Source organism: Pseudorca crassidens, chromosome 18, assembly GCF_039906515.1.
Source record: "Pseudorca crassidens isolate mPseCra1 chromosome 18, mPseCra1.hap1, whole genome shotgun sequence".
NCBI classification, from domain to species: Eukaryota; Metazoa; Chordata; class Mammalia; order Artiodactyla; family Delphinidae; genus Pseudorca; species Pseudorca crassidens.
The window spans coordinates 27,148,916-27,293,094 of NC_090313.1; the positions used below are offsets into that span (position 1 = coordinate 27,148,916).

Sequence of the window (144,179 nt, forward strand, 5' to 3'; positions counted from 1 at the left end):
TAAAATCTAGTTCAAAAATCTTAATGTGGCTCTTGTTTACCTAATTTGACCTACAGCCATGTTTCCCCCTAACTTGATACCCTCCTACCTCTCTGGCTTTCTTTAAGAGCCTAGCTCTTCCTTACCTCTGGAACACCCCACAAGCTATTATGTCTGCCTTGAATATTCCTGTCTCTATTTTGTTTCACATGGCTAACTTCTACTCATTACTCCCTTTCTTAACCATTTAAACACTATATTCTAAGAGAAGCCATGCTTGAGTCTTTCCAGTCTAAATTGTTATAATGGTTCATATTTCTATTTTCTTTCATAATACCTAATATAATTTGTATTAAAATTTAATTACAAAAATTAAAAAAAATTTTCCTATATGATTTTCCGTTAAATGTCTCCCTTTCTAAATTAGGCTATAAGCTCCATAGGGCAGACACCATGCCTTGTTTGTCCATACTGTATTCTCAGCAAGTAGTAGTATATCTGAAACAGAGCCGACCTTCAGTAAACATTCGTTGAGTGATGAACTGGAAAGACCCAACAGAGTACAAGAGTTGCAAACATGAGAAAAGGAAGTAACTGATGAAACAAGGTACTAAAGAGGCCACAGGGGATAAAGTATATGTGCATTAAAAAATAAAACGATAGGGGCTAAATCAATGATGGCCATAGAAAGTCAAAGGTTTGTTAGAATGTATGTCCTGAGAGACATCATATTAAATGAAGGTGGCTAAGGATGGTTTCAAAGAAGTAATTGGGCCAGAAGGGACGGTTAGATTTTATTAACTATAATTTAAAAAATATTTATAAAAATAGAATGAATCAGATGACTTGTGTCATAGGTTAGGTTCTCTAGGAAGTAGATGTTGAGGTGGAGTTAGAAGTACAAAAGGTTTACTGGAGGATAGCATTTGTGAAAGAGAAAGGGAGAAAGTAGGATTAGGCAGGGGGAGGCATCAGACTGCCATGCAGGCCTGAAAAAGCCTCTGTCATCCTAATGTTGACATTAGGTCCTTATACTATGCCTTACTCAATCTTTAGTTGAGGATGGGCATGGGAGAGAGCGGTAGCCCTGAAAATAGTGTAACTTCAGCTTGGAAGCTGAGGTGAACCCAGAAGAAGTTAATGACTGAAGGCTGTCAGCTAACTACATGCCTTCGGCAGTGAGTCCTTTCTCAAAAGTAGATCTGAGCAAAGTACCTGTGACTGCGACACAGGATGCCAATTCAACCCAAATTAATCTATAAATTCAATAAAGGATCCTTTTTTTTTTTGCTAAGCTCAACAATCTTGTTCTAGGAAGTATTTAGTAGACCAAGGGTTCACAGTTAGCTAAGTCAAATTTGAAAGACAAGAGCAAAGGGGAGGGATTTTTCACTATTACATATTAAGACAGTCTATAAGACAATGGTAAATAAAAACAACATGGTACTGGCGTCATCATGGACAAAGAGACCAACTGAAAAAGAGGTCAGAACCAGAGCCATACATAAATGGAAATATGAATATATGATAAAGGTGGCATTGAAAATCAATAGGGAAGGGAGAGACTGTTCAGTAGAATTATAGAGAAGAATTGGCTTGCTGTTTGGAGAAAAAATAGGCTAGATCCCCACCTTACACCAAATAAAGTCATGTATTCCAGAGAGAATATAGACCTAAACGTGATTCTCGGGACAGAGTACTGACTATACAATAGAAGAAAAAATACAGAATATGTTTGTGATGTTGAAATACAGGCTAAGTGTTTAATCAAGACCCCCAAAGCACCACTGAGAGTAATAAGACTGTCTCCACCAGCTAGGTGAGAGAACTGGAAGAACCTAAGGAGGCGTTAAGTATACTCTAGAGAATATTCCTAGGATCAGGGCAGCTAAGTAAACTATAAGGAGATGTAGGCCTACTGGGAGGTATATCATTATGACTTGCCTATCGAAAATATTTCCCCTGTCTCTACTTCCTTCTTATATCCTTCAACAAACATTTCTGAGTTCCACACACTGTGCTACATGCAGAAAGAACAAACAGGAATCAACTTGAGTCCTAGTCCTTAAAGAGCTCATAATCTAGTTAGACAGACAGATGAAAAACTAAATAAGACGTTTTAACTCCTATTCTACAGGTAAGAGCCAAGAGGCAACAACCTTTGCCTAGGGCATCTGGTATTTGAGCTATAAGGAAAGTCATTCCAGGCAAAAGGAACAGCGCTAACAAAGTCACAGGGCTTTGAAGGAACATGGTATGTTGGAAAATGTTAAGGAGGTAACCTAATAATGGACATTCTGAAATGTTTGTTACTGAATACATAAAGTAGTCTATGGGGGTTGTTTTAGTCTTTTCTTAGTTGCACTGCTTATCACATTAGCTAATTATCACCTCTGAAGACAAAGCCAAAGAAGATGAAGCACTGAAGTGATGAGGGATAAATGATAATAGTTAAGAAAGAGAATCATGCTAGGAAGCACTGATGACTAGTCGTGGAGTGATAACAAGCACTGTAACTAAGGATTTAGAGGTGGAAGAGATTGCTATCAGCTACATTGTTCAGGGAAGATTTCCTGGAAGTGGCAGGGCTTCATTTGATCATTCAAAAAATTGAGAAATGACTGTATATATCAGGGGCTGTGCATGGAACAGGAGATTCAAAACCATAGTCTACTAATGAACAGATAATCAGATAATTGCAAAAATAAAGCAATGAGTGTTACAATAGATGCAAGCACAGGCTGATGTCATAAAACCTCAGAGGGACTCCTGCTTTAGAGCAGGGAAGTCAAGGATGGTTTTCTAAAGGTGATGCTGTATGCACTGAATTTAATGGACGGGTAGGATTCAAGTGTAAGGGAGGGAAACACATTTTGCAATGGATCAGTTTAGTGAGAGAACACACCTCTTTCAAGGAGCATGAAATAGTTCAGGGTGGCTGAAGCGAAGGCTGAAAGGCAGTGAAAGAAGTTTCTAAGGCATATAGGAAGAGTTTGATTTTAAAAGGTCCTTTACAGATGTTAAAGAATGTAGATTTTTTATCCTGAAGACAACGTGGAAGTTGATGAAGATTTTAAGCAGGGAACTAACATGATTAGATCCAAATTTTACAATAACTGCTATTAAAGGCAATGATGATGAAGGCAACTGAAGATGAACTGATAAGAAAGCAGCTAAGAGGCAGAGAAATTAAAAGCCTGTTACTATTGTTTAGGAAAAATAAGGAAGGATTCAAAAATACAGTAGTAGTGGTACTGAGAGAGAAGGATGGGCAAGGTTTGAATAGCCAGAGAAAGAAGTAAGTGGAAGCATTCCCTGAGGAAATGATGTGAATAAATGTTTGGAGGAGGGAAAGGTGAGCAAATCTGTTTCCGTGGATTATATAGCATTTAACAGAAGAATGATGATTAGCTGGAGTGCAGAGCCAGAGTTACCCAACAGTTGGTGATGAGGTTGAAAACTGGTGGAGTCAGTCCGCGGCAAGGCTATTAAACAGGCAGGCTAAACAATTAGGATTTTACATTTTCCCTAGCAATATTAAATTTATAAATCATTTTTTTATTGTGGCAAAATATACAAAAATTTACCATTTTAACCTTTTTTTTTTTTTTTTTTTGCGGTACACGGGCCTCTCACTGTTGCGGCCTCTCCTGTTGCGGAGCAGAGGCTCCGGACGCACAGGCCCAGCGGCCATGGCTCATGGGCCCAGCCGCTCCGCGGCATGTGGGATCTTCCCGGACTGGGGCACGAACCCGTGTCCCCTGCATCGGCAGGCGGACTCTCAACCACTGAGCCACCACGGAAGCCCTCACTTTAACCATTTTTAAGTGTACAGTTCACAACACTCACATTATTGTGCAACCATCAACACCGCCTATCTCTAGAACTTTCTCATCAACCCAAACTGAAATTCTTTACTCATTAAAAAATAGCTCCCCATTCTCCCCTACCCCTCTTGCCCCTGGCAACTAAGTGATAACAAGTTGATAAAAATTCTATTTTTCTGTCTCTAGGGGTTTGGCCACTCCAGGTACCTCACATAAGTGGAAACACAGAATAGCTGCCCTTTTGCATCCAGCTTATTTCACTTAGCTAAATCACTTGTTAATTAACACGTGGTTAATCAGTAGCAGCCTTCTAATTTGCATACTACTTTATATGCTATATTTTAAAACAAATGTCAAGCTTTTCTGACTTTATCAAATCTTTTCCACTTAGTGCTTAAGGACACTTCACTCTAGCAAATTATAAACTCAGAGTTCTTAACAATTTAGTCTACCACTGTGTCTGCCATAAAAAGCTTTTTATTGTTCTACTTTAAATGTCTATATTGTGAATTATTTTCATTACAGTTAACAGGCACTAGACTTTTTGTAAAATTCCACCTAGTACCTTAATGGAAGTAAATAATAGCAAATAGAACAACTGAGGCAGGAATCAAACTTATTTGACCACCCAGGAAAAAGGAAGTTACTTTATTTAGGATGCTGATATGAAGGCTCTCTTTTGATATTATGTAATTTCCCTATCTGGGGCTGAATCGGCTCTAAACGGAGGGAATTAAAAACACTAACACTAAAAAAACACAAAAAACCCCCCCAAAACCACAAACACTCATCTCCTTTCTGGCTGGGGAAAAGTCCGAAAGTTTCAGATGTTTGGAAACTATTTCAGAACTGTCAAGGGTTGAAGGAATCCCTAGGTCATTAGTGCTCTGCCCATGCATGAAGTCGAGTAATTCTGGACAAGACTTAACTAAGCCTCTGGCAGTCTCAGTGCGTTATATTAGACCAGCCCGTTCTTCCCAATCTTGTCCACAGCACATGCAGAATATAGTACTGCAGGACCCTGAGGTAAACGGAGGAGGCAGCACAGCGCAGCACACCTGTAATCCCCAGGTCGCCTGCATCCCGCCACATCCGAGTGGACGCTCTCAGAGGAGCGCTCCCGTCGGTCGTTCCAGCCGATGCGCCACGCCGTCAGTTACAGAGGACGGGCTGGGGTTCCCGCTGATTCTGAAATCAGCGGCCTTTCCCTCCTTGCAAAAAAAAAAAGCCTTTATTTCTTAAGAGAATCAAGGCGCGAAAAAGCAAAGGGCCCACAAAACACGCAAAGACGCAAAACTCGCCGAACTTGCCTAGCGCGCTCTCCGCAGATCTTACGTCTCTTCCCAGCAGGCTCCGGGAGTCACCGCGACACTTCAACAATTCTCGCGAGATTTATCGGCAGCCATCTTCTTGGGGGTGCTGGGAGCCGGGAAGACCCCCGAACCGTTCCCATTCAGCTGCCCTTCGTCTTCGCTTTTTTCACTTTTGCCTCTTCTGCGTTGCCAGCCAGCACCTGGTCTCAAAGCTGAGAGAAAGCCCGGGTCTAGGAGCGTGTCGCGCTCTGGTCCAGGAAGATTCGCTGGGGTGGAGAGAAGGGGGAGGGCCCGGGCAAACAGTCGCTGCCTCAGCCGGGGCCGGGGTCCGGGGAGGGGAAGTTCCTGGCACCCCGTGGACTCGTGGCCTGCGGCCGTCCCCCCGGAGCTGTTGGCCCATCGGGGCTCGCGGGAGCCTGCCACCGGCGCCTCCCACCGCGGCCCACGCGGGCGGCGCGCGGAGGAGGGGGCGGGGGCAGCGGCGGCTGTAGCGACCGCGACCTGGGCGGGCGGACTAGTGTGACGGGCCTCTGGGCCGCTGTGGATGGTTTCTAAAATGATCATTGAAAACTTCGAGGCCCTCAAGTCCTGGCTCAGCAAGACTCTCGAGCCCATGTGAGTATCCGGGGGCTATTTCCTTGCAGGGGTGGAAGTGGGAGATAGGTGGCCTCACGGTTGCCTCAAGTGCCTTCCGTGGAGGCCGAAGCGGTGAACGCAGGTCCCAGGGCTCTGTGTTTTCTCGTCCTCTACCACCCTCGTTCCCAGGTTCAGAATACGCCTGGGAGCCTGAGCTGACCTTTACCTTATCGCTGAGTTGGTTCTTAAACGAATGTCTCTTCCTCTTGTTTTCCCGTTATTTGTAGACCGACCCCAACAACCTACACACACAACTCGTATTTGCCCAGGGCCCCCAGATCAATTTCTTCTGGTGAATCCGAGCATAATCCGCTGTCCACTAGACTATTTTTGTTTCTTTAAATGAGGTGAATAGCCCTTATTACGGATTAGAACAGTTCTTGTCTCAGCCACTCACGTTTTACCTACATACAATCCCTGAAAGAAAGGCCATGTCTCCCATGTGCTGTCTGGCTCATCAGCACCTCTGTTAACTGAAGATGTAACAGGTGCTAAGGTGCCCAGTAAAATTCCCCTTTCCCACCTACACGTTTCTTAGGTTGGAGGAAGAAAATGCAATCTATCCATATGGACTATTTAGCAGTTTTAAGTAGGTTTCTATAGGTGGACTCTGTGCATGTGTGTGTTTGAGGGGGTTCAGAGTGCTGAAATGCATTAGATTGGAAAAATTGAGTGTTTTAAGGATTTATCTTTTAATACACGCAAAATATGGGCCAAGTGTTTTATCAAAATTGGTTGATTTACATTAAACAGCTTAAAATACAATGGGGAATATCCATTCATTTAATAAATTTATTAGGCTCCTTCTATGTACTGTGGGAGGGTCAGGGCTAAAGTTTTTAAATTCCAAAATCAGTAAGACATAATAAACAAGTAAATAAGGTAATTTCAGGTAATAAGAGTAATGATGATTGTAACAGTAGAGAATCATGTAAAAGAGTGATTAGAAGGCCTCTCAGAGGAGGTGACATTTGAGCAACACCTAAGGAACAGAAGGAACTATCTGTGTAAAAGTCTGGAGAGAGAATGCTCCTTACAGAAGGAACAGCGAGTGCAAAGCCTCTGTAGTGGAAATGATCACGGTGTGATCTGGGAAGAGAAAGCAGGCAGTTGTGGCTGCAGGGAACCTTGTGATGGGGGAGAGGATGGAAGGTTGTGAAGTTTGAGAAGTATGCAGGGGCCAAATCATGTAGGATCTTCTAGGCTGTGGTCAAGAGCTAGGATTTAATTTAAACTATAATGGGAAGACATTAGATGATTTAAAGCAGGCAGGGATTGATTTGATTTTGTTTTAACTCTGCCTGCTTCGTGGAGGTTAAGGGGTCAAGAAGAGAAGTAAGGAGACCATTCTGAAGGACGTTGTAGGCAGAGCTGTAGATAGTTTGCATTAGAGTGATAGTGGAGACAGAACTAAATATGTTTAATGAATAGATCTGGTAGAACTTGCTGATCGATTGGGTGTGAGAGATAAGGGAAAGGGAAGTCAAGGGTGATAACTAAGAAGTTAGCCTAAGCAACTGAATCCGTGTTGGAGAGAACAGGTTGAGGGGAGAAGAGTAGGTTGGTTGGTTTTGATCATTAAGTGTAAGGTATTATATACCTAAGTGAGATGTCAAATAAGTAGTTGGTTATGAGTCTAGAACTCAGGCCAGGACTAGAAATATTTGGAGTCATGCAGATAGTGTTTAAAGCCGTGAGACTGGGAAGTTTCTGAGGAAGAATGTGTAGATAGGGAAGCGAAGAGAGTCCAGGTCTGAGGTAGGAAGAAAATTGGGATACATGTCACTAATGAAACAAATGTATGACAAAAGAGGAGGGTTGTCAACTTGATGTGATACTGCATAATGGATGAAAAAGGTGGAGGCAGATTAGTGGCCCTTAGGTTTGTCAAGGTAGAAGTCATTGGTGAACTAAGTGAAAAGTTTCACTAGAGTAGGGTGGTATGGATAGAAGCCTTGTTTAAGTGGATTGGAGAGAGGGAGTAGGCAGGAGTGTAGTAATAGTGGTTGAGAGGGAGAACCCTGGAGCCAGAATGGCTGCCTTTGAATTCTGCCTCTGCCACTTAACCAGCTGTATGATACTAGGTAAGTTACTTAGCTCAGTGCCTCCTTCCTCATGTCTAAAATGGGGAAAATAATGAGTATGTGTTAAGAAAATCTTTGAACACTGCCTGGTTTGTAATTAGCACTCAATAAGTGTTCGGTGAACAGAAAACTTAGAAGAATGTTTTGAGTTAAAATAGCATTCCCGGGGCTTCCCTGGTGGCGCAGTGGTTGAGAGTCCGCCTGCCGATGCAGGGGACACGGGGTCGTGCCCCGGTCCGGGAAGATCCCACATGCCGTGGAGCGGCTGGGCCCATGAGCCATGGCCGCTGAGCCTGCGCGTCTGGAGCCTGTGCTCCGCAGTGGGAGAGGCCACAACAGTGAGAGGCCCGCGTACCGCAAAAAAAAAAAAAAATTAGCATTCCCTTTTTTAAGCATTCAATTCTCAAATTACTTATCAGCTTTATTACCATTTCCTTTTTTTTTCACTAATTGAAGATTATAGCTACTTTGCTTGTAATTTTTCTTGAGTTTAATAAAGCATCTTCGGGTATCATATAGCCTACTCAGATGACTGTAGCAGTGCAGTCATTACTGCTGGAATAAAGCACTACTTGTAGAACCTAGACAGTGATAGGAGCTGGGATTGGTCCTTTTATAATGTACACTACTGTGGTAAAAATGAGCCCTTATCCAAGTTCCTGTCCCTTTAATTGCATTTCAGGTGAATACTTTTTTTTTTTTTTTTAACAAGCCTGCATCTGACGTTAATTTATTTATTTTTGCTGTGTTGGGTCTTCGTTTCTGTGCACGGGCTTTCTCTAGTTGCGGCAAGTGGGGGCCACTATTCATCACAGTGCTTGGGCCTCTCACTATCGCGGCCTCTTTTGTTGCGGAGCACAGGCTCCGAACACGCAGGCTCAGTAGTTGTGGCTCACGGGCCCAGTTGCTCCACGGCATGTGGGATCCTCCCAGACCAGGGCTCGAACCTGTGTCCCCTGCATTAGCAGGCAGACTCTCAATCACTGTGCCACCAGGAAAGCCCCTCAGGTGCATTCTTTTAGATGACTTTTAACGCTGATTACAGTTATTTAAGATCTATGGTTTCTAACCTTGGTTTTGTGAAACTTGAAGATGTATTTGTTATCTAAAGAGATTTTTTTGCTTTACTTCGTAATTGCCATATAGCACCTATTTGAGGCAGGACCATATGAAGCACAAAGGATAAGACAGAACTCGAAACGTGTATAGAACTTTTTTAGCTATTTGTGCTAGTAAAGTATCTGATGGTTTTGGACTTGCCTCGTAGTTTAAATGTATTAATTCAGCACATATTTATTGAGCACTTAATCTACTCTGTGCTAAGCACTGTGTTAGATATTGGGGAAATAGTAGGAAACATGACATGAAATGACCATCTTCATATTGTTTACCGCTTAGCACGGAAGACCGATGGTGAACAAGTAACCATAAGACTAGTGAGTGTTATAAATCCAGAATGCTGTCAAAGTATATGTCTGGGAGGTCAAGAAAGGCTTTCCTGGCATGATAATATTTCATCTCAACCGGGATGGATGAAGAGCAGTTTGCTGGGGCAAAAGGATGGGAATGGAGAGCTGTGACAGCAAGGTTTTAGAGGACAGATGGTATGAAGGCCCTAAAATAAAGGGAAAAAGAGGTGTCTTGGAGGAATTGAAAGAAACTGAAAAAAGAGCCAGTGGATAGCTCCAGAGAGAGGAGCCAGATCGCACGAGACTCTTGAGTCATTTTAAGGATTTGGGATGTCATTGAAGGGTAGTGGGAAGCCAGTGAAGGGTTTTAGGGGAGGAAAGTTTTCATACGGACATTAAGAAAAAAAAAAAAGTCAACCTGGTTGCAGTTTCAACATGAAATAAAAGTTGGTAAATCTGTATTTTATTTGATTATAAGGTCTGTAGGTATATCAAGATTCTGAGTTTTTTTCATAATTTATTGAAAATATAGGTGTTAAAATTGTCATCTTGAAATACTTGATGTTTTTGTTCTCCCAAACATTTGCTTAGTCATGCATGCTAATAATAAAATTAGATGTTGGTCTTCCCTTTTACATTGATTTCTTTTTCATAATGTGCAGTCCTGGAAAAGAATTAAGCTATCTTCTTTCGATGTTTTTTTTGTTTTTTTAAACAGAAGAGGTTTTCTGCTGTATTTTAAAACTTTTTCTGAGTTTACACATCACTGAATGTGGTGATTTAATAAAATCATGGATTATTTTTAGTTTAGGGGAAACCTCAAAATCTAATCAAACCCCTTAATTTTTCAGAAAATAAAATTGAGAGACAGATGGACTTAATGATGTGCCCAGATTTTGTTGAGTTTAGTAGTAAAGAACAAAACGCCTAGTTTTGTGCTCCTGCTACTATGTAGTGCTGTGGAGGTAGCATTGTGTAGTGGAAAGAGAACATTTTTGTGTCCACATAGACCAGTGTTCACATCTCAGCTCTGCCACTTATTAACTGAGTAATCTAGGCAAATGAACCTCCCTTTTCCTTGTTGGTGTGATAGGGAGAATTATACTTGTTTCTTTCTGTAGTTGAAAGGATTAAGTGAAACATTTTAAAGAGCCTAGCCCTTCCCTCCTTTCTTAAATACCGGATTGATTAAACACAAATAGGTTACATTACTATTATTGCTACCATTAACATTTGAACACATTGTTAAAGTTTTGTATTTCAAGTTCTGTGAGGTAAATACTGTACCTCCATTTTGCAAGTGATGACCCCGAGGCACTAGAGCATGAAGTTGAGATACTTGCCCAGAGTCACAGCTTTTACATGTGACTAAACAGTGATTTAAACTCAAGTTTTTGACTCTGGAGCCTTGTTCTTAATTTACTACAACACAATACAATGTATTGTTTCCTATTACTCTGTGTGTGTGTATATACACTTTTTTTTTTTTTTTTTTTGCGGTACGTGGGCCTCTCACTGCTGTGGCCTCTCCCGTTGCGGAGCACAGGCTCCGGGCGCGCAGGCTCAGTGGCCGTGGCTCACGGGCGCAGCCGCTCCGCGGCATGTGGGATCCTCCCGGACCGGGGCACGAACGCCTGTCCCCTGCATCGGCAGGCAGACTCTCAACTACTGCGCCACCAGGGAAGCCCTATACACTTTTTTACTATTACATTTTTGGAGTAGTAGCTGCTATTGTAAAGGAACAAAGTTCTAAAGCATCATGGTTATCAGTGCTTTAGAGTTTAAGAAAGAAACCTAGAGTTTTTGTAGTCTTTTCCTCTTCACCCACGCTTGTTATTAAACCTTTCTTACCACATTAAAATTTATTTTTGTTCCAGTTTTACAAGAAGAGCTGAAAGGTGATCTTGTTATTTCTGAACTTTATACCTGTTTCCCTCCCTTGATCTTTTTTTTTCTACAGACTCCTTTGGGCACAGAGTCAGTCTCCCATTCCTTAAGGAAGAAAAGCTTAGCAACAATAGCAAAAAATAAAACAAAAAGTTAAATCATACTTCTAGTCACTTTGCTAGCTTTCTTTTCCTGTCAGTGTTAAATCTTGAAACAGTAGTCAGCCTTTAATTTTTCACTCATTTGCCCCAGCCATTTACTTCTTAATGCCTGTAATATAGTTTCTTGCTACTTGTATTCAACCAAAATTGCTTACCTAAATGTTACCAATGAATTTGTTTATTAAATGTAAATACTTTGTATAAATTTTAATTCTTTGACCTCTGTATATAACATTAGACAGTGTTGATAGCTGCCTTTTTCTTTTTTTTAAACTTCTCATGCCTTGGATCCATAATATTTTGGTTCTCTTCTCAAATCATTCCTATCTCCTTAAGTTCTTTTTCTTGCCTTTGAATTGTATTATTCTTAGTTCTGTTCCCAAGACTTTTTTTTCTTAATCATTCTACTCCTGCTCCCTCATTCACATTCATTCCTATGGATGGTTTCCATTGTAATACGTGCCTGTGGTTTTTAAAAACTTTGTGTGTGTGTTGTAGATGCTTTGAAAGTTTGATTAAAGACTGTTTTCCCCAGGATACTGCATATACACATTTGCATTTGAATTTTAGAGCTTTTCCAACACATACCTGTATGCATTTATTTTTCACACAATTATGTTTAGGCTTAACCACTTCAAAGTTTTAAGCTCTTAACTCCGATTGCTAGCTCTGTACCTGATCCTCTCATCTGAACTTCAAACTATTGTATGTTTCTGAAAATAAAAAGTTCACTTATTTCCATTTCATTTCTCCAAATTATCTGGGCTTGAAGTTTCATTTTTTTGGCTTCTCCTCCCTTCATTTCTTTTCTCCCATTCGAGTTGGTCATTGGGTTCTGTCTCTTTCTTTTAATAATTCTTACTAATGACAGTGCTCAGTAGGGGACTCTTCACTCCTTATCTAAACCATTGCAGTTTGTTTCCTAACAGACCTCCCTATCTCCAGTCTTTTTCTCTCTTCCAGTTCTTCTGGCCTGGATGCCCAACTTGTTTATATCCTATTGTTAGATCAAAATCTTCAGGACTCCTAAGTAATTAATTGCATACTTTTTAACTTGGTTTTCAGGACTCTAATGTCTGTTTCAAATTATCTTTCCAGTTTATATCTTCCTACTTTTTATGTAAGTCTTAATTTCAGCAAAACTGAACTTTACATTCTGATTCTTTATCACATTGGTCATACTGTCCTTTTCCCCTCAACTTTAAGTAGAAGGTAAGTGCTTCTGCTTCATTGAGTGCTATTTGCTAATGCTTGTGCATTCATTGTATGTGAGCTAGGTTCTGTTATACCAATTTTAAGGATGAAGAAGTTGACTCTTAGGAAGATTAAGTAATACACTTCATTCATAGCTTATAAATGATAGAGACAGGATTAAAAACAAGACACTTATATTCCAGAGCTTTGTTGTGCATTATCATGTACTGCCTTTCTCCGTTTCTTTTTTATATGTTGAAATCAAAGGTCAAGTGTGATTCCAGTTCTTCCAGAAAGCCATTTATCATCTATCCAGTTGGAAGCAGTGACTCTCCTCCATGACTCTCCTCTCCTAGCTCTAGTTTGTACTCATCACTTGCAAACTTGTTCAGTAGTTAATTCTTACTTGTTTTAAGGGTACTGTTAAGAGTCTAAGGTCCTTGAAAATAAACTCCAAATCTTAAGGTTAAGTGTTCTCCTGTTCTGTGTGAGCACCCAGCACAATGCCATGTGTGGGGTGTGCATCTGAGTTTCAAATGCATTAGTTGAAATTTCTATTTTGTGCACCCATGACTTAAGAGAGAAGAGGCATTTCTGTAAAACTTTTATTTCAGAGAAGCAGATAAGTGAGCAATTTGAAGATTTCCTAATCTCAGGGCCTGTTTTGCTTTATTTTTACCTTTCAGCAGTTTCAAATTTACTAAAGCTTAAGTGATTTTTTTAAGGGGGAAAGGACACTGAAGAGTATTAACATTTACTCATTAAAGTATTAGTGAATGCTGCTGTATGCTAGATTGCGCACCTCCATGGAGCTGCACAAAAAATTATGTATGGTAATTCTAGTCTGATGAATTTTACAGCTGGTAGAAGAGTTTTTCTGTAATTAATTATTGGCTAAAATATTTTTCATGACCTTCATTACCACATTTTACTGCTGCAACCTTAGTTGGGTTTTCCATCTGAGTGATGAGTAGTTAAAATGCATTTAGCATTTTCTGTCTATTTTAGCAATTCCTTTTCTTTGGCTTACAGTCTTTTCAAATGAATTATTTTACATGCATAAATCAAGATATAGGGATAGTATTATGAACAAAATGGAAAATAAGATATTACAGTGTTTGGTGTGTACATATTGAGAATGAATAACTCAAACTTGAGCTAAATGTAGGCTTCTAGGAATTTTTTTTCTTCCTCCTGCTTCCTTAGTCCCAGAGAATAGAGAATGAGTGAAACGAGTGGATGGTAAATGCTTCCTACTAGACTTACTCACTACCCTCCTACCACCTTGTTTCTGTGGGAAAATCCTTTTCAGTTTACAGATTGTAACTTCTGAAATAAGTAAAAGTTTATTTTTAACTTAGGGTTATATTTAGTATTTTGTGTGTATATGAAACAATGGAGTATGTTGGAGATATGTTACTCATTGGTTCTCACTGCGATATTTTGCTTATGTACAAGCAAATATGTTTATATATATTTTTCTCTTTTTTTATATAACTGGTTTCATACTTGGAGGTCATTCAATATAATACATAAGAGACTTGCCCCCTTTTTTTTTTTTTTTCTTGCCCCCTTTTTAACGGTTGCATGGCATTTTAATGTAACGTGTGTACCATAATTTATTTAACCAGCCTTTATTGATTTACTGAAAAAATAGTACTATGGTGTATATATCTATCATGTGTCAATTTATACTTAACATAAACATTAGTTGCATAAGGTTTTTTTTGGCAGATTCTTTTTTATTTTTTAAAATTTTAATTTATTTATTAATTTTATTTATTTTTGGCTGTGTTGGGTCTTCGTTTCTGTGCAAGGGCTTTCTCTAGTTGCGGCAAGCAGGGGCCACTCTTCATCGCAGTGCTTGGGCCTCTCACTATCGCGGCCTCTCTTGTTGGGAGCACAGGCTCCAGACGTGCAGGCTCAGTAGTTGTGGCTCACGGGCCTAGTTGCTCCGCGGCATGTGGCATCTTCCCAGACCAGGGCTCGAACCTGTGTCCCCTGCATTGGCAGGCAGATTCTCAACCACTGCACCACCAGGGAAGCTCAGTTGCATAAGTTTTGACAGTTATATATGCCTATGTAATCACCGTATAAAACAGGATCTAGAACATTCTCTGGAACATTCTCTTGTGCCTCTTTCTGGGTTTTTCTTTCCCTCTCCAACAAAGGCATCTACTTTCTAACTTTGGCATTATGAATGTGGCTGCTATGAATATTCTTATTCAAGTCTTTGTGGAAATATTTTTTTTGGGTAAATACCTAGGAGGATATTTGCTAGATCATAGGGTAGATAGATGTATGTTTTCTATTATAAGAAACTGCCTAATTGTTGCTACCTGTGATTTATGAGAGTTCCAGTTGCTCCATATCCGCAGCAATATTTAGTATTGTCAAGGGTTTTTTTTTTGTTGTTTGTTTTTAAACCTTTAGAGTGAGTATAAAATGGCATCTTTCCTTTTTTGGACTGACAGTTTAATTCTCTTTATGGTTTTAATTTGCATTTTCCTGATGACTAATGCTATAGAGGACCTTTCCATGTGCTTATTGACTGTCATATCTTTTGTAAAGTATCTAAGTCTTGCTTATTTTTAAAATTGGGCTGTCTTTTATTGTTGACTTATAGGAGCTCTTTATTCATATACAATACATGTACTGCAGATTTTTTCCCCACTCTGTGACTTTTATACAGTAGTCCCCCCTTACCTGTGCTTTTGCTTTCTGTGGTTTCAGTTACCTGTGATGAGCTGCTGTTTGAAAATATTAAATGGAAAATTCCAGAAGTAAACAATTTATAAGTTTTAAATTGCATGCTGTTCTGAGTAGCATGATGAAATCTTGCACTGTCCTGCCCGAGATGTGAATTAATCCTTTGTCCAGCATATCCCACCTGTTAGTCACTTAGTAGCTGTCCTGGTTATCAGGTCAGCTCTCATGGTATTGCAGCGCTTGTGCTCAAGTAACCCTTATTTTACTTAACAATGACCACAACACGCGAGAGCAGTGACGCTGGCAGTGTGGATATACCAAAGAGAAGCCATAACGTGCTTCCTTTAAGCGAAAAGGTGAAAATTCTCGACTTGATAAGGAAAGAAAAAATTCAGTACTGAAGTTACTGAGATTTACAGTAAGAATGAATCTTCTGTGAAATTGTGAAGAAGGAAAAAAATTCTTTCTGGTTTTGCTGTCACACTTCAAACTGCAAAAAAGTTGCAGCAACAGTGTGTGATAAATGCTTAAGATGGAAAAGGCATTCAATTTGTACTAAAGTATTTTGAAAGGAGGAGAGAGAGACTACACTTACATAACTTTTATTCCAGTATATTGTTATAATTGTTCTATTTTATTATTGTTGTTAATCTCTTACTGTGACTAATTTACATATTAAACTTTATCATAGGTATATCTGTGTGGGAAAAAATGTAGTGTATATAGGGTGTGTTTGTGGTTTCACTGGTTTCACACCCCCCCTCCCAGTGGGTGTCTTGAAACATATTTCCGCCATGGATAAGGGGGGACTATTGTATAATGATGTCATTTCGTGAGCAGAAATTTTTAATTTTTATTAAGTCCAATTTATTTTTCTTTTATGGTTAGTGCCCTTTGTGTCTAAGAAGGCTTTATCTCCTCCAACATCATAAAGATATTCTATGTTCTAGAAATTTTCTGCCTCTTGGTTTTATGTTTAGGTCTGTTCATCTCAAATGAATTAAAAAAATGCATATGGAGGAGTTTGGGTTTTTTGAGCACAAGCCACCTGTTCTTACTTGGCCCTGCAGTAATCGTTTCTCAGTGCTAGACTCCGACATTTTGGTTTGTTTGGCCTAACTGTGTGTCTCTCAGGCAAACGAACTTGCGTTTGGTATCAGTTTTGGTGAGCCAGCCCAGTAGTCTATTCCTGTGGCAGGTTGACCCTGGCCAGGAGCAGCCTCTTCCCTGAGTCCCCAGCAGCTGCCAAAGCTCATTTCGTTCAGAGGCACTCAGAAGGACTCCCAGACAAGCACTGGCTGCCCTGGCTCAAGGCTGTTTGGAGTCGAGAAACGAAAAACAAACAAACAAAAATGGATGTGGAATGAGATAGGGCTAAATGGCTCCTTTTTTTTCTTTAATAAGTATATTAAGTTTTCCAGAAATGGTTCCTAAAAAGACATTCCTTTTCCCATTGGGTGACTTGGCACGTTGGTTGATAATTAAGTTATGTATAAGTCTATTTCTGGATTCTGTCTTGGTCCAATGATATTTGGCATGTTGGTTGATGATTAACTATATATGAGTCTATTTCTGGACTCTGTCTTCGTCCAGTGATATTTATTTATTATGATGCTTATACCACACTGTCTAAAGCCAACTGCCTTTATAATAAGTTTTAAAATCAGGTTATATAAGTCCTCCTAGTTTGTCCTTTTAAAAGATTGAGTTATGCTGGCTTCTTGGCATTTCCTTATAAAGATGAGAATCAGCCTTTCAGTTTCTGCAAGAAAGCCTGTGTGATTGTTGATAGGGATGTGTTGAATGTAGAGATCAATTTTAGAAGAAAGAACATCTTCATAATATTTAGTCTTCCAGTTGATGAATGTGGTAATCTCTCCATTTATTCAAGCTTAATTTCTCCTGGCAATGTTTTGTAGCTCTCCGTGTGGAGTCCTTGTAAATCTTTTGTTAGATTTTTTTTCGCTGGGTATGTGATGTTTTATAAAATCATTTTAAAATTTAATTTTTCAATTTTCTTTGTTATTTATAGAAATATGATTGATTTTTGCATATTGACCTTATTCTGCAACTTTCTAAGTACACTTATTAGTTATAGTAGCTATTTTATAGATTCTTTGGAATTTCTTTTACCAGTCATGTCATCTGTGATTAATGACAGTTTTACTTTCTGATTTTTTATGCCTTCATTTCTTACTGAACTGGTTAGGAACGACAGACAGTACAAGTTAAATTGATGTGGTAAGAGTGGACATTCTTGTTTTGTCTCAGTCTTTGGGGAGAGAGACTTAATGTTTCAGTATTAACTGATGTTAGTGCTAGATTGTTTTTTTTGGCCGTGTCAGGTCTTAGTTGCAGCACGCGGGATCTTTGTTGAGGCATGCGGGATCTTTTGTTTTGGCGTGCAGGCTTCTCTCTAGTTGTGGCCTGCGGGTTTTCTCTCTCTAGTTGTGTTGTGCGGGCTCTAGGGCGCATGGGCTCTTTAGTTGTGGCGTGCGAGCTCAGTCGTTGTGGTGTGCGGGCTTAGTTGCCCTGCAGCATGTGGGGTCTTAGTTCCCCGACCAGGGATCGAACCTGTGTCCCCTGCATTGGAAGGCAGATTCTTTACCACTGGACTACCAGGGAAGTCCTCAGTGCTAGATTTTTTTTTTTTTTTTTTTTTGCGGTACGCAGGCCTCTCACTGTTGTGGCCTCTTCCGTTGCGGAGCACAGGCTCCGGACGCGCAGGCTTAGCGGGCATGGCTTACGGGCCTAGCCGCTCCGCGGCATGTGGGATCTTCCCGGACCGGGGCACGAACCCGTGTCCCTTGCATTGGCAGGTGGACTCTCAACCACAGCGCCAGCAGGGAATCCCTAGATGTTTTTTATAACTGCCTTTTAAATACCAGATTGAGGAAATTCTCTTTTATTCTTACTTTGCAGAGTGTTTTTGTCATGAAAAGGTATTGAATTTGTCAAATTCTTTTGTCTACATTTATTGAGATGATCATAGGGGTTTTCTCTCTTTTTCTGTTAATATCGTGTATTACATGGATTGGTTTTCAAATGTTAAGCCAGCCTTGCATTCGGGAGATAAACCCTGCTTGGTCATGATGTATTATCGTTTTCATACATATTACCGGATTTGATTTGCTAATATTTTGTTAAGAGGTTTTGGTTTTGTTTATGAGGGCTATCTGCATTTTATTTTTTCTTTAAAATGTTTGGTAGACTTCACTGATGAAGCCATCTGAAACTGAAGATTTTGTTGTGAAATGGACTTTTTATTACGAAATCAGTTTCTTTAATAGGTGTAGGTCTGTTTAGGTATTCTGTTTCTTCTTGTGTCACTTTTGGTAATTTATGTTTTTCAAGGATTTTCCTTTTAAGTTGCCAGATTTATTGACATAGAGTTGCTTCTGTTGTTGCCTTACTATTCATATAATGACTAGAATCTATTGTGATGCTCTCCCTCCCCTTTTAAAAATTATACCTGACGTTGGTAATATTACTCTTTTGTTGACCAGTTTTGCTAAGTTTATCAATTTTATTCATCATTTCCAAGAACAGTATTAGCTTTGTTGATTGTTTTCTGTTTCAATATTATATTTTTATTATTTCCTTTTTTCCTACTTTGAATTTAGTTTGCTGGCCTTTCCCTCTTTATGTCATTGGTTTTATATTTTTCTTTTAGTTTCAAAAGCTTGGAGCCTGGAGGTAAAGCACAGGCAAGTATCCAGAATCTTGTTAATGCTGAGATTCCAGTTTTTATGAAAGGGAAAATCCTGATCATGCCCTCAAAACATTTGAAGCCAGTGGTGAACTGAATCAAACTAAAGCTTCTTACAAAGCCCAAACCATGTCAATTACAGAACAAGTGACTCCACTCTAGTGGCCTGACGAAAGGGCATGGCATTTACTGAAGGTAAATCTTATTTACTTCAGTCTCCATTCACCTCAGTGTTCTTTTACACAAAACGTTCAACATAAGATCAAATAACAAGGAACACAAAATAGTAAGAAAATAAGATCCACATGAGAAGAAATAGTCAATGGAAACATACCCAGAGATGACTCAAATAATAGAATTATTAGTCAAGGACTTTAAAATAACTATGATAAAAATGCTAAAGAATTTATTTGAACATGTGGACAGCATGCATAAAGATATGGGGAACTTCAGCTAATACATGGAAGCTATTAAAAAGAGCTTAATGGAAAAACCTAGAAATGAAAACTGTAACAGAAATAAAGAATTCTGCTTTGCAACAGACTGGACACCATAGAGGAAAAAAACAGCAGTGAACTTGAATGTAGGAAAATAGAAAATATCCAAACCGGAAACAAAGGGACAAAAGTAATTTTAAGATACATCTGAGATCTGTAGGATAGTATCAAGTAATCTAAAATACAAGTTACTGAAGTCTTAGAAAAAGGAAAGAAAAATGAGGCAGAAAAAATGTTGGAAGACATAATGACCAAGGACTTTCCAAAACTGATGAAAGACATCAGAACATAGATCCAAATTGGCAAAACCAAACAGGATAAAATACACACACACACACACACACACACACACACACACACACACACACACAGCCTTAAGCATATTGTAGTCAAACTGCTGACCAAATAAAAAGAATCTTAAAAGTAGCCAAAGGGAGAAAAAAAGACAGATACAGGAAAACAAAGACTTAAATGGTCGCTAATTTCTCTTCATAATCATTGGAGGACAGTGGCAATAGAACAATATCATAAAACAACTAAGTGTACAACCACTCAACACTTACCAACTAAAAACACAAGAGTAGTTCTGCAAGCAAGGAAGGAGAAGTAGAAGAGATCTACCAAGGCACTCCCAGCTTTCAGCTAGCAAAGTCTGAGAGTAGAATAGGAGGGCTGAGCAAAACTCCTCTTAGGCATTCCAGGCCTTCACAGAGAATTGGGTGGTTACCCTACAAAAGAAAAGGGAAGGAGCAACAAAACAACTGCTTTGCCTATATTCTCCATTTATTAATTTTCCACTGCTTACTGGCAGTTTAAAAGTTGATACGGAAAAAAAACCCCCAAATCTTGAAGTCAGTTATTATAAATAAAAAACATTTGAATGATGTCAAGTCCTGCATATAAGCACTAATAGCAGTTCAGCAGATCATTTGTTGCTCTTTTTAATATAGTTTAAGTGCAAGAAGTATTTTGAAACCTATAACTTAACCTTTTTAGGGCATTTTAAAAAGAAATTATCAGTGTGACTCTTGTTATTTTTATATATTTTCTTTAATGATAGCTGAAGTACTTATTTTACATTTTCAAAACGTTTAATTTTTTATAACAACAGACTGTGAAAGAGATATATCTTATTTTGAAAACTGTTTTATAAACTTGTACTTACCAGGCTGTGAAAGTTTTTCAAGAACTTTCTCAAATTGGATTGTGTTAAAGTTTTTTTTTTTTTAATTAATTAATTAATTTATGACTGTGTTGGGTCTTTGTTGCTGGGGGTGGGCTTCCTCTAATTGAGTGGGGGCTACTCTTCGCTGCGGTGTGAGGGCTTCTTATTGCAGTGGCTTCTCTTGTTGCGGAGCATGGGCTCTAGGCGCATGGGTTTCAGTAGTTGTGGCACATGGGCTCAGTAGTTGTGGCTCGCGGGCTCTAGAGCACAGGCTCAGTAGTTGTGGCGCACGGGCTTAGTTGCTCCGCGGCATGTGGGATCTTCCCAGACCAGGGCTTGAACCTGTGTCCCCTGCATTGGCAGGTGAATTCTTAACCACTGTGCCACCGGGGAAGTCCCTGTGTTAAAGTTTTGAAGCTCCTGATGACATTGAGTGCCCCAGATTGGATGAATAGTTATGTTCTATGAGGAATTATGACCGTTCATTATGGGTAGGAAAAGGTTTTTGACTCCAGCTAGCCTTTGTTGGTTTCAAATTAAAAAGATTTTATTACCATGTTGAAGTGTTTGGACATTTTGGGGACTAGATTATGGGATACTGGGAAGGTTAATTAAAGTAGCAGAGTAACTTGGTCACATCTCTTTTTAAGAATGAAACTATGGTGTTTAGAGATTTGATTAAGTTGTAACATTTTGGAGACAAGGAAGATTAAATCGTTTTTTAATTCTAGTTTTAAGAGTGAGTTGTAAAATGCCTAAATTTGGGCTTTGGCAGGAGGTAGGAAGAGAGAGGTAATATACTTAGAATATATGTACTGGATATATATGAGGGCCATTGAAGCAGTCAGAATATGGAAGAAAAAGCAACTAGGAAGGACTTGTCAGAATGCTTGTGAGCTTTTTTATTGACCTTTTTTGGTATCTGTGACAGCTTTTTAAACTGTTGGCATACCTTTGTATTTGTAATAATTGGGTTTGACCTAAACTGAGAATTTTTTTGTGTGAGTTTCGGTTGATATGCCCCTGACTTAGTATGCTATTACATACTGTGATAATTAGTAGATACTTCTCAACCAGTGTGATTGGTTCTAGGGAAAAGGTAGACATAGTTACCTAGTCTGAAACAGACGAGCACACCAGTAGTAACATTTGAACAGTGGTAGAAATATGTGCAGATCTTAAGGTCTGGCAATTCAGAAAAATTATGTAAAGTGTTTCTACCTAGTAGAATTTAGTTATTCTTTATCCTTCCCAGAGGCTCAAACTTTGCTCATGAGTGTTCAGAAAAGGGAATTATATGGCTTTTGAAAAAGACCTAGAGGAAAAAAAATTTTTTTCAGATTACATACTGAATTATTTTTAAGTTCAGTTAAAGTTCCTGGGAATGAGAGTAGGGGAGTGCAATGACGATGAAAGCTTTGCATCTTATTCCTAAAAAATGCCCCACTTTGTCAGATTGTATGGTTCAGCACCTTTGTTTTAAAAATGAGAAAACTGAAGCCTAGAGAAATAAAATGCTAACCCAGAATTATATAACTAATGAATAAAGTAAGATGATATCAGACTAGAAATCTGAAAACCCCTGGGCTTTTGGAGTTCATTTCTGTGCTTTTTTTTTTTTTTTTATAATACCAGACTGCTTCAAGGAAAAGCTGTTAGTTTGGCTTAGAAGACAACATAGATTTGAAAGGGAATAGTGCTTAAAATATAGTAGCTAGATTTTAACACCTATTCTAAGGGGGTGGCAATAATAGGCATCTTATTACTTCAAATTTTTATTTTATTTCATTCTTTAGTGGTCCATTTGTTCCGGTGTTTGGCAGGTTAATAAAATGCTTTCTTATTTGCAGTCATATTTATTTGTAATTATTTCTAATTTGGCAGAGCAGCTGTTCTCTCAGATAAGGAAACTGAAGCTTAGTTTCTTTAGTCCTGAGATTTGTGAGGTGAAAAGTATCCCCTTTTTAATGAAAAAATTTCGCGTGATTTGATAGCAGTATTAGAAAACTGTTGTGGCAATATTGGAAAAAATCCAGAAGTATACCATACAGCCACACAGCATTAGCCCGAATTTTTTTTTTTTAATATATGAGGAAACAGTTTGTAAGAATTTAGTTGAAAACAGAATGACAGAACTAGGTTTTTCACATTTCTAGTCTTAGTGCTATTTCTTTTGGATAATTCTGCCCCTTCTTGGTCAAGAGAGAAAATGTTCCTTAGCCTCTCCTGTCTCTTAGTAACTGAAGGGAATAAGCGCTTCAAATCTGTTTTGTAACTAGGTAAATGTGAATCCACATATAAGTAACTGAAGGGGTGGCCTTTGGAAGCCCCAGAGCCCTTTCCCAGAGAATTTGATTCTTCCTCAGCTGTGAATTAGAATGTAAAACGTACAAGAAATAATGGAGTTTTGTTGTGGGCTGCCATATCAGCATTTCATCTGCAGTTCCACTTTTCTTTTAAGAGAGAATTCTGTGACATGATTCTATAACCACACCTATCTGTGCTCAATTTGCTCTTTGGGCTACTGCTTTTTGCACTGAGCAGTATACAGTCTGATTATTGGGTCTTTGGGAGTGTGAAGACTGACTTTGTCTTTGAATTAGACGCTTAACACATACTTTCTGAATCACTTCTAAAGCAGCGATTCTCAAATGTGGTGTGAGGACTCCTAGAGCTTCCTGAGACCCTTTCATGGAGTCTGTGAGGTCCCCACTTTCCCAACTGTATACCTGTGTGAGGCCAGATTTTATATTTCAACCAAAACAGGGTATCACAACAGATTGAATATAAAAGTAGATGTAAGTATCAGTCTATTATTTAAGGCAGACATTAATAGTATTTGCAAAAAAAAAGAAAAAAAAGAACCATTGTCAATCTTCTTACTAAATTTTTATTTTGGTGTGGGAATGTAACTTTATTCACAAAAAAATATAGGGTACAGGTTTCCCCTGATATCTGAAATAGAGTGTTCCTGTGAAACTTTTCGTAAGCTGAAATGGCGTAAAGTGAAGAAGTAGTTACTTTAGGACACATCTTGTCAATGGATGCACAAAATAAATTGAGATAAAACATAGCTGCTCACAGATACAGTTCAAAGCTATGGCAGCTTGATGCTGAGATGCCCAGTGTAGTTCTTGGGGAAGGATCTGGGCAGTGCCACTCTGGCTGCTTATGATACGGGCTACCTCTATACAACTTGCTGCAAAACAAATGCTGGACACTATTTATATTTTTCACCTTTTCTCATAAAAGTGAAAATTCTTTCTGAATTTCTTGTGGTTAGTAGTTACCAATGTAGGTCTTCTGTAAAAGCTTCACAAAGGGGCATAAAGCAAACTTTTGAAAAGCAGGGGATTCCTGTGTTTAGTTTCAGGTGAGGCTATTAGTTATCGAGCTCTGCCCATCCCTGCATTGCAGTGGGGGTATAGCTCAAACTGGGAGAAGGTCAGTCATTTTCAAGGACCAATATGATGCTCTGGGAGAGAGGGGAGGCTATTTTCTCTGGCTTCACTAGCTGTCAGAATAATGTAAGCCCAGAACTGCTCAGGGCTATTTTTGTTGCCACATGTGCCTGCCTCAAAATAAAGCAAGTTCAAAGGAAAGCAGAATAGAAAGGGAGTGTCCTGGTAACATCATTTGAACTCCTGGATCCAGCTCTGCCTAAAGTCAATCCTACTCTTGGACTTCCCATTTATTTATATCAATAAGTTCCTCCTTTTGATTACTCCTCCTACCCCCCACCCCCAGGTATTTATAGTTAAATCATAATGGATTTATTTAGTTATTTTAAACTAAATAATTTAGAATTTTCTCATTTTTAAATTTTAATATGGTAAATACTGGCTTTTAAATAAAAGCTTTTCCGGGTCCTCTGTCATTTTTAAAGTGTAAAAAGATTCTGAGACCAAAAAGTTTGAGAACCACTGCTCTCAAGGTAAGGAGGAATTCCTGCCATTTCTTGGGGGTAATATAAGGGAATGAAGGAACTAACTGAATAGTATTCAGCATTATAATTACATGTTTTGTACTAAGTTTGTGCAGTGATAAGTGGTTCATGTGATGCTCATGGATGTATCACGTTTACATATGCTTATTTTGTGGTGGTCATTTTATTTTGTAGAATAAAGTGGGTATGTAATAATTCTTTATGAGTAACCTTTGCTGTAACTAATTACTACATACAAATAATCTATGTTTTACTCTTGTTTTGAATTGGATGAAACCGTATAATAAACTATGGTAATTGAATTTTTCAATGCATATAGTATGTTTGTTGCAATGGAATTTGGGTTTTTAAAAGAGTAATTCTGTGTACAGAATATAATTGCATGACTTTGATGTAAATTAGATATTTTTCTTGAATATAAAGTGAAAATTTGGTAGGAACAGACGTGGGTGTATATCCGTGTTCTAAAGTGACTGAGTTAACATATTTAAATTTAATTTTTAATTCCCACTGCCACCTCCAGCTCCTCCTTCTCAAGATTACTGAAAATGGAAGCTTGGGTAAAATTTCATCAGTTATCTTCCACTGAATTTCTAAAGCCTCCAAAAAACTTGGGCAAAACAAAACAAACTTCTTTTTGAAATATTGTACTGGTGTGTTAGCTTTTTGTTTTTTGCTTCACTGTCTCGTTACTATTTTGAAAGTACTAAATTAAAAAGTAAAAACTAATATGATGAGTGTGTTAGGAAGATTAATTAGAACCTTTATATCTAGGGGTGATTCTTTTTTTAATTGAGGTATAGTTGATTTACAGTGTTGTGCTGATCTCTGCTGTACAGCAAAGTGACTCAGTTATTTGATTCATGTTTTTTGAAGTCTTTCTTAAGAAAATTAAGTTCTTTTCGGAGATTTTATTAAAACATTTGATTTTCTGCATTGCTTTGGCTTTTCTAACTTATTTAGTGCATGTGCTCTCCTTCCCAGATACAGCTGGAGGAGAAAGACCCTCTTAGATATTCACCCATGCTTTTCAGGGGTATTATTATTAGTTGTATCCTTAACTGAATATATTCAGAGATTGATACAATTTTATTTTTATGCCTTTAAAATCATTGGTTTGAATGACTTCATAGTGATCTGATGTAAATTTTAAATCCTTAACAAAGGTGAGAGATTAGAAATCCAAATGTGCATGACACATTTGGATGGAATGGAGCACTGGACTCCTATCCCTCATGAGTCAAGTATCAGTAGATACCCACCTCAGCCCTTTCCTGTTGGTTCCCTCTGCCTGGGCTGACCTTTTTCCAGAAAGCCAAAAAGCTTGCTTGCACTACATTCTGTTCCCTATTTAAATTCTGACCCTGTTTAAATATCCTTACCTGATAATCTTATCTAGGATCTCCTCATTCATTCCTTCTCCTCCCTCCGTTTTCTTTCTTCCTCTTTTTTTCCCTTCATTCCTCTTCTTCTATACTTTATCCCATTACCTGGCATTTTTTTTCTCTTCGGAGCACTTGTTTATATGAGAATGCCTTCTGTGTGTGTATTGTCTGGCTACACAAGAATCCCTAGCAAGTTATCTGATAATGATATCCATTTACCATTCTGGTCATTTTCTAAGAATGTTTGACTTTGTTTATATATTTATAAAAGGTGGCACCTAGAAGTGAAAGCAGTGGCACTCCCTACTGCATGGGAGAGCTGCACTGTTTCCTCTCTGGTTATGATTTGTTTTCCTCCATTTTAATGCTTTATCTCATTTGACTTTTGTAAGTTGAAATACTTAGTTGCTTCCCCTTCACCCCACCTTCCACAGTGCTATTGGTAAGCCATGTCTTCTTTATTTTGTAGTTTCTGGTTTTTGTTGTGTTTTCCCTGCTCCCCTCCTTCTATCCCCTCACTGCTTCCACCCTCCTACCCCCAACACACACACAGAAGGGTAATTGAAGTTGGAGCACTCTGTGGTCAGAATTGTACTTTATTGGCAGATTATGTTTTTGCTGGGCTTAGAAGTACTTATGGAACAGAGACTTAGTGGGAATTCAGCCTGTTTTCTAAGGTAGGAGTGAAGTTTGTCACTGTTTCAGTATTATTTTTTTGTCCTTAACATTTTCAAAATCTGATTCTTTTTTTCTCTTTCCCTGATCTGAAAGAAGATTTCAGCCCCACTTTTCTTTCACATGTTTCTAGAATGCTGGCAGTGTAGCAGAGGGTAAAGACTAGCTTTGACAAGATAATGTGTCATTCAAATCACAAACCTATCATCAGCAGTACCAACTGGTATAGTAAAGTACCTCGTGAACTATCTTGCTTACCATGGAGACAGTTTTTAAAAGTAACCCCTTACTATCAGAATATAGTTTTCTTTTGATTCAGTAATTTAAACATTTTTACTTCATTAATTTTGCATAGCAGATTATTATCGCTAGATGTTCAGATGAAGTAGCATTGGTACTTTTAATTAAGATAAATAGAAAAGAGAACACACAGTTTGCCTTTTGTCCCTGATCCATAACATTTTGGTATATTATTAAACTTCTGTGGTTCAAATTATTTTTTACTTAGCTATAATTTGTAACTACATACCTTTTTTTGTTTTCAAAAGTTATTAAAATAAAAATGAAGTGGCTTCCTATAGGACTTAAGAAAAATTACCTCCCAAATGCATATTTACCTGTTCTGTTGTTAAATGTGAAATTGTAAACCTTGCTTCTACTATGTAATTTGCAGTCTAACAAATTTTAAAAAGTAATCTACCTTTCAGACTGTTTTAAGTATTTAACATTTTTTTGTATGGTAGTTAATTCATTATGATTGTTGTGGCTTTTTTTGGTTCTTGATTTGGTTTGAATTGCTTCTAATAGAAGATGTTGAGCAAAGATTGTTCAGGAGTTTATCTTGCTGTTTTATAAAACTGTATTCTAGGCCACAATAATTTTTTAAAAATCGCAAAAGTCTTTCTCCACATTTTTAGCTGCTAACATTTTAATTCACTTTTAAAGTGTCCTGTTTAAAAAATAATGGAGGGAATGGAATAGATTTGGTGTTTAGCTAAGAGAAATATAAAGTGACAGTTATTAGAAAGGCTGTTATTAAGTTGAAAATTCACTACAACAATCAAACCAATACTCAATCAGACTATAGCATTTGGACTCAATGTAGAGATTCTGAATTTGTTCATTAACAGTTGCAATAAAACTGTATAACACAGTGATAGTATTATGTATCACAGTGATTTCCAGTAAACTGAAGTATGTTCAGCTTGGTGTCTAGTTAGGTTAATGTTTAGTTGATTGTGCTTATTCAGGTTACCTAACATGGGAAAGTACTGTTTCATGGTCTCTCATGCAGTGTTACCAGATTGCCAGATATAAGTGTATCTATAGATACATCATGAGGTTATTGTCCCATTTCTTCATGCTTATTTCATCACAGAGGCTGACCCCAGCCTCTCCAGTTTCTTTGAATTCGTTGTCCAGCTCTTTCCTATATCCTTATCTGTGGACTTTTTGCTAAAGGAAATTCCTTGTTTAATTGGTGTTTCAGAAAAATGGGAAAATTCATGGCCCATTGTCTCTGGAGTCATATCATCACCTTCACTAGCAATTAAGTGAAAAGCAGGCTCTAAAATTTTTCTCACAAAATTACCAACATGAATATTATCTTTAATATTGTGCATTTAATATTAATGCACAATATTAACGTTAGCATTATTAATATTAGCATTATTTAATAATGCTCATTGTGATAAACATGAAAAAATTAACTTACCACAAATCACTTTGTCTGCATTTAAAAAATTGTTGGTATAAATAAATATATTGAAATAAATTTCAAAGAGAAAGTGTTTAAAAATCTCATGTACCATTGAAATGATTTTTTTTTTTTCCTGTTTAGGTTATAACCCACTTCAAGTCTTTGTAAATAAATGGAAATAGATCTATGAGAAAAGTTGATATATAATTACTAACAGATTACCCTGAAACTTAACTTAGTAGCACAGCAGACCTTTATCATCTCATGACATATATCATTCCTGTGGGTCAGAAATTTGGAGCAGGTTAGTTAGGTATTTCTGGCTCTGAGTCTTTCATGAGATTGTGGTCAAGCTTTTGGTCAGTGCTGCAGTCGTTTCAAGGTTCCACTGGGTCTGTAGAATTGGCTTCCATGTTCATTCATGTATGGGTCTTGGCAAGAGACCTTAGTCCTCCCTGGAGCCCTCATTTCATAGCCACATGGTGCTCTCTGTAAGGCTGCTTGAGTGTCCTTGAAACATAGCAGCTGATTTCTCTAGAATATATATATAATTGCAAATGACCTAGATGGTGTCTGACCATAAACATCAGACACCATCACTTCTGCCATATTCTGTTTGTTTAGAAGCAAGGCACTAAATTGAGCCTACTCTCAAAGAATGGGGAATTGGGCTCTGCCTTTTGAAGGGAAGATTGAAGAGTTTGAAGTCACAGTCACCACAAAGATGTACACTAAGGAGTCTTAACATTATATAATAAATGCTGTACTAGTTCCTTAATAGAGTAATTCTCAACTCTGATACTGTATCAGACTTATCTGTACAGCCCTTATAAAACAAACAAAGCAAAATGCAGATGGTTGTATTAGACCTGTTGATTCACTTGCAGTCAGATTTTCCATAGGTGCAGCCTGTGCAGCCAAAGCTGTCCAGTGTCTTTAAGATGTACTTTTTGATTCAGTGACATGTTACTGCTATAATTCTGTAAAACTGTTACATTCCAGATATGTATAGGAATTAAGACTTTTTGGTATATGTATTAAAGTATTTTCTAGCTTTAATGTGTATAAGTTCCTTATTAATATTCTAGCATTTGAACTTTTGGTAGAACATGTGGAATTTCTATTTTGTGTTTAGTAATGTTAGAGTTAAAATTGCTAATAGTTGTTACAATAAAGAGCGATAAAAATGAATTGAAGGATGTCATGTATCATGTATGTATCTGTTTTTCCTCAAATGAACTATTAGGTTATCCTGTCTCTCCCCCTCATTTGTAGTCATCTCTCCCTACTGTAATTCCCTAATGTATTTGTCTTTTTTTAAAAACTGTAATTGGTAAGTCTTTTTGTGTCATCAGTGTCCTTTGAAAATTTAATTTACTGAGCATTATTTATGTTACTGGCATGAAACTAAGAGAAGCTAGGAAGTTAAATCTAAGCTGGGGGTGGATTCTAACTTGGGATTTTGCCAAGTTGGTGGCATAGAAGAAGAGTAGAAAGAAAGTGAGGCAAACGTGGCTGAGGAATTTAGAGGTTGTTTGAAATAGTGGACTCTGAGGGGAGAGTACAAGAGGAAGTAAATTAGAGGAATTGTGCCTTGGACAGCAACTAAGGGAGGTATTGTAGGGGGCTTTTACTAGGATGGATAGGGAGTTGGTGGCTGTAACTAGATGTTTGTAGCAGTAAGTAAATTGGAGGTCTGGTTTTTGGGTAGCTTGTTGTAAGAGCAATTTGGTGTAGTGGTTAAGAGAGCAGACTTTAGAGTAAGAAATTTAGGTTTAAATCTTGGTTCTGTTACTAATTTACATGTAGTCTTGGGCAGTTTGCTTAACTTTTTCCTGAGCCTCAGTTTCATCAGTAAAATGAGAACTAAATATAGAATGTAAAGTGTGGAGCACTGTTCATGGCGCAAATGAGGGTTCAGTAAATGTTAGTGCTTAGCTATTGCTATTATTTTATTATTATTTACCCTAACTTGTAAAATGATCTTTAATTAAATAGGTAGCAACTTTAGCTTAGTTGAAAAACAATTATCTGCTTTTTAGCAATTGGATGGGCATGGTTTGGGCATCAAAAACTTTCCCTCTTCCCTCCTGACCCTGTTTCTTTTTCACTTCCTACTCCCTACCCCCATCAACAAATAACCATAGTTACTTGTTTATACTTATAGCTATTCATTATTCAGACATAAGCCAACCCAAATATATAATCTCCTTTTCTTCCCACACAAATGGTAATACGCTATACAAGTTTTTTCTCTATCTCGCTTTTTAAACTTAACAAATTGATAGGAAAATTTCTCCATGATATGAAAACTTCCTCATTCTTTTTTGTCCTTTTGCTGTATCCCATTCCCTTGTGTAGATTTAGTATACTTTTTTTTTCCAGTCCTCTGTAAATGGACAGTTGCAGATTTTTGATTTTACAATCAGTGTGACACTGAATGACTTGTACACATATCATTTTGAACATGTAAGTATATCTGTAAAGTTAATTCATTGAAGTAGAATTGCTGGGTCAGTTGTATTTGTGATCTTTTTACTGCCATACCCTAGGAACTACCAGTTTACTCTCAGCAGCAATAATGTATGAAAACTGATTGTTTCTGTCTTGCCTCCAGAATATGTTTCCATATATTTAGATTTTATCAACTTTGTAACAGAAAAATGATATTTCAGTATAGCTTAAGTTTGAATTTCTCTTATGGATGATGTTATATTTTTACTCATATTTAAGAATCATTTTTATTTCCTTTTCTGTTTAGTATTTCATTTGACTTTTAAGTCTTTTTTACATTCTTAAGTTTTTGCTTCTTTTGTATAATCAAATTACTCTTGTGCAATATATGGATTTTCTCTCATAATTCAAAAGGTCTTCATTACTCCAGAGTTGTAAAATAACTTTTTCTTGTTTTCTTCTAATACTTTAATGGTTTCATGTTTTTACTGTGGTATATGGAATAAGTTATGGGTCCAACTTAATTTTTTAGAAAGACAGCTGCCAAGTTTTCTCAGTACCATTTATTTTGTAGTTCATCCCTTCTTCCTTGACTTGGATGTCACCTTTATAAAATTTATGTTTCTATATATATTTGGGTCTATTTCTAAATTTCCTTTTCTTTCGTTAAAATTCTGTATTGTGTGGTATGTTTTCAAGTTTCCCTTTATTGTCCTCTTCTTCAGGGTTTTTCTGACCATTATTTACCTTGTTCTGGGGGAGAATAGGCTCTTGGTTTTTTTTGTTTTTGTTTTTGTTTTTGTTTTGCGGTATGCAGGCCTCTCACTGTTGTGGCCTCTCCCGTTGTGGAGCACGGGCTCCGGACGCGCAGGCTCAGCGGCCATGGCTCATGGGCCCAGCTGCTCTGCGGCATGTGGGATCTTCCCGGATCGGGGCACAAACCCGTGTCCTCTGCATCAGCAGGCGGACTCTCAACCACTGTGCCACCAGGGAAGCCCGCCTCTTGGTATTTTTATTGGTACCACACTAATTATTAGTTTTTGATGTTTTGGTGTTGTTTATAATTTGTCATAACTTCTTTTTTTAATAATAGAGCCTACTGAATCTTTAATACATGTATTAGTGTGTATTTGGCAGAATACTGAATGATGACTACATATACCACGTAAAGCATATTAAGATAAGGGAGAGAAACTTATATTTCTTCATTGCTTTCTATGAACCAGATGCTTTTTTACATATATTAACTCATTTAACTATCATGCTATTAGTTTGTAACTGGAATTCGTAGAATGTGCAATTGTTTATGGTTAAATTTCCTTCAACATTGCTTTTTTCTTCAGCTGTGATGCAGATCCATCAGCCCTGGCAAAATATGTTCTCGCTTTGGTAAAGAAAGACAAAAGTGAAAAAGAATTAAAGGCGTTATGTATTGATCAACTGGATGTATTTCTTCAAAAAGGTAAGATCTTTGGTTTAAAAATACTAATTTAAAAAGTTATTTAAAATAAGATTCAGAGAGTGTTAAAGGAATTCAGTAAGAGACAGACTCTAACTGTAACAAAGTTGAACAAATAGTATTATTACTGATTATATCCATAGCTTATTTATAATGGAAATCTTTTCTTTCATTAACGTCCATATGCTTATTCTTAAAGAATGCTGTTATTTTTTTCTTGAGAGATTAAGAAAATGACTGAAAGATAGTACTGCTTAGGAACCTACTTTGGATGTTGTCTAGCACAGTGCTTCTCAAATTTTTTCACCTTGCCAGCATTTAGGTAATGATAATATTTCTGTTTGGCACACTAGGCAGGATACATGGAGACTAGTGATGGCTGGGAGCGACTGACCCAGAGGCTCTAGCCATTCTAGCCCTCAGCATCCTGAGAATTGAATGGATCAGTATTACCATGGGACTTGTGCCATAGTACACTGGTTGGGAAGCTGTTGGTCTTAGTATAATTTTTAGATTTATAAAAATCAAGGCATATTTCATCATACTGATGTGGAGAAGTAGAGAATAAATATCTTAGCAAATGATTTTTAATCTATGCTGGTTTTGGTTTTATTTTTAGAGACACAGATATTTGTGGAAAAACTTTTTGATGCTGTGAATACAAAGAGTTATCTACCTCCTCCAGAGCAGCCATCATCAGGAAGCTTAAAGGTAGAATTTTTTCAGCACCAAGAAAAAGATATAAAAAAAGAAGAGGTAAGAATTTGTGTTAAACTTTACATGTTCTTTAAAAACATATTTGGAGTGATTAAACTGAGTTTTATTTTTTTTAATTTATTTTTAGTTTTGTTTATTTTTATCTGTGTCGGGAGTCCTCAAGACCACCTCCAGGTTTGATTATTTCACTAGGAGTACTCACAGAACTCAGAGTGTATAGTCATACTCATGGCTATGATTTCTTACAGTGAAAGGATACAAAGCAAAATCAGCAAAGGGAAAAACGTATATGGTGCAAAATCTGGGGAAAAACAGGAACAGATTTCCAGAGGTTTCTTCCAGTGGAGTCAAAGCAGATATGCACTTAACAAGTAGTGACAACATGTGTGAACCAGGGGCGCTCATTAGAGACACAGTGCCCAGGGTTTTTATTTAGTGCTGGTTACATAGGCATCTTCAGCCTCATATGTACCAAAATTCCAGACTCTGAGGAGGAAAGCAGATGTTCAGCATAGACCATATTGTTTATCCAGACAGTTTAGGCATAGTGAGCTATTGTTATCAGGGAATGATGTGAACCTTCCAGAAATTGTTGTTTGCAGATGCCAGCTAAGGGCTTACCTTATCAGCAGGTCTTTCTAAAGATAACAGTCTCAGGAGTGCTTTTAATTCTTTTCTGCACAGTATTTATAGGTATGGACTCTTATTATCTGTGTTCTATGAAAATAGTTAGATTGTCAGTAGATCGGTTTGCTTCTGCCTACATGCATTTTGTAGGGGACTTTTTTTTTTTTAATAGATTTATTTATTTATTATTTATTTTTGGCTGTGTTGGGTCTTCCTTGTTGCACACGGGCATTCTCTAGTTGTGGTGAGTGGGGGCTGCTCTTCGTTGCAGTGCACGGGCTTCTCATTGCAGTGGCTTCTCTTGTTGCGGTGCGCAGGCTTCAGTAGTTGTGGCACATGGGCTTAGTTGCTCCACGGCATGTGGGATCTTCCCAGACCAGGGCTCGAACCCATGTCCCCTGCATTGGCAGGCAGATTCTTAACCACTGCGCCACCAGGGAAGCCCTGTAGGGGACTATTTTTAAGGTAGTCAAATAAAAGGACCTTCACAGGGCAATGTAAATGACTTCATACTTTAAGAGGTGTTTACCTTTCATACAAGATTACCCTCTTGTTTAATAATCATATAATAGTTCAAATTTCCTCAGTTTGATGTTTAAAGATTGTAATTTTAACAAAAATAATCATTGACAATTAAGCTATTAATATAATATATCCATGGTTAGCCTAGTTTTAGGTCAAACAAATCTTGGTTAAATTTTTACCACTGTTTGGGGCTTCCCTGGTGGCGCAGTGGTTGAGAGTCCGCCTGCCAATGCAGGGGACATTGGTTCAAGCCCTGGTCCGGGAGGATCCCACATGCCGCGGAGCAATGAAGCCCATGTGCCACAACTACTGAGCCTGCGCTCTAGAGCCCACGAGCCACAACTACTGAGCCTGAGTGCCACACTGCTGAAGCCTGCACGCCTAGAGCCCATGCTTTGCAACAAGAGAAGCCAGCCAATGAGAAGCCTGCGCACTGCAACGAAGAGTAGCCTCTGCTCGCCGCAACTAGAGAAAAGCCTGTGCACAGCAACAAAGACCCAATGCAGCCAAAAATAAAAATAAATAAAATTAATTAAAAAAAAATTTTACCACCGTTTTGTGACCTTGAAATTATTACTTTTCCAACCCTTAGTTTACTCAGCCGTGAAATGGAAATATTATAGGACTGTTGTGAGGAATAGTAAAATAAGGTCTGTGAAGCACTTGGCAGAGTGTGTGGCACAAAGTAGGTTCTCAGTAAATGATAGTTGCTATTATTGTTGAGACATTGTTGTGTGTTGGGTGTGGTTGTGGCCCTTGGTTTTTTTTTCACCTGATAATCTGTTTTTTTCCAGATTATATAAGTAATATATGTTCGTTATGTTTACATATGTGTTATATAATAATATTTACATATGTATGATATGTATTGTAATTTACATATGTATTTACATATGTATTATATAATTCTCAAATGTATTTTTGTCTCTGTATATCTGAACATATTTGCACACGTGTGTGTGTGTATATATATATATATAGTTACATGCACATATACATAAGACACCCCCATCACTTCTGTCTTCAGAGGAAGACCAGAAATAATTTTATAACTGCATGTTTTGTACCTAACGGTATAGGGGGTCTGTTAGTAAGGAAGAATGGGATAGTGGATATTGTCTTGGCAACTGCTTATGCAACATAGAGATATACAATAATTTATTTAAATTTTACCCATTGATGGAAGTCTGGATTGGTTCCAGAATTTTTTCCAGATAATTGCAAATTATATTTTAATTCTTGGAAATCTTGAGTAAATCATGGGCTCTTTGTTTGAGAAGCAGTAAGCCTTAGTCTTACATCTGTTGATATAATAATATTTCACCACAGTTGTCTTGAGCAGTTGTGAAGGATATTTATCCCTCCATCTTTCAGAACCGAAATGTCAGATGGCAGTCTGGATTTTAAATGCTGTGGGTGTTGTGAAAGTTCGCAGTTGGGCAGGTACCATGGAATGTGACAGTCTGTCAACCTAACTTACTTACAAGAGTGCATGGAAGCAAACTGAAGGGAAAAAGTGCATCAGGAGGGTTTTTTGTTTTGTTTTGTTTTTGCAGGGGGGAAGGTTGAAATGGATAGGAAGAGTAGAACAAAAAAAGTACTTACAAGAAAGAAAAAGGCAAACTGTTAAAAGAAGGCTTTTAAGTATTATTTCTCAGAGTTTGGTCTGTTGATAGGATTTCCATTTAATTTATCATCCAGTGTGAGACACTTGACAGTGAGAGGCTTTTACCCAAAGGAATGCTGAAACAGCTGGCATAAACTGGGACATATTTATGCTATCTGTAGACTATGTGCATAAGAATATCTTAGGGTTTTTATTAAACATGCAAAATCTTGAGCCCTATCATATTTACAGAAGCTCATGTTCAATATTTTCTGAATTTGTTTATGCTCTGAATCCTTTTTTCTCTAATAACACCTCTTAATGTCCTGTGGAACCAGTTTTTTGGGCAGCATGGAAAACTGGTCTAGAGAAAGTAGCACTGATCAAGGGAATGTTTTTCAGGGCTGCATTATATTATATAATATGAATTGTAGGAAAGAGGAATGTATAGCTGTCATACTGCTGTGAGAAACTAGAGAACTGTTTTCACTTGTTTATTTTCACAGGTATTTTTTTCTCAAATGTTTTCTTTTTCTATGACTTGGTTAGTTCTAATGCATTCTCCTTTAGTCCCTAATGTGTTTGGTGCCAGATCAAATCCATGAAACCAAAACTTGAATGGACTTTTGAAAGAAGGAATAAAATTGGCTTTCCATTAATGATGTGTAAAATGAGGACACTTGCTTAAAATGTTTTTCTTGCTACTGTTATCTACGATAAACATTTATGAATTTCTTTACCATTCACTTTAACTTTCAGCAAGCCTGTCTTTTATTGTTAAATTAAATGATTGTACTTAGAAGACAAATTTATTTTGTTTAATGCTTTCACAAGAAGACTCTATTGCTCATATTTTAATATCAGTTAAGTCATTGAAACAGTAACATGGCAAGGAATAACTGTTGTTAAATTTGCACACATTTTTCTTTGTGTATCAGATCACAAAAGAGGAAGAGCGAGAGAAGAAGTTTTCTAGAAGGCTAAATCACAGTCCTCCTCAGTCAAGCTCCCGATACAGAGAAAATAGGTGATTGATTCTTTGAACCATGTTCAATGTTTAGACATTACTTTTATTTTATATGAATATTTAGACTTGATTTTCTTTTACATAGGGGTAAGTAATATCTACTCTTTTATTGGTCTAGGAAAGTGATAACTCACTCCTTTTCTACCAAGAATATCTAGGTGTGATTTGTTGGTCCTGGAAGTGAGATTTAGAACAGTGCTTGGCATATGTTGGTTATTGTTATTATTTTTATTCCTAACTGCAAATTCCAGTGAAGTCTTAATGTGAGACCTTTTTTGCCCAAAGTTTCCCTTTAGAGTAAATACATTATTTTTCCCATTAAGGCTTCAAAAGCATTTAGAGTGCAGTGCATGTAATATATACCTATAAGTATGAGACTGTGTACAAGACAATATATACTACAGGACATATGTACAGATCCCTTAATGTATAGATGCATTTGTGTATAAAATGAAGACTTCAAAAGAGTTCTTTTTTTCCTTAGAGGTTTTAGAGTACTTTAGCAGGTCATGTTCAGGTTTTCAGTTTTTTGAGTTTCCTATGTTTGTATTCTGATGATGGGATAAAGAATCATGGTACAAGAATAAAATAGAACTTTTGCATTTAATTAGAGTTTTTCCTGTATCCACTTAAATATTTTCATAAAAGTGATCATATATTTCTTTAGAAGTCGTGATGAGAGGAAAAAAGATGATCGTTCTCGCAAAAGAGATTATGATCGAAACCCTCCTCGAAGAGATTCATACAGAGACCGGTACAATAGAAGACGAGGGCGAAGTCGCAGTTACAGCAGGAGTCGGAGTCGAAGTTGGAGTAAAGAGAGGCTTCGTGACAGGGATAGAGATAGAAGCAGGACTAGAAGCAGAAGCAGGACCCGAAGCAGGGGTAAATAATCCACATATATGTGTATTTTGGTTGGCACTTTCACTGTGAAAAAAATTCTGTATTTGAGGGTTTTAAAAATTGTTTTAATTTTGTCAGTGTTATCTTTATTTTTTTCTATTTTGATGTATTTTGTGGGTCCAAGTGAATACTTTTTAAAAATTTCTTTAAAAATTTTTATTTTATACAAATTAAAGCTACAATGAATTACCACTGTACACCCATCAGAATGATTGAAATTAAAAAGACTTGCTTTACCCAGTGTTGGTGAGGATGGAGATAAGCTGGAACTCTTTGGAAAACACTTGAACAGTATCTTAAAAATGTTAAGCCTGTACCTACCAAATGATCCAGTCAGTCATTCCACTCCTAGGTGTTTACTTAAAAGAAATGAAAGTGTATTTCCACACAAAGACATACACAGATGGTCATGGCAGCTTCATTTGTTATAGCCAAAAGCTAGAAACAATCCAAACGTCCATCAACAGGTGAATAGATGAACAAATTATGGTATATCCATAGAATGGATAAAAAGGAAAGAACTATTGATACATGCAGGAAAATGCATGAATCTCAAAATAATTATGCTGATTGAAAGAAGCCACACAAAAAAGTGTGTGTGTGTGTGTGTGTGTGTGTGTGTGAGAGAGAGAGAGAGAGAGACAGACAGACAGACAGACATAGAATTTTAGAAAATGCAGACTAATCTATGATGACAGAAAACAACTCAGTGGTTGCCTGGGATAAAGTAAAGGAGAGATGGATCATAAAAGGGAACAAGGATACTTTTTGGGGGTGATGAGTATGTACAGTATATACCTTATTTTGATTGTGATGTTTGGTTTCACAGGTGTATACATCGATCAAAATTCATTAAATTGTACATTTTAAGTATGTTCAGTTTATCATATATCAGACCTCAAAACTATGAAAACAGTTAAAAATTTTCATTTCAGATGTGTGAGTTTACAGGAGTGTCTCATTTCCAACATGCATATTTTTCTTTCAATGTGTATTATTGAAAGGGATATATTGCAGGCAGTAGAACAACTAAACACCTTAAGAGTAAAACACCTTTACTCAACTTAGATTTTTACTACCCTTGCGACCTTTATTGTATAGTTACTTTTAGTCTTTAGGAAATAATATTTATGGCTTTTGTATAAGCCCTGTATTTCTCTGTTACTCTTAGAGTTTTTCCCCGCCCCGTGATCTAGGTGTATTAGGCCTTTCTGCACATTGCTTCACTTAACTGATCTCCTTAATGTCTTTTCTCTTTCCTTGGTAAATTTTCTTTTCTTGGCCCAGTTAATTTCTTTGTGTTTATTATGTACTCCTTTTTCTTCCTCTTTACACATCCATTCTCATCTTCAACAAATAGTGTTCAGTGTATAAAGCCATGCTAGGACCTTTGAATGGATGACAACTAAATATTCACCACAGAAAAAATAACCATACTTGTATATTTTGTTTTGTTGGCTAAAGTTATGCATACTAAGATTGCAATGAAGAAAATTTAAAAATTCTCTGCTAAGTAAAGCTCAAAGAAAAATCTCATTAGGTACAACAAGTTTATGTGTGGTTTTTTAGTTTAGGTCATATTGAAAAGAAATTGCTTATCTTGGAACATTGTATATACATTGAATAGTTTTTAAAAGGAGGATTGTGTAAAATTTGAACTTTTTCTCTATGTTTAGCAAAAATATTGGGTTGGCCAAAAAGTTCATTTGGGTTTTTCCATAACGTCTTATGGAAAAACCCAAACGAACCTTTTGGCGAACCTAATATCTATTTCTTAGCTTGGGGACATGTGTGTTTTTTGTTTTTTTGTTTAATAGAGTGTAGTTTTATAAGTCATTTATATTTTATTGCAGAAAGGGATCTGGTAAAACCTAAATATGACCTGGATAGAGCAGATGCATTAGAAAACAATTATACTCCAGTCTCTTCGGTACCTAATATTTCATCTGGCCACTACCCTGTACCTACTTTGAGCAGCACTATTACAGTAATTGCTCCTACTCATCATGGTAATAATACTACCGAAAGTTGGTCTGAATTTCATGAAGACCAAGTGGACCATAACTCGTATGTAAGACCACCAATGCCAAAGAAACGGTGTAGAGACTATGATGGTAAGCCTGTCAACTATTTCATGAGGTATCGAATTAATATTTCCAGCTGAGTAACTTCTGTAAATTTAGGTTATACACGCTCAAAGACTTAACCTATTGGAAATAGTGGGAAATCAGTTTTAAGCACTTCATGAATTCCTCAGTATATTACTGAAGTCTTCATTAGTCACCACTGACTATTGAATATTAATTTAAATAGTGTTTATTTGCACCAAGTCTTAACATAGTTTTGGAATTTGCCAAACAAGAGTAATATCTACTGAGTAACCTACCAGGGAATTGGCTACTGAAACATTCTTGACAAAACTTACTTCTTTAGAAATCAGTGGTTATTAGAATGTTAGTAAAACCTAGAAATGTGAATATCACCTATATAAGCATTTTATAAATGAATTGAAGACTCTTTAAGATTTTACTGTAAAAGTTTTGTAAACTGTATTAAAGCTGTATCATGTTGCTAGCTGGGTATACTCATTTTAATTTGGTAATATTTTTTAGTGGGTATGTTAGCTATATTTTCACTTAATATATATTTTATATTACTGGAAATGAGTAGGTAGCTCTTGTGATATGGTTACTTATATTTGCCCAGTATTAAAAATATTCCTATTTTTAAATATCTCCACTTTTTTTAACTTAGAGAAAATGTATATGTCCAGCGGTTTTCATATTTCTTTCTAATTGTTCTTCCTCACAGAAAAGGGTTTCTGTATGAGAGGAGACATGTGCCCTTTTGATCATGGAAGTGACCCGGTAGTTGTAGAAGATGTCAATCTTCCTGGTATGCTGCCTTTCCCAGCACAGCCTCCTGTTGTTGAAGGACCACCTCCTCCTGGACTCCCTCCACCACCACCAATTCTTACACCCCCACCTGTGAATCTGAGACCCCCAGTGCCACCGCCAGGCCCATTACCACCCAGTCTACCACCTGTCACAGGTAAGTAAATATGTTTGCCTATGCTTATTATCTATCCATTCATAGTCTTTTATAAAAGTTGATAGTTTGATGCTTGATTTTGTTAAAAGTATCTAAAGTAATCCTATAGATGCCTGTTAGGAACTAAGAGTAAGATGCTCCCATCTGGAATATACTCCTTATTTTTCAGGCTGTGCCAAACCTATGGTTTACTGTGGTTTAGGGTGGCCCTGAATTATGCATGTTACTGATGAATCCCAGCTATCTGTAGTCCTTTATAGCTTAAGACAAACCTGTTTTGGAATACATTAAATGAATATTTTACCCTGAAAAACTCATATAGTTGTAAGAGCTTGGTGTTTGTAGATATTATAATTTGCTAAAGGAGAATATCACGTTTGGATATACAATAACTTATTTTATTTGTTTGCTTTCAGATGATATTTCTTATTCTTTGGTTTTGACAGGACCACCACCTCCACTTCCTCCTTTGCAACCATCTGGCATGGATGCTCCCCCAAACTCTGCGACCAGCTCTGTTCCTACTGTGGTAACAACTGGCATCCATCACCAGCCTCCTCCTGCTCCACCCTCTCTTTTTACTGCAGGTGCGGTTTTGGCCCTCTCTGTATTAATAATGTAGTATAGTTTAGAGAAGAGTTTTAGGTGAGGAATTTAAAAATGTCTAGAGAGTGAATTGCTCTATCAAGTCTGTTTTTCTTACTAAAATTATATGGAATAAAATGTAGACATGGTGAATGCACATTAAATATAAGTTCTCAGTTACACTTTTTAAAAAACTAAGTTTTTAATAACATTTAATTTTTATAAGACTATTTTTAAAAATACATATGCATGTTAGTTATGAATTAGTAATATGTTACGTAGTTGACTTTTTCTATTATCAGTATAAAAAAATTACCAAGAGGAGTTTTATAATTGTTTTTTAATTGCAGTTTTTGTATTACCAGATACATATGACACAGATGGCTACAATCCTGAAGCCCCAAGCATAACAAACACTTCCAGACCAATGTATCGACACAGAGTGCATGCACAAAGGCCTAACTTGATAGGACTAACATCAGGGGATATGGATTTGCCACCCAGAGGTACTATGATGAATCTTTTCTTCTTATCATTTTCATAATATCAAGAGTGGCAAAGCATTTGAAAAGAACAGTCGGTCCTGTGTTTATTGGAGTTGAGTAAGGGATGATGCTTATGTTTGTTCCTTGGATCCTTTGGTCTCACATGAGAGAGAAGGTAATGTGTGGTACCCTATTTGTGGTGTTGGTGACATTTTATTCTGTCATCCAAGGGGAAAGGAATTTCCCCAAAGTCCTTATTTTCTAGCTTTTTGGGGGTATATGCTATCATTTGCAGTCTTAATTGGTTCATTTAAACTCTTTAAGAATAATGCTTTAATTCCTAAAGATAAATTCTTTTGTAGTTTAGATCATGAAATTAGCTGTACAAATTTAATGCTTGATACATATTTTATTTTTGTTTGCTTTTGACATGTTAGAATTTGATACTGGTTTGCTTATAATACTTTAAGCAAAAAGAATTATATTTTAGAAAGTGACTTGTTAGCTTTTAAAATTTTCTTAGAGGAGACAGACTTTTTGGTATAATTTCTAAATGGGAGAAGAATATAGAATTTAGACTGGTCCACAAGCCAGGGCAGGAAAAGTGCTATACAGAGGTGCAAACTGATACAAAGGTTCAGAGGAGGGAGAGTTCACATTAATTTGAAAGATGGAGCAATGTTGTCAGACATTATAGAAAATATTATACAGGCCAATAAAAATATATCTTTTTTCCTAACTACTTCAACTAACTTTTAAATCCCATTTTCTTTCCAATCTTTCCTTGCCATCTTTTATTTCTAGTAAAAAAAAAAAAGTCATGCATTGTCAGTTGTGAATAAAAGTCCAACTTGTTTAAATAAGTAACAGTCTGTACCTAATGTGGTTTAGTAAACTTGTGTTTACTTACACTTTGCACTTTTTTTGTTTGTTCATTAGAAACTGTCAGATTCTGAGCATCTACTTTGAGTGTTCAGAGAACTTTCTGTGGTGGAGGACTGAGGAACATTTTAATTTCTATCCTGTGAGATCACAGGACAACATTTCATGTGGATGTCCCTTTCCCCCCACACCTTTTAAAGTCTCTTTGAGGCATTCTAATGACTTTCATTAATAACAGCAATAGAAAAAAGGTTTCTTAACAATTTTTATGTAAGGGAAATAAGATTGTTTGTAATTGAAAAGTAGCCACTTAAGATTATGGCTGTTCATGGTATTTACTCATCCCTTGAGTGTCTCCTACCTGACTAGTTCAGAGAAAAACCCTTCCTTCTTTGGGTCACTACTTAGCACTCATTTTCTTTTCATTATACCAGTATTCCTTGCTCTTGCTGGAACCATCAAATCATCTCATTCTTACCTTGCTGCTTTGGAGTGGCATAAATGTATGCCACTATAGATCAACATTTATTAGATCCATCCCAAATCTAGGACAGTTTTTTGCTGGTGATTGAGAGAAGACAGAAGGATCAAACCCCTTGCACATAAATCTTACCATATAGAAGTTGGAATTGTGGTAATTTCAGCTCCACATGCATGTAGTTACAAGTTATAGGAAATGGCTCTATTGAGATATAAATGTCTGGTATGCCTACTTAGAAATTTGAATGCCTTTTCTTATAGAATCATTATACATAATGATTATTTTATTACTTTTTAAATTTCTTTAGGTACATCATGTACTATTTCTGTAAGCTGGTTTAGGAATATATTTTCCATTAATAACATTGTTTTTATGTACCAGACAACTGATTTAGCAAACCATTTAAATTGAGGATTACCTATACTTCTGGTTGCCTTATCTTTTTTCAGTCCTCCTCCCCTCAAAATGTTCTCATCTATTGCCCATTTGGTTTGAAATTTACTGGCCTGGATTGGGACATATACATAATTAAAAGTTTATAATATTGTTCATTATATAATTATTATACATTTCTAATAGCCTATAGATGGCCTCATTTACATTTGTCACAGACTATTATGTGATAACTATATTTTTATGCTTCATACTTTCAACTTTATAGGAAATTACTGTTATTAAACAAATGAAAAAACTTGAGGCCTTTTGATGCCTTGGAATCAAAAAAGTGATAATTGTACTTTCTAGATTTCTAAGGCAGTGGAGAACTTGATAGACACTCCCTTGACTGGATATAGATAGGTAGGAAGAAGGGCTAAGTGGTTTTTCATTTGCCATCAACAAAACCAGTGCTGAAAACGTTAAGCAGAAAAACAATTTATTAAAAAGATATCAGGGGGGGCTTCCCTGGTGGCGCAGTGGTTGAGAGTCTGCCTGCCAATGCAGGGGACACGGGTTCGAGCCCTGGTCTGGGAGGATCCCACATGCCGCGGAGCAACTGGGCCCGTGAGCCACAACTACTGAGCCTGCGCGTCTGGAGCCTGTGCTCCGCAACGAGAGGCCGCGATAGTGAGAGGCCTGCGCACCGCGATGAAGAGTGGCTCCCGCTTGCCGCAACTACAGAAAGCCCTCGCACAGAAAAAAAAAAAAAAAAACGAAGACCCAACACAGACAAAAATAAATAAATTAATTAATAAAAAAAAAAAAAAAAAAAAAAAGATATCAGGGGAAAACACAGTAAATAAAACTAATAGACACATTTACTAATTGTATATCAAGAGGAACTTGCTTCTGTGTGTTTAGCACTCCTTTTAAATAAATAACAGTGAAAGAGAATATGAGTGAGAGAATACAGATGAGTTGGAGCAAACACATCACTGCCTTTCTTGGTGAACCTTCAGATAAAAAATATATTAAAGTACAAAAGGATATTGGATAGCTCAAAGACTCTTTAAAAGGGCTAGTGAACATGTTTGGGAGGCAGGAATAGGCCAGAAATTCTGTTGCAGAACTGGTCCTGTGAAGATACCACTCGGCAAAGAAACTACAACTTGCACTGTGAATGCCAGCAATGCCAGATACTGGATGTTTCCACCTGATCTGCTGTAGAGATGTGGGATAAGTCAGAGTTAGCCGGAAAAAGGGGGTCAATAAAGCACATATATCCTGTGCTACTTTTGTGAAACTGGAAGATCTTTTTGATTAGGAACAGAGGGAGTAAGGGATATGGGAACGGGGAGGTAGGAGGCCAATTAAAGGCGTTTGAAAAATTCTAGAAAAGAGATGATAAGTAGCTAGACTAGGGTAGTAACAGTGGGAAGTAAGAGATTTAAGTTTAGTGGAAAGAGTTGACAACACCTTTAATTTATTGAATTTGGGGACTTAGAATGGGGGTAATGGAGAAGGTGAAATGAAAGACACCAGGTTTCTGTTTTGGATAATTAGGCAGATGATAATATCATTCATTGAGAGGAAGAACAGATTTGGTAGGAGGATCTCCTGCATGGAGACTATAGTGGTAGCCATAAGAGAGATTGTGCTGAAACAGATCCTAAGTTCTTTTGGTTAGTTATATGTTTAGAAATACTCAGAATAGGAGTTATATAACCAATTTATCCATCTTTTAAGAAAGGAGTTTTAAAATATATTTTTTCCGTGTGGACTAATGTTAGCATGTTTTAAACTTTGGCGTCATTTGGGAATAACAGGTTAAATGTAGTTTTGTGTTTGTCAAACTCCATCTAAGTGTATGTAAAATGTTGAAAGTAGCACATATTTACAGCTCTTTTGCACTGCATTTCAATGTTGAATATTTACCTTTTTTAATTTAACATGATTTTATTTTGTTAATATGCTGATGTTTAAATAAGCAACTCATTTCAGTCACAACTCCAAATTATTGAGTCTTAGGATTACTAGACTAGTGTTAAATTTTAAATCTTGTAGATTGTGCATTTAATTTCAAAACTATAAACTCAGCCCCAAGATGATTTATTTATTATTAATTTGACATATGAGAATTACTGATTATTGTTCAGTTAAGCGTGAAAGGAATTCAAAATAAGTTAAAATCCCTTAGATGACTGTATTTAGATGTACTTATATTTCTATTTCTTCTAAAATGTATATTTGGACAAAAATCCAGAACTTTGTTTTTAATGCAGATTTAAGGAGGTGGCTACGATTAACAGAAAATATTAATCTATGCTTTCTTTTCTTTTGTTTCAAACAGAAAAGCCTCCTAATAAAAGCAGTATGAGGATAGTAGTGGATTCAGAGTCAAGGAAAAGAACCATTGGTTCTGGGGAGCCTGGAGTTCCTACAAAGAAGACTTGGTTTGATAAGTAAGCTGGCAGGGGAAATTGAGGAATTTTATTATGCAGTGATCTTTAGGATCGTTGCAGTATTATTGTGACAGTATAGTGGTCTCTTTCAAAATAAAATTTATTCTGTAGGCAGTCCCCAACTAAAGTGTATAGTATTTGTTTTCTAAAAATATGTAAGTTAGTAGTCTGGTACTTGGAAGGTACTTTCTTATAGAAATGGTGTGGTGGTTGAGCACATTATTTTTCCTATTTGTACCTCCCCCTACCTTCACAAAAACAACAACAACCCACACCTTAATTTAGCAATGTTGTTGAATACTAGCTGTTTAAAGGATAGTCGTGAGCCTCCTCTTAGGGAAGGAAGGAAGGGTTAGGTATGAGAGGAGACTTTACATGTGGGCAATTCCTGTTAGGAGTTAGAAAGCAGCCTTTGTGGGGGTAGGGGAGGCTGTGTGTTTGATGATTCATTTGCATGTTTGAGGAAAGACTGGGATCACACTTTTAGAGCTTTAACATATGTTTAATAATGGATAATTTCTAGTTCTGTTTCTGCCTTTAATTCTGTGATTTAGGGCAAGCAATGTAACCTCCCTGGGCCACAGTTTTGACCCCCTTTCTTCAAGTGTCAAACGTATGGTCTACAATTCTGACTTTTTTTTTTAATTGGAAGGAGGTCGAGACAGTCATTTCTTGCTTTTAATCAATGTTTTGAAGTAGGAAATATCTCAATAAGTTAGCCTTTGCAGAAATGGCAAAGGTTATATAGGCAAATTGACTGAAAGAGGGTGCTAAGAACTTTTCTGCTAAGAATTTTAAGTAGGAGTGGAATAGAAGTGAAAAGGAACAAATGATGAGGAAGAAACCTTCTCATTTGGCTTCCATGAAAGATAATGAACACTACTCATTTGGAAACTTCATTTTTTGAGGGAAAAAAAATTCCCTTTATCAACTAGCAATTTCAATTTTGAAAAAAAAATTGAACTTAAGTTGCAAAACTTTATTCCTTTGTACTTGATAGGGATCAGGATTTATAAATGAATGTATTAATTAACTTGATTTTTGTTACAGGCCAAATTTTAATAGAACAAACAGCCCAGGCTTCCAGAAAAAGGTTCAGTTTGGAAATGAAAATACCAAACTTGAACTTAGAAAAGTTCCTCCAGAATTAAATAATATCAGCAAACTTAATGAGCATTTTAGTCGATTTGGAACCTTGGTTAACTTACAGGTAAGAGCTTTGAAGTGATTCTGTTGTCTCTGCTTAATTATCTAGAGAGGGAATCTTAATATAGTAAGAAAAATAGTTTTATAAGAAAATATTATGGAAACTTTGGTAATATTCTAAGTTTAGAAAATTGGATATGAAGTGAAACTTTTTATTTTAGGAAAATGTGATTTTGAATAACTATTTACTTTCAAAAGGCAGGAGACTTGATTGATCTTATTATACACTTTTTACCTAATAGAGATTATCATAAAATTACAGCAAAGTTAAATAACCACAGTGGTAAAATCTAATCTTAAAGTAGTTTTCATTTCCTTAGTTTCACATTAGCAGAATGCTTCAGTCAGATTTATTTTTGCTGCCGCTATGGTGGGACACATTTAATAGATACTTTGGGGGCCCAGATACCAGGTAATCCATAATCAGTTTAAACATTTACTTTTTACTCTTCCACTTTTGAACATCTTTTAAGATAAATATCAGTGTAATTTGTATTTGATTTCCCTTAAAATTAGACCTTGGCTTAGCTATATGTTACTTGTGAGGTTATTTAGTATTGAGTTTACATTATGTAATATGTTGAAAGTTCAAATAATGTTGGGCTTCTTCTCCAGTTTGTGCAGCATTCTTTTGAACTAAATTATTTCCCATAATTGGATAAGAATAAATGTTAGAGAGTACAGCTTAAGTTGATATTTGGAAAAATTTGTTTTCTTTCCATTTAAAAAATAATATTATAAAAGTAATAGATGAGGGACTTCTCTGGTGGTGCAGTGGTTAAGAATCCACCTGCCAATGCATAGGACACGGGTTTGATCCCTGGTCCAGGAAGATCCCACATGCCGCGGAGCAACCCGTGTGCCACAACTACTGAGCCTGCGCTCTAGAGCCCACGAGCCACAACTACTGAGCCCACGTGCCTAGAGCACGTGCTCCGCAACAAGAGAAGCCACCGCAATGAGAAGCCTGCGCACTGCAACGAAAAGTAGCCCTCGCTCGCCGCAGCTAGAGAAAGCCCTCAGGCAGCAACGAAAACCCAACGCAGCCAAATCAGTCAGTCAGTCAATCCCTAAAATGAAAAGAAAGTTCAACAAAAAAGGGTGGGGCAGTAGAGATTTACATAGAATTTAAAGAAAATGTGTTCAGCTCTCTGTCTCTTCCATTCTTCTTCTCATATATACCCATAATATTATTACTTTATTGGTAACAATTTACCATGTGTTATTTTGGATTTTTTGTTTTGTATTTCTGTGAGTATGTATCTACCTATAAATCAGTATGCAAACTTAAAAATATGTACATATTTAAAAGTATGTGGGTCTCTAGTATACATATTACCCTGTAGTTATTTACTGCATCTTGAATATCTCTAAATATCTTTTTATGGCAATTCGATTTATCTAGCACGTTTAGATCTAGACTTTAAAAAGTTCTTTTCCTTACACAGTTAACTACATTAGTAATATTAAATTTAAAGAAGTTTAAAGCTGAGGGTTAAAACATGGTATCTCACCATTGTTTCAACTTGTATTTCCTCAGTTACTGGTGAGATTGGTATCTTATCTCTGTACAGGTCCTACTGCTGTATCTGTATACTACCTGCATTATTATTTATAAAATACATATATTTGAAAGTTAGTTTAAAAAAACCCTTCAGCTTTATCCTAATATAACTGCCCCCCCCCTCTGTTTTACATGAATTACTATTTAATTCTTAACAACTACTGAGTGGGTATTGTTATCTGGAGCGAGGTTGCTTGATTCAGGGTCTGTGTGCTTAATCCTTATTTTGTATTGCTTTGCATCACCAGTAGTTTATATAACATACTTCGGAAAGTACTGGTATTATTGAAAGAACAGGAAATTGAACACTAAAAAGCCCTGGATCTACTACTTACTCATTGTATGGATCTACAGAATCACGCACTCTTTGAATCTTAGTTTCCTTATGTGTAAAATGTGATTGTTGCTATTGTTTTGTAGATCTTACTCCCCCTGCCCACCTTAAATTTTCTTATGCTCTTGGAAATATTTTTGTGAGGGTTACCAATTTGGAAAATTTTACAGATGGATTTTTCTGTGATTTTCAATTAGAGATCACTCCTTTCAAAGTAGTTTACTGACTTTTTCTGACTCTGGGGATCTAAGTCATGTCACTCAGTGACATAAGGATTATTTCTCATAGCCTTAATATTGGGGGTAAAAAGTGAAACATTCTAATGCTTGTATTTAACATTTGTGCAGTGAGCATTCTCTACTAAGTGTTATATAGAGGAGGCTCTGATTCCGCTCTGAACGGTCCTCAGTTACCATTTCTTCTGGAGTGAAAGTAGGCTACGGTAATAATCTAGATATAAGGAAGTGTAAAGGTAGACTCTTACTTGGAGGACCAATATTTCATTTCTTGGGGAATTTTACTGTATAAAGCAATAGATTCATTCACAAATTCACTGTGCTTAATATTTTAAATTTTAGGTTGCCTATAATGGTGATCCTGAAGGTGCCCTTATCCAATTTGCAACATATGAAGAAGCAAAGAAAGCAATATCAAGTACAGAAGCAGTGCTAAATAATCGCTTTATTAAGGTTTATTGGCACAGAGAAGGAAGCACCCAGCAGTTACAAACTACTTCTCCAAAAGTAAGAGAGAAATTTGTGTGAAATTAAATGCTTTTCTTGGAACGCTCTTGGCACAGTGTTTTTTTTTGTTTTTTGTTTTTGATTTTTTGCGGTACGCAGGCCTCTCACTGTTGTGGCCTCTCCCGCTGCGGAGCATAGGCTCCAGACGCGCAGGCTCAGCGGCCATGGCTCACGGGCCCAGCCGCTCTGCGGCATGTGGTATCCTCCCGGACCGGGGCATGAACCCGTGTCCCCTGCATCGGCAGGCGGACTCTCAACCACCGCGCCACCAGGGAAGCCCTTGGCACAGTGTTTTTTAAAAGCAACTTCTCTAACCTGTTCTCTCATTTTATTATGACATTAATCCCTAGTTTAGATAATTATAAGATGATATGTGTAAAGCCTATAGAACAGTCCCTGTTACATGGGAGATACTCCAGTACATGGTAGCTGTGTGTATTCTAGAAACTCAGACTGTGGGTTCATATTGGAAATCCTTCCTTCGCTCTCTTTTTCTCTCTTTCAATCAGTGAGCCAATGAATATGTAAAGTTTAATTGTTTGCAGATGTGTACTACAGCAGTTTGTTTTTCTGTTTATCTTTCTTCTGTTAACTAAAAAAAGAGACAAGATAGTGAAGGTCAGATTTTGATTTTTTTCCTCTACTTTGTAAATATTTTATGCATCTGTATACATGCATGAAGGAATTTGGGAGGTGGTTAGGTTTTGATTATAAGCTGCACTTTTAAAACTTTCTCTGCATGGGCAACTTAGTAACAAAATAACAAAGGTTACCTTCCATGCTCATGAACTAATCAACTTGTTTAACATGTTTTTCTTGTTCTGAGGTAATGCAGCCTTTAGTCCAGCAGCCCATTTTGCCTGTTGTGAAGCAGTCAGTCAAAGAGCGGTTGGGTCCGGTACCTTCAAGTACTGTTGAACCAGCAGAAGCCCAGAGTGCCAGTTCAGAACTTCCTCAGGTAAATGAAAAGTCTTACTGTGCCTGTCCTGTAATAGGTTCTCAGTCAATTAGTTTCCCTTGGTGATTTGAATTATAATTAATTGTGTGTCTGTATATATATATATATATATATATATATATATATATATATATATGTATTATATATAAGTTTTATGCAGAAATATGATTGTCTATTCGTATTTGAACACCACTTGTAAAATTTTTTTTTACCATTACCATAACGTTTTCACAGTCTACTTTTCCTATAGTATTTGAATCTTAAATTCTTTCGTATAGCTAATACTTATTTATGAGAATAAATACTTTTTCACTTTGTAGAGGAGACATTTTCCAGCAAAACTGTCTAAAATGTAAAGTTTTAGTACATTAAATCTTATTTTTCCCATCATCTTTTACTTAACTAGAATGTTGTTCCAGAGATAATTATGCAGTAGACTACACTGAAAGCTTTTGGAAAGGGAAGGCTTAAACCTTGAAGTTACTTATGCAGCTCTCTCAGAACTTTGCATCGCTTATTCCTGACTCTCAAATTGTCTTCTCCATATGCCATTCCCTTCCCTCCCTTCCACACTTGAGTGGCACTTTCTTGTTTCTGCACCCTCAGTCTCTTATGTTTCAATATTTGCTGTGTGAAATAGTTAGGATGTCGTATCCTACTTAGCTAATGGATGCCACCTTGTTAAAATAAGTCTTTGTAGATAATTCCTGAAGAGTAAGATATTGAGATTTTACAAAAACATGCAGAATGTAAATTAGTAAATTATTAGGTACTAAAAAAAAACTCCTCCAATCCTGCTATCCCAAATCATCACCAAATACAGTGTATTTGGCTATAAAACAAACGTAATTTAGGAAAGAATGGCATTTGTTTTAAGCTCACAAAGCAGGCATGTATTTTAACTACTCAGATCTAATATTTAGAATGTACAAACTTTCTACTTGTCAACATAGGATTCTAAGAATGTATGGTTCTGTATCACTGGAGGGGACTTTAGCAACCACCTGGTTCAAATCTCTTATTTTACATCATAATTTTCCATGATTGAGTAATACTGTATACTGTTCGTTTTTCCAAACATTTTCTTTCTGTCTCTGTCTTTGCAGAAGGCCCAAGGTTTTGTTATTAACATCAGTATACTTACAGAGTCAGTATATGTTAGTAAAATCAGAATGTTCAAAATTCCTACAGACTTATATATGTTTGGGGAAACACTGAATATGTCCATTTTAATTTTTTTAGAATGTAACTAAGTTATCTGTGAAGGACAGGTTGGGTTTTGTATCAAAGCCATCTGTTTCAGCAACTGAAAAGGTAAGAAGAATAGCATGATGTGTGTGTCTTGGCTTCATAAATGTTTTCAGGTGGCATCTTAATTTTTTAATTTTTTTCATAGTTCCAAACTCTTGCTTCTTAATTGTATCTTTTATTCCTACCTTTTTGCTTTCCATTTGCTGAAAAAGAAAAATATTTGCCTACCTCTTTTTGCATCAGCATTTTAATACTTGCTGCTCACTGTATTTCCTTATGCTCCATTCTTTTTGTTTTTATTTACTATTTTTTCTTTAGAGATATCATACATTTTAATTTGAAAACTCTGACAACCTTATAGAGAGGGCCATGAATTAGGAATTTTACCTGAGTTTGAGCTCTGGCTCTTCACTTACTAACTGCATGACTTTGGGCAGTGCTCTTAACCTTTCTGAACCCTTTTCCTCATCAGTAAAATGGTGATGGTAATATTTGTCTTATGGGGTTTTATCATGATTAAATAAAATCAATTATTTAAAGAGTATTTTGTAAATTAGAATGATATAAATAAGTTTTTTATTTATTACAAACAGCTATTGTGTATAGCCTGACAATATAGTTAGTTATTTCTTTCTTTAAATGAGGGGAGCAAATGCTGATTAAATTGAGAACATTTTTGGACCTGTCTTATAGTTCTGTGTAGATGTGTTATTTTTTTCTGTTTAGGTATGAGTGAATGGCCCTGATCTTTAGTCTTTTTTGAGGTATGTCGAATCACAGAACATTAGAATTAGATGATCTTTCTCATTTCTTTATCCTCACCTTAAGGAAGGTAACCCCCAAATAGTTTTATGATTGACCTATACACTATGAGTTACTGAGCTAGGACTGGAATCTGGGTCTTTGATTTCTTTCTAGTCCATGGCTCCTTCCATTATGAAGATTACGTGGGAAATTGACATTATAGTTAATTAGAGCATCCCATGAAATAGCTGACCTGCTCTCTTCACTGGTTCTTCAGTATATTATTTTCCTATTTACTGTGTTAAACTTTGGCAATTCTAGAAATTTGAGTATGAATCTCATTTTGTATATCACATTTTCTTCTTGGGTACCTCAGCATTACTTTAGGCATAAAATGCCTAAAATGATTCATTATTTCCCCTATAAAGTAATTTCTCCTCCTAGCCACCCACCTCTGGAAGTGATGCCACCATTTTCCTTGTGCAGTCTAGAAGCCTTAGAGTCATTCACTTGTGTTTGTAGTCCATTTGTCTCCTTCAGTTCCCTGGCCTCTGGACTGGCATCCCCCTCCTCTAGTTTACACTGCCACCATTCTACTCTCAGACTTTTTTTTTTTTTGTGGTACGTGGGCCCCTCACTGTCGTGGCCTCTACCGCTGCGGAGCACAGGCTCTGGACACGCAGGCTTCGCGGCCATGGCTCACAGGCCCAGCCGCTCCGCGGCATGTGGGATCTTCCCACACCGGGGCACAGAACCCACGTCCCCTGCATCAGCAGGCGGACTCTCAACCACTGCGCCACCAGGGAAGCCCCAGACTTATTTTAATGTTAACTTCGTACAGAAACTTTCATTTCCTCAGCTGAATTTGCTTGATTCATAACTCATCATACCTCAATTATTGTGGTTCTGTTACCTCTGCTTTAGTTGTTCCTTTCTACCCTAATGAGCCCTTTTCTGTTCATTGTCTCTTGCTATTTCCTGCCTCTTTTTTTTTTTTTTTTTTGATGGTGGTTTTTCTGGAGTAATTTCCTTCTGCCTAACAGATTTCTAGTCATTCTTTTAAAGATTGAAAATCTCTCTAACCTCTACTATGAAACCTCCAGAGTTTTCCATATATGCCCCCCTCCCGAATTTGTGTGGCTTAGTCTATGCCACTAAATTTAGCAGCATCTAAATATTTACTTTGATTATTTTTATCCTCCTTGATAATAAGTAACTAAGGAATAAAATAACAATATAAGGGCTGTTACTTAGTATAGTGCTGAGCAATTCTGGTGAGGTCTACAACCCTGATTATGTGTAGGATCTGTTTATGTCAAGATTTGGATTCTGAAATTGAAGTGTACTAATTATAGCTTTTACAAAACTTTTCTAGCGTGTTTTGCTACTTGTTCTCATTATTGTTTTTTAACGTGTTTTATATAGCTTTAGATGAAAGGTGTCCAAATTTGGAATTGATAGTATAAATTTGCTAATATAGTTAGCATTAAGTATATTTGTGAAAAATCACTAATGGTAGTGGGCTATTTATGAAAAAAAACCTACTCAGTAAATATTGTAAAGAATCTTCTAAGGAAAGCAATTATTTACAAGTATGTAACTTCCTGTCATCTTCAGTGAACGTGTTTACAGAATAGCATTTTGTTTTCGCTTATTCTTGGTTATTTCTGTTCCCCTAGTCCATAGGGGTTTTTACTGCATAATCCTTAGAGCTCAGTGATTCAGAGAAGTCTTAGGAAGAGTAGGAGAATGTTCCCCATCATCAAATGTTATTTCAATTTTTTTTTAAATTGAAGGCTGGGAAAAACTCAAACCTTGCATCCAAACAATACCTTTTGTCATTGTTTTTGCGGTACGCGGGCCTCTCACTGTTGTGGCCTCTCCCGTTGCGGAGCACAGGCTCCGGACGCGCAGGCTCAGCGGCCATGGCTTACGGGCGCAGCCGCTCCGTGGCATGTGGGATCTTCCTGGACTGGGGCGCGAACCCGTGTCCCCTGCATCGGCAGGGGGATTCTCAACCACTGTGCCACCGGGGAAGCCCTTTTGTCATTGTTAAAGCAAACAAGTACACAAATGTAAAATTTTATCCCCTTCCTGTAAATAGCACCCACTAAACTCTCTAGTGATTCTTTGTTATTCTAAGATTGCATGTGAGAGGGCTAAGAAAGAGGAAACTTAAAACCTAATTTTTACTGCTAAATATTAAGATACTGTAATAGCTATTAAATAGGTATTGTTTGAGTAGAGTGATCAGTAAAATGATGTTTGAGTGCCTCAGCTTACTCTACAGAGATTTATGAAGAATAAAGGTGGCACCTGCATATACCATCCTGGTTAGTTTTGTTTTTTAAAAAAATAAATTTATTTATTTATTTATTTTTGGCTGCATTGGGTCTTTCTTGCTGCACGCGGGCTTTCTCTAGTTGTGGCCAGCGGGGGCTACTCTCATTGTGGTGCACGGGCTTCTCATTGCGGTGGCTTCTCTTGTTGTGGAGCATGGGCTTTAGGCGCACAGGCTTCAGTAGTTGTGGCATGCAAGCTCAATAGTTGTGACTTGCAGGCTCTAGAGCACAGGCTCAGAGTATTGCGGCGCACGGGCTTAGTTGCTCTGCAGCATGTGGGATCTTCCCAGACCAGGGATTGAACCCGTGTCCCCTGCATTGGCAGGCAGATTCTTAACCACTGCACCACCAGGGAAGTCCATCCTGGTTAGTTTTTTAAAAAAGGTTTAGACTGTCCAAATTATCCCCGTAAAGCTCTTCTAAATTCTAAGAAGGTAAACTGACTAATCAGTTGAATATTTAATGTTCTTATATCAGTTTTAGGTATATCATACTTATGGTACAGGATTTTATTGTTCCTTAGCAGGGTTTTTTTTTGGTAATCTAAAAATATATCCTGGTCCCCTTGCATGATGATAAGCTGACATCTGTACCATGGAACTTTTAAAAGGGAAATTGTGTGGCATAATTGAAGGAACATTGCATGTCATATAGAGAATTTGGCTGTTAGGTTTTAGCAGCTGACATTCTGGATGATCCTGGATAAGTCTTACTTTCTCTGTTTCCTTAACGATAAAATACAGTCATTTAAGTAACCCTTTGATTTTTAAAATTTGTATTTGTTGTGTAATTTTGCTATGTTATTATAAAGATTAAGGAAATGTATGATCATTTCTTTTCATAACTGTTATTGACTAATTTTAATTTTAAAAAATGGATTGGCCTCTGTCAGGATTATTCTGTGGATTACTCAGTCAGTATTATTACCAGGATTATTTTTCTTACAGAGAAATATGATTTATATAAAATTATTTGCTATGCTGAATTTTCTGGGAACCGAGCTGTTGTAGCAAAAATTGATTACTGACTTAAACATGTTTTTCTTTGATGTTAAGATATTTCTCTGCAAGATCTTCAATCCCTTTGTCTCTTTTAAGCTACTTGGTATTCTTGTAAGAAATAAAATCGTTAATTCCTGAAAATATTTGATAAACTTAATTTTAAAGTAAACTCCTGTCGTCCTCACTGGAATTCCCAGTTAAGTTTTGCTACAGAAAACACATCTGTATGCTGCTTTAAGGGAATGTCATAAGTGAACATTGAGATTTATTGAAAGGCTGATTATTTACTTAATATAAAAGTTGACTATATGGTAATTATATATTAATAAGTTTCCTACACATAACTCCTCAGAATACTGTCTTTTTTTTTGTGGTACGTGGGCTTCTCACTGTTGTGGCCTCTCCCGTTGCGGAGCACAGGCTCCGGACGCGCAGGCTCAGTGGCCACGGCTCACGGGCCTAGCCACTCCGCGGCATGTGGAATCTTCCCGGACCAGGGCACGAACCCGCGTCCCCTGCATCGGCAGGCGGACTCTCAACCACTGCGCCACCAGGGAAGCCAGAATACTGTCTTTTTATTGCATTTAAGCAAGGCACTTCTGCTTTAGACACCTGTGAGAACTAGCTTATTGGGAGTGTTGCTTTGGGGCATCCTAACTATGTTTCTTTTGTATTTGATTTTAACTTGGGCACTGGTTATTAAAAAATGATACTTGGATGACTTAATTTGTAATAACCTTCTTTTGCAGTAGGTAATTTTTACAAAATACTTCTTTTATTCCATTTTTATCCGTGAGAAACATCTATTTTTCTTTTTTTTTTACAAGTACTAATAATAGTCATGGCTTGTAATATTTTATATAGGAAGTAAGATAAGGAGGTGTTAATGGATTATAACCTCTATTTTATTGGAGAATTGGCTTTTATCTTGGGAAGTAAGAGGTATTAGTGATGCATATTTTAACAACAAAGCGTGTGATACTTTTCAGCTCATCTTACGAATTGAAGAGAGCTTTGATACCCGACCTGACAAGTGTACTACAAGAAATGAAAATTACAAGCCAATATCTCATGAACATAAACGCAAAAATCCTAAGTAAAATGTTAGCAAATGTACAGTGATATGAGAAAGATAATACATCCTGACCAGGTAGAGTTTATTCCAGAAATGCAAGGTTGATTTAACATTTGAAAATCATTTATTTCACCATATTAACAAAATAAAGGGTTGGGAGGAGGTATGTGGTAGATGTTGGAGGGAGGGAGAAGGACCCCATGTGATTATCTCAGTAGAAAAGAAATGTGGTAAAATTATTTAGTCACATTAAGCATTCTGCAAACTAGGAATAGAAAAAAACTTCCTTAATTTTGACAAAGTATATTTGCAAAATAACAAACCCCTACAGTTAACATATTCAATGGTGAAATATTGAATTCTTTCCCCCTGAGATCAGGAACAGCAAACGATGTCCACTCTTGTCACTTTTTTCCAGTAGTATAGGGCCTAACCACTACAATAAGGAAATAATATAAAATAAATGGCATAAACATTGGAAAGGGAGAAACAGAACTGTGTTTACTCACAGATGATATATGATTGTATATGTAGAAAATCCAAAAGAATTCACAGGCGATTGGAATTAATAAGTGAATACAGTAAGGTCACTGGAAATAAGGTCAATATGTAAAAATACAGCACATGCAGAAACCATTTTGGAAAACAGAGGTGTGGTTGTTTAGAAAGACCACTATGTTTTTATTATATTCTTAGAATCGTAGCAGCATCTTTTCTTTTGGGTTCATTACATTCTTCTCTTCTGTGACAACTCTATCCTCATCTTTCGAAAAATACAGATATTTCTTGTTATTCAAACTCTTACTGTCTAAACTCTGGAACCTAATAGATTCAGATAGTGAGCAATATTTGTAATCATATAGTTCACTGTTTCTAAGACATTTTATTTTCACATTTTTACACCTCTGAAATTGGGCTACATCTTATAGTTGTTGGTATTTATGATTATAATTGGCAGCCTTTTCCTTTAGTAGGGTTATATTAAATGACAGTGTGTCTCCTAGGCAGTGATATCTTAAGCTCAGTGAAATATATTAGCTGATGTTCTGTTTTTACAGAAGGAAGTTCCTGGAAAAAACAAGGAAGTAAGATGCTTGTAGCAATAAAGGAGTCTTCTTACTGTTATCATATACTTTTTTTTTTTTTTTTTTTTTTGCGGTATGTGGGCCTCTCACCGCCGTGGCCCTTCCCATTGCGGAGCACAGGCTCCGGACGCGCAGGCCCAGCGGCCATGGCTCACGGGCCTAGCCACCCCGCAGCACGTGGGATCTTCCTGGACCAGGGCACGAACCCGTGTCCCCTGCATCGGCAGGCGGACTCTCAACCACTGCGCCACCAGGGAAGCCCTATCATATACTTTTATTCACCTTGCAACAGCAATCCTTAGTGTGATATCTGGTGTTAATAACAGTACTTGGAAAGGGAGTGTTCCCTACTCACTGAAATTGGAGAAATGCTGAATTAAACAAATTATATAGGTTTCTTTACTTCTGGCTTTCTCAAAGCTCTTACGGTAATATACATTTTGAAACTAGAAAATAGGGTTATGATATTGTTTCCAACTTTATTTGAGTATAGAAATCCTGTTTTGGTCACAACTGTTCAACTTGTTATGGAACCATCATGACGAAAACAGTTTATAAACACTCAGTCACTTTCTTATGCAGATTATCTTACGTTTCTCCCTTTATAAAGTTATTATCTCACCCTATATAATCATACAGTTTGACATTGTATGGTGTGGTAAGGTAGCATGGAATAACTTTTCCTCTAGAGTTACAGAGAATGTGACAAGTTAGACTATGAACTAAATCTGTGTCTACTTTATATTTTACTGAATGCAACCATTTCATACTTGTTAGTGATATCTTAAGTATTTTCATTATTGAAGAAAATTATCAAAGTTTGATACACATCAACTGTTGTAAAGAACCTTTATTTTTAAACGTCAGCTGTGCTATATGGAACTAGTGTAATTACAGTATTCTAGGTTTTTATTTCATTTAGAGGCTAAGACATTCTTGGATACTTAGAATAGTGATGAGTTGCCTAAGCTTTGTGATGTTCCCTAATCTAATTTCATGATAAAAGATTAGAAAGTATTGTCCAGATTGCTACTTCTCTGATATACCCAGTTATTTACATTTTAGTACCGAGAAAGTAGGGCTCTTTTTCTCATTGATACTCTTCTATTTATGTAGTTCTTCTAACCTCTTTTAGGTCATGAACTCCTTTAAGACTTTGGAAACTATGTTTTTTCCTCTGGGAAGTTACACTCTTCACACACATGGTTTCATGTTTAGATTTTATAGCATTCATAGCTCTCTTTGAAGGGATCTCTAAACTCCTTTCCAAGAACCAGTAACCAACCACTCTTTGGAACCTACAACTTTCTGCTTTCGGAGGATAAAAAAGGCAGCCTATACACTTTAATTTTCTTAAATTGACCTTTGTGTGGAAAATATTATCCACTCTGATCTACCATCATTTCATTTTAACTTGGTGCAAAAGTGTTTATTGAGTATTTGCTGTGTGCCCCGGTGCTGTTCTAGGCCCTGAAGGTAAAGCAGTGAACCAAGCAAAAAAATCCCTACCCTCATGGAATGAATTTTTGGGTTTGTGAGGACATTAGGCACCATCAGGTTGAACTTCTTATTTAATGAGCAAACTGAGGCCCAAGAAGGTACCTGAATTTACCCATTGTCTCATAATTAGTTGGTAGTAAGATTTAGGTACTAGAAGAAGCACAAAGAGGAGAAAGACATGTTATTTTTGTTTCAGGGCTCTTACAGTGAAGATAGGGAGAGAGATATAAAATAAATTAATATGTCATCAGGTCATTTTTACTAAATATTTTAATAGGAATAATATTTCATCAAAGGACCTAGGTAGAAGAAATAAATGATTAGAGCTTTGTGGAGGTCTGGAGTGGTTGTGCTGAACCTGAGCTGAGTTTAAGGGAATAAGGTCACTTAAAGTAGGAGCAGTGCTAGCAAAGGAATGGAGATAGAAAGCAATAAGGTTAATTTCAGAAATGTAAATTACAAATGATCATTTTAAATTGTTTGCAGGACAGTGTCTGATTTCCTCCTGTGCTGTGTTCTTGTGTACAGTTTTTGCTTTAGTCACTAGGAATACTAGTAATGTATTCAACAACTAATATTTTCTCAGTGATACAGTAATGGCAGTGTTTTTTATTGATTTGAAGTTTCTGTATGTTTGCTTTTTGCTTTTCTTCTAAAGGTATATGGTGTTAATTAAAAATTTTTTTACTTTATAGTTTATCCCTCACTCATACCCTTTCTTTCAAATCACTAATGTGACTTAGTTATTACAAATATATAATACTTTTAGTTCAGTGTGGTAGATTTTGACAGGAGTGCTTTAGAGTTTTGAAGGAAATAGTACTCAGGAAATCATGAATGCTTGATACATTTTTTGAGAAATTGAATTTGTATTGGTAGGTGTTGTCTACATCTACTGGCCTAACAAAAACGGTGTATAATCCAGCTGCTTTGAAGGCTGCACAAAAAACCTTACTTGTTTCCACCTCTGCAGTTGATAATAATGAAGCACAGAAAAAAAAACAGGTAAGTATAGTAGTGTACAGAATTTGCAGGTCGGGAAGCTTTTCTGCATGTATGTGTTTTTTCAGTGCTTATCATAAAATAGAGCTAAAAGAAAGGTATATGTTGGCTGCCACTGAACTTTTATTTTCCCTAGTATATTAGTAAATATTAATTTTCATCTTGGAATGAAAGGCTCTCCTGATTGATTTTTGAAACTTGTGTACTTATTTAAGCTTTACATAGGAAAACTTTGCATTTCATTTTTGTTGCCAAGCTTCTTCAATTACAACCAGTTCTGTCTTCTTGGGTAATTTCATTTATTGGAAAGGTACATGGTAAATATTCTAATAATATTTTTGATCCCTTCTCTAGGAGGCACTGAAACTTCAGCAGGATGTAAGGAAAAGAAAACAAGAAATTTTAGAAAAGCACATTGAAACACAGAAGGTAAAATATTAAAGTTAGATTTGGCAAAATATATTTATAAGTGTCATAATTTTTAGTGAATTTAATCTTACACTCTATAGATAGTCCTGAGAAACATATTTACTGTAATTGATAATGGTAAAACTGAAATATTTATCAATAGTAATGTATATATTAATTGATAAAATGTTGGTGATGAAGTGTATTACATTGTGTAATATACATTGCACAGTGGACTGGGAAATGGATTAGTTTAAATGGAGCTATGACTATCAACTTGAAATGAAAATAAGGAATATTTATCCAGGTATGTTGCTGCACAGTAGTTCAATAGATAGTAAATGGAACCTTTTTCTCATTGTTGACATATGTACCTTTCTTTAATTGGCTTGTGATCCTCTAGTCCTATGTTGTCTGGTACAGCAGCTAAGAGCCACATCTGACTATCAGGTACTTGAAATGTGTCTAATCCAAATTGAGATGTGCTGTAAGTGTAAAACACATACCAGATTTCAAGCACATAGTATGAAGAAAAATGGTAAAACATCCCAGTAGTTTTTGTTGAAATGTTACTTTTTTTTTTTTTTCTTTTTTTTTTTTTTTTTTTGAAATGTTACTTTTGATAAAATGAGTTAAATAGAATATGTATTTAATTAACTTTAATGTATCTCTTTTATCTTTGTAAGGTGGCTGCTAGAAAATTAAAAATTATGTGGCTTGCAGTATTTCTTTTGTACAGTGTTGCTCTAGTTATGGCATTTAATTAGTGTCAGTTCTTGATTATGTCTGGTAATAAAAGTTATGACACTTGAAAATATTGAAAATACACAAACTTTTTACCTTTTGGTTTAAAATGTATGTCTTTTCTAATTTAAATTTGTATGTACTTGATAAAGAGACATCACAATGCTTTACACCCAAAACTGAAACCATCTTGACTCAGAGAACCTATAATACTTTGTGATGTCTTCTCCATATTACCATGTTTATCTTCTTACTTCCTATCTATGTTGGGCATATTGTTCTTAGCCTAGCCAGTTACTGTTCCCTCTGACAAAGAAAGTAGGTAACTAAATATGCCATTTTTCTAATATCTCATATGGAGGGAAACCGTAAAACTTTTCCTCTGATTCTTTCTGGGTTACGGACTATGTTTGGAGTGGGAATACTTAGGATCAGTAATATCAGCAAGTGGATTAGAAAGTAAGATTGTTGCTATTTCAAAATGACAACTTTTCAGGGATTGAATTAAATTTCTTGTGGTTGTATGCTTTGAACTTATGTTCTAAGAGACTTAAGTAGTAATATAGTTCTTCACAACGTAAACCAAGATTAAGACTTGAATTGAGAAAGTTAGCATCACCAATCTGCTCTTCTGCTATCTCAGTGATTGTAAGCCTTGTCATGAATACATAAACTAAAAGTAGCAGTTATTTATATTTACTTTGCCATGTTTGCTTTTTAAATAATAGTAGGAATGTATCATATATTTGTTTTTAAAAATTTGCCAGATGTTAATTTCGAAACTGGAGAAAAACAAAGCAATGAAGTCTGAAGATAAAGCAGAAATAATGAAAACTTTAGAGATTTTGACAAAAAATATTACCAAGTTGAAAGATGAGGTCAAAGCTGCTTCTCCTGGACGCTGTCTTCCAAAAAGTATAAAAACCAAGACTCAGGTATTTCAATTTGTATTGTTATTCATATTACTACTTGTTAAAAGAACATTAAAACACTACATTATTTAAGATTCAGTTTTCCTTTAGCTAATATTCTTTGCTCAAAATTTGATCATTATATACTACCATTCTTCTCCTTCTCTAGTAATTAATAAGTAAATAAACACAAACAAGCAAACTCTACTCATCTTTTGAACCCTGCACATTGTAGTTAGAAAGTCAATTTTAGTTAGAAAGTCAGTAATTAGACAAATAGTTATGGATAATCTTAAAAAGGTAGCTAGAGGACAAAACAATATAGGTACTGGAATGCTTGACTGAGGAGTTTGAGATTTATTTTGTAAGTAATTGGTGGTATAAAATATTAATGAACAGAGAAGTACCAATCTGATGTCACTGTACAGAATGAATGATATTTTCTTTTAATAAATTTATTTATTTATTTTTACTTTTTGGCTGCATTGGGTCTTCATTGCTGCACACGGGCTTTCTCTAGTTGCAGCGAGCGGGAGATACTCTTCGTTGTGGTGCGCGGGCTTCTCGTTGCAGTGGCTTCTCTTGTTGCAGAGCACGGGCTCTAGGTGCACAGGCTTCAGTAGTTGTGGCACACGGGCTCAGTAGTTGTGGCTCACGGGCTCTAGAGCACAGGCTCAGTAGTTGTGGCACATGGGCTTCATTGCTATGCGGCATGTGGGATCTTCCCGGACCATGTCCCGAACCCATGTCCCCTGCATTGGCAGGCAGATTCTTTAACCACTGTGCCACCAGTGAAGTCTCCAGAATGAACGATTGAAAGGGAGAAAATTCAGGTAGATTAACTGATTAGATACAAAAAAGTGAGCAAGTTAATTTCAGATGACAATAAGTGATTTAAAAAAAACCCGTGGAGTTATACAATACTTATACTTAGTGTGTGTGTATGTGTGTATTTGTTGTGTGTGTGTGTATGTATATATGTGTGTGTATATATATATATGTATATATATAAAATTATGAGTTTATATTGATATTTCTCATTCTAATCTAATACCACAGCGTTCTTCTTTTCTTTCTCTTATGCCCTATCTCCCTGTTCCCACGATGACAACTTGGTTCCCACTAACATCAATACAGTATGCGTTTGCACAGTCCTGTAATCCATTCGAATAGTTCCAGAATTGCTAAAACAATACCACTTCCAACAACTAACTAAATATAAAATTAAGAATTTGTTTGCATTCTTTACAACCTCATAATATACTCCACTAAGAGTATAGAGTCAGACCCGTGGTGTAGGATCATGTGTTTTTCCGTTCGTGTGGTTATGTTATTAATTTGATAAAGTTAGGTTTATTTCTGTCTGTATTCAGTTTTGGATCACTCTCCCTGTCATTCTTGCTGATTTAATTTTATTTTTTGAATAAGTAAAACATTAACATGATTCAAAAGTTATACTATATAAAAAGGTTTATATAAACAACCATTCCCCTTTGAGCCCTGACACTCTGTTCCCCACTCTTCCCTCCCTCTTGGTGTGTGTGTATGTATTCTTTCTTACATAAAAGCGTACTGTATATTCCTCATTAACACCTTGGTGTTTTGCTTTTCTTTTCAGTTATTTCCTGAAAATTACTCCATATCAGTCCGTAGAAATCTCACTCTGGCTTCTGTCTGGAAAATGAATTATAGGGAAATCAGTGGAAGTAGGAACAAGTTAGAAAGCTGTTGCAGTAGTGTACACCAGAGGTGACTGGTGGCTTGAACTAGGATGGTAGGACTGGAGATAGAGAAGAAATGTACGGATTAAATGAGAATGTGTAAAAAATTCTTTGTAAGAAGTTTGGTATAAATGCAGGATATTGATTGTCATCACCTAAAATATTTATTACTATTTTCTAGATGCAGAAAGAATTACTTGACACAGAACTGGATTTATATAAGAAGATGCAAGCTGGAGAAGAAGTCACTGAACTTAGGAGAAAGTATACCGAATTACAGCTGGAGGTATGTTTCATGATAGCCACACAGTACGCTAAAGAGGAGTAGTTACAGTCTTGATGGTTTATTTGAAAATACATTCCTCTCATTCTGGTCAGCAGTCGTTGGCATGTTGGGAGTTGATGTAGAAAAGAGGGAAGAGGTTAGCAAATCTTTCAGAGCTAATAGAAAATCTCTTAGTATTTAATGAGGGGTGATAGCCATTCTACTTTTATACACAAGTCCCTCTACTTCTAGTGAATTTTGTTCCTTTTCTATTTTCGGTTTGTTTTTCTTCTTAGGACCAAAATCTATTAAAGGCTTTTCATTTATTCTTAGGGAGATATTCTGTGCATGTTACGTTGAGTTCCTATAAGGATCAGACTTTTAGTGGTAGAATTATATTGAAGAACATGCTTACTTAAGTTTTGCCTATAGATGGTGCTGTGGATGTTAAAGAGAAAAAAAACTAACTTCTTATAATTTAGTTATATGATTATATAAGAAAAATCTAGTAAAATTGATCTCTATACATGAGAATTTTTAACATTTAGCAAAAAGATGTTTAAGAATCAGAATTACATTTTGAAGTACAGGGACATTTATGTCATTAGTGTAGTTGGTACTTGCCTATATTTATCGTTGCCACAATTTAATTTTTTGTATTTTAGCTTATTCCTTTTGCTTAATCTGAAAATAATGCTTTTTTTCCAAATTCGTTAGCAACTTGATTTTCTTTTTCCAACATAGTAGAAATCTGTATTGAGTACTGGTATCCAGCTATTAAAGACTTTAACATTTAGCAGCCATTGTTCTTGTCTTAAGGCTCTTGTCTTGTCTGTCATAGGAAGCCATAGGATGGTATATTAAACCTGCATATATTTTGCGTTCTCTGGAAAACTGATATGGTTGTCTGTGTGTCCTGCCTAAGATAACAAGTTTTGGAAAAGATAGGTTCCTTTTATGTTAATATAGAAATTGTGTTTTCACCATTCTGGAGATTTCGTGCCTGTGTTCATGCGACTTTAAAAAAATACATTATCATTTTTAAAATTTTGGCCCATAATTTTAGCAAATAAATAATAGTATTACTAATATCCTTTATATTATTGGTCCATGTTTTCATTCTTATCATGATATAGCTAAACACTGAATGACATCTTCTGTTTTTCTTTTATGATGGCCAAACTTTAGTTTGCAATTAATATTAGTATATGCAGTAATGCAGTGTTTGCCAGAGTGTGTTCATTCACCACATCAATTCCATATTTTGTTAATAGGTATTAGTGAAAAAAGCTTTTGAGGCCAAATAAGTTTGGAAGAGGTTATAGTAAACGTGTGTGTTTTTTTTCCCCACATTCTATTTTTTATTTTTTTTAACATCTTTATTGGAGTATAATTGCTTTACAGTGGTGTGTTAGTTTCTGCTGTATAACGAAGTGAATCAGCTATACGTATACATACATCCCCATATCTCCTCCCTCTTGCGTCTCCCTCCTACCCTCCCTATCCCACCCCTCTAGGTGGACACAAAGCACCGAGCTGATCTCCCTGTGCTATGCAGCTGCTTCCCACTAGCTATCTATTTTACATTTGGCAGTGTATGTATAAACATGTGTTTTGTATATGGTTTTCTAGAGGCTTGTAATCTGTGAATCTCCAGAAACACATGTTTAAATACTCAGTATTGCTCAAACTTACTTGTCCAGGGACCCCTTTTTTAAGGAGCATTTTGAAGTTCCTAAGAGTATACTTTTGTATATGCTGTGCTGTTATTGACATTAATCCTTGACCTTTGAAGTTTGTTATTTGGATTTTAGATGATTACTTTAGCTAATGTTAAAATGAACTGTCTTGAGATGAATAAACTAAAATATTTATACTTGCAGAGATTTTGGCAGTGGTGCCTGTTTGACATTTTCACTTGGATGTCTCACATCCTCAGGCTCAACATGTTCAAAATTGTGCTTATTTTGTCCCTAAACTCTTCTACACAATTACCCAAACCAGAAATCTGGGAGTCATCATTGATTTCTCCCTTTCCTTCAGTATTCATACACATTTAATTACCAAGTTTTATACATATTACTCCCCAGTGTATCTTTTTTTCCTTAGTTAATCAATTAATTAATTTTTGGCTGCGTTGGGTCTTCGTTGCTATGCGCGGGCTTTCTCTAATTGCGGTGACCAGGGGCTACTCTTCATTGCAGTGTGCGGGCTTCTCATTTCAGTGGCTTCTCTTGTTGCAGAGCACGGGCTCTTGTTGCAGAGCACGGGCTCTAGGCACGCGGGCTTCAGTAGTTGTGGCTCGTAGGCTGATTAGTTGTGCCTCACAGGCTCTAGAGCACAGGCTCAGTAGCTGTGGTACACGGGCTTAGTTGCTCCGCGGCATGTGGATTCTTCCCAGACCAGGGCTTGAACCCATGTCCCCTGCACTGGCAGGTGGATTCTTAACCACTGCGCCACCAGGGAAGCCTCCTCAGTATGTCTTAAAAGTGTTTATTTTACTTCTCTCTATCTCCATGGCCACCATTGTAGACTAAGCTTCTATCTTCAGTTGTTGGCACTATTGTAGCAGCCTGACTGGTTTCCCAGCTTGTTCTCTTTTCCTTTTACCAGAATAATATTTTAAACACTGATTTGATTACATCACCCTACATCTGAACTTTAGATGTTTTAATTGATTTTCATGGCTCTTGGGATAAAATCAAAATCTTTAACGTGGTTCTTAAAGTTGTTCATTATCTGGCTCTGCCTGTCTCTCTAGCCTCATCTCTTCATCACATGTGGTCCAGCTGTACTGGATTTTATTCCTTCTTAGAAGTACCAAGTTCCTTTCAGCCTTGGTTCCTTTGTTCATGCTCTAATCCCCACCCCTCACCCTTGCCTTGCTTGTTCTTTGTACCTTCTTTGATGCATTGAACAAATAATTAAGTTTCTACAATCTGCTAGCTGCTATTTTAGGTGCTGGGGATAAAGTAGAGAGTAAAACAAGGAAAAATATTCCTCATGGAACTTTTATTCTAGTAGTTTATTCATTGCAGATCTTTAATATTCTATTCAAATCTTTAAGTAGAGCATTTCCTCATTTTTTGAATCACTTCTCATTAATATAATCAAATAACTAGATTGCTTAATGTCTCTACCCTTCTAGGATTTGAGCTTCATGAGGGTAAAGACTAGACCACAGGAAGTGCTCATTAAATATTTGTGGAATGAAGGAATGGTGTGCTATTCATATAGAGCGATAAAGTGGAATGTGTTACTGTGCTGCTTTGGTTGTATGATGGTGTTAGTGTAAATGATCAAAATGATGAATTTGAAATAACTGTACATATTGAAGTCAACGGGCAAACAAATGGAAACACTGTATTTGAAAGCCATAACTAGAAAAAATACACTTATATATATAGGTATCTTGTATGTCTACATTATGCTAACTTCTTTTTTTTTAAATAGATTTATTTATTTGTTTATTTTTGGCTGCGTTGGGTCTTTGTTGCTGCGCCCGGGCTTTCTCTAGTTGCGGCGAGCAGGGGCTACTCTTTGTTGTGGTGCACGGGCTTCTCATTGCGGTGGCTTCTCTTGTTGTGGAGCACAGGCTGTAGGCACGTGGGCTTCAGTAGTTTTGGCACACGGGCTCAGTAGTTGTTGCTCGCGGGCTCTAGAGCGCAGGCTCAGTAGTTGTGGTGCACGGGCTTAGTTGCTCCGTGGCATGTAGGATCTTCCCGGACCAGGGCTCGCACCTGTGTCCCCTGCATTAGCAGGAGGTTTCTTAACCACTGCACCACCAGGGAAGTCCCTATACTAACTTTTGAAGTAACATTCAGCTCTGGGCCTTATTTGGAACTCAGGAATTGCTGGTCTTTTTGTGATATAGTTTGATGTCTTAGTAGATAAGGCACATTTATTAATTTCAAAACATTGCTTAAATTAATGTTACTTTGTTTTCTAAATTCATTAGCTGTCTAAATTTTTTTTCACTTTAGAAACTAAAGCCCTAACTTAAATTATGAAATCCTTTTGTAGGGCATTATTTGAATATGTAAATATGTATCAAATTGTATAACTCATGTCAGATTGTATGACTCATCTGACTGAGTATAACACTTGGCTCGTGTTAGTAATTGTGATGTTTAACCTATTTGTCTAATCTCTTCTAGGCTGCGAAACGGGGGATTCTCTCATCTGGTCGTGGTAGAGGAATTCATTCAAGAGGTCGAGGGGCAGCTCACGGCCGAGGCAGGGGTCGAGGTCGAGGTCGAGGTGTGCCTGGTCATGCTGTGGTGGATCACCGTCCCAGGGCATTGGAGATTTCTGCATTTACAGAGAGTGATAGAGAAGATCTTCTTCCTCATTTTGCGGTACTTTCTTACTGTCCAACAAAACAAATACTGATAATCATTGTTGGGGATAATGGATATTAAAGGGAAAGTATGAAAATGAAATGAATAAGCCCATTAATCTCACCAAAGGTTTTGATTAATCTATAATAATCCTTTGTTAATTACTTAAAAAACAAGCTCTAGTGGTTTTTTGTTTAATCATTGTCTGGAAGAAATGTTACTATTCTTACACTTAGTAGGCCTTCAGCTTATGAAAGGAATGATTTAGACCTTATTGTTTCAGAGAGGGAAGTCCTATCGTTTAGTTTCATTTGATATTTACTTTTAGGAAAAATTTAGCATATTGCATGGGCCATCCATATTTTTAAAAATTAAGATGGAATTTTATTTGTTAATACTGTATTCTTGACCTAGCCAACCTAGAAATGACACAAGACACAATTTTGGAATACGATCTTGACACTGCCTTATTTGGTGCCAGGGTATAATTAAAGGGAGTCAGTCTAATTGCAATGGACTTCCTTCTATGAGGAAGGAGAATAAGATTCTAGTCCCTGCTAATCCATTATTTTACTTGGATTTCCTGGGATCTGTTGGGTTCATGTGCAGAATGGAGATCATATCTGCCTAAAGCCCTTTCAACTTAAATGTTATGATTCTTAGTGGTATCCCAAAGGTTAGTTACTAACCATTGGTCTTGCCTGCAGCATTAGAGTAATTGCTCTGGAGATAAAAAGTAAATAACCAGTTCTTTACCCTCAAGGATTTTACATATAATGGTTTAACACAAACCAGTTAAACTACAAATAATTTAAAATCAAGTTAAATTTATTAAAAACTATAAATACTTCAGTAACTTAGAGAAGTATTTTTCACACAGACATATGATGGTGAAAGAACAGTAGAGGAAAGTTTCAAGAGGTAGTAAAGCTGGAGCTTGGGTCTTGAGGGATAGGTAAGCTTATAGATAGGTACACAAATAATTTAACGTTTTGAATATTCAGATTTAAATATTTGACAGTTATATTCCAGACTGTTAACTGCAGTTACAAATGTAAAACTGTACTTTTTCAGGACATAGAGAGGTATTGAAAGAAATAGTATATGTTTAAGAAATAACTAAAATGATTACTATTTAAGGATGGTGAGTCTGGAAAGTCTGCTTTATGGCTTCAAAGGGAGAAAATAAGGAATCAGCTTTCTAGCTTGGAAATAACTGTAGCTCGATTCTTCCCTACTACACACCCTGTTTCTGCACCTTCCCAAGGGGAAGAAGATCCAGATAACTTAGGTGTACTACATATCGTTATACAGCTAATCAGGAAATTATCAGAGGATATGCTCAAATAATCCAGACAAACAAGGTGAGTTTAGGAATGTGTTTTGATGAGACTGAAATGGTTTTGGTTTTAGAAACAGTCAGAGCCTCTAAATGGATATTCTTGGATGTATTTGGCGATTCGAACTCTTCTCAAAGTTAGTAGTGGTAATGCACATTTAAAAAATTGCCAGTCTTTAAATAAGATAGCTTCTCTATCTCAACCCGTGATTTGAACATATGACAGGTATCAGAGAAAAAAAATCTACATTACTAAAGGATCATTGACGGTTACAAATTGTGATTAACAAAATGCTTTCTTTAATTTATCCATTGGAACCAGTAGCAGTAATAAACATTACAGCTAAAACTTACAGAGCACTTATTTTGTGGCAGGTATTTTTCTGAATGCTTTTTATATAACTCACCATATTATGAGTTATTTTGACAACTCTATGAGGTAGGTACCTTTATTCTTATTTTAGAGATCGGGAAAATGAAGCATGAAGAGATTAAGTAACTTGTTCAAGTTTACACAGCTAGTACTAACAGAGCTGGGATCTGACTGATTCTGTGGTCGTTTTCTTTACTATGCCCTACAGAATTTTTCTGTGTGGAGTGTGTGTATTTAATGAGATTGTGGTTATAATTTTATTTGGGGGTAAGAAATAAGGAGGTATTAGTAATGATATATAAAGGACTAAAGTTTTATGTGATAAAGGTGCTGTTTTCTGCTGTTTGCAGAAAAATCTTCCTACACAGGGAAAAATAAAATCCAGCACACCCAAAACAAGCATAATTTAATATGTTTAGCTTTTAAATGTCCTAAAAGAGTGTGGTCTAGAGGAGGGTAAAGTAAGAGTAAAAGCAGGGTCAATTAAAGTTTTGAATCGAAAACTTTTGAATGAAAAACTGGACTCTCATCCTGGTAATTAACTTAGTTACTTCGGAAAAATTACTTAAATTCTCTGAACCTCCCCCCCCATCTTTAAATTGGGAATGATACAAAAAACTGACACAATATTCTGAGGATTAAATATTCTGCTTTAGAAAGAATTTAACATACTCTGGAATTGGAATAATGAGTATAGAAGGAATGGCAATAAGGAAGCTCAATCTTTCACCATTGTTTCCCTATTTGAAGAATAGTTCAATCAAGTGTAAGTTACCCTGGTTCTAGAAAGTATAGAATTGTAAATAATATTGGAAAATAGGAACACCCTTTATCATACAATATTACGTCCTAAAATGAATTATTCATAATTTCTTTCTGCTAATCACCCTGAATTGTTATGCATTCTGGGTTATATTTATTGGTGTCTTAATATTTTAAAAACCATTAGGATTTTGGATGTTTCAAAATATTTATTTGGAGGAAATACTTTTTTTTAATTTAAAGCAATATGGTGAAATTGAAGATTGTCAGATTGATGACTCTTCACTTCATGCAGTAATTACATTCAAGACACGAGCAGAAGCTGAAGCAGTAAGTATTATAAATATTCTAATTTATTAAAATTCAGATTTAAATGTTCTATAAATATTGCCTCTAAGTTTTAATATAAATGAATTTTTTTTGACTTACTAAAGAACTACACTGTGACAGTAGATAGACCATAGGAAGTGGAATTCATGGCTACAAAGAATGTCCTAAAGCAGTTAGGCAGTTTTATATATAACATGAATATTTAGAATACATAGTTAATCACCAAGTTGAATGTCAAGTTGTACTCTCTTGAGACATCAGGAATTCTTCCATTCTCTTTCACAGGAGATAGGGCCACTCCACTTTCCATTATCCCTTTCTCAGCTGGCCCAGAACAAGTCTGCTTTGGCAGAATGAGTGGTGAGGGGTAAGATACAAGCGGAGATAGAATCCTGATGGCTGCTCTTCTTAACCATCCCTCATCTGCTACTTCCTAGTCCCAGTTGGCTGAACCCTACAGTGTCCGTAGCTCAGCATACCCACAACTAGGCCTCTACAACTTTTTGCCCAAGACAGGAATATATAGCGCTAGCTTTTAGGGTCCTTTTAGTATAGTTGTCTTAAAATGTGTATCTTGAATTATCTTTGTAAAGAATGACCAGAAGTATATGCAGCCTTGTCTTTCTTCTGGGTTTAAAAGATTTAAAAAAGGAAAATGAGTGCGAGGTGTAACGGGTTCATCGGAACATTTTTAGTATTCTTCAAGGTTGTAGAGAAATAGATGTACCATTTTGACCTTGGAAAAACGCGTTAAGCGTTCCAAACAGTTAACCTAAGGTGAATGAAAGAGTAGGATGGTTTTCAGAAGTTTTAAGATGATTGTGGTCTAAATAAGTTTTGAAAATCTTCTAAATTGATTTATTCTCTTTGTAGTGAATACTCCCTGCTGGTACATTGCTGGGAACTTACCTGGTAGGAGTTGCTCTTGGCACTTTGCAGCCTATAAAAAAGACTGTTGGTCTGATAAGTCTCAGAAAAGTGTTTAACTGGGCCCTAGAATAACATAGTTTCAGGGTTAGGCGGGTGGGTAGTGGATAGTTTTATAGAATAGGAATTCCTCATCCTAGAGTTTTATTAAGTTTTAAGAAATCTTCTATTTAAAGGTCTTTTGTGAAAATAAAAGGTAATTTATAATTGATGAGAGTTTAAAACTTTCTTATAAGCTTACATGTATATGTGTTATATTGAAAAAGTAGATTTTTGATCAAGTTTTCTCTGAGAGGTATTATTGAATATAAGTTAAGAATGAGCCTCCTTTAAATGACAGCTTCAGTGACAGTTTTCAGTGTAATGTTGGATACGTTGCTTGAGTACCATCTTTTTATGTTCTATTTACTTTCTAGGAAGTAGTCTTATTATAAAACAATGGTAATTGTTATGTTCAAATGGTTACAGTATTACCAAGTTTGTGAATTTAGTAACTACTTTAAAAATATATATTACTACTTGTCCCTGTTTACTTATGTGGCTGAGAAAAAAAAAACAAAAACGCTCCTGCCTCTTAAATAATTTTTGGATGTTTTGCTTTTGGTAAGTAGGACCTGTTGACATATATCTTCTTGGGTTTTGCTTTTTTCTATCTCAGATATAAATTCTAATATATATTTTTATACTATGTATATATCTTCCAAATGAATAGCAGTTATTTCAAAGACCTGGGATTAATGTATAAAGAAAGATTTTAACAGTGAATTATATGAAGGTTGAATAAGTGGAAGAATAACTTAGCTTAAGTTAGATCTGATGAGAGTTAGCTTTTCAGGGTAAATACCATTTTAGTTGGATTTACGTAACAGACTAAAAGGAACAACTACCATTGCTATGATAAACATTTGGAATTAGGTTATAGAAGTTGTTAAACATTTCCTTAAGCCAAAAAAATTTCTTAAAATTTTGTAACATTCTATTTTAGAAGAGGATAGAAAATTAAGTTGAAGCTAATCTTATACAAGCAGAATATAGGCTAAAATAGTGTTTTTCAAACTTCTGGATTTTAGGGAACAGTGAGGTTTAGGAATTTAAAAACTAGTGTGTTTGACATTAGGTTTCCAGTGTTTAATTTTGTCAAGGAAGAATGCTTAAAAAGTACAAAAAAAATTGTACCATCATTATATAAAATAAAGAAAAATTTAATACCAAATGTAGGTGGATATAAACTCAAGGTAAAGGATAGTCCTTCCCAAGAAAAGAAAATTGTAAACCTTTGCTAATGTTTATTTCCAAATATTTCATTGTTCATAATTTCTGAATCATTGTATTAGATGGCTGAATGTATGTCTATTTCCTTAAGTCAATAGATGCATAATATTTCAAAGGAAAGTACAGGAATAAGATAATCGACATTCAAATATGACTGAAAAGTAAGAAATTTTCCTCAGAAAAGAGATTGAAGTATTTTAAGGAGTAATAATATAAACAGAACCATTTTAGCTTTAGGTTAAGATGGCTAAGGTTTGATTCTGGTTAGTTAGAAGATGGATCCTACTGCTTTATTTTCTGTTTTCCAATTTGTCTGTCACCACCCCTAATGTACTAATTAAAGGTGCATAAGTACCCAAACAGGACAGAAAAAAGTAACCTCTTCCCATGACTGGTTAGAATGTTAGTATTCCTACTCTGAATTGTTCCTATACTTTTGTAAGAAGCCAGGATCCAGTTTTAGAATAGGAATAGTTAAGTTCCTGTTTTATAAGAATCAGTCCCAAAGATGAAACTCTACAGTCCCAAACTCAAAGAAGGTATATAGCTTTTTATATCACAAAGAAAGAGAATCTTGTTCTACTGGTGCGTTTTTGACACCCATGCCTCAATTCCCAGTAGTTGTGTGGATTCACTGACTCAGAACTTGTAAGGTATACTTAGAACAGTGCCTGGAACATAGTAAACCCTCTTAATGTTAGCTATTTTTAATATTTGTGTGTGTGTGTATGTTTAAGAATGAGAATTGATTGGTAAATCAGTGAAACTGAATACAAACAAGATAGAGTGATTTCAAAACTCTCATTCTTTAGACCTGAAGATAGAAGCACAAAATTGGATTCATAGAGGATAGTGCAGCATGAAGAGTAGAAGTTGATGGGGCTGACTGAGTAAATAGTAAATTTATAGCAAGAAGTAAATGTATAAGTGGATTCATTCAAGAGAAATCACATCATGTATCTCACAGTCTTTGTGTGTGTGTTCTTGCTGATTTACTCAATAGTTATTAAGTGTTGCTATGTGATGGGCACTGTGCTATGAGAATTAGTAAATCTAAGTCTGAAGCTTGTGAGACAGTGGCCATGTAGTCTTTCCCTATAAATTCTAAAAATCAGAATTTACATGTTTTTGTGGTCCTTTAATGTAACTTCTGCCTAAACATTGTATACTGTGGTTATTACAAACATTAATAAGCTTGGTTTTAACCTTCTTTTATAGATAGCTTTATCGATATGGTTACTAAAAAAAAGTTAGGTACACTAGGCTTGCAGCTTTAGCTCTTCTGGCCTTAGGTCAGATTTCCCCACATTGTTTTTACAGAACACTGGTTCTATAGGAGCTCCTCTAGCAAAGGATTCTCTTGTCAGTAAATTTGTGAAGAGCTGCATTTTGTATATTCAATTTAGAATTATAATCTCAATGACTTGAAAAGGCAAACACACCTGTTTAATTTTGCTTAATCCAGCCTTTTCCAGATGTTAATTGTTTCCAGAATCATTTTCCATGTAAGATATGGAACCTACCTCATAACTACTTTTCATACTTTTTTTTCTTCCTTCATTTGTCAGGTCTTCAAAGCCTTTTTTAAAATTTTTTCTTCTGTCACTGGGTGTGCCTGCCTTCCTTACGTCCTAATATGGTGCAAACTTTGAATGACTATGCAAGACTAAATAGGCAAATGTCTAAAGCAAGCCTATGAATAAAATGCTTCAGCTTTTAAACATACTTTTTATTTACACTTCAAAGCATAGAAATGAGAGAAAATTGTAAAATGAACTTCTACACACTCATCATCAAGCTTTAGCAATTATCTACTTATGGCCAATCTTATTTTGTCTGTATTCCACCCACTAACAACCCTCTGCCTCCTTATTTTGGAACCATTCCCAGTCATCATATCATTTCAGCTGTAAACCTTTCAGTGTTTATACTGAACCTGTTCTCTCGATATTAGAGCCTTAAAAAAATAAAACAATACTATTATCGTACCTAAAAATGATTAATATTTCTTAAGTATTACCAAATACCAGCGTTTACATTTCTCTGGTTTGCTTATAAATATTTTACTTACTTCCTTTAAGGATTCAGAATAAGATTCATATTTTGATTTAACTTGATTGGTATTGTGGAATTATAAATTCATAGATTTAAACATTTCATGGGCATTGATCCATTGTCCTCAGTTATTGATGTCCCATCTTTGGCTAGTGGCTAGTATATAGGTTTGTTCCTGAGTTCTTTTGACAGGACTCTAGTGGGTTATGATACTTTCTCTGCTTTCTGGTATGAAAAGGTGTTCTAGGTTCATCTTACAAATTTTCTCTTCCAGACTAGGAACTGGCCATTTCTCTAAGGAGCTCTGATTCTTTTTACTGGGAAAGGTATTTAAAGACCACAATCTGAGTACTAGGGATGCTCATTACTACTGAGTTTGTTACTATAACTAATCTTTTTCAGTGGTAAGAGCTGGGAGTGGGGAAAAAAATGCATATCTTCATATAGACACGTGTACATATACATACATATCCTACTGATATTTCCCATTTAATTCTGTACTATATGGTTTTTATACACACACGTATACAGGTATACCTTGTTTTATTGTGCTTTGCTTTACTGCAATTTGCAGATATTGTTTGTTTGTTTTAACAAATTGAAGATTTGTGGCAGCCCTGCATTATGCAAGTCTGTCAGCGCCATTTTTCCAATAGCATTTGCTCACTGTATGTATCACATTTTGGTAATTTTTGCAGTATTCCAAACTTGCTTCTTCATTATATTTGTTCTGGTGATCTGTGGTTATTTAGGGGCACCATCAAACCATGCCCATGTAAGACAGCAAATTTAATCAATAAATGTGTGTTCTGACTGCTCCCACTGACCAGTCATTCCCCATCTCTCTCCCTCTCCTCAGGCCTCCTTATTCCCTGAGACAAAACAACATTGAAATGAGGCCAGTTGATAACCCTGCAGTGGCCTCTAAGCGTTCAAGTGAAAGGAAGAGTCACACATCTCTCACTTTAAATCAAAAGCTAGAAATGATTAAGCTTAGTGAGGAAGGCATGTCAAAAGTCAAGATAGGATGAAAGCTAGGCCTCTTGCACCAGTTATTCAAGTTGTGAAAGCAAAGGAAAAGTTCTTGCAGGAAATTGAAAGTGCTACTCCAGTGAACACATGAATGATAAGAATATGAAATAGCCTTATTGCTGATATGGAGAAAATTTTAGTGGTCTGGATAGAATATCAAACCAACCACAACATCCCCTTAAGCCAAAGTCTAATCCAGAGCAGAGCCTTAACTCTCTTCAATTTTGTGAAGGCTGAGAGAGATGAGGAAGCTTCAGAGGAAAAGTTTGAAGCTAGCAGAGGTTGGTTCATGAGGTTTAAGGAAAGAAGCTGTCACCATAATATAAAAATGGAAGTGCCGATATAGAAGCTGCAGTGCGTTATCCAGAAGATCTTGCTAAGATAATGAAGGTGGCTACTGTAAACAACAGATTTTCAGTGTAGATGAAACAGCCTTATATTGGAAGAAGGTGCCATCTAGGACATTCATAGCTAGAGAGGAGAAGTCAATGCCTGGTTTCAAAGCTTCAAAGGTCAGGCTGACTCTCTTGTGAGGAGCTAATGTAGCAGATGACTTGAAGTTGAAACCAGAGCTCATTTAGCATTCTGAAAATCCTAGGACCCTTAGATTTATGCTAAATCTACTCTGCCTGTGCTCTGTAAACGGAACAACAGAGCCTGGATGATAGCATCCAGTAAATAATTTTAAAATTAAAACTTTAGAGAGTTGTAGATTCACCTTACAAATTTGAAGTATGTGCTAAATATAGAGATTTACAAAATTAGGTCATAAGAAATTTTTAATAAATTAAATAAATTTATGTATGTATGGCTGTGTTGGGTCTTTGTTTCTGTACGCGGGCTTTCTCTAGTTGCGGCGAGCAGGGGCTACTCTTTGTTGTGGTGCACAGGCTTATCATTATGGTGGCTTCCCTTGTTGCAGAGCATGGCTCTAGGTGCGCAGGCTTCAGTAGCTGTGGCTCGTGGGCTCTAGAGCACAGGCTCAGTAGTTGTGGCGCATGGGGTTCGTTGCTCCGCGGCATGTCGGTTCTTCCCGGACCAGGGCTCGAACCCGTGTCCCCTGCATTGTCAGGCGGATTCTTAACCACTGCACCACCAGGGAAGTTCCCATAAGAAATTTTTGAAGAACTTACTATAAAAAAACATCACTTAACATTTTTTGCCTTTTTTAGCTGGATGAAAACATGAGTTTTATGAGTAGCCATTTTGCATGAGACAATTGGAATTCCTTACAGGAATATATTTTTATGTAATAGTTATAGCTTCAAAAAGATTACAGTTTGTTTCTGGCCTTAAATATTATATATAAGTACTTAAAAATTTTTAGTTCTATGACATGATGGGGTCATGGACTAAAAACTCCTGAGCTGCATTTTAATAGGCATGAAATATTTTAAATTTATCATAAATTTATATGTGCAGGTTTAAAATTTATACCTGGGGACTTTAATATCACACAATTCATAGTCAGATGTCATTGAACATGTAATTGTTCTACATATCACATTATGCTGTACTTTGAGATTGTGCTATAAATCTTTTGTGACTATGAGTTATTTTGGTATGTTGCTAACATTGATTTATGTTAGTTCACATTACTTTAATTTGAAAGCATTCTTTCTAAACCAGCCATTTAATGTAACAAGTACTTAGACTTGACTGTTTACTCAGTTTTACCATATGCAGGTCTGAAAGCTTTGTAGGGAAGTGCTTTAGTTTTCAATAGAAAAGTTCAGGGTTTTTGTTTGTTTGTTTTTTTCTTCTTCATTGAGATATTTATATTTTGTAATAGTGATACGTCAGACATTTTATGGTATTTTTTGATTTTTTTGATGTAATTTAAAAATAAATACACATGCAAAATTATTCTTATATTTGTTAAAGGTTTCTAGTTTATAGTTATTATATGAGCCATTTGTGAATTAACAAGAATTAAGATCTACAGCCAGAATCTTGAAGTGCTTTGAGATTGTTGCCTTAAGTAGCAGTTATCCTTTTACTGTAGACATGGAGACATAGTTCTTCTAGTCAGATATTGGCCAGTAGTGAAATAGCTCTACTCGATTATGAGAAATTGTTCCTGTTTTCTTTTTATAAAGGAATTTACAATCACTAGGCTGATTTTAGAAGTAAATAACAGTATAAAGTACATTATAAATTGCAATAATAAATAATAAATAAAGAAGTAAACCACAAAGCAAAAATACACAACTGTCTTTCACTTGTGTTTAGCTAATTTAGTTTAAATATTAGGTACTATAACATTTCATTTTTTTCTTCACAAATTATTAATATTCTATATTCCAATGTTCTTAATTGTTTTAGGCTGCAGTTCATGGAGCTCGTTTCAAAGGGCAGGATCTAAAACTGGCTTGGAATAAACCAATAACTAATATTTCAGCTGTTGAAACAGAAGAAGTTGAACCTGATGAAGAGGAAGTATGTTTTTTTTCCACTTGTTTTTACCCTTAAATGTTTACGTTTTTATATAAAATGTGATTTTATGGCTGTGATTTTAACATAAAACTTTTATTCCTGAGCCATCTTCCAGGCAGGGGATATCAGATAAATGCAGACAACTTTAAGTTTTATGTATTAATGAGAACTGTGGATTGCTAATCCAAAAAGAATATATGAAAATCATATATATACTCAGTTTTCATTTACTCTTAGAAAACATTAATTATTCATTAGATTTTTATCCACAGGAAATCTTGTGATATTTTAAGTTTTAGAGTATATACTCTATTCAGTTGCTTTATTAACATTTCAGGTTTCATTTTAATTCATACCATTTTAGTTCATTAGAATGAATGCCTGCTATATGGTAGATACTGTGATAGGCACAAAAATGAATAAGACACGGTCCCTGTTATCAAGGAGCTTATAATATGGAAGAGGGGGTGGTGACAGACACATAAGAAACTAATTATAATAAAAGGCAGACTGATATGGTAAATAAAGATTTGAACAATATGCTGTGGGAACCCAGAGGAAGGAGTGATTGTTTCTTTCCAGAAGAATCTTGAAGGAGGTGGTGGCAGTGGAGCTGAACCCTGAGTGATAAAAAAACTTTTCATAACCAAGAGCTGGGACTGGGAGTATAGTTGAGAGAGGCATTTTAAATGGCAGAAGTATAGGTGTGGAAGAGTATATTTTTTCTTGGGTAACAGCAGGTAGTCTGATGGCTGAGAGGTGAGAGCATGAAGAACAGTGAAGTGGAGAGCCCTTTGAAACCAAAAACCTAAAGATAAGCAACTCTGTTTTGTTTAATCATGAAATAAGCTGTAGGAAAAAGTTGAGGAAGTTAAGGAATGAAAGGTAAGGTGGGGAAACTAAATGGTTCCATGTTTTACATTGGTTAGATTTTCATAATGGCACTTCATTTTGTTTGAAGAGCATTCAAGGCTGTTATACATATCCATAGTCAAATGCAAGAATAAAATGTGTATTTTGAAACTCATATACATGATTTGTCATTTTATATTTTAGATTATACCTTTGTCCTTCCATGAGTTTGAATTGAATGGGGAGAAAAGCAGGAGAGCTCCTGGTATTAGGTATTTTGAAAAGTTTGAAAAGTAGACTGAGAAGCTTTTATGAAGGGAATGGGGAAAAGAAAAGAATGCTATAAAAGAAAATGTTTGTTACATATAGCAGAAAAGAAATATAAATATTGATAAACTTTATTCAAGTTGTTGGTTGATTTAGTGTCAGAGAAGACTTATTGATGTTTTCTTTAAAACAAAAAAAAGGTGTGGAGCAATGTTTTGTAGGTATAGAAGATGGCATAATTTGATAAAGAGAGGCAGGAGAAACGGCATGTACAAAGGCTTACTTTGATTTTTTTTTAGTGTCTATTTGATGCAAGCAATAGAATAGATAGTATTGAGAAACCATTGAGTAAAGATTGCTTTTCTTTGTTTCTTGAATGTTCTAGCTATAGAAATACCTTTTGTATTCAACTCTGTTGAGAGTAATCAGTGTTTAAAAGTGTCACCTTTTTTCTTTTCTTTTTTTTTTTTTTGGGTAAATTCCTAAATGCATTTTAACCTAAAGTTTCAGGAAGAGTCTTTGGTGGATGACTCATTACTTCAAGATGATGATGAAGAAGAAGAGGACAATGAATCTCGCTCTTGGAGAAGATGATTTGACTGATCATTGATCTGCATATGATAGAACTCTACCTGTGTTTCATTAGTATTATCTAATGTACTTTTACATATTTGTAAAAACAATTTTTGGTAAAATGTGATGAAGATGGATTTCACAAATAGACAAAAGAGAAGAAAACTACCTTCTGAATCCTGTATTTTGAAAGATTGATGTTTGAGTTTTATTTCAGTAAACAATTGGTAAAGACATCACACTAGAAACATATGCAATGTTTTTATTACATACTTCTACTGAACATTACAGGATTCTTTGGGTTCTTTGTAATTTAATGAATAGGTCTGAAGACTTAATGACCAATACTTGTTATAACTTAGAGGATTTTGTTTTACTCCAAATAAGGAATGCATTTGCATTTAAGATCTTAATGAATGTTTTCAAAAATGAGTAGGTAACATAGTACTCTAACTAAAGTCTCCAAGTTATGTATTCATAATATTACATAGTAGTATGCTTAGGCTTTACTATGTATTAGCCTTTTGTTGGACTTGTGTATGTATTTTACAATATGGGTTTTAATGATAACGGTGTATGACTGCTTTGCATTTGAGTCCTTATGCATTCAGATGTTAAAAATAAAGTGGAATGGTCTCTTGAAAAGAAAAGAAAAGAAAAAAGCAATGACAAAAAAAAAAGACAATGTTCCTTGATTTAAAAAAAGAAAAAAAAAAAAGAAAAAAAAGTTAAAATAAATAGACCATTCCAGATGGTGATCTACCCTTCCCCCCAATTATCACAAAAGGAGCTATAATCACTAACTTATTCTTAATAATAATAATAATGGTTACCAGTACCTTTACAATAATGTTCAATCCATTGTTTAAAATTTATACCACTTCAGTTTGGTTTGATCCTATAAACTTTCAACAGATGTCTTAAATTAAAAGCAGGCTGATTAGTTTGGAACCAGACTTCAAGTAGAGCTAACATTTGGTGAATAAGAAAACATCACATTACATTTTGGATGTATGAAAGAAAACTTGACCATTTGAAGATGTATGAATAAAGAAATGTACTATAGATACTACTTTAGGAAAACACTGTTTGGTAAGTGTTCCAGTCTGATATTTTAAGTGTGCATTTCCTATACTTGTATAAAAAATCATTGACATTTGCAACAATATTGTGATTTTTAAGTGGCTTTCTCTGACAAGTGAACATGATCATTGAAAGTTGATACAGCAGTTTCCAGGAAATAAATGCATTCTTTGTAGAATGGAGGGTGGAAGATTACATATTTATCTTTTACAGTTTATCCTTTTGGTTGCAAGTGTTTCTACCCCTCCTGAGAATATAGTGATTATATTAAAAGTCACATAAAAAAAAATTACTTTCTTCCCATACTGGGGTCCTCACAATCACAGACTGTAATTTCACCACCATGGTCTTTTGCCAGTGGATAGCTAGTGGATGCTATTCCTCTTTTCCTTTTCTTCCCACACTTAGGGTTAAAGTTGTATATATATTCTTGATGGTATTATATTTCATAGGAATGTTTTGGCTTGCAGTTGATGCACATGTTTATATTTAAAATTTCACTATCAGATTTCTTTTGTCAAAATAGTGACTTTACTTGAAACTTCTTTACTCTACTTAGAGCTGTGATATATTTTGATGTAGTCTCTTGTATGTTGACTATGTGCTATTCTGATTCATTAGGTAAGTTTGTTTTCTTTTCTTTTTAGTAGTCGTGAAAGATGCCAAATTGGCAGAGGCTCACGTTTCTTCTCTTTACACCAAACAGGTATTATAAAGAAAGAAAATCTTGCAAAGGCCAGTTAAATCTCCATGCTGATTTTTGGCTTTATAATATGATTAGTAAATTTTAGCATGATGTTTTGCAATTATTGTAAAATTCCCTTATAATGTAACTGAAATCACATACTATTTACTTAAACCCATAAATAGCTAATCACTTTCCCTAATCTTAAATTCTGTAGTAACCTAAAATTAAAAGGTTTTACACCATGTTGCTTTGAATGAATCAGAAGACAAGTATGTTTTGATAGGGTCCTGCAGTATGGGGATTAAATATTAGCAACAATCATTAGGTCCATAATTATATTTTTATTATCATTAATATGATTTTAATTATAAATATTACATAGTATGAAATTGCTATTGGATTTTTTTCAGATTAATGCATATGTTTATAAATACTAGTACTCTACATGTACTTTCATGTGTTCTCATTTAAAACTTAAAATATCCCTTTGAAGTAGTTGTTAATTCCCATTTTACAGATAAGGAAACTTAGGCTAATAGAGATGAAATGACTTGCCCAAAGTGACAGCTAGTAAGTAGAAGGACTAAATTTGAATTGCAGGCATTCTGATTTCAGTGCCAACTTTTTTTTAAACCTCTACATTGCTACCTCCTTCCTAATTATTGATTGGGCATGAGATTGTGTTCACAATAAATGTGGTAGTTGTTACACAAAATTAGTAGACTTCTTGGTCATTAGCCAGTTCATACCTTAACCATCCCTTTTAACACAGCACTTTGTTCATATCTCTGTTACAGTACTTATGTTGTAATATAATTTATCTGGTTTATATGTCTGTCTTCCCCACTAGATTACAAGCTCCTCTAGGAAGGGGACCATGTCTTATTCATCTTTTTATCTCTAGTTATTATCATAAAGCCTGGCTCATAGTGGGCATTCAGTTGTTTGTTGGATGAATTAATGGATGAATGCATATTTAAATCTCCAACAATGGAGTGACAATTACCTCCCTTGTTAATTCTTATCAATTTTCTAAAAATCTCTCTTGAAGGTCTTCTCAGTCATTGGGACCGTCTTAGTAAACAATTGATACTGTTAAGTATTGCACCAGTGGGGGTTACAAATACTGATGGAGGAATATACAAGTAGTCTTAGTGGAATTTCCATAACAATTAGTAGGCTATTAAAATTTTGGAGTTTTAAATGTTGTCCATTCAGGAGTAAAATCGCCTTTTGGTTTCTATCAGTGTGTAAGAATAGAAATGTCAAGAGCCACTAATCTAGTCCATCCCGGTTAATTTTTTATATCCAAAGATGAGCTAGTGTAGAGTACTGGACAAGGGTTAAGAGATTTAGCTTTTGGTCCCTAGCTCTGTGATTTGACTCTCTGGCCTTAGACAAGTCTCTTAACTTATCCAGGGTTGTTTCCTTGTCTGTAAAATGAAAGGGGTTGGACTAGATGATCTCTGAGGTCCGTTCCACGTCTTTAGTTTCCCTGGTAGTATATTAGTGTTTGATCTAAAACAATTTAACATATCTATATCAATTCTCCCTACCTGTTGTTGCTGTTGCTGTTTCTATCATCTTATCAGTGGAAACAACTTAGATTTGGTTATGATAATTCATACAGTGTGTCTTGGTACAGTTTTGTATATAGTGTTCCCAAATGTTTGCCTTTGCTACCCAAATTCCTTTTAACCTGGGAAGTGTAGATTAACTTCTGTATTCACACTTTTTCTTCTTGCTTGTAACTTTCCTTTCACTTCCAAACTTAAAGTTTAAAACTCTTTCTTATTACAGTATGCTACCTAAAACTTGATACACGCTTTTAAATTTTGCAGTTCTAACAAGTTCTTTGCTGTAGTATAGATCTGGGCTGAGGTGGGAGTGAAAAAGGGATTGAGACGTAGGTAGCTACTTTTTCCAGGAAAAAATTGAAGGAAATTATGTATCATTGGTTTAAAAGATTGATTAGGATTACCTCAAGGGATGGTTGAGTTGTCATTTTACGTACTTCACTCAATATTTTATGTCTCTACGTAAGCAGTGTTGCTTTAACTGTTATTGGATAATTGTAACATTTAAAAATTAATTTTAGTATTTAACCAGTGCTCAAGCATTTAATGAAATCATGTTGCATGAATGAGAGAGTATTCCATAGCTCTTGTTTTATTTTGTAATATAATCAAATGTATCAAACAGTAGTTTACTATAAAGATAAGACTTCACTGTTTTAGCTGATTGCCTGTAGAAAGTATGGCTGAGCTTAATTGAAGGAAATTTCTTGTTACTAGAACTGTTTTATGGGGACTGTATTTTCAGTCTTACTTGGAACACTAATCACTGGCTCTAAGGGTTACAAAAAGAAGGCAAACAGTTGCTTGTTTGGTATGTTGAAATATCAATGGCTATTGTAGAATATTATACAAACTTTATCAGTCTATATTTTCTTTCTTTTTTCCCCTTACCTATAGTGTGAACTAATTATAGAAAATCAGTTTTAGTCCTTCCAGAATTTATGTAAATATTTGTAAGATTTTCTTTTTTCTTCCCTTACAAGAAGTCTTTTAGCCTTTTAAAACAAAAATGTCCTGCATAAAATTCTGGCTTATTAGGTTAGTTCACCTTTTGGTCTTTTGCAGGGCTTTTCTCATTCTTCCAAAACCATATAATTAAAGCAGAAATGTAATCTAGGAATAAATTGTTAGCATACAGTATCTGTAAGGCAGAAAGAAAATTTCCTTTTCCCAGATCTCAGGAACTACCTTGTTCTTGTTAACTTCTTGAACTGGCTAGTTGCTCCGAGGTATGTATACAGCATACAGGCTTTTAGAGAAGAGTAGATTTTTTCTCTCTGATCATTGTATACCTATCAGATGACAGCAGATTATCTTCCAAAATAGCTATCTAAAAGACCTAAGAAAGGAAGAAACCTTGGTGAACATGACTGACATACTCAGTAATTTCTAATGAAAACTTGTTCAAAGAAAAATTTCATACTTGTTCAGTAGAAAAATTCCTAATTTGGTTAATAACTTTCTTACAGTTTATCAGTATTATGTACTCATTACTTAGTATAATTAAAAGCATTTTTATTTTACTTTTTTGTATCAATTTATTATATTTGCTTCTTCCTCATCCCTCCCTCCCTGTCACTTTACTTCATCCATCCTCTCATCTTCCCAATCATCCAAGTTAGTCTTCCTTTGTATACGAAGCAGTGTCTCATTTTGATATGTTCCTTTTTATTTACTTTTGTTGTTAATCATTATGCTTAGTATAGTATTTTATGTCATATATTGTGATTGAAGAATGAAATGGTTATCACATGGAGTTTAAGGAAATGAAGTCCTTGGGAAACTTAAGACAATTGTTCTTGCTTTTATTTTATATCAATATTTTGGAATTTGTTCGTGATTTCTTAAAATTACTACTTTGCCAACCCACACTGATAAAAATTTACTATGTGGTCAGTTATGACATTTCCTAATCAAAAATTGTAGATCGTAACCATGTTGCAGAGCTGTGATCTTTGCAGCTTAATGTTTCAGTGAAGCATGATGCAGAGAAGTTTTGTTAAATCATTTTAACCCAAGGCTGATCTTTGTGAAATTTGTCTGGAACTTTCATTTTGATTCCTTTCTCAGATTTTATTTAATGTTAAAAAAAATTAGAGTTCAGTGTATGGTATGATTCAGTTTTTAGATTTATTTACTGTTTTCACAGTTTTTTTTAATAGTCTTCTCTTTTTCCAGCAGAGAGAGATCATCATTGCCTGAATTTAGCTTTGTGACTACAACAGCAAGACCTGTTCCTGTCTGGAGACGACTGTTATAATAATATGATACTATCGTTTTATGTTTGCCCTTTATCATTTTGAATAGATGTTTACATGTACCATAATTAGCATTTTATCTTTACAGTTCTTTGAGGGTACATCTGAGTCCAGAAGTAAATCTGATTGTGTGCTTTGTCTGACCTTATTCTTAAATGTTTTCTCCCCTTTATAGCCATTTATTTTTAAACAGTCTAAGAAGGAAAAAAAAGAAAATCCTCTTGGTTTTCCTAACCTGAGATAAGTTTTCAGTCTCAGCCAAATTGAAATTGTGTCTAGGAAGTCTGTAAAGCCATGATACTATGTTCATTAGCATGAACAACTTAGAATGATGAAAATGATTAAAAAGTTAAACCTTGGTTTGGCTTTAATTTTCCTGGGTTTTTAGGATACATTTCTGGAGTTAGGATAGTCACTTAAAACAATTTTGAACAATTAGTAAAATACTTTTTTCACATGGTGATAACTTGCCTGTTTCTTCTAAATATACTTATTGAAGTCACTGCCAAGGCCACTTACCCAAATAATTTTTAAAAAACTCTTAACTCTTCAAAGTAAACAAGGAAAATAATTTTCTTTCTTTTAAAGTAGTATAAAATGATCTGTGGATTGTAGATATTGAGAAATATCTATTAAATGTCTAATTTACACAGTTTTTCCTTATTTTCCTCAGTTGCAACCAAGATATCAAAGACAATTTTAAAAGCAAGGGGAAATAGTGTTGTGTGTCTAGCATTGTTAAAACTATAGTTTCCCTGCCTTAAAAGGTGTATGTCCGTATCATTTATTTATAAGCAATATGGCTTGGAATTATTTATAAAGAGTGTGATTAAATTTTATTCTAAATATTCACCCAAAATACCCTCTTTATAATGGGCACCATAAAGTTTTCAGAAAACTAATTTCTTAGTATTCCTTCATAGATTCTCATTAGCATTTGAGAAGTCGGAAGTTACACTTGATAGCAACTCCTTTAGAAAAGTCCAAATTATACTTGATTCTTTTCTCCCTTGTTTTTTGTGTTTTTTTTTAGTTTCATTCAGCCATGCTCATATTTTCACCTTTTTGTGCAAAGTTAACTATTCTGCAAGCACTTTTTCTTGAGTATGCATTGCATTTGTCTTCATGAAAAAAAGAATGAACCCGTCAGACATAATGTAAGTTATCTATTTTGATCCACGTTAGTTGGAGACAGCATGGTTAATGTAGGCTTGGTTTAAAGGAAGGTCTTGTTAACATAATTATGACCTTATAGCCTACAGGGCATTTTAAAAATTGGACTTCTCTTTTAGTTCACATTTATGAACAAACATATAGTTGCTGGGAGTTCACAAATATTTTCCCAGATTAGTTCAGTAGTTTTTTCTTTTTAAGGAAAGATTCTCTGCCTGTGTAATAGAATAGTTCTAACCTGCTGGGCTAAAAACCCAAAAAACATTCTCTGAAGGGACCATACTTGCTGTTAACAGTTTTGGTTGGTTAATAGATGTGGATCATATCCCACCGCTCTCAATTTTATTTTGTCATCTTCCTCCCCCCCCTTGCTTTTAAATTAAAAACAAACTAAATTGAACATGCCATTGGGAATCAGAAGTCGAGATGATTTAATTCTCATTGAGATCATTGTACTTTCTGAAAATTGCTGTGAGATCTGGTAGGTCAGGTACATATTTGAGTTCCCATATGTTTATTAATTAAAAATAGGGATTTTCATTATTTCATTTTCCTGAAGAGGATTCTTACGGAGCTATGTGTAGATAACTGTACAGAATCACTTTTGTGTAATTGAGTGAAGCAGTTTACCTCTGCATGATTGCATTATGGAAGCCTTTTATATATCTTTATATTTTTCAATATACTTAGATTTTACACTATCAGCTGCCCTAGTCATGCTATATTTGTTTTTTTTTAATAGAGTTTATAAATATTTGTGCTCAAAATACAGATCAATTGAATATTTTTGGTCTTGTTTACAAGATAAATAATACTTTAAAGTGATGCAGCCCCTCAAGTGTCTTAGGAAAAAGTCATTGGTGCTACAAAACCTTTCAATATCATTTTCAACCTGTTATCTAGACTTTGCTAGGCTTAAATCTATGATTGCTTATAACTTAATCTAATCTAGCAGCATAATTATAAAAGTGGTCTGCGGTGAGTCGGGTAAAGAGCCCAGCCAATTAGAAACATCCCATAATTTAAAGATAAGATGGAGAATGACATTATACTAATTTGTGTCCAGCTTCCCCAAAAGAAAATAGTCTCTTCAGTTTTTCATTAGCTCTTTTGATAAAAGGAGTGGTGTGTTAATATGACTAGAATAAAGAAAATGATACATTCAGCATGGCTCAGTTTTCCCACATTTCAAATGGAAAACTTTTCTAGTCCTAAAATATGGTGTAATCCTGTTCTGCTTTAAATTCCCATCTGTCTTTTACTCAACAGGAGGCAGGGTAATTCTTAAATATTTATAGAACATTTGATAAGTTCTAAAGAGATGTATTATTTACATTGTACAAGTTTTGTGTTGATGTGCAGATTGTTTTCTACATCTGCAAGACTTCATTCCAGCACCTTAGTGAATGTTCTTAAGATACAATTTTTAAGTATCAGCAAAGCATTCATAGATGTTTACTTTTGATTCTCAGAATCCTGAACCTGTTTTGGGTATGATGTTACTTCACAACATGTCTGGCACAAGATTTCCTTTAATAGTGGTTTAGTCTAACTCAATTTCTGTGGATTGTTGAACCGAAAAACACCAAAGGAGTTCTTTCTTGTCTGGAGACTGGATTGTTCCAGTTTTTAATACCTGTGCCCATAAGTATCCCATTTCACGAATGTGTGTTGGCATGGGGGAAAAATTCCCTGCTCTTTGAGTGGAGCGAAAGTAATTGGTTAAGCTGTAGCAGCTTTTTTTGTTTATTTTTTAAAGTGATAATAAAACTTGAACTGAAAATGGTAAAACTTGAACTAGAAAACTACTCTTGTATGCTTAGAATGTTTATAGTATTACGTGTTTATGTGAGGTTGTCAACATTTTTATTATTTATAGTTGAATTATGTTTTGTTTGTTAAATATCCATAATGTTTATTATTTTTATATTTTGAAAAATTTTAAAATAAAATAGTCTTACTAAAAGCAGTTGTTAACTTTTTAAAATTGTCTTGCATTTTGCATCAATTATAGTAACATAGAATAGAAAGGAAAACTTGCAGCCCTTGGGCACTGCACAAGTAGAAACATAAAGTGCTTATCCTGTCAACTTCCAAGGCCAATGAAAGTTTTTGGAACTTCCCTCCATAATTTTCAGTTTTCATCTGAACATTTCTTCTCCTGATCTAATTTGATATACTTTTCCAGCATTCAGCATGTTCATTTCATATTTATTTTTATTGAATGATAAATATTGCAATATTTGTTTTTTGTGTTTGTTTTTCATTGCAGATATCCCTTCCATCATCTATAACGGGTTAAATAAGTTTGGTAATAACCTGTCTTCCACTGCTTCTACAAGAAAATACATTATCATCTCAGTATATAGGTTTTGATAAAAATCTAGTTAAAGAGATCTGGTTATGAAATAGTAGAAGTCTCTGGCTTAAAATAGAGGACTTTGGTTAATAAATAATGATACTTGGTAAAATTATTAAAAAGAATTATATATAGAGATATATACCTATATATAGTACAAATTACACACAAAAATGTAAGCCTTTAAAGTCTTTCACATTTTGAACCGTGTTTTAATCTTAAAATGACATTTGTCCCTAAGATCTCATTTAAATCAGAATTTTCAGGGACATTACCAACCCATTATTTAAAAAAAATAACATCTGTGATTTAAAACTTCGTAGACAATCCTGTATTTTTTATTAGAAGTCAGTGTTAGGAAGAAATACTTAGAAGTTATAGCCGTCTGCAAGTTTGGAGTTGGATAGCTTTCAAATTTGTACTAAGTTTAATGCAGTATTTGTTGTTGCTTAGGGTTTTTTGGGGGATAAATAACTGGATAATATGCCAACTTCATATTTTTTTTCTTATCAAGTTGATATTCAGAGTTAACAGAAATTAAAGAATGATGATAAAAAGGAAGATCTCTGGCATTTAACAATTGTCATGTCTGAATGAGGTAAGAATTTACATAGAAACCAAACAGGTAACTCTTTGACAAAAATATTGAATACTGAGCTGATTATTAGTCATGACAGCCCTCACATACATCATATTTATAATATTAAATGGATGAAAACTGCATATACTAATGTAATATAATCCTAACCAACCATTTTTTGGTCAACCTAAAAGGAGTAGGTCGTTAAAATTTTGTTTTGTCAAGGTTTCCAGTGAAAAAAGAGAGAATCCCCAGATTGGGAGTGCTCACAAAAGAATAGAGCCATATAAGGTGCCAAGGATGGGAAGAGGAGGATGGATTATAGATTTAGTCCTGCATTTGTGAAAATTCTGACTGAAGCAGCCTGGAAGCAAGTAGTACTTTTTATTTTTATTTTTCTCCTCGACTGATAAGCTTTATGGAGCATCAAAAGACATGAAAATTTCATAGAAAAACATGTATCCAGGGCACATCTATTCAAGGTCCTGCTTGTGTTTCTCATGGGGATCCACTTAAGGAAGGGATGATGATAGCAACCTGAGCGAGTTACATTGCCCCCCACCCCAATAACTCCCTCTTATCTGCCACAAGAGCACCTCAGCACAACTTATCACATAAAGCCGTAAGCCACGCCACTCAGACCTAATGTCCAGACTCAATGTCCCAAGATTTTTACTGCTATGTATGTAACCTGCCTGTGACTGCCCTTACCCACTTGGACCTGGGAACATTCCAAATGTGAACAATTAGGGCCTTCCTGTGTGCAGTCCCAACTATGGCATACTGCAAACTATAAACTTAGAAAAATCAATTGCATTTCTATATACTAGCTCTGAACACCTGGAGGCTGAAATTAAAAATACAGTGCCAATTATAATAAGCGAAAAAGTGACATACTTGTGTGTAAATCTAAAAAACTGTGTACAGGACTTGTATGCTGAAAACTACAAAATGCTGATTAAAAAAAAAAGAAAAGGAGACCTAAGTAAATGGAGAGACTCATGGGTCGGAGAACCCAATGTAGTAAGTGTGTCACTTCTCCCCAGACTGATACACAGGTTTTACATAAGTAATTTTCTTTTTGGTAGATACAAGATCATACAAGAATTTATATGGAAAGGCCAAAAAGAACTAGAATAACTAAAATGATTTTTTTAAAAGAAGAATCAAGTGGGTGAAATTATCCAATTTCAAGACTTATAACTATAGTAATCAGGACTGTGTTCTTGATGGGAGGGATAGACATATAGAGATCACAGAAGTAGACCCACATGAGTGTGCCCAACTGATTTTTAACAAGGTGCAAAAACAGTTGAATGGAGGAAATAATTGCCTTTTCAACAAACAATCCTGGAACGATTGGTCATCCCTCGGCAAAAACAAAATGAACCCTGACCTAAATCTCACACCTTACTCAACTCAAAATGGATCATGGACTTAAATATAAAGCTATAACTTTTAGGAAGAACAAAGCATCCGGAAAAATCTTTGGAACCTAGGGCTAGGCAAAAAAGTTCTTAAGACTAGATACCAAAAGCTTAATCCATAGAAGTATGATAGATTGAACTTCATCAAAATTTAAAACTTCTGCTCTGTGAAAGAATCTGTTAAAAGGACAAAGATAAGCTACAAAGTGGAAGAAAGTACTTGCAAACCACATTTCTAGTATGTGTCAGGATTGGTATCTAGATTGTATCATTAACTCAAAGCAAAACAATGAAAAAGCCAGCAATCCAATTAGAATATAGGCAAAAGACATAGAGACATTTCCTCAAAGATGACATTCAGATGACAAATAAGCTTGTGAAAAGATATTCAACATTCTTTGCCATTAGGGAAATGAGAAAGTTAAAACCACAATGTGACATCACTACATACCTATCAGAATGGCCAAAGTAAAACAGTGACAACACTAAATGCTGTCAAGGATGCAGAGAAACTGGATCACAAATACTCAGTACATTGCTGGTGAGAATTGGATAGCAACTCTGGAAAACAGTGTGGCAGTTTCTTAAATAGCCCAACATACAACTATCATATGAACTAGCAGTTATACTCCTGGGCATTTAACTTATTTTCACGCAAATACCTGTACACATTCTCATAGAAGCTTTATTCATAATAGTAAAAAACTGGAAATAATCCACAGCATTCAATGGGTGAATGGTTACTGATAACATCCGTTCCATGAAAATACTACTCAGCAGTAAAAAAAAAAAAAAAACTATTGATACATGCCACTCCGGGATGAATCTCCAGAGATTACACTGAATGAAATAAGCCAGCCCCAAAAAGCTACTGTGTGAATTCCATTTATATAGTATTCTTGAAATGACAAAATTATAGAGATGAACAGACTAGTAGTTGCCAGGGATTATGGAGGTGGTGGCGGTAGGAGGAAAGCAGATGTGGCTGTGAAAGGGAAACGAGGGATCCTTATGGTGATGGAAACTGTTCTCATCTATCAATGTAAGCATACTGGTTGTGATAATTGTACTATAGTTTTGCAAGATACTACCATTGGATTAGCAGAAATTTGGTAAAGGGTAATGGGACCTCTGTGTTATTTCTTACAGCTGCATGTGAATTTTAATTATCTCGAAATCAAAAGTTTAATTTTAAAAACAGTAAAGGCAGAATAACATCTAACTAGTCCCATTTTAGGGTGCAATCTAGGGAAATGCCTTGGACGTGTGCCCCCCATAAAGAATGAGGTTTTGGGAATTCCCTGGTGGTCCAATGGTTAGGACTCCGCACTTCCATTGCAGGGGGCACAGGTCCCCTGGTCGGGGAACTAAGATCCCGCATGCCGTGTGGCGCAGCCAAAAGAAAAGAAAAAGGTCTTGAGAACAAGTATTTGAGGTGTATAAAAGCAATGAATTGAGTTTGCACACTTGAGAACTTTGGGAATTACTGCAGACTTATTTCTCTCACTGGTTACACCACAGCCAGTGCCAGTAAATGAAGTAGTTCTATATATATGTTGCGTGTTAATTCTTCCCATCAGCATTGCTGCCTGAAAGGGACTTCAGACTGAGAAATGGCACAGCTCACCTACCTATGAAAAGGTGGGTGAGGAGTAAAACAATTGATTCTTATCTCACTCTTCCTGCCCTTTACCATAGTTCAGGAGGGTTGAAATCATCCAAAAGGGGAAGGAAACAGAACAAAAGCAAAATTTTAAATGCTCTGAAGGAACAGAGTTTCATGAAAGTATAAAGCAAATGGATCTGACTTAGGAAAGGCTTCCCGTAACAAGTGATCTTTCATTTGAGATGAGAGCTAAGCAGTCTACTATGGGGGAGCATATTCTTGAGGGAGTGAACAGTTTTGTACAGAAGTACTATAGAGGGACCAGATGTGCATTTGAAGAATGAGAGAAATCCAGTGTGGCTACAAGGCAGAGATACACAATTTGAGAATTACGTATTACAGAAATCTTAATCTGTCAGCATGAAATTCCTAGAGGTCAAGTATAGAGTGAGGAACTCTACATTTAATCCAGATAATGTGGACAGATTCTGCAAAGGAAAATTAGAAGGGGCAATGACAGAGGTAGAAAAAAACCCAGGAATGGGAGTTATAGAGGCCAAAATAAAAAAAGCCCACTTTGCTTTATAAGGAAATGATCAACAGTTTTAAATGTTGCAAGGTAAAGTAAGATGAAATGTGAAAATGTCCATTGGATTTTAGGATAAGGAAGTCATTGATAACCCTGGAATGTGTTTTTGTCTTTTTTTGTTTTGCTTATTTGCTTTTTAATGATGGATATCGGAGACAAAATGTATAGGCTAAGGAGTGAAATGAGGGTAAGGATATGGAGACAGAGTATAGACAAGTTTTTTGAGAAGATTTTTAAGGGTAGAAGAGAGATTAGTAGTTTGCAAGGCAGATGAGATAAAGGGAGGCCAGAGGCCTAATCATGTTTAAATCACTGCAGAAAGGAGTCCCAATTAGAAGACAGAGTAGACAATAATGATAGTTTAAGGTGCCCAAAAGATGGGATGAGAAAAGATCCAAAGCACAATTAGAAGGACTGCTCCTAGGTAGTAATACACACAAGTCGTCCACTGGAGGACTAACTGGAGACAAGGAGAGAAAGAAAATTTCATTATGATTTTAGGTTTGGTAATGGAATTAAAGGAGTTCCCATCAAATGACTCCAGTTTTCTTTACAAGTAGGAATATCATTTGCTACATAGCCCTCACCTGTGTAACTGCTGTATAGCATCCCCCTTTTACCATCTTTCTCAGTTATACCTGAGAATCTCCTAAATATCTAGTCTTAACTAGTCCCCTCACATTCTTCCTTACCAGAATCATCTGGACTCTTCACGAAGGCCTCTATCACTATGTGGCCTCTGTTAAAACACTGCTTTACTGGTAACCCTCATAGTGTCCTTCTCCCCTACCCAGGACACCAGAGCTGCACTGAGCTGTGAGAAAGTCAATGACCCTTCTCCAACTCTGTCAGTCTTTGTTCCTGGGATCCAGTGTATAGCATCTGCTCAGAGCCTGTCTCTCTTGAACACAGCTCTTCTATTTCCTGCCCTAAACCTCTCATGCCAGTGGGTAAACAAACATCTTGCTATCTCAGAATCCTTTTTTTGCCCTTTCTACTCTCTCTTTTTATATTTAGGCGAAAAAGTAGTTTTCATAAATATCAATTAATGAAAATAAGCGGTCAGTGGAGTGGCAAAAGCATGAAGTAATTAGAATGTAAAGGGTTTTAAGGAAAATAGAAGGATAGAAGGAGTCTGAAAAGAAACAAGGTTTAGAGCATGGTAAGAACTTTGAACTTCATACTGTGGTGTTGCCACTGAAAGGTTTGAAAGTTTATAAGAAAGAAGGTGATGGAATGAAAGGAAGACAGGGATGAGGGCAGGGTAGTGTTAAATGATTATATTTGCAGTTTTGAAAGATCATTTTTGCAGTGGTAAGGAGGGTGAATTGGAGGCAGGGAGGACAGTGAGCATAACAAGGGCAGAGAAACCCCAGGTTTCTGGGCTGAGCAGTAAAGCTGACTGGTTGTGGGATTGGGAACTGGCTTGTAAAAAAGGAAAGAAGTTGAATTCATTTCTGACATGTTGAGCTTCAGGGCCTATAGCATATCAAAGTGGAAATAACCTGTGGGCAGATGTCTGCTATCTGAAGCCCAGGAGAGAAGTCTGGGATGCAGATACAGGGCTGGGAACCATATATAAGAATGAGATTTCCCAGTGAAGGACACATAGCATTCAAAGAGGGAAGACAGGATGGTGAACTCCATTATTTGCAAGGACTGGAGGAGGAGGTAACCATGAAGTAGATGAAAAAAGTTGCTAGAAGACCAAACTGAAGTGATGTCACAAAAGCCAGTGAAGGAGAGAACTTCACAAATGGGGGCTTAATCAAATAAGTCAAGTAAGGTCAAGATGGATTGACAATTCATAAGTCTGTACGTAGCTTAATGGAAGGAAAAGACATGCTGATGTGGAACGAAGAGTAACTGGGATGCTAGGTGGAGACAATGTAGGAAACTCAAAGTGGAAGGCAAAATTCAGTGTGGTAGCTTGCTGGGTAAAGGAAAGGTGGTGGTTGATTCTTTTTAGAATGGCAGAAACATGAGCTCATTTTATAGACTGAAGGAAAAGAGTCAATGGAAGGAAGAGATTAAGAATGTAAGGGAATTTGTTTATAATTGATAAGGTGTTTCAGGGTACACCGTGGAAAGGGATGACAGAGCAGTTGTGAGAAGAGTGATGAGAGTATGCTAGAATGTGGTCGCCAAGGCCCAAGTGGAATGTGGCAGAGAGAAATGCATGGAACTAGCCAAATTCTGTATTTTAAATCAGTTTTGATAGTGCTTTTGGTCATTACTGAGGCAGGTGTCAGGTGCTGGGGGATGCTGGTTGTCATTTGCAACCAATCCCCACAAATCTAAACACAACTGGAATATTGTAATTGTCCATTACAAAATGTAAGTACTTTGCTCATAATAAGCATCCAAATGGATTAGGCTGCTCTGGACTTTTCTGGAAAAGAGAGAAGGGAAATTATTAATAATAAACGTGTAGGAAGGGGTAGTGAGGAGAGGGAAAATACCAAGGGAAGAAAGATGAAATAACAAAGCCTGGCACCAGAATTAAAAAGACCCTGTGTAAGAAAAATGTGTTTGTCTATGCTTTCCAGGAATAAAAGAAAATTTTGGGTTTTTCTTTTCTTTTCTTTCTTTCTTTCTTTCTTTTTTTTTTTTTTTTTTAACTCTGAACTGTTTATTTCTTTCAAGCTGTGTCTTGATGCCTGGAGTAATGAAAATCTTCCCAGGGCAAGAGTTGTTAACTTTGGCTCCTGCTACTGCTTCCTAGAAATGAGTAACGTAAGGTAAGTAGAGAGAGGAAGCACCTGGGTTTAGTAATTGTGTGACCTCCAGCAAATGATTGGAGTAAAGATCTGTCTCCTCATATGGAAAGTGGAGCTAAAAACAGCACCTTTCTCACTGAACTATTGAGAAAATCTGATGAAACCGCAAAAAGTAAGGATTTATTTGGGGCATAGCAATGACTCAATGGATTAGTAATTGTTTATAAAGACTTGGGGGTTGGAAAACACTGCCTATGAGCTCCCTGTCTGGGGGAAAGGAAGGCCCAGAGGAAGGTCAATGAAAATGGATGCAGGATAGTTCCATCATCCACTCCCAGTGCCTCATCTGGGAAGGTGAATTGGATTTACCTTCTCATCTGCTCTGGTTTAGTTGTAGGGAATCCTGGGAAAAGTCTCGGTATTTCCCCTTCTTTACTCCAGCTGCTTCTAAATACTCTGGAGCCCTAAATTAAAGGGGCATGGAGCCTGTGGAATAGTGATAGCTGAGCTTTTTGTATTGCAAGGAATTAAGGCTGCTTCAGGTACTCCCTATGAGCTCTGTGTCTTGGGGGAAACTGGCTTGAGAGTTTGGTGAGGAATTCCAAAATTATTCAAGGTTAAAAGATGTGGACAAATTTCTGTTACCACAGTTTACTTAAATAGCGCCAGTCCCCAAATGCCATGATTCAAAAATCAGTTATCACAGTATATTAGCATGTAGTTGTGTTGCCTTCTTGTCTCCCAGTGATAGACTCATGAAACAGTTTACAAAAATGGGTAATGAAGTGCTAGTTACAGCAGTTTTAAAGTGGCGGAGAGGGTCGTTGCTCTCTCAAGAGTGAAGAATAGAAGGGGACAGTTAACTGTCATGGAAGAGGGGCTGGCTCACAGGGGCTGCTTGGACTTCTGAGGAGTTCATACACGGCTGATTCTGAAAGTGATAAAAGATGCTGGAAGGATACACACAAGAGCTGGAAGTGGGAGCTTCTTTTCTTCCTTTCTTTCCCTGGTAGTCTCCCAGTAGTGCCTCCCATTGGCAGTTAGTCTGGGAAATGTAGCTCGCAGACACCCAGCGTTACAAAGCCAAGTATAGAGGGGTTGGATTGAGTCTGAGAGGCAGTAGGTAAATAACAGCATAGCTGCCATCACCATTTCTCCCAGGGATTGTTGGAAAAATAGGATTGCTAATGCCTTGCTTTGACACCTCAGATCTTTGAAGAGGCATGTCCACAGGGCCACTGTCATATGTTTGCAGCACTTGTAAGTCATGCATTGAAATAAATGGACACTTTTTGCCCAAATATCAACCAGAGGTCAGTTACAACTACTTTTTCCTGGTCTACAAAAATCAGACACTTTTTCCCAAAGGCTATCATTGTTTTTGGTAATAGTTCATTTCATTTCTGATCCTCAAATGGCTAACCTTTGTGTGATTCCATGTCCAAGAACTTTGCTGGCCGCCTTTTATCTATTCTCAGGCTGTGGGTTTGCTTTTTCTTTACACCCTTTCTCATTTGCCTCTCTATTTCTGGTAATGAGGTATCCTGGGTGTTCATTCTTTGAGAGGATTTTTCAGTATGGTACTCAAAGAAAAAGAGGCTAAGGCATCTGAGATTTTAATTCATTTCAACTTTCTTTGTTTCTTTGTTATACCCCTCCTGACCCACTGGGAAGAAACAAATCTATGCCTTTGGAGAATTTTGAGCTTATGCTCTGGAAACGAAAACAGAGGCTTGCACATACTTCTTAATGTATTTCTTGTTTTCTTTTACATACATTCATTTACACATAAGCATTTGTGTGTGATAAAGATGGATAACCACAGCATTTGAGCGGTTTAAAAATACTGTTAAGACAGTTCTGGGATCCTACCTGATACCTGCTTGTACTGGTGGCAGTGACACCAGGATGGAAGAGGATAATGTGAATATACAGAGAAAGTTAATGAAAATTACTAAATGAACTATAGATGACAAGTCTTGCTTATATTCTAATTTTCATAGCTATTTTTTTCAAATACATCTTTGATATGCTAAGAAGCTATAAGAAGGATACCAAACAGTTAAACTGATGAGTGCTTCTTTTTCATTGCATCATTTTGTGCTTTATAACTTTTTATGGAAACTTTTAGAGGTACCTCACTTTTTGACTTAAAAAATGGAATATTTGTCTCAGAGAGCTAGACCTAGCTGCAGTCAGTTTTTGAAAAATTATGCCTCTATGGCTTTAAGGGAAGACTGTCTTGATATAACATCCCAAGGAAGTCTTTATGATACATTGGTTTACTAATAACACCATCGGCTAAGAAGTAATAAGTGAAGGTTCTAAACTAGTACGTATCATACATAACATGCACATGTGCATAAAATGAGCAAAACTAACATGTTCTATGAAGTGTTCATTTTTATTAACTGACTATAACAATAAAACGTGTATTCTAGTGGAAAGAGCCTTTGGTGACCAGGGTTCCATTCCAGTTCAGGCTCTACTACTAATTAACTCTGTGACCTAGGCAGTCATTTAACCTCTCTGGACCTGACTTTGCTTATCTGTGATAAAAGAAAATGAATCAGACTAGGAATAAGCAGGATACATCCTGACCACCAACTCCAGAAAGTAGCCTGTTAAGAGCTGAGTTGAAAATTCTAAGGCTGAGTCTGGGCTTAATGAGGAGTGCCACGATCGATTAGTGCTGTCTGCTGTGAGTGCAGGATATGGAGAGCGGCAATGTAAGTGCCAGATACTAGCTGTCTCCCTAGACTAGCTTACCTCCAAGGCCACTTGTGCTATGCCATATAATTCAAGTTATTCATCATTTAAATTTAATTTACAAACATAAAGCAAACTGGAAAAACAAATCTTGAGGTTTCCTGACCTAAACATGGATTTTGGAAAAACACAATTTTTCCTTTTGGAAGTAGAAATAAAAAAGGAAGTTTCTGCCAGAACTTTTTTGAAAGCGTTTTAAAATAATGTAAACTTATCTCCCTTCACGCTTTCATTATCGCATGAAATATTAAATACCAACTTTGAAATTGTCACAGTGTGGGTGTTGAATATTTGCTGAATTGAATTGAATTGGGGGATAGAAAGATGAATAGACACAGCCTTTGCTCTTGTAGAGTTCATGGCCCAGTGGGGAAGGCAGACATCCTAGCAGGTAATTCCAATACAATATGTTAAATGCTATAATGGTTTTGTGAAGCTTAAAAAATGAAATGACCAACTTTTTCTGAAGGAGTTCCTGCAGGTTCCACACAGAAGATGACATCTGAGCTGAATGTTAAAGGGTGAATAAAAATCTGTCTGGTGGAGCAGGGTAGCTTAGGTATTTTGGCACTGTTGAAAAAGAATTCCTTCCCACAAATTATTTGTATTTTGGGGGGTTTTTTTGGTTAAGTTAGAGTCTAGAAAATTGAACTGTAATTGTTAGTGATTATTCTTGCTTGTTTAAGAAAATATTGTCAAATCATGTAGGCCTGGAAATGCAATTTGGGCTGCCTGGGAGAGTAGGGATGAAGCATTTAGGTGGAAGTTTAAATATCTCTGGATGACAACCGCAGGGAACAATTTGGAAGGAGAGATGACAGAACCATTCTGATCAAAACTGGAGACTCGGAGAGAAGGGTAGAGGGCACACTGGATGAGAAGGGGCTTGGGGGTTGGAGGGGTTCATCAGGGAATTTGTGTAAGGATTTGGAAAGGGATTGTCCTAAACCAAGGGCCTCCCAGGAAAGGACTTAGCATCTCCAGGAATACAGAGATGGAAGCAGTATCTCATGCTGGAATATGACAGTGAAATAAAGTATTAAGTTATGAGAATGACCATCAAAAGTCAGGTGAACAAGAGAACTCAGTCACCAGAAGAAAGGTTATGTAGAACCCATGGAGGGACATGCTGACTGTGTATTAGTTGGTGAAGCCTTCATTTTTTATTTTATTTTATTTTTTTTGCGGTACGCGGGCCCCTCACTGCTGTGGCCTCTCCCGTTGCAGAGCACAGGCTCCGGACGCACAGGCTCAGCAGCCATGGCTTACGGGTACAGCCGCTCCGCGGCATTTTGGATCTTCCCGGACCGGGGCACGAACTCATGTCCCCTGTCCACTGGCAGGCGTACTCTCAACCACTGCGCCACCAGGGAAGCCCAAAGCCTTCATTTTTAATACTTGCAAAAAACGATAGAAAAAATTTACTCTGTAGACTGTGATGGTTTCCAGGGTAAAGTGGGGAAATTCTCAGACCAGGTGCTTCCTTAGAGGGAGTAGTTCGAGATCTCAGCTCCCTCTCCCTTGGAGCTATTGAAAACTGTTGGGGAGAAGTGAGAGTGGACCAGACTGTAAATTTCCCCGAAATAGACTTAAATGTTGCTCAGAGGGTTTGGTTGCTGATGCTCTGAGTTGTGACTATGTGTTGGCACGCCTGGTAAGTAGAGTTAGCAATTGGATTTGCTTTTTAAGCTGCATGTACGCATTTGGGCAGCAGATGAGCCTTACTCGTGCAATGATTGGCTAATAGTATTATCCAGGCCCTCTCCTGTGCAAGACGAGCTGTGACACTGAACTGTGAGGACTCTGTCCATTTACCCACTGAAAAAGCACATTTATAGATTGAAAGTGCAACAGGTCTTTTGTTGTTTTAAAAGGATAAAATCAGATGTGTTAGATGAATAAAAACGTGGCTCATGGACTTCCCTGGTGGTGCAGTGGTTAAGAATCCACCTGCCAGTGCAAGGGACACGGGTTCGATCCCTGGTCCGGGAAGATCCCACATGCCGCAGAGCAACTAAGCCCGTGCGCCACAACTACTGAGCCTGCACTCTAGATCCCTCGAGCTACAACTACTGAGCCTGTGCACCTGGAGCCCGTGTTCCGCAACAAGAGAAGCCACTGCAATGAGAAGCCCACCCACAGCAACGAAGAGTCGCCCCCACTCGCTGCAACTAGGGAAAGCCCGCACACAGCACCTAAGACCCAGTGCAGCCAAAAATAAAAACAAAAAAATGTAGCTCATGTTCTGGATGAAATAAAGTGGGTCCTGTGTCTGCAGCATAGAATTGGGATTTGTGGGCAGCTATATCTAACTTTAGTTGCGTAGCACACTTTTGGGAAGTCACTCAACAAACTGATCAGTTTCCAGTCCATTTAATGAACTCCTTAAGCAGACGGCATCAGAGTTGCAGCTTGGACTGCCACTCTTTCTTTTCACAGCAAGTCATATACGATATTGGCAGGGTTAGCAAATATTAACATTCAGATTTCAACTCAGGCACGTTATTTTCTGGCTGAGAATTACATGTGTGGCATGTGTATTTAATTTTAGTCAATTTCTTTTTCTTGGGTTTTTTTTTTTTTTTTTTTTGTAACCTAAAAGAAAATTTCATAGGACATAGTGAAATTTCCTTACTATATAAAAAGGGCTTTGTTCTGCTTTAGAAGACTGTTAGGCAGGATCTACTAAAGCTGAAGAGTCGTATTCAAATATATGTGTACACCCAGTGACACAGGAATCCTGCTTCTAGGTATTAGACTCCATAGAAATTAAAATACATGTGCACCAAAGCAAATGTACAAGAATGTTCCCAGCAGCAATCCAACGGTAAGAATATGCTGTGCATACAACAGAATACTATGCAATGAGAAAGTATAAACTACTGTTACACAACACAGATAAATGCCACAAACAATATTGAGTAAAGTAGTCAGGCACTCCCACCTCCCCAAAAAAGAAGCCAGACCACAAAAAGTAGACTTTGTAAGATTCAATTTATATGAGTTTCAAAAACAGGCAAAACCGAGCTATGCTGACGAAATTCGGAAGAGTGGTTATATTTGAAGGGGTTAATCACTGAGAAGAGGCATATCGGGGGCTTATGCGGCATTGTTAATGCTGCATTTTTTTTTAATCTGAATGGTGGTTACACAGGTGTGTTTACTTTGTTAAATGTCATTGATATATACACTTATGATTTGTGCACTTTTCTGTATATGTATTTTTACTTCTATAAAAAATTTAAACGGGTTTTAGTAACAAGCATTTACATTTGTAATATTCTAGCCTTGTAAAGTTAGGTTTAAAGATTTCTTTCTCATTAGCATAGTAGGCTCAAGTATTTTGCACAGGAATCAGTATTTTTATTTTGATTTTTCATTAAATACATGTGTGTACCAGTTAGTAGTTTCTGAATTTTATGACATTCTCTGTAGTAGTTAATCCTGCGGTAAGCAATGATGATTTTAAGAGATGGACTAAGGTAGCAAATTATGTCAAAGTTTCTTGCAGAGCCAAAGATATCTATTAGCTAATAGTATCAGTTGCCTGTAACAAAGTATATTTTAACATTTGTGTATTTATTTACTTGAATATGAGTACTATGTAACTCATTTAAACATGGTTTGCCTTTGTTACTATCTTTACTTTCTGCATCTCTTCATAAAGTATTGTATTGTTTGGTATCCTCCCTTTTTATAAAAAGAATTTAAGATTACATTGCCCCTTTATATATATATATATATATATATATATATATCCATAAAGTACATACATGTGGGCGTTTTCTTTTTTTTTTTAACATCTTTATTGGAGTATAATTGCTTTACAGTGGTGTGTTTCTGCTTTGTAACAAAGTGAATCAGCTATACATATACATATATCCGCATATCTCCTCCCTCTTGTGTCTCCTTCCCACCCTCCCTATCCCACCCCTCTAGGTGGTCACAAAGCACCAAGCTGATCTCCCTGTGCTATGCGGCTGCTTCCCACTAGCTATCTATTTTACATTTGGTCATGTATATATGTCCATGCCAGTCTCTCACTTCGTCCCAGCTTCCCCTTCCCTGTCCCCATGTCCTCAAGGCTGCGTCTTTATTCCTGTCCTGCCCCTAGGTTCTTCAGAACCACTTTTTTTTTAGGTTCCCTATTTATGTGTTAGCATACGGTATTTGTTTTTCTCTTTCTGACTTACTTCACTCCGTATGACAGTCTCTAGGTCCATCCACCTCACTACAAATAACTCAATTTTGTTTGTTTTTATGGCTGAGTAATATCCCATTTTATATATGTGCCACATCTTCATTATCCATTCATCTGATGGACACTTAGGTTGCTTCCATGTCCTGGCTATTGCAAAGAGAGCTGCAGTGAACATTGTGGTTCATGTCTCCTTTTGAATTATGGTTTTCTCAGGGTATATGTCCAGTAGAGGGATTGCTGGATCATATGGTAGTTCTATTTTGAGTTTTTTAAGGAACCTCCATACTGCTCTCCATAGTGGCTGTATCAATTTACATTCTCACCAACAGGGCAAATAAATGCTCACTCCAGCATTTATTGTTTGTAGATTTTTTGATGGCCATTCTGACTGGTGTGAGGCAATACCTCATTGTAGTTTTGATGTGCAATTTTCTAATGATTAGTGATGTTGAGCATCCTTTCATTTGTTTGTTGGCAATCTGTGTATCTTCTTTGGATAAATGTCTATTTAGGTCTTCTGCCCATTTTTGGATTGGGTTGCTTGTTTTTATGATACTGAGCTGCATGAGCTGCTTGTAAATTTTGGAGATTAATCCTTTGTCTATGTAACACATGCTATGTAATTCATTTATACATGGTTTGCCTTTGTTACTATCTTTACTTTCTGCATCTCTTCATAAAGTATTGTTTGGTATCCTCCCTTTTTATAAAAAGATTTAAGATTACATTGCCCCTTTATATATATATTTTAATAAATATATATATATATATATTTAGCCATAAAGTACATATGTGTGGGTGTTTTCTGTCTTTTTTTTTTTTTTTTGGCTGCATTGGGTCTTCGTTGCTGTGCGCGGGCTTTCTCTAGTTGTGGCGAGCGGGGGCTACTCTTCATTGTGGTGTGCAGGCTTCTCATTGCGATGGCTTCTCTTGTTGCGGAGGATGGGCTCTAGGCACCTGGGCTTCAGTAGTTGCGGCATGCTGGCTCAGTAGTTGCAGCACGTGGGCTCTAGAGTGCAGGCTCAGTAGTTGTGGTGCACAGGCTTAGTTGCTCTGCGGCATGTGGGATCTTCCCAGACCAGGGATCGAACCCATGTCCCCTGCAGGTGGATTCTTAACCACTGTGGCACCAGGGAGGTCCTCCGTTTTCTGTCTTTTTGTCTAAAATCAGTGATGTCTTCCCAGAAAGGTGTGTGTGTGTGTGTGTGTGTGTGTGTGTGTGTAGTGATAATTAGAGAAATTGTAAAATCAGATATTAAAAGGAGCTGAGGATAATAGTTCATATTCCTGTTTTCAGATAGCAGACACTACCCTCTGAGAAATTTGGTGTTGTAAAGCATTTTATTGAGAACTTTTAGAGACTACAGAATTATAAAGCCTTAGCGAAGCAAACTAGGTAACAAGCTCTAGTGTTTTTTAACCCTTCTGGCTTCATAGAATCATAGACTGTTTGTGCTGGTTGGGACAGAGGTCAAACACCCTCACATTCATGGAAATTGTCCCTCAGAATCTCCTGGTTGCTGGTGATTGTTCTCCAAGGTTCTGAGCACAAAGGAGGTGCCACCCTGAACCTGAACCTCTTTGCAGAGACACACTTGAAGATGAACTGACTATATTAACTACAGAAAGGACCTCTGCCTTGGAGATGGAAGCCTGTTAAGAGAAAAGCTGCGATGTCTCGGATTTCTTTCCATTGTGCTTCGCTTTAAAAATTTTAAACTTTGCTTCAGTCCTACAGCCTGTGGTACAAGAACACAGCTTTCCAATCTTATCTATTTTCCAATGTAGGATAAACATGTTGGGTTTAGTTAAATTATGAATGCTGATAATATTCATTTGGTACAATTTATATTCTTCTTTTATCTTTTTATTTTTGACAGTTTAGGCTGGGGCATAAAGCATTATTATATTCTTGGCATCCTCCCTTAGAAGTTTTAAATCAGTTCATGAGGCTTTCAGCGCGCTTCCTGTCATTCATCCATCAGCATCCAGTCCATTTAATCCCGGCCTCTCAGCCGAGCTGCCCTAGCCCCTGTTGTGAGTGATTGGCCTGCTCCAGCGCTCCCAGCTTCTCCTGTCACATCGCATTTGCATAAAAGAGGACAGATAACCAAATTTGAGCACACAAATGAAAATGCTAAGCGCTAAACCTGTCACAGTTGTTGTTCAACTAATTGTGAAAAATTTGATTTGCTTGCCTTTCACTGTTTGTCATGTGGACCCCCTTCTCAAATGTGCCTTGGCTTCTGCCTCTGTACATGTAGCTTTTAAACTCTTGAGCACAAGCAGCCCACCCTGGGGATTACTTACCTCTCCTACCAGCTTTTAATGTTGGCTCATCTTCTTGACTAAATTAGGCCACCATGGCAAACAAACACATAATTAAAAACCCAGGAAAGACAACTGCAGTTGCTCTTCTTAAATTGATTTTTACAATGCTGATGGATGCCTCTGTGTGTTCTTCCATTTGATAATTTTATTTCTTTATATAACCTTTTGGTAGGAGAAAATTAAGAATGGGCGTTGTAGAAACCTTTATGTTATTTTAAAACCTATGTGTTATTTTGTTCCTTTCTGTTCCTCAAATAACAAAACTTGTATAATGGGTCTTAAAAAGCATATTTCTGTTCCGTAATACTTTACCTGCCATACCAGTATACATTTTTAATCAAGGTTTCAAATGATTCCATTTGAAATTGTATTAGAAACAATGGATAAAATTCCTTTGCTCACAATACTCAATCACATGAGCTGTTTAAATGGTAGGTAGTATGAGTGTTTTGAAAATTTGTATGTGTACTATGTACAGTCTCGTTCAATATTTGTTATAAAGAGGCTTTAACTTGTTTTTACAGGCATTAAGTTGGTAATTTCTTGATGCTCATTAAAACAATACATAATGGTATCTCTATAAAGTCAAAAACCTTGTTTTCCAGGAGTCGCACGAGAAAATGTCTCTTTCATTTATAACAATACCTCTCATTGCTTTACTGCATTAATTTGTTTCTAATATTTTAGGTATGTGATGTTCAAGCAACAAAGAAGATGGCATTAACTAAAGTTGAAACCTTTTAGGGTTGAATACAGCTTAAATTACCTTGAAGAATTGGAGGGTTATATTCTTGAAATTGGGTTAAAATGAAATGTGACATTACAGTGACAGTTTGTGGTTTGCAAAAGTTGGATGCAACATCATTTATTGCAGTATTCCTTTGGGATTTATTTTTAGTAGGTCATATGAAATGGATTAAAGAAATATTTGAACAGTATAATTTTATACAGTCTTATCCTAAAGAAAAGAAGGTCTTTCTTTTTGCTACAACCCCCTAAAATGCTGAGTGGTTAAATCTAACGTGAAAATTTGAATGCACACTAATCTCTTTACAATGTTTAATCCCATTTTAGTTCAAAGGAGTTAAATTATGGTATGAAATGCTCACCACTTTAACACATACATGATAAACTTAAATTTTTTTTTTAAGAGCTAGAGGAATAATTTCATCCCTATTATATTTTGTTTATACTTCACTATTTTTATGTCATCGTAATTTCTTACTGTGTGGGTGAAAGTCTCTATGACCCTGATGTATAAATTTCAACTAGATATGGCTAGTCACATATGAACAATATTGATTATAAGATATTTTAATATCTCTAAACCAAACATCTGGAAAAGACCACAAAAATTAATTTAACACTCTAGGAAGGGTTGAATGAAACTCTTACCAAAGAACTCTCTTATTATAGCATTTAGCATAGGACCTTTTACAGAGTAGAAACAAAATAAATTAATAAGTCTAAACCATGGTCTACCTTCATTCTACTTCCGTGTTGTTCTGATTCCTCTTCAGTAATATTTTTCCTTTATCCACATATATTTTCATTTTGCATTAGTTTAATTATGGATCATTTAATTATGGAGGTAGCATTAACACTGTGGTTAATAATTTGGGTTTAGAACCAGGCATGGGTTGGAGTCCTGTCTCATGCTCTCAGTAACTGTATGACCTTGGGAGAAACACCGTTATCTCCAGATTTCTCTTTGACATACTGGAGATGATAACACCATCCTCACAGATTAGTTATTAGGTTTAAATGACTTAATGCATGTGATACTTTTAGATTATAATTTGGCACATAGTAAGTGCTCAAAAGTAGTAGCTATTATTGTAGTGCATACAAAATTAATGCTTTACTTTTGCCTTTGATCTATTTTAAATACCTTTTAAAGGTTTCTGAGCAATCATATGTAGTATTTTAATGGTTTTATATAATATTCCATAGTTTACCCAATATTTCCCCAACAAGTGGATGTTCATATTATTACTAGTCCTCTTACTTTTATAAATAAACACTGTTATCTGTATCTCTGTTCATTCAAGCCCCCTACCCTACTACCCCCACCTTTTGTATTATTCCTCTGAGTTAAGTTTCCAGAGTGAGATTCCTGTTTCATATGGCATGAACTCTTTATGAATATTGAACTATATTGCAAAATTGTCATCGAAGAAGTTGAACCACTTTACAATGTCAACCACAATCTCTGCCCTCACTAGTGTTGGTCTTGCTTGCATTTCCTGCTTTGGTGTGTTCATCCCCTCAAAGTCGCATCCCAGCTCAAAACTACTGCATAGTTACCCCTTATTCATTTCACATTAGAATAATTCTTCTTAACCATTGTCTGTCTTTTGGCACCATTAGAATTATTCTTCTGTGGCTTCTTGAATAAAGTTAAAAGTTTTTATTAGTTAAAATAAACCATTGAATCAATTGCCTACTAAGTCTACCATTAAATTTTTTTTTTTTTTTGTATTAGGAAACTGCACAGCCTAGTTCCAAGAATACAGGCTTCAAGTCAGACAGATCCGGGTTTAAATCCTGATGTTATTATTTACCAAGCTGGGTAACCTCAGGCGAAATCTGTCAACTTCAATTCCTCATTTAGGATAAGAGCAACCATACCAAACTTGTTTGGTTATTGTGATTTAAGGCATGTGAAATCTTGGCTGGCTTTAGGCACTCAATAAATATTAGTTAATTTACTCTTTTAATTACTACTCTGTTCCTACTCTTGCTCTTTTCTCAGAATATTTCCTGGAAATATTTTTCCTCTCCCATTTCCAAACCATTGCAAATGCTGAGATTCTTTATTCTCTCTGCTGAATTTTGATATTTTTTTCTTTGAAATCATCTTTACTCATTTCTCCATATTAGACTCACCTGCTTCAATGACTACTCTTGTTTGGGATTTGAAGAGTATATAGAATTTTTTTATTGAATATTAAGCTTATATTGGGATAAAATACTGAAGGAATCCATGAGTTAATATGAAAATATAAGCTGTCATTTGGGTAGGGAAAGCAGAAAAGAGGAGAGAAGACTTTTATGAAATCACTTCTCTTCCCCAGTGAGTGAAACCATGTTGGTTCCTAATGGCTCTAATATATCCTCCTGGTCTTGGAGCTAGCAGAACTTGAGGTAAAAGAGACTCAACAGCCCTTGGGCTAATTATGTTTACAAAGTGCTTTCCACTCATCTTGGCCTACTTAAATTTTTAATTGTATAAAAACATTTCCCTGACCTTAGAAAACTTACAAGATGGTTAGAAATATAAACAAAACATTTTTAAAAATCACAGATAAAGATTAGGAAATAACACCAGCATGACATGCGTAGACCAGGATTTTCAAACTTCAGCAGTATGGGAACTGAAGAGTGTATGTGGTCCCTGAAAGTATTAAAATTTAATCAATAGCAACAACAACAACACCATGTTGACGAAACAAAATACATCTGTGTGACATTCTGTGGGATGCTGCTTTCTAACTACTTGCATGCAAATTATGTTTACAGAACCAGCCATGGTTCAGGAAGAGTTTATGAAGACATTGGTTTTAAGCTTTAAATGACAAGTGGGACTTGAAAATAGGAGGCCATATGCTAGGTAGAAGTGATGGAAGGGGAAAGGCAGAGAAAGAAAAAGTAGATGATCTTTCCTAAGATGAGTGAATGCTTTGATTTTATTTGAGAGGAAATTCATGCCCAAGACAAAAGCTCCAGTGGTGAAAAGGAGTTGATGTTTATACTGTGTGCAGGGGCAAATTACAGAAGGGGATGCCTCCCCCTCCCCTCCCCCCTGGAGATTAACCTAATGAAAGTAATATTTGGTTTAGGATGATTGTGCAGGTGGTGTGCTGAAATTAGGGGACAGAGAAAAGCCTGGAGAAAAAGAGACCAGTTTGAAGATGATTTCAGTGGTCCAGGTACGAGGTACTAAGTATAAAGGTGGTGAAACATGGAAACGGAAGAGCACATAAAATGAAGGTTTCATAAAAAGAATTAATAGGTCTTGAGACCAGATAAAATTTGGAGCTCAGAAAGATAAATCAAAGTTCATTGATGTTTCAAACTCGGGCAGAATATTAACTAATGAAACAGAGCTAGCTGGCTTTGGGGGGAAGTTCTGAGTGTGATTCTAGATTTATAAAGTAAAATATTTAAGTAATGTAGTGTATAGGTAGTTGTGGTGATTGAGACTGGAAGTGCAGGTGTGGAGATCAAATATGAAAGTTACATGGAAGGAGGAAATGAAAAATGATAAACTAGAGTCAGGGGATATAACTTGTTTAAGGACTTTGACAGTGAAAGAAAAGCTAGAGAGATAGCTTGAGCAAGTAGGAGAATTATAAGAAAGTTATTATTTTTCAGGAAAAGGGAGGAAAATTGGGAGGGACCAGTAAAGTAGGGACACCTCTTTCTCTGCCCAAAGCAAATCACATGATCATATTGTAAAAAAATTAATAAACATAAACCTCAATTAAAATAGATTGGGGAAACGAGAGAGAAGTGGAGGGGCTCTTCTGTGATGATACTGGAGCCCAACAGAAGAAGAATGATTCCTCTTCTTTCCTGGTAACAACTCAACCAATGAAAAGCCATTGGACTCTTTGTTTACTAGAGTCCTCTCAACTTCCTTTTCCCCTCTATAATAGAGTTTTCCTTCTCTTGTACACGGCTCACAATGGTTGTAGACCACGAATTGCAATTCTTTGCTGATCCTGAATAAATCCATTTTTGCTGGAGAAGTAACTGGCAGTCTGTTTTAGGTAAACAATATCAATAAAAGTCCAAATCCCACACTGGATTAGATTCAAGAATTAGGTTCCTTTTTTTTGCTGCTCTGGGGACAGCAAAGAAAGGGAACTCCCTTTCTTGTAGCAAGAGGTAAGATCAGAGTTCAGAGTGGGAAACTACCATAAATTCCTGAAATTGTGTGTGAATTAAAAATGTTTTAGTAGAATTCTTTTTTCACGACCTTTGATATCTGCTTTAGAATTTTGTTAAATGTTTTATTGAGGTTGTAAGATAATAATAGCTTTTTATTAAAAGCTTTGAGAAATTATAACTGCCAAGACCCAGCCACTGTAGTGAGTGACTACAGTAAGTGATTGTAGTGAGTGACTACAGTAAGTGATTATTGTGATCATTCACAACCACAGCAGGCATTACCACTCCTCTTCAATGTCTGGTTTTCCTTCACCTTTGGACAGGCAGATGGGTGGGCAGCTTTTCCCCACCCTGCTGTCCTGAAGATAGGTATGCATGCAATTTGCTTTTCCCAGGGCGTGTGAGTGGAAGTACTATGTGTTAGTAATGACTCAACTCTTCAACCTGCTTGTCCTTCCCATTGTGATTGATCACGGACATGCATGTTGATGTGAAGATGCTGTAAGACTCAAGCAGGTGATAATGAAGCCAACATGTGAAGGTAAGCTGCCCCAGAGTGCTGTGTGTTGTCTGTTGTCTGGGAGAGTGAGAGAGAGAGAAACTTTCGTTGAACTTTTTTTTTTTTTTAAGCCGCAGCTTAATCTAGCTTATTCTGATAAATAAAATGACTGAATTGAAAAGTATAAAAAAGGCAAGTTACAGAATGCCTACAGGTCTCCCTTCACTTACCTGAAATGTTTATAGTGGTTCCAAGTATAAATCCTTATACTTAGAATGTAAGATTTTATAACAATAGGTATAAACAGGGTAGGAATAACAGCTAACATTTAATAAGCTCTTTCTGTATGCCAAGACCTGTTCTAAACCCATCTAAGCTCTGTACATTCTCTCATTTAACCCTCATGACAATCCTAAGAGGAGACTTTTATTAATAGGGCCATATTACAAATAATAAAACTAAGGACAGAGAGGTCTGGGAACTTCTCCATGGCAAATTCAATGTTCAAACCCAATATGTCTGTTTTTAGGTTCTTTGTGCTTCCAGATGTGTGCGTGAAAGGTGCACAGCAATTGACACTGATGTCTGAATGTCCTGAATCCTGTATTGTCTGAATATAAAACCCAGCCTTTTCTTCTACTATAATTACATTCATCAGAATTTCAAACTTGAGATCCTTTCTGCTACTAATTAGTAACTAAATCTTTGAACTAAAAGACGTGATACAGATTATTTTGAAGAATTATAACAGTTTGACAAAATGAGAACCCTTGATTAGCCTATGGATGGAAATCAGTCAAAGCCTAGTCAAAATGATTTACATGCAAACCTTGAGAAGTAATTTGACTGATTAGTTGATTCTACACATACATGAAAAACAAACACCACAGATAAGGTGAGAAATCTTTGATTATGCAGATCACTTCATTTATTTAGCACCTCTGATGTGCAAAGGACAGTACTAGGTGTGATGAAGATTCAGAGATGGATAAACATAGCTTAGGGAGCTCACAACTAGGGAGTATGTGACATCAATGATAATAATAATAATAACAACAATATCTCTGAGCATTAAAAATGCGCCAGTATACCAAAAACCATTGAATTTGCACTTAAAAATATGTGCTAGGCATTTCACATACATTTCTTATTTAATCTCCAAATTAATCTTATTTAATAGTTGTCCACATTATAAAATATCCATGGCTCAGGGAGGTCAGGTAACTTACCTGAGGATACACAGTAGGTGGTAAAGCTGGGATTCACATGGAATTTTCTTGGACATCAAGGCCTATGCCTTTCTTTACTAGTATTTCTAAAGGTGTGTTAGATCTATACTGGTGGTAAATCAGAGATTTTAATGTGGTACAAAAATAAGCAGCTTATTTGAAGAGTTAAGGGTTTTACAGTTAATTTTCTACTTACTAAACAATAAGAATATATAGTTTTATTTTAAAGTAAATGTTTTTAGGTAGATAAAATTAAATTGATTTAAATGAAAAATAGTATTTAGGTTTGCAAAAAAATGTGAAGATAGCCCTTGAGTGCTTAAGTGTTGAAAATATTGCTCTAGGCCACACTAGTATGGCTGCAGGAGGGCTGAGGGTCAGGAAAGGCTATGCTGCTGTAACAAACAAGCCCTGAATTCAGGAGTGTAAGAAAAATGGCGTATTTATTTATGGTTCACATTATATACCCAACATGACAGGAAGGGACAGTCGGGGGTGTGGAGGTGTCTCTTTTCCAGGTAGTCACTCAGGAACCTAGGTCCACTAGCTTATGTCACTCAATGGGAGTCTGGAGGATTAAGCAGGGACCATCCATGAAAGGTTAAAGAATTTGGACTTTATCCTGAGGGCAAGAGATCAGTGCTTTTAATGCCTTTTGCTCTATTCACTGCAAGCACAGGCAGTGTCATGGCTAAGAAGATAATACAATATGTTGCCTGGGGACCCATCACTAAGATTTTTGTGATTCAAACCTAATATATGAAAATCCAGGCTTATACTGCAAATAAATATGGGGGTTGCTCAAACTGCAAAAGGATTCTTTGCTTAAATAAAGGATTAATTGCAGGGTGCTCTTTAAGAGTAAATATTCCTTAAATGGGCTATTTGAAATGAATATTTATTTAATTCTGTGTAAACCCAGCTTTTTAGAAGCTCTTCTGTGATGCGGAGTTTTACCTGTTTCACAGTGAAGGTAACAATGTACATATTTAAGATATGTGAATATTGTTTCCATTAACATTAACAGCAGAATGGAGTTGTTGGTGTTTTTTTTCCCCACGTGAATGCAATGAAAGCAAGTGTAATTTAGACTGTAAGCATTGGAACAAATACAATTTTGAGAGGCAGGAACATTTCTTTAGTGATTATTTGAGCTCCCAAACTCTTAGTTTATGTTTCTATAATACCCCTTATCAAGTAGAATTACAGGCTTACAGGGCTATCTTCTTCACTAGCTCTGTCACTGAGGACAGGAGATGTTAGTTAACTTTGTCTTTCCAACACCTGACACAGGTCTGGACTCTTAGTAGGTGCTCAATAATATTTGCTGAGTGACTAAAAAAATACCTTGCATTTTTCAAACCAAATTCTAAAGCAGAAAGCTTTTCTAGTCAGTTTTGCCTCTGCCGACCATGACTTTATTCTTAATTCATCAGTCCTTACCTCTCTTTAGTTTGCAGGTTTGCTAGAGATAACAGCTAAATCTTTCCTCTAAGTAATCCAAGATAAATAAGAAATACACTTCAAGAGAGCCAATGAATTCTTAAATTGTTGATTCCTGTGACTAAGTGAGAAAAATGAATGTATCTGTGTAGTCAAGAAATAAATTCCAGGCAACCTTAGCATAGTTGTCTAGTTTTGAAACATTAAGGCCAATTTATCAGCCATTACACTCCAGTTAAGTACTAATCAAGTTTGTGTCCCCTCCAAGCTAAGTAATAGAGAAGAACTCTGATTACAAGAGAACACTAAAACCATCTATTATACAGTCTTAAAATGCTTGTGACTTTAATTTCCGTGAAGAGCATATGCTTATTGTGTTTAAATGTCAGTTTTACAAAAGGCATACATCACAAGTGGGACAGTCAAGTAATTGGAAAATAATTTGCAAAAACTTGAGTCCTTCCTTTATCACCTCCCACTTTGAAATTTTTTTTTTCCCTTTTAGGTAAATTTCTATTACATCTCTTTATGTCCTAAAGTGTATGTATTGACGCAGCTTCAGCTTTCAAATCCGTACCACTTGTGCTGTTGAGAGCTCTGATTCCCAGATGATCTCCATTCCCTCTGTTCGAGCTTAAGCATCATTTGTTATCCTTGAAATTTATGTGACAAGCCAGAATTGTGGCCATGTACACATTTGCTTCTGAGAGCGCAAAACATACAAAGCAAAGAGGTAGAAAGCAGATGCACTCAGGGCTCAGATTAGCACTTGAGCTCAGTAATAAAGGACCTGCCAGTAATTAAACCACTTCAGAATAATAAAATGATTGTACACAGTATGGAGGGAGGCCCACCATTAGATTGCTCATCATAGCTAAAGGAAAGGAGGACCTGGGCTTCCAGGGAAGAGGTATTGACCTCCAGATGCTTTCTTTCGACACCTCCAAAACATGACATTGTTCAGGGGTATTAAATCAGTGCATCTTTGTTTAGATGAAATATAATGCTGGGCTGTTAATATATTGATACTTTCTCTATGTTTTAGAGCATCTAGGTCTAGAGACCAAATTTTTTGGAGTTCTTTGTTAATCAGAGAGGCACTATGTAAACTAGAACAAATTTCCTGTGGGTGGGGACCAGCCATTGTGTACAAGCAGGCAGAGTGAGTCTTCCTCCTCCTGTTATTGTAGTTTCCGTTCAGAAAGCAACACTTAAAGCTATTTAGATGGAGGGGACTGAATAGGGATGAAGAGGCCAATTAACCAATTTTTCTTGGCCTTTCCTCACACATAGACACATTCTGTACAACACCCCAGTTTTGATGTATTATTTTAATTAATCCCAGTCTTTTGAATCCTGCAGAAAAAAGGTTAGCAAATGTAACAATGCTCGGGAGTTTCTTTATCGTAAAAGACACATAATTTCAAGCATTTAATAAGGTAGATTTATTCTGGGTAGTTTAGCTTGCACATTCACTCAAACAGCCCTCCCCAAAGACAACATTAAAAATGTGATTAGTTAGCTGCCATCAATAACACAAAATAGGAAAATGCTCTCTGAAGGGACAGCTTTGTGGAGGGCACTGCACAGTGTGTAGTAAAAATATATGGCCTAATAAGTTTACATTTGCAGGCTCATTTGTTAAAACTCTTGAATTTCTAATTTGTGTCGGAAAGATAAATGGATGGAGCCACAGTAAAGTGTGAGATTAATACTGATGGATGGGGATTCAGTTTTTTGCTAGCCTCTTAGTTCCACACAACCCAGTAGGCAGTTTATAGGAAAACCAAATGTAAATAAAAAGAAGGACATTATTTACTCCGGTTGAGACCAATTACCAGTTATTTTGTTCCTTTCAACCTTACAGTTAAGGAAATTTCTATGTAATTTAATTATTATACTTCAGTAATCAGAAGGGCTACAATTTATAATTTGATGTTTCTAAGATTGGCCTCCAGAAGCTCTATTATGTGAGGAGCAATTAGGGATTGCCCGATTCATTGTTTTTCATAAAATATTTCCCCAGTCAGATTGTCCCTAAAAATTTTTTTCTGGACACAACATGGGAAGAAGACATGGGTTCTGAGGAAAGGCAGAAGAATGGTAGGCTTTTTCACAGCCAAGGGTTTAGGAAAAACCAAATGTGATTTCTGTAGCTGAAGAAAATTTAATGCCTCTTTTTGTTGTCTTAAACCACTCCCCTTCCTCTCCCACTCAAGGCCTTAAGCAGCCCCCTGGCATGGAGTTTCCTAATGCCTCAGGAACTTCCTCTGTATCACTGTTGGCCATCAGATCAGTAATGGCAACAATGGTCAATGGCAGAGAGGGAGGGAAATCAATACCCCAAACACTTAGTTTGATAAAAATCACTCTAAAATCCTGAAATGGGTGCTCAACACATTTGGAAACTCTAGCTCCTTTGACTGAAGCTAGACATATTTCTAATTATGAAACATGTTCTACATCCTGTGCCAACATTTTATAGGATCTACTTGGAGGGGTGGGAATCAGCAAGTTAAATTCCCCTCCCCTCCTCTTCCCTTCTCCCCCCTTCTCGGTCTCTCTCCCCGCTCCACCCTCCTCTCTATCAGGGCATCATCACACACCTGAAAGCGGTCTCCAGGAGGGACTCTCCAATTGTCCCTGAGTTCCTCACTGATTCCACTTGCCTCAGCAAGTCCCAAGAGGGAGTGTAGCACAGAGAAAGGTTTGGCCAAGGGAACAGAACAATCTGAGAGGTGGCCCTGGTTCCACTACCTAAAAGCTGTGTGATGGTCAAATCCCTTATCTTCTCAGAGTCTTATTTTCCTCCTCTCTAGAATGGGAACAGTATCATAAAGGCTATATACGTTATATGCATGGAATAAACATATAGTAGTGCTTTAAAAAGTAGTTTAGGGCTTCCCTGGTGGCGCAGTTGTTAAGAATCTGCCTGCCAATGCAGGGGACACGGGTTCGAGCCCTGGTCTGGGAAGATCCCACATGCCGCGGAGCAACTAAGCCCGTGCGCCACAACTACTGAGCCTGCGCATCTGGAGCCTGTGCTCCGCAACGGGAGAGGCCGCGGCAGTGAGAGGCCGGCGCACCGCGATGAAGAGTGGCCCCCGCTCACCGCAACTAGAGAAAGCCCTTGCACAGAAACAAAGACCCAACACAGCCAAAAAAAAAAGTAGTTTAATTCCCTGTCTTTAATTAGGCTGAAAAATAACCTTTAAAATGTTAAAAATTGTAAAGGGGAATTAAAAAAAAAATCAATGTAGAGTTAATTGTGTGACCATGTCTGGAGGTGGTGACGTTCCCCAGAGAGCACCTCCATCCACAGGATGCCGAAGGCACTGCTAACAGGTGCTGGCTGGCTCAGGGGGGCTGCATGCTGGCTCAGCTGGGCTTCAGCTCCCTCTGCTTCTCAACAACATGAGAAGCCAAAGCTGTAAGTGTGACGTGCACTGGCCTCGGGCCAGTGGCCTCGAAGCCTGGACTGACCTCTCCTGAGCCCCAGTGGCAATTTTTAGCATAGAGCTCTCTGGCGAGGTTTCTGAATAAACTACATCTGTCCCTCTGGCACTGTATGGTTCAGCTCTTCAAAGAACCATCTCCAGCCGGCATTCAGCTAAGGCTAATTTTAGTGCTGATGGTTTTTGTGTGCTCTAGTTAGATCTGCCCCGGGAACGTTGCCTTGTCCGGAGATCCGATCCACTGCTCCTCTAATCTGCTGAGAAATGAGCAGGAGGTACTCACAAGTCCGGCAGTTAGCATTTGTTGAGCACTTACTATGTTTTTTAAAAAGGATCTCTTTTCACAGGAATGCAAGAAAATGACTTTCGTCTGTGTTTAGTATGTGACCCAGGGTCAAATGTTTGCATCTGAGGTGGAGTGTGAAGGAATGGAGGCATTGTCATGACACATAACCACAAATTGGATTGGTAAAAGGGCAAAACATCCAAATGCACTGAAATTTTCAATCGGGAAACATCGGTCCTAGAGAAGGAAGCAGTATGTAGTCAGGAGAGGCTCCTGAAAGTTTTCTTTGGTGAAAGTTATTTGTAGAAAACTGAAGCTGTGGATTACTTTAGGAAATTCTAGGAATAGATTTAGCATGCACTTAAGGCTCCCTTGCTTAGGGCTAAGTGGAATTAGAGGGAGTATAAAGCACACAGAAGAGAAGCATTCTCTCCGTTTATGGGCCCTTGATCTTAGGCCACGAGAGAAATTTGTGTTGGTGAGTGAATCCTCCTATCAATTCTAAAATGGAGAGAAGAGCCTTTTCAGAGTTTTCTTAGGCGAATTTGTGGTAAAACATGAAGAAGCAGATTAATCTTGAAACTTCTAGAACTATATTCTCTTACTTAAAAATTCTGAATGGTTCCCTATTGCCTATAAGATAAAAATCCAAGCTCCTTAGCTGCACATGGCAGACTCTGTCATTTTTGTAATATATAAATTTATTTATTTATTTCTGGCTGCGTTGGGTCTTCGTTGCTGCACGCGGGCTTTCTCTAGTTGCGGCGAGCGTGGGCTACTCTTTGTTGTGGTGCACAGGCTTCTCATTGCGGTGGCTTCTCTTGTTGTGGAGCACAGGCTCGAGGGGCGTGGGCTTCAGTAGTTGTGGTGTGTGGGCTCGAGAGTGCAGGCTCAGTAGTTGTGGCACATGGGCTTAGTTGCTCTGTGGCATGTGGGATCTTCGCAGACCAGGGCTCAAACCCATGTCCCCTGCATTGGCAGGCGGATTCTTAACCACTGCGCCACCAGGGAAGTCCAGACCCTTTGTCATTTATTCCCACAACTTTGCAGCCTCATCTCTTTCATTTTCTACCAACGCATTTTGGCCTCAGTTACACGGAACCCATTTATGGGTTCCTGAGAACACTGTTCAGATGCTATTCCCCAGACTGGAATGTTGCCCTTGGCCCCTGCTGGCGCCCCTGCCTGCCCTGCCCTTCAAGGCTGCCCTCAAATGCAGTCTCTACTGGAGCCCGAGTGAGCACCTTCCTTCCCTCTGCTCCTCCCTCACGCTTAGCTTAGTCTCTTCTAGTCCTCAGCTATTACCCAGAAATTGTGTTTGGCTGTTGTTTCCGCACATAAACGATGAACCCTTTAAAAAGAGAAACTTGTGCCATTGTCCTCACACATAGTGTAAGAACAAAGGCACAAGGAGTCTGAAGGAGAGCCATTGTTCCCAATTAGTGCCTTGTGTTTTGTGACTTGGGGCAAGACAAGACAGATTGAGGAGGGTGGTTGCCAGGAGAAATCGGTCACTTGTGTGTCATGGTTAAACACATTTACAGACACTTTTTAAAGTGTGTGTGTTTGGGGTAGGTCGGGGAGGTGGAGGGTTGGCTAAGCCACAAAGCAAAGGCAAATTTAAGTGTTTGGGTTGACTAATTGGCACAGAGGTCTGAGATAATGTTTCCCATCATTGCTCTAAAAGATTTATATGTTTTCAAGGGACTTTTAGACTCATTAATGAGCATGTTTGTGGCCTTTTGCTCTTTAATGTGATAAAAAGAAATACAGCTCTCAGGTGACAGCTCTCTATCTGTTATAGGTAGGAAGAGTGTAGAATGTTAGTTTGAATACACCACACCCAAAACGAATGTCCTTTATCTAGAGGCCACACACTTTCAAATCTGAAGTTCCGATTGATCAGACCATGAGTAGATCAAGTTCCTACGTCAGTAATCAATAACTCAAATCCCCCCACATCCAGCCACCTGTCAGTTCCTTGTTTAATCAGAATTTTAGGAAGGATTAGTTCTGCAATGAATTCTTGTGAATTTGCTTTCAATCTTCTCTACGTTGATGACATCCTTGCATATGTATATCCACATTTGCCTCTCAGTGGGAATGCATATTTGACATTTCAAAGACTACAAAATATGATCTGGAAAATAAACACTGCTGTAGTAATTTTGTTGGTTGATCATCTGTTTAATGTAATGTCAGTTAACTTTGAGACTGAAAATTAGGCTGGCTTGATTTGTTATCAATTTTCAGTGCTGTTTTCATCCTGAACAAAAAACAAAACAAAACCTCCATAAGATCTAGGGAGGATGAAGAGTAAAGATGGATTTTAATCTTTATGGGAAGAACTGTCAGGTATTTTCCAGCATCTAAATGTAGGTTACTTAGATTAATTCTAAGACACAAAAGGCATTTTATGCTTTCAGATTTAAGGAAATGATATTCCAGACAATGGACCTATTGTTTCATTCTCTATTTTATTTCATGGTATTGGTGAGCTTCCCTGCATGGAGAAAAACAAGGCCTTTCTTTTAGGTTGTACTGATTCATAAAAATAACCTTCTGTGGAATTCTGTAAATAAGGGTTTGGTGAGTTTTGTGTTTTTGTTAAAATGTTTAGTCTTTTTTTTTTTTTTTAACTGAATGCTTTAATGTCATACAGACCTAGTTTTACAATTGAAGTTGTTATTCTATTTTAGATCCTGATCATGTGGAAAACTTACTTGGAACATAGAAACTTTTATGACTACCAAACTCCATTTTCTGAAAACAAAGATGTGAATTTAAGAGTCCCAGGTGTGACAGGATGATAGCATTAATCAAGATAGAAAGATTCCTAGACTGGAGTAGGAGAATGAAGCGCTTCAGGAGTGAGGATGGGGGTAGGGCAAGAAGAAGAAGGATTTGCTAGATGATCAGGTATATTTGATCACTTTAAAAATTGTATTGAGACGATGTTGGTAGGATTGGGAACAATTAATGGAAATAACACAGAAAAATTAGTAAGAGAAAAAACTAGCAATCATTAATAACAGGAAAATAACTTATATTAGAAAAGAAATTTAATTGTAGTACCCTATTTTGCTCAGCAATAAAAATTACATTGTCGGAATAATGTAAACAATAAAGTTTTTAATAAAAATTATGGCACAACTATATTGAAGAGAGGTGATATAACTATATTGATGGGGGGAGAGGAGAGTGAAGAGAACTATATCCTCATCTACCACAGTAGCAGGTCAATAGATGGTTCTAATAGTGGTTAATCAATTTAAATTTGATTAAATCAATTTAAGAAAATATAATAGCAATATGAGCATATTATCCAGAAATACAGAGGTAAGGACCATAAGGAACAACACAAAGGCTTGAAGGTAGTTGTCTCTGGGGAACAGGACAGAGGGGTAGATGGCTGTGGTTTCCATCAAAAACTTTGATATTTCAAATTATGTGTGTTATTTTGATAAAAACAGAAATTAATATTTTGAAATTAATTTTCTTTTCCAACTATTCCACTCTCATCTTCTTTCCTTTCCTAAAATTCTAAATACCCATAAACACATACCTTTATATTGAACCACACAGGGCAGGAAGGCAATAATCATACTGGTTATTCAGTAGCATACACCACAGGATTGTTGAACTGGATTGGGGATTATCTGCCCTTCTTAGATTTATGTTACATATGAGACTCTTAAATTCATCTTTATTTTCAAAAGATGGAGTTTGATAGACACAAAAGTTTCTATGTGCCAAGTAAGCTTTCCACATGGTCAGGATCTGAAATAGAATAACAACTTCAATTCTAAAACTAGGTCTGTATGACATTAAAGCATTCGGTTTTAAAAAATGAACATTTTAACAAAAGCAATAATGTCATATAAGCACAGAATTCACCGAACACCTATTTGTAGAGTAGAAACTTCATTATCAGAGATCTAGTGACTAAAGGGTTGAGGGTTTGATGAAGGGCTGGGATCTTTCTGTTTTCAATCTGATATTTCACCTCAACCTGTCCTTGGTGACTGTAACCTCTATGATTCAATTTACCCAGATCTCAAATGCTTTGATAAACTGTCTTGAGGGGTTGGGGAGGAATGTTAATTTGGTGCCATATAGTAGAGGTGGGTTATTTGGGCATTTCATCCATTGCACCTTTTTTCAACCCCATGTCTAACCTCCACTTCATATGTACTTGATATCGCCAATTATTGAGACTTTCTGGGGCTTTGTGGCTGGAAACTGCTTGCTTCTTTTTGGAAGATATGCAGGTTACAACTCCTGTAAGTCAGCTAGAACACCTTCAAAAGTGTTTCATTTTCTGTTCTCTTTGTCCCTATGGGTTTATGATTTTCTTTTTTTTTCTCTGTTGTTTTTGTGATTTTTCTGAGAGAGTAAAAACATGATATGTATGTTTAAACTGACCTGTTTTTAAAGAGAAGTCCAAACATTTAACTTATTTAACTTACTAGTGGTCCCACTTGTACTCAGTAAGATAATTTATAGGTATCTTGCCATCACAACAATCTTAAAAAGGAGATATGACATCTTTACTTTGTTTTTGTTTGTTTGTTTTCTTTTGTTTTTTGGCCATGCAGGATCTTAGTTCCCCGACCAGGGTTTGAACCTGCTCCCTCAGCAGTGAAAGCATGAAGTCCTAACCACTGGACCACCAGGGAATTCCCAGACATCTTTACTTTGTAAATGAGGAATCCGAGGTTCAGAAGAAATAAGTAATAGATCCAACATCATATGATAGGTAAGTTGTTCAGATTGTGTTTGAACCTCATCATTTTCTGTGGTGCCATAGTACCTCTTCTTCATGTGAAAGACATGTTGTCTTCATTTTAGCACATCAATAGGGCCCAACGTTGCTCTGATGTTTTTACTGCTTTGCTTGTACGACGCAGAGTTAAGCTCTATTCCTAGACACACAGCCTCCCGATGGCGCTGACTATTTAGGACATCCCCCTTTTCTTTTTCTGTTCTTCAGGCAGGCTCCCTGTGCCTTACTCACCCTCTCTGCTGGGCTCTCTCTTTGGTACATCACAGTCTATGTGTCACTCCCAGTCTTGATCACCTCTGTACCCAGATGTCACTCCATTTTCCTGCTCCCGCTCTCCCAGATGAATGTTTTATACTCACTCTGCTGTCCTCCAACTTGAATACTCTCTTTTCCCTACTCATGCTCCACTGATGACCTTGTTTCTTTTATCACTGAGAAAATGGAAGCTACCAGAAAAGAACTTCCACATCCTTCTATCAAATCTACTGACCTGTACCCATACCACTATTTTCTCTCTTGTTGCACTGGATGAACTGTCCCTGATCCTAATTTAGGTGAACTCCACCTCAGGACACAGGATCCCAGCCCTTTTTGCCTACCTGAAGACTCTTGTATCATCATTTTTTCCTTCTCTCTTGGAGGACTTCATAAACATACGTCATGGAATGGTATTCTTCATTAAAGAAAAAAAAAATTCCTGCCTTGACTACTGAGCCCTCATCTACCTACCCTTCTACCTCTCTCCCCCCTTTTCTAGAAAAGTTGCTTGAGTGGTATCTGTTTGCTTTCTTCACTTTCCTTCTCACATGATTTCTTGAATCATCTCACATCAGGCTTTTGCACTTAGCACTCCACTGAAACTACTTTTATCAGGAACATTGAGGGCTGCCCCACTGCCTAGTCCACTGGGCGAGTCCCAGTGCTCCTTTACTCAGTCTCTCAGCAGAATTTCACTCTGCTGGCTTCTTCCTTCTTCTAGAAACACTGCACCCTTCTGGATTTTCTTCTTTCATAAGGCTGCTATCTATCCATTATAGACTCCTTTTCCAGATCATTCTCCTCTTCTTGACCTCTACATACTGGAATGCTCCAGAGCTTAGTCCCTGGACTTCTTTTCCTTTTTGAATTTTTATTTCTTAGATGATACAGCCATTTCTGAGGCTTTAATACATCTCTATACTGATGATGCCAATATTTGTTCTCCACTGCACCTCAAACTTGCATATTCAACTACCTGCTCAACTTTTTCACTCAGCTGCTTAACAGGCTTCTGAAATTCAATGTGCCCAGGAGAACTCTTGATTTTTCCCTTTCACACCCATTCTTCCTCCAGCGTCCCTGATTTCTGTAAATGGTTCCTCTTACAGCCAATATTTCTCCATCTCCAAACCTTGAACTCATCCTTGGCACCTTTTTCTCACACTCCACATCCAATCGATTCAAAAATCCTGTTGCCTCTTCCTTTAAAATGGATTCCACATATGACCATTTTTATTTTATTTTATTTTATTTTTACCGTGCTGTGCGGCTTGTGGGATCTCAGTTCCCCAACCAGAGATTGAACCCGGGCCGTGGCAGTGAAAGCACGGAATCCTAACCGCTAGGCCACAGGGAACTCCCATATGACCCCTTTTTCATCTCTTTCATCACTAGCACTCTAATTCACATTGTTCTTTTCTCTTGCCTTGTCTAAGACAATACATTCTAACTAGTCCCTCTGCTTCCATAGTCACCTTACTGTAGTTTATTCTTTACACAGTAGACAAAATGATACTTTAAGAATGTAAATGAGATAACGTTGTACTTTGCTTAAAAGCATCATGTTGCTCTGTTCTATTTTCTTCATAGCACTCACCACCTCACCACAATGGGACATTATATCGCTATTTGCTAATTTGATTGTCTTCTTTACCTCCAGAATGTAAGCTCCATGAGGCCAGGGATATTGCTGCTCTTGTTTACCTCTACCATTCAGACTGCTGAAATAAAAATACCATAGACTGGGTGACTTAAACAACAGAAATTTATTTCTCACTGTTCTGGAAGCTGGGAAGTCCAAGATCAAGGTGCAGGCAGATTTGGTGTCTGGTGAAGTCTTGCTTTCCGGTTTATAGTCAGCTGTCTTCTCTCTGTGCCCTCACATAGTGGAAGGGGTGAGGGAACTCTGTAGGGTCTCTCTTTTTTTTTAAATTAATTTATTTTTATTTGTTTTTGCTGCCTTGAATCTTTGTCGCTGCATGCAGGCTTTCTCTAGTTGCGGCGAGCGGGGGCTATTCTTCGTTGCAGTACGCAGGCTTCTTATTGCAATGGCTTCTCGTTGTGGAGCATGGGCTCTGGGAATGTGAGCTCCAGTAGATGTGGCATGCGGGCTCAGTAGTTGTGGCATGCGGGCTCAGTAATTGTGGCTTGCAGGCTCTAGAGCACAGGCTCAGTAGTTGTGGCTCACGGGCTTAGTTGCTCCACGGCATGTGGGATCTTCCCGTACCAGGTCTCAAACCCATGTCCCCTGCATTGGCAGGCGGATTCTTAACCACTGCACCACCAGGGAAGCCCCTGTAGGGTCTCTTTTATAAGGACACTAATCCCATTCATGAGGGCTCCACTCCCATGACCTAATCACCAGCTCCATGTCCTAATACCCCATACTAGGGATTAGGATTTTGGAGGGACACAAACATTCAGTCGGTAGCAGCCTCCATATCACTAGTGTTTAGAAGAGGGCCTGGTACTTAGGAGGTGCTAGGAAATGTTTAATGAGTGAACGAATGAATGAATGGTCTTGAAAGCACTCCTGGGATCCTGTAATTGTTTTTTCAAGTACCATTGCTTACTTCATCCTCCTGCCTTATCCTAAATAACCACTCTCCCATGGATCTCTTAAATATATAAAAATTTAGTGTTATGCAGTTTGTTCTATTGCCCTATTCAATTTATTTAAATATAGTTTAGAATGTTGGATAATGGAATAAAGTGTATAATAAGTAGATGATTAAATTACTTAAATATGGCTATTGTAGATTTTTCTATAAAACTAAAACGGTCTTTATTTATGAACAGAACTATGTCATCGTGATTTTGATGGGGAATAAATTTGAGTTAAATTATTTCATCTTACAGAAAGTTTACTTTGAGCATGAGCTGTGGTAAAGATGTAGGTATCTTTTTGTGCCTTGCACTGTGTGTGCATGTGCATGTGTGTATGTGTGCATGTTGTTTTAGAAGCTGGGGCAGTTACACGGTGGAAGGTACAGGCTTTGCCTGATCCACGTAGCATGTGTGTAATCTAAATTTTTTAATAAAGAAAAATGCTTCACTACCTAATGCCCTTCATTTAAAACAGAGAACATGGTTATTTTTAGAATATTATCAGAGATAAACGCAAAATATTATTCATGACCCAGTTGAATTAGACACAAAGTTTGTTTGCTACACTTATGTGACACTTCTTCTCTTTTTCTTGGAAGTATTTGTGCAATGAGTTTTTCCCATATATTTGTAACAAAACGTCGAGTCCTCCACAGACAGGAGTCTATCAGTTTAACTTAAGAGCATACGGCAATTTACATACAAACTGCTTTATGTTTGGAATATGGGACTGAGGCAAGATGCTGTCAGTTTGCTTCTGTGTGAAGCTGGTTGGAGCCCACAGTGAAATGGTTATTGCAGCAGTAGCTGAAATAAAAGATAGGTAGGGCAAGAGACTTGGAAGTTAAATATCAGATAGGTTCAATACAGACAAAGCAACAAATAAGCAAACAAAAGTAAATTAAATATCCAAAAAGGTCCATTAAAAATGGAACAAATAGGGCTTCCCTGGTGGCGCAGTGGTTGAGAGTCCGCCTGCCGATGCTAGGGGATGCAGGTTCGTGACCCGGTCCGGGAGGATCCCACATACTGCGGAGCGGCTGGGCCCCTGGGCCATGGCCGCTGAGCCTGCGCGTCCGGAGCCTGTGCCCCGCAACGGGAGAGGCCACAACAGTGAGAGGCCCGTGTACAGCAAAAAAAAAATTGGAACAAATATAAATAAAAAAGATGGTAAGAAGAAGTCCAACTATATTAATAATACAATAAAGAAAAATAGATTAAACGTATTAGTTAAAGATAGGGATGATCAGATTAGGTTAAAATATACTAGTTTACATCTAAAGTATGAAGGAATAGAATGGTTTAAAGGATAGAAGGACAGTATACTAAGCAAATATTAACCGAAACAAGAGTGGTATGTTATATTATCAGACAAAAGAGGCTTTAAGACGAAAAGCATTATTAGGAATGTAGAGGGTTACTAAATAATGATAAAATACTGAAATTACCAATAAGACATAGCAACTCTAAACTTGTATGCCTCTAATAAAATATAATACAAAAATTGAAAGAACCAGAGGAAGATAAGTCTGCCAGTTAACGGTGAAAATTTTATTACACCTGTTTCATTGTCATATCCAAGATAAAAATAGTTAATAAAGATACAGAAATTTGCACAACACAATAAACAAGTTTGATTTAATAGAACTCTGCATCAAACTCTTAAGGAATCCAAATTCTTCTTAAGCACACATAGAACATTTACAAAAAATGATTATGAACTGGATTAAAAAGTGAGTCTCAACAAATTTCAAAAAAATCAGTATTATAAACACTGACCTGTAACCTACATCTCCCAGATCCTCAAAAGTTCTGAAGCTTTCTGGTAAACGCTTGAGCAGCAATAGCTGTGTGGGTTAACTCCACGTGGAGAGATTAGTAAGTGCCCAAATGGGTCTACAAACTTGGGTTGTTGTGTTGGGTAAGGGGATGAATAGGCTTTGCTGCAAGCTGAATTATGAGGTGACAAACTACTTCCAATGATGCCTTGATAGAAATACATACACTTGTTTTGCAGAAAATGCAAAGAAACCAGCAGCTAGGCAAGAGCTGCAAAGAATTTAGTTAATCAGCTGCTTCTAGTAAAGGTAGTTACGGAAAATCTAGCTGAACCAAGGTGAAGAGATGTTTACTTTATTAGAGAGGAATGAAAAATTTTTAGGTGCTGAACTATGTCAAGAAGGTCAGATTATATGAGTTAATGTGAAACTAACCAACTCTGCAATAGCTGTTTCATGCTGTGTCTACAATTTAAGGCCATTTCTTCCAGGTGGTATATGCTACATGTACAGCCACATACAATTTTAATTTTTTGCATAAGATCCTCATTTTGGTTCTTTCCCTACCTTTTCTTGTTACCCAATCTGTATAGTTGATGGCAGCCCTTTAATTCCTACTCCTTTACATTTGAGTTATTAATCTATGTGATATGAAATTGGATGGACACGTGTATATATTACAAACCTCCTTTGATTTTTCTTCCTTTAAGGATGGTTGATAATTCTTGAGGCAGGGAATATATTAAGTGCTAGTTGGGCACTAAACTTTACTACTGACATTACCTATTAAGTATCTCTAAAGGAAATAATAAAATAGCAGCTTTTTAGAGCCCATTTGTGACTCATAAAATATGGGTTAAAACCTCCCATTTTATTACACTTTTACTTCTGTAATTATTACTGTAAGTGATGGAACAGTGCAGGGCAATCAAGAAATCAACTCTCTCAACTCCTACACTCGAAGACAATCTGTGAAAGTCTAAAGAACAGCCTGATGAATTAAAAAATAAATAGATCAAATGACAAGGCAACAGAAACAAAAACCAAACTCCCAATAAAGTAATCAAAATAATGCTAAAATCATAGATCTGCAGAACCCCTGAGCCCATACAAACCTGCTTATTCCCCGCTTCAACACTCAAGGACGACCGCAGGAGATTTGCTCAATGTCTCCACACCATAATTTGCTCATTCAGTAAATGGGACATAAGAATTGTACATAATGAATTTTGTATTTTGGGGGGTAGCTAAGTGAGCTGATATATGTAAATACATTAGCACCAGTTCTGACATGTAGCAAACGGTCAGTAAATGTTAGTTAATATTAATTAATATCATTATCATTATAATTAATAATGATAATTGTCTTCTTATACATGGTCCATTAGATTGTATTGTGGTATGTCTGATGTGATGTTTATGAAGCTATTTTACCAGTAGCCTGTCTATTTTTTTCCCACCTTGATATGTGCTTGAAGTAGTAATCACAATTGACTTATACTCAAAGCCTATTCTCACTCACTTTTTTTTTTTTTTTTTCGGTACACAGGCCTCTTACTGTTGTGGCCTCTCCCGTTGTGGAGCACAGGCTCCGGACGCGCAGGCTCAGCGGCCATGGCTCACGGGCCCAGCCGCTCCGCGGCATGTGGGATCTTCCCGGACCGGGGCACGAACCCGTGTCCCCTGCATCGGCAGGCGGACTCTCAACCACTGCGCCACCAGGGACCCCTCACTCACTTTTGTTGGGAGAGGATGGGAAGACTGTAAATCTAGCTGTTAGTTTTTACAAATGCTATGTGAATGCCCTTTATTTCCAAAGCATTACTCTTTTGATTGTAGGAATAAGCCATGGTCCCTGGTTTCAAGAATGGTATGGTGTAATATAGTACCCAGACACAGATACAAACACTGTCATACAATAGAGAGAACGAGAAAGGGGTTGCATGGGCGAAGGGAAGTGTTGTGCACGGGCTAAGATTCAGATTTAAATTAAAACAATATTTAACCAATAAGCTCCTGGATTTCAGACATTTTTCTCAGAATTCACTGTCGTTTGGTATTGAACCAATCACCCATGGCTCTAAACTGGGACATTAGTTATTATGATATGCAGTAATCACTTTAAAATCCCATTGCAATAGTGTTATTTAAGGTAGTACTGTCTGTGTTTGAAGCCAGGAGAAAAGAAAAAATGTTCCTTTTTTATCACCCTCCATTGCCTGGATTCAAGAGACTCACGGTCTAGTGAAAAAAGACAACAGTGTATTTATTAACAGATATATTACTATGTCATGTGATAAATTCCATAATTGAGGAATGAAGCAGTGATATATGTATGGTTTTCCTTGAATGAGTTCTAGTTTATCTCTGGGAAAAATGAAGTTTGTGAAACCTGTGTTTATGCCCCTCAGTGCCCTGGGTGTTTCTGTAATCCTTGATTTTCTGTTCGACACATTGCAGGCTCCTACCCTAAATACTATGCCCATGTCACAGGTTCCCTTTTTACTTGTCATCTAATTCACCCCAAAGAAGTACTGACATTTCTCCACTTTCAGGGTTAGAATTTCAATAGGGACATCTTGAAGAAACAACTTCTTATGTGCAAAACGAGGAGTGAGTGTTTACGATAGAGGCCTTTGGCTGGCATGCTTGTCTGAGGGTTTCATCTGCCCACCATAAAGAGTCTGTGTCACATGGTGAAAAAGAATGGACCTTGGAGGTGACAGACCTGAGCTGTAACTCTTGCTCCAGCGTATACTGGCGGTCTTGGGCAAGTTATTCAGCCTCCTGGAGTCTGTTTCCTTATTATTAAAACAGGATAAGAATCTCTATTTCAGAGAGCCACTGTGCAAATCAAAAGAGGTCAACCTATATAAAATGCCTAATGCAGTGTTTTGTACGTTGCAAACAATAGAGAAATTATAATGGGGAGAGACAGACAATAGATGAAACTAAAAGCTAAAATATGCTGTTTCCTGCTTTCTTTTTCTCACACCCCCCACTGAAATCTGTCCATTTTGTATCTCCTTTACCCTGAAGCTCTTCGATTTACTGTGAAGTTCCATGGGATTCCTGGAGTTCTATGGTGATATTCTCAAGTGCAGAGCACTGACCTGGGAGCAGGAATATGTGAGTTCCAACCTGCTTCTTTTCATCATGAGCTGAGTGACTTTCACAAGTTGCTCCAAACTTCTGTGATTATGTTTTATTGTCTTGATATTCTCTAAGATTCTTCTCCTGCAGATATTGCCTATTAGAGGTAATTACCCACAGAAATCTCATTTAATTCACACAATGACCCTTGAAATAGATATTCTCTGTTTTTGGAGACAATATTCTCACCTGTCGGGTCTAACCCAATTTTGGATTCTAAATGTAAGGTTTTCAGTTCAGTTTGTTTATGTCTGAGATCTATTTATACATTCATTTAACAGGTATTTATTGAACTCAGGCCCTGGGTGAGCAGGGAGGTGGGCCTTTTGGAGCCCCTCAAAACCATGCTCATCAAGCTGTTCCCTGGGACTTCCCAGGAAGAGTCATTCTTGGCAGCCAGACTGTGAAGTCCCAACAAAGTGTCCATGGGTAGGACTTAGAAAGAGCTGGGAATGGACTCTGAAACGAGAGAACATTGTGAGAGAAAAACAAAAGCAATAAGTTCATTGATCCTTAAAGAGTTTTCCTTAGAGTTGGCTGGAACTTCAGTTATGGGAGCTCTGGCTGAAAATGGTATTTCTAAAAGAGATTAAGCGTATCTATTCTGAAGATTTGAAGACATTTTAAAATGAGTACAATCTTTTGAGACTGAAAAACTTTCTTGTTGGGATGGAGGGAAAGGGTCCACATGAGCTCTCATGCGTTATAAGGTATCTAACCAGTTACAGTATCATTGCAATGCTGTTCTAGGCCACTTTTAAACTCTCCTTTTTAAACCCCAATAGGTGAAACTTCTCCTTTCACCTCTCATAACCATGTGACCAAATGAAAAATCCCTACTTACTGTTATTAACCTGATTCTCAGTGAAGGGAAGCAGGCCCAGTTGCTATGGAAAGGAAGCAAACTGTAGGAAGTTGTGAAAGCTCTTCTTTGCCGTTGTTAACATGGCTAACTCTAGGTAGAGGGGAAGTGGTTTTATTTTTATACTAACATAATTAGCAATTATTTCAGGTTGAGCTGCGTTTTTGTGTTTGGTTGTGTTTTAATATGCACAATCAACTTGATCATTAAGAACCATAGTTAGAGTTGCTGAATGTTTCATTTTCACATCTATCAGCATAGATAGATTTAATAATTGAATGCTCAGACTCAGGTGTGGAGATAATCTGTGAACTCTTAATTAACATATTGAAAATAAAGGTAGAGTTCAGTGACAGATTTATTTTTAGTTGGGAGGGTAGGTCCAGCTGGTAAATGCAATCACATTACTCTGCCACTCTACCTTTTGCATAGGTACAAGAGTATGTCTGCTCTATTACTACTGTGCCAATAATGTCACTGACAATTAAAACGCCAGAAACACCAAGGCAAAAGTAAATTCCTCAAAGTAAAGAACAATAAAACATTTAAAAATTAATATTTTATCTAACCAGCTTTTTGCCACAACTGAGTGACATTATTTTTACAGCTTTATTGAGGTATAATTGACATGCAATTAACTGCACATATTTAAAATGTAGACTTTGATGAGTTTTGACATATGTATACACCCATGAAACAATCACCACAGTAAAGATAAATGAATGTATCTACAGCCCTAGAAGTTTCTTTGTGCCTTTTTGTAATCTCTCCCTTGCTCTCTTCTCCAACCTCCTTCCAATCCCTGGGAAACTACTGATCTGCTTTGCATCACTGTAGTTTTGTTTGCATGTTATGGAATATTATATAAATGGAATAATATGATGTGTACTCCTTTTTGTTTGGCTTATTTCAGCATAATTATTTTGGGTTCGTCTGTGTTGCTGTATGTGGCAATAGCTTATTCTTTCTTATTTCTGAGAAAATTCATTTCTTTTTATTGCTGAGTAGTAATCTATTGTATAGATATACCACAACTTATTTATCCATTCATCAGTTGATGGACATTTGGGTTGTTTCTAGTTTTGGCTAATAGGATAAAACTGCTATGAACATTTCTATGCCAATTTTTGTGTAGACATAGGCTTTCATTTCTCTTAGGAATGCCTAAGAACAGAATTGCTGAGTTGTATGATGGGTGTATATTTAACTTTTAAAACTGTCAAACTGTTTTCCAAATCGATTGTACAATTTTATATTCCCTCCAAGAGTATTTGGAAGTTCCAGTAGCTGCCCATCCTCACCAACACTTGGTATGGAGAGTCTTTTAGCCATTCTAATGGCAATGTGGTGAGATCTCTGTGGTTTTAATGTGCACTTCACTAATGACTAATATTGGACATCTTTTGATGTGCTTATTTGTCATCTGTATATCTCCTTTGATTATATACTTGTTCACATTTTTTACCCATTTATAAAAGTGAGTTGTCTTCTGATAGAGTTGTAAGAATTCTTTATATAATGTAGATGCACTTTTTTTCATATACATGCTTTGCAAATGTTTACTCCCAGTCTGAAGTTTGCTCTTTGTAATAGTGTCTTTTGAAGAACAACATTTTAATTTTGATAACATCCAACTTATTATTTTATCTTACAGTTTGTGATTTTTGTGTGTGTCCTATTTAAGAACTGTTTCCTAAACCTAGGATCACTAAGAATTTTTCTATGTTTTCTTCAGAATTTTTGTAATTTTAAACATTACATTTAGGTCTATGATTCATTTTTTTTTTTTTTTTTTTTTTTTGCAGTACGTGGGCCTCTCACTGTTGTGGCCTCTCCCATTGTGGAGCACAGGCTCCGGACGCGCAGGCTCATCGGCCATGGCTCACGGGCCCAGCCACTCCGCGGCATGTGGGATCTTCCCGGACTGGGGCACGAACCCGTGTCCCCTGCATCGGCAGGTGGACTCTCAACCACTGCGTCACCAGGGAAACCCTATGATTCATTTTGAATTAAATTTTGTACTACAAATCATTGCTTAGCAAAATTTTTAAAAGACTTAAATAAATGGAAAATTACATGGATCAGAAGACTCAATACTGTTAAGGTGTCAGTTCTCCCCAAATTGATCTCAATAAGGATCCCAGCAGCCTTTTTAAAATAAAAATCAACAAACTGATTTTAAAATTTATATGGAAATGACCTAAAGTAGCCAAAACAAGTTTAAAAAGAACAAATTTGGATGACTTACACTACCTTATATCAAGACTTACTGAAAAGCTATAGTAATAAAGAAAATGTGGAATTGGTATATAGATAAGCAAATACATTAATGGTACAGAATAGAGAACACAGAAATTAAACCCACACACATATGGACAGTTGGTGTTCAACAAGTGTGCCAAGGCAATTGGGGAAAAAGATAATGTTTTCAACAAATAGTGCTGGTTAAAATAAATAAATAAATAAATAAATATTTGTTGTAGAAGTGAAAAAAAAAAACAAATAGTGCTGGAACAATTGGATATTTGTATGCAATGAAATGAACCTTGACATTGTAGACATTTTAATGAATCATTATCAAGAACCTAATAAAATATCATGGTTTGAATAGATTTTCCAGATACTAAATAAATGGTTAGAAATAAATGGTTCAATTTAAAAAAGTTTAAAAATTCGAATTGGGCTTCCCTGGTAGCGCAGTGGTTAAGAATTCACCTGCCAGTGCAGGGGACACGGGTTCAAGCCCTGGTCCGGGAAGATCCCACATGCCGCGGAGCAACTAAGCCCGTGTGCCACAACTACTGAGCCTGTGCTCTAGAGCCTGCGAGCCACAACTACTGAGCCCGCGTGCTGCAACTACTGAATCCCGTGCACCTAGAGCCCATGCTCTGCAACAAGAGAAGCCACTGAAATGAGAAGCCTACGCACCACAACAAAGAGTAGCCCCTGCTCTCCGCAACTAGGGAAAGTCCCGCGCGCAGCAATGAAGACCCAACACAGCCAGAAGTAAAATAAATAAATTTATGAAAAAATTTATAAATTTTTTTTCACCAGACAACTGTGGAAAATTCATACAAATGATCATATAAATTGTAATCAATAGTGACAAATCCAGTTCATCAGTCTCTGTTTTGCCTTCTATAAAAATATGAAAAAATATTCAATACAATGCCATATATGGAATATGAAAACAGCCAAATAGAGTCACATTCTCTATCATTCTGTTTACATAGGCAAACGAATTTATCAATACTTCTTTTAAAAGATTGGATAGAGGGCAAGGTTAGGTTGCTTTGAAAACAGCTTGCTAGATCAGTAAAAACTTTTTTGTATCACTATATTTACCTCTTTTGTGTCCAGTTGGGGCCTGTAGTAGCAAATACAAAATTGAGAAATGAAGGTAAAAGATTTATCAGTTGAAAAAAAATTTATTTATTTGTGACCAGTTCTCTCAATACTACTTATATTGAACTCTCCATTCTCTGGCTGTTATCACTGTTTCACAAAAAAAGTAATAAAAAACTTGTTTACCTTCTGTATCTTTTTTCCATTTAAACCACATGCAGATTTGTTAGAGCCCTCACTGCTTTCCATGCCAGTAGATGGCATGCTTATTCTTGTTTTTATTTTAATAGGCTTAGATTCATGATAAATGTAATGCTCTGAGCTGGACTTACATTTGGTTCTGGTTCCTACAGTCCATGTTTGGGATGAACAATTTCTGATGCACATGAAAAGGAGAGGAACACTCCAGAGAAGGATAAAACTGTGGTACTTGGAAAACTGAGATGTATCCAAAAACTTGTAGCTTCTTTCTTTCTTTCTTTCCTTCCTTCCTTCCTTCCTTCCTTCCTTCCTTCCTTCCTTCCTTCCTTCCTTCCTTCCTTTCTTTCTTTCTTTCTTTCTTTCTTTCTTTCTTTCTTTCTTTCTTTCTTTCTTTCTTTCTTTCTTTCTTTCTTTCTTCCTCTCTCTCTCTCTCTCTCTCTCTCTGTCTCTCTCTCTCTTTCTTTCTTTCCTTCTTTTCTTTCAACAGACATTTATTTCTCAAGTTCTGAAGGCTGGAAGTCCAAGATCAAAGTGCCGGCTGATTCGGTTCCTGGTGAGAGCTCTCCTTCTGGCTTGAAGACGGCTGCCTTCTCACTGTGTCCTGTGGCTTTCAGTGACGTTCTCTGGACATCTCCCAACATCTGTCTGGAAAGGATCCGGCAGGTCATCAGGAAGGAAACTCACACTGTGGATGAACTCCAAGTTTTGCTGGCTTCTCCATCGTGTTCTCCTGCGACAGGAATGAAGTGAGTCCGTGAAGAAGTGGGAGAGAAAGAGAGCGTCAGGGGCCTGGAGGTGGAGGCAGGTGCCACAGGCTCTGGGTGGAGAAGGGCGGCAAAGAAGCCGAGGGATGCTTCTTTATTTTTTACTTTGCTGAGTAGTGTCTGGTCTAGTGATGGTAGGAATTTTTGGTGAGGGGTAGACTGAAACTTGGCCATTCAAACTATCTGCATCTCTGCAGGGCAACAGTTTCTTGTAGGTTAACTCCACCACTTCTGGGTGATAACTCAGGCTTTCTGGCTGTCTCTGCTCCTTGTTCCCCTATGTGGAGCAGCTTCTGGATATTGGGGAACATTGACCCTGTGGCAAGGGGATTGGGTCTTGGGTCTGAATGCTGGCTGTTTTGGATGTTCCCTGTTCACCTGGTGGCTTGGTCCTGATGACTCTGCTGCTGTGATGTATTCCCTTGGCACAGTCAGGGTCCTTCCCCCAGCTCTGCAGGTGCTGCATTCTGCTGATCTCAGCCACAGCTTCCATCTGGCTGGGCTTCAACCATCTGCACCACAGTCTCTGCTTCAGGGTCACTGTGTCCTTGGTAGGGTGACCTGTGGCTCACCTTCTCACTTGCTGCTCTGGGCTGTGAAATGGCTCCCTCACTGAGAGTACAGACTGTGAATGTCTGTATCCCTTCCACAACCTCCAAATGGAGCCACCGGAATCTCAGGGCCACCATTTCTGGCTTGCTGTCTCTATGTGCCCCACTGTCATTTCTATTCTGTGATTACCATGTTCTGGGTAAGGGCATAGTGCAAAGTGTCATCTCTCCAGGATTCCAAAGGGGAAATAGGTCCAGAGGCACCTGCCTTTAGCTTAACTTTCCATCTCCCTGGGATGGCTACATATTTACTATGTCTTCAGGGGCCAATCATACTTCTCCTCCCACTTTCTCCCTTCAAATTTTTGTCCCCAGAAAGCAGACAAAATTTTACCTGTTCCCAGAAAGTACAATTCTTCCCATTCATATTTGTTGAAAACTCCCCTTAATTCTTTTTTACCATACAGATTATCTTTGCCTTAGATCAGTGTTCTCAACACTGTCATACACAATGCTCCCCTTTTATATAACAAATATTTGTAATATCTTGACTATAAGTATGAAAACAATGACCTAAATTTATTATAAGAAACAAAGGAAAATAATTTGTTCTAAAAAGATGTTTGCCCCTGTATGTAGAATCACCATGAATCTCATAGCCATGAATGCAGACTGATACAGCTGTCCTATTGTGGACTCAAATATCATGTGTGGCAAAAATTTTCGAAACTGTGAAAACTCTTGATAAAATCTAATCATAACAAACTATAATTTTTCCTTCATTTACTTTGCAGTTACCATCCTAGAAAGTCAGTGCATATTAAAACTGGCCAAGTAATTCTACATGTATGCTATATATATCTATATTTAAAGCAAAATTAGATCCTTATAGGTATAGCTTCATTCATGCAATGTTGTGCAAAATTTCTTCCTTGTGCAGAACTATCTTGTGCATTGTAGTACCCCTGCTTCCTGCTAACTAAATGCCAGTAGTGCCCCAATCATTGTGACAACTAGCCTTTTCCCCAATTTCCAAATCCTCCCCTAGGGGGCAGCAGCATTCCCATTGAAAACCATTGCATTAGGTAGTACCTTCCCATAAAACGTTTATGATCTCTGCAGGTCACAAATTTAGCAATACTCTGCAAAATTAGCCTTTTGTTCATATTCTCTCAGATAATCCCAGCATCTATGCTGTGGAATTTCTTGGTACGTGTTCCCATTATTGATAGATCGGGGGACTCCCAAGTTGCCCAGACATTCTTTGAAAGCAATAGCACCATACTACGCTGTCCTCTATTCTTGTCTTTTGCCCATTTATCTATTGAACTATTTTCTCATTGGTTTGAATTAACTCTTAATACCTCTCTGATATGATTAGGAAAACCAACATCCAGAAACTCCAAGTGATTCACAAGGAGTCTCAGAGGAGGAAACTAGGTAGATCAGGACCAGAGCTCTAATCTTCTGTCCAGAACGTTCCTGCATAAGATTATTGCCTCATAAATTAATCCATTGGCTTTTTATTTGGAAACCAGTGTTTAAATAATAATTATTTTTATTACTGTTGATGTAAATCAGTTCAGGCAGGCCTGATTGTGCCTGGGGGAGGTGACACATTGAATTTCTAAACCTACAGACCTATGAATTGGGGACCCCACTAAAGCTACAGGCACCTTGTGAGGCCCAGCCTAAGGAAGCCTTTCAACTATACCCATGGTTCTCCTTTCAGACCCAAGGAGTCATGACTCTCCTTGGTCTTTTTTTTTTTTAATCTATTTATTTATTTTTGGCTGTGTTGGGTCTTCGTTGCTGTGCGCAGGCTTTCTCTAGTTGCGGTAAGCAGGAGCTACTCTTCATTGTGGTGCGTGAGCTTCTCATTGTCGTGGCTTCTCTTGTTGCGGAGCATGGGCTCTAGGCGCTCAGGCTTCAGTAGTTGTGGCATGTGGGCTCAGTAGTTGTGGCTTGCAGGCTCTAGAGCTCAGGCTCAGTAGTTGTGATGCACGGGCTTAGTCGCTCCGTGGCATGTGGGATCTTCCCAGCCAGGGCTTGAACCCGTGTCTCTTGCATTGGCAGGCGGATTCTTAACCACTGCACCACCAGGGAAACCCTCTTCTTGGTTTCTTATTCCATGTTTATCCATTCTTGTAGTCAGTCTTTGTTTATTGTATCATCTATATATCTCTCTATATAAAAAATTTATTTATTGTTTATTTATTTTTGGCTGCATTGTGTCTTAGTTGTGGCATGTGGGATCTTTGTTGAGGCATGCGGGATCTTTCGTTGCAGTGCGAGGGCTTCTCTCTAGTTGTGGCGTGCGGGTTTCCTCTTCTCTCTTCGTGACGCAGGGGCTCCAGGGCGCATGGGCTCTGTAGCTGTGGTGCATGGGTTCCAGAGTGTGTGGTCTCTGTAGTTTGCAGCACGCAGGCTCTAGCTGAGGTGCGCAAGCTCAGTAATAAAAGCAAAAACAGAAACCATTTTATCTTCTTCTGATATAGCAAGTCTTGTTTAAGGGGGAGAAAATTAGCATTTTCTATACAACATTAGAAAAAAATTTCTATGTCAAGAGCAAATTTTATGATCCAATTCCCCTAATATGAGTCCTTCTGATCTACCTAACAGTTATCCTTTCTAAATCAAGAAAAGAACATTAGGGGTAATGGTTGAGTTGTGAATGATAAACTCTGTGTGTGTATTAGGGAGAGAACGCATATGTAGCAATTGACTTAACTAGGTGTGCAGCCCTGTGCGCATTTGTGTCTGAGGTCCAAATCAAGCCCTTAACAGGCAAGATTCTTTAATATAAATGAGAAATAGGCTTTATCCTGCCATAATGACCTGCAGCCTCTCAGACATGGCTCTCCACAGACCGATCAGTCCACAAAACGCTTGGCCAGCTCACTGAAGCCATTATCTTTTATTTATGCAGATCAGATTGTGACAATCCTTGGAATTTTTCGTTTTATCTTTTTTTTAAAATCCTCTTGATATGGCCCTTTCTTTCTGCTTCTGTATAGGCAACTCCCCAAACAAGCATTTTCATGACTGTCCAAGCCATTGAATGAAAACATTAGAGTATAATTTGGTTAGCTTGTATTATTCCACAAAGAAAAGAAAACTGTTTTAATTTTGGAAACTTCTAGAAAAAGGAAGAGGAAAAAGTTTTCTTAATTTTTTAAACCACCCAGGGAGTTACGTACTGTGCCAACATACTAACAAGTACCAAATCCCAATAGTTTACACTTTCATTATTTAATATGCCCTCTGGAGTTTTGGATGTGGCTCAGAAAAAAATTTTTAAACAAATTTCTTACATATGACCCTAATTTCAATGGATGTGCTTTAAAAAACCTTAGCTTTCTTCCTTTTACATTTCCCATTAGTCAGTATTAGCCACATATTCATGAATGGGAATTTCAGTAGCACATATCTTGTAAAAAATCATACCAGGGTAACATTTTTTTAATGGCTGTGCTTCCAGTGATCTTTCCCTCTTGGGGAATGGGGGGATGTTCAATGGCAGAAGTTGAAAGAAAATGAGAATGTTACTTTTTCTCTTTTTTTGGCCATGCTGCCCAGCTTGTGGGAAGTTCCCCTACTAGGACTTGAACCCAGACCCTTGGCAGTGAAAGCTGGGGAGTCCTAACCACTGGACTGCCAGGGAATCCCAAGAATGTTACTTCTGACTGTGACAGTTTGGTCTCCATTGCGTATTACATTTTTTTTTTTTTTCCTGTAGTGCTGTCCTTTCTAGCTTTTATCTGAACCAAGAAGAAAGGCAAGAAGCCCACTGAGAGATCAGACAACAACCATTGTAGGAAGGATTTTCCCACTTGATTTGGGGTAGTGCCGAATTCAGCTGATCCTCAGTGTTCTTATTCTTGCATTCAATCTATGAGCATTTTATTGAATATTTATTATTATATTTCATTTACTCTACTAGATGTTATGGCAGATATAAGAAAGAATCAAACATGATCTTTGCCTTTATTCAATCATTTGATAAACATTTGCTATCCACTGGCAAAACAACAATGATCCAGACCCTGTGATCTTTACAGTGTGGTGTGGAAGACAACCTGATAAGTGATGGTGTTGTTACAGAAGCTGGATCATTTGTACTGGCTGCCATCAAAGTGGAGGTTCTGGGGCTTCCCTGGTGGCGCAGTGGTTGGGAGTCCGCCTGCCGATGCAGGGGACACGGGTTTGTGCCCCGGTCTGGGAGGATCCCACATGCCGCGGAACGGCGGGGCCCGTGAGCCATGGCCACTGAGCCTGCGCGTCCGGAGCCTGTGCTCCGCAGCGGGAGAGGCCGCAACAGTGAGAGGCCCGCGTACCGCAAAAAAAAAAAAAAAAAAAATGGAGGTTCTGGGTGTTATGGGAGCATAACACACAGGATGCCAACTTAGTGAGTATGTGCAAAGGTAACAAAGGTCTCCCTGAAGTCATAAAGTTTATGTTGAGACCAGAAGCATGAGACCAAGTTAGATGTTGGGGATTGTAGGGGATGGAGCACTGTCCTGGGAAGAAGTGACATAGCTCTGTGAGGTTGAGTTGAGTGGTGCATTGGAGGAGCTAAAAGAAAACTCAGAGCTAGGTAAGACTCAGTTCCTTTTTCTCATTCAGATCATGAGTTTTGAGGGCTGCTCTTAAGTGGCCACGAGTGGCTGCCTTCAATGATTGGAAGTGATGAGCTGCATTAGTAGCAACTTGCCATGTGCAATGCACATCTCACTGGGAGGAGTGGGCAAGCCTCTGGGAAGCAGGGGACGGGGGAGGGGAAAGGGTTCAAGAAGTAAACTGTTTGGGGTGGAGGGTAATATAAAGAACCAGCAACCCATAAAATATTAATTGATGATAAGAGGAAAATGTCTCTCCACAACCAAGGAATAACTGAGCTCCTGAGAGGGGACATGGATTATATTTCAGGCTTCTTATCAGTCATTATTAGCAGCTTGCTAGGAATGCATTTTTAGCTGCTGCTTGAAGGCAGGGAATTAAGAATGTGGGATTTGGGGCAGGAAAGTTTCTTTAGAGAATGGAGAAGAGATGGGACTAAACTGTTGAGTCAGAAAGGGAGAATGTGTTAGACCTGGGCCGTCAGTGGCTCTGTGAGGATAAGAGGGTGAGAGGGCTTTAACCACAGCACTTATTCATCTTGTGAGCATCTGATACATCATCTGCAACTGAGGGTAGAGGCCTTGTAATTTCCTAAGTATGAATTTTGCTGTAGTCTCCTCCACTCTGGTCATCAGGAAACTACTTCCTACCATGAGAAAGGAAATTTCAGCATAAGTAGGAAGAGATATGTTTTTTGGAATTGGGAGTGAAATGTGACAGAATAGTTCTTGAAGGATATTACCCGACTGTCCTCAGGAAAGAAGGACAATGTTTTTCTTACAATGGTCATGGAATATTGCCCTAAATTGCATTGCATTCATGATGAGTTTCTTGTCATTATAGTTTGGGCATTTATTTTTCTATTCCTTTTTAAAAATATACATTAGGGACTTCCCTGGTGGTCCAGTGGTTGAGAATCTGCCTTCCAATGCAGGGGGCCGTGGGTTCAATCCCTGGTCGGGGAACTAAGATCCCACATGCTGTGGGGCAACTGGGCCCTTGCGCTCCCACTCGGAGCTCACGCGCCTCGGTGAGAGAGTTCGCGTGCCACAGCTAGAGAGAAGCCCGCATGCCGCAACGAAGATCCTGCGTGGTGCAACTAAGGCCCGAGGCAGCCAAATAAATAAATATTTTTTAAAAATACATTAAAAATCAAGAGTTTCTCCAGAAAAACTCCTCTTAAAAAAACCTTTCATTGCTGTTATTTATGATGGATCAGGAATTTTTGAGATGAAGAAACAATTGGAGAGACCATATTTGACTACATTTATGTAAAAAACCAGTGGTGAACTCCGCATCACAAAGTAGAGCTCCTTGGAACTCAGAAATAAAGTTACATGTAGCAGAAAGCCAGGAGAAAAAAATCTACATTAAAATAACAATAATAAAAACTCCTCAAACTCATCTTCAGCCCTAGTGCTTGGATCTCCTTAAAGAGACCCTGTCATCCCAGACTGACACCATCCTTTCATGCTGGCATTGACGAATCAATGTTAAGTTTAAGGTGGATATTTCTCATATTATACTAATCACTGAAAATGACCATCAAGTCTGGTATTTCTATGTTCCAGCGTGAGCATCTCTTTACAGGGCACATCTATGAGAATGCAGTCCTTGTTTATTGCCTTCTGGGTAAGGCAGGCTATCTTGTTCAAGTGTAAGAAGCTATAATGCATCTTTCACATTTAAAGTGCCCTCTGAATCTTTCTGCTTCACAACCTTTCTCCTTCTTTCCCTGTTACCTCTAAATTTTTCATACCATCTTGAGCATCTCTCAAAGAATTGCAAATTCTAGGTGAAACATGATTAATTTAGTGTGTGGCCTTCTCCGATGGAGTGCTCTGCCATCCATCCTCCTTACGCGAGGCTACTCCTCCTCTCGGCTCTTAGCAGGAAAAGTGAATTAAGGCAGAGGCCCGGCTTGTTCTGATGGGCTGCTTGAAAATGAATTTTTACTGGCGATGCCACAAAGTCAAAATTGTGTTGCTGCAAAAGTGAAATTACAGTATATAGTTGATGTTCTTTTAGTTGCAAAGCTCAGTCACCCCATTTCCCTTGCTCCGTTTGCCAAGGGAATATCTATTATTCTCTATTTGGAGTTGAAAGACAAAACACAGGTGTTGTTTCTCCTCCTTAAAGACTCCCTACCTTTATTTTGTTCATGTTTCTAATTGCTTCTTTATTTATTTCATCATCTAGTATTTTCTGTGAGAAGGTCACCTCCCTTCCCTGTTGAAAGAAGAAGCCCATTTATTTCCATTGTTGTAATTCTTTTAATAGAATTCAACCCGGCTGAACCCTGAAGGCCAATGCCACTGCAATCACAGGTGGCTTTCAGTGGCATTCACCAAGGAAACCTGCTCCAGAGCATCTTTTAGACTTGGGCCCGTTTGGCTCCCATTATTTTTATGAAGAAGGACAGTGGACAATATAAACCTCCTCTTTGGATGGCATTTTGTATAAATAGTAAATCTACATTTGTGTATATTTCCTACAATTTAATTACTTGTATCAAAATACTCTTTTTTGTGTAAGAGTTGTGATTATCAGCTATCTAATGTATTTAGCAAGTGCCTGATGTGTATAGTCAGGGCTCAACCCATGCTCATGATGACGCCTAGAAGCAGGATGGAATGTTGGGTCTCGGAAAATATCACCCAAATGACCTGTGGATAAGACAAAGCTGAGCTTATCTGTATTGAAGGGAGACCACTGCATTTTCAGAGTCCTTATAAAGAATAGAAATCTGGTTTAAG

At 37.0% G+C, this 144,179-nt stretch overlaps 1 protein-coding gene across 13 annotated transcripts; it reads left to right on the plus strand.

The window, feature by feature from the left end:
- Positions 1-5,166: 5,166 nt before the first annotated feature.
- RBM26 (RNA binding motif protein 26) lies at positions 5,167-90,085 on the plus strand. Of its 13 annotated transcripts, none has more exons than XM_067713081.1 (23): positions 5,167-5,734; positions 32,073-32,191; positions 32,808-32,944; positions 36,602-36,690; positions 37,358-37,575; positions 39,447-39,707; positions 40,405-40,644; positions 41,061-41,231; positions 41,580-41,735; positions 45,806-45,917; positions 46,968-47,127; positions 49,600-49,764; positions 50,591-50,722; positions 51,965-52,036; positions 60,600-60,725; positions 61,077-61,151; positions 62,642-62,809; positions 64,688-64,792; positions 68,929-69,129; positions 71,829-71,915; positions 79,527-79,640; positions 80,694-80,761; positions 81,261-82,067. In XM_067713081.1, the coding sequence occupies exons 1-23, from the start codon at positions 5,664-5,666 to the stop codon at positions 81,364-81,366; spliced, it is 3,153 nt and encodes a 1,050-aa protein (XP_067569182.1). In that variant the 5' UTR covers positions 5,167-5,663; the 3' UTR covers positions 81,367-82,067. The 13 variants fall into 13 exon arrangements, with proteins under 13 accessions (XP_067569182.1, XP_067569183.1, XP_067569184.1 ...); XM_067713082.1 differs by having other exon boundaries at positions 41,595-41,735; XM_067713083.1 differs by having other exon boundaries at positions 41,091-41,231.
- Positions 90,086-144,179: the final 54,094 nt, after the last annotated feature.

What these genes read in the sequence shown, in the direction of transcription:
- RBM26 (XM_067713081.1), top strand. Translation starts at nt 5,664, where the DNA reads ATGGTTTCTAAAATGATCATTGAAAACTTCGAGGCCCTCAAGTCCTGG. An exon ending in TCCCGATACAGAGAAAATAG is followed by an intron (nt 36,691 to 37,357) that starts GTGATTGATTCT and finishes ATATTTCTTTAG; the next exon opens with AAGTCGTGATGAGAGGAAAA. An exon ending in CCAGTTCAGAACTTCCTCAG is followed by an intron (nt 50,723 to 51,964) that starts GTAAATGAAAAG and finishes TAATTTTTTTAG; the next exon opens with AATGTAACTAAGTTATCTGT.